The following is a 144,179-nucleotide window of genomic DNA, read 5'->3' as shown; positions in this document are numbered from 1 at the left end:
GTTTGCCACAAAGCATGAAACGTCATAAAAGTTTTGGAACACTAACGCAGAAGTGTTAACTTTTACGTGGAAAACTAAAGCCTGAAGATCACAGAACCAATGGTGTAAAAGCCAGCGGAATTACAATATGTCTGAAAAGTTTATTTTTCTAGACCTCAAACATAAGAAATTTAATCAAACTAACCTAATAACAGCTACCAATTTGTCTCTAACCATCAACAGGCAGCAAGTAATAGGCTGAGAAAACTTTCATGTTGGAAACAACTACTGAAGAGAACCGCAATTACATACAAGGAAAATGTAGCCAAAATAACGCTAAAGATTATTTCGTCTGATCGTTTCCGCACAAGTAAATTTAGAGGAAACATTTGAATAATTAAAAAATGTAACAAACATGAACGAAGAGAAGCAATTCTGTAATGCGCCCATTCCTAATCAAAAAAAGAGTTTCGAGAGCAAACGGACGCTCCAAAATCGGAAAGGCAGAAACACTCCCATAACACTTGACAAGAATCGCCATATCACCCAGCCTGTTGTCTAAGACGCCAACAGTAACATTTTCAACACATATAAACTGTGTTTGTCAGACGAATCTTGCAGCAATCTAACGCTGAAAAATGTCAACGTTTATGTGAAAAATTAAAGCTTGCAGATCAAGGAATTTAATAATTTAAAGCCAGCAGAATTATAATAAGTCTTAAAAAATAATTCTTCTGGATTCAAACATAAATTTGATCACACTAAACCGGTAACAGCTACCAACTTGTCTCTAACCATCAACAGGCAGCAAGTCATAGGTTAAGAAAACTTTCATGTTGGAAGCACATACTGAAGAGAACGGCAATTACATACAGTGAAAATGTAGCCAAAATAACGCTCAAGATTACTTCGTCACATCGTGTCCGCACAAAGAAATTTGGCGGAAAACTTTAAAAAATTAAAAAATATAATTATCATGAACGAAGAGAAGCGTTTCGGTAATTCTTCCCTTTCCTAATCAAAAATCGAGTTTCATGAGCAAACGGACGATTGATATACGCACCAAGATTGGAAAGGCAGAAAGACTCCCCCTCACATTTGACAGACAAGAATCGTCATATCACCCAGACTGTTGTCCAGGACGCCAGCAGCAACATTTTTCATCACTGTATTCGTCAGTGCGTTCTTGCAGCAGTTAATCATCGGCCCTCAACTGTATTCGTCAGTGCGTTATTGCAGCAGTACATCGGTTCACAACTGTATTCGTCACAACTGTATTCGTCACAGCAGTCACATCGGTTCACAACTGTATTCGTCAGTGCGTTCTTGCAGCAGTTAATCATCGGCCCTCAAAATATGTTAGGACTCAAACGGAGTTGTTTGCCTACTCAAAACGATAAAAACTGTCATTACTGAGCCGACGGATTGACAACATAAATTGGAAACATCTTCACAGCAACAGGTACACTATAAATAATTCAATCAGTTAATTAAGTCTCATAACGAGATATTTAACGTGTGGTTCCAGTAGTCAACTGATTAAAAACCACAATTTGCCACCCTTTTCTTTTTTTAGCAGGGAAGATTGTACAATTTCACTGCATACCCAATTCATATATAACTCCAATGCCACTGATACATACCGAACTACAACTCAGATTGAAAACTGTCACCACATTCATCGGATAATTTGATCCTCAACCAGGCTTAGCAGTGCAAGGATTGTTTGACACGAAATGTTTGCCACAAAGCATTAAACGTCATTAAATTCTTGGAACACTAACGCAGAATAGTGTTAGCGTTTACGTGGAAAACTAAAGCCTGAAGATCACAGAACCAATGGTGTAAAGCCAACGGAATTACAATATGTCTGAAAAGTTTATTTTTCTAGACCTCAAACATAAGAAATTTAATCAAACTAACCTAATAACAGCTACCAACTTGTCTCTAACCATCAACAGGCAGCAATTCATAGGCTAAGAAAACCTTCATGTTGGAAACAACTACTGAAGAGAACGGCAATTACATACAGTGAAAATGTAGCCAAAATAACGCTCAAGATTACTTCGTCACATCGTGTCTGCACAAGGAAAGTTGGCGGAAACCTTTGAAAAATTAAAAAATGTAAGAAATATGAACGATGAGAAGCCGTTCTGTAATTCTTCCCATTCCTAATCAAAATCGAGTTTCAAGATCAAACGGACGATTGATAAACGCACCAAGATGGGAAAGACAGAAAGATTCCCATCACACTTGACAAGAATCGTCATATCACTCAGCCCGTTGTCCAGGACGCCAACAGTAACATTTTTCAATAAATAAAAACTGCATTTGTCGGAGCGTTCTTGCAGAAATTAATCATCGGCCTTCAAAATTTGTTAGGACTCAAACGGAGTTGTTTGCCTATTCGGAACGATAAGAAACTGCGATTACTGAGCCGACAGAATGACAGTACAAATTGAAGACATTTTCACAGCAACAGGTATTCAACAAATAATTCAATTAGTTAATTAAGTCTCATAGTAAGATATTTAACGGGTGGTCCCAGTATTCAACTGATTAAAAACCATAATATGCCACCGTTTTTTTAGCAGGGAAGATTGTAAACTTGACGGCAAACCCAGTTAACATATAACTCCAATGCCATTGATACATATCGAACCACAACTCAGATTGAAAACTGTCACCACATTCATCAGACAATTTGTTACCAAACCAGTCTTAGCAGTGCAAGGATTTTATGACACAATATGCTCGCAACAAAGCGTGAAACGTCATAAAAGTCTTGGAACACTAACGCAGAAAAGTGTTAACCTTTACGTGGGAAACTAAAGCCTGAAGATCACAGAACCAATGGTGTAAAGCCAGCGGAATTACAACATGTCTAAAAAGTTTATATTTCTGGACTTCAAACATAAGAAATTTAATAAAACTAACCTAATAACAGCTACCAACTTGTCTCTAACCATCAACAGGCAGCAAGTCATAGGCTAAGAAAACTTTCATGTTGGAAAAAAACTACTGAAGAGAACGGCAAGTACATACAGTGAAAATGTAGCCAAAATAACGCTCAAGATCACTTCGTCACATCGTGTCCGCACAAGGAAAATTGGCGAAAACCTTTGAAAAATTAAAAAAAAATGTAACAAATATGAACGATGAGAAGGCGTTCGGTAATTCTTCCCATTCCTAATCAAAAATCGAGTTTAAAGATCAAACGGACGATTGATATACGCACCAAGATTAGAAAGGCAGAAAGACTCCCATCACACTTGACAAGAATCGTCATATCACCCAGCCCGTTGTCCAGGACGCCAACAGTAACATTTTTCAACAAGTAAAAACTGTTTTTGTGAGAGCGTTCTTGTTAGAACTCAAACGGAGTTGTTTGCCTATTCGAAACGATAAGAAGCTGCGATTACTGAGCCGACAGAATGACAGTACAAATTGAAGATATTTTCACAGCAACAGGTATTCAACAAATAATTCAATTAGTTAATTAAGTCTCATAGTAAGATATTTAACGGGTGGTCCCAGTATTCAACTGGTTAAAAACCATAAAATGCCACCCTTTTTTAGCAGGGAAGATTGTAAACTTGATGGCAAACCCAGTTAATATATAACTCCAATGCCATTGATACATATCGAACCACAACTCAGATTGAAAACTGTCACCACATTCATCAGACAATTTGTTACCAAACCAGTCTTCGCAGTGCAAGGATTATATGACACAATATGCTCGCAACAAAGCGTGAAACGTCATAAAAGTCTTGGAACACTAACGCAGAAAAGTGTTAACGTTTACGTTGAAAACTAAAGCCTGAAGATCACAGAACCAGTGGTGTAAAGCCAGCGGAACTACAATATGTCTGAAAAGTTTATTTTTCTGGACTTCAAACATAAGAAATTTAATCGAACTAACCTAATAACAGCTACCAACTTGTCTCTAACCATCAACAGGCAGCAATTCATAGGCTAAGAAAACCTTCATGTTGGAAACAACTACTGAAGAGAACGGCAATTACATACAGTGAAAATGTAGCCAAAATAACGCTCAAGATTACTTCGTCACATCGTGTCCGCACAAGGAAATTTGGCGAAAACCTTTGAAAAATTTTTTAAAAATTTAACAAATATGAACGATGAGAAGCCGTTCTGTAATTCTTCCCATTCCTAATCAAAAATCGAGTTTCAGGATCAAACGGACGATTGATAAACGCACCAAGACTGGAAAGACAGAAAGACTCCCATCACACTTGACAAGAATCGTCATATCACTCAGCCCGTTGTCCAGGACGCCAACAGTAACATTTTTCAACAAATAAAAACTGCATTTGTCGGAGCGTTCTTGCAGAAATTAATCATCGGCCTTCAAAATTTGTTAGGACTCAAACGGAGTTGTTTGCCTATTCGAAACGATAAGAAGCTGCGATTACTGAGCCGACAGAATGACAGTACAAATTGAAGATATTTTCACAGCAACAGGTATTCAACAAATAATGCAATTAGTTAATTAGGTCTCATAGTAAGATATTTAACGGGTGGTCCCAGTATTCAACTGATTAAAAACCATAATATGCCACCCTTTTTTAGCAGGGAAGATTGTAAACTTGACGGCAAACCCAGCTAATATATAACTCCAATGCCATTGATACATTTCGAACCACAACTCAGATTGAAAACTGTCACCACATTCATCAGACAATTTGTTACCAAACCAGTCTTCCCAGTGCAAGGATTATATGACACAATATGCTCGCAACAAAGCGTGAAACGTCATAAAAGTCTTGGAACACTAACGCAGAAAAGTGTTAACGTTTACGTTGAAAACTAAAGCCTGAAGATCACAGAACCAATGGTGTAAAGCCAGCGGAATTAGAATATGTCTGAAAAGTTTATTTTTCTGGACTTCAAACATAAGAAATTTAATCAAACTAACCTAATAACAGCTACCAACTTGTCTCTAACCATCAACAGGCAGCAATTCATAGGCTAAGAAAACCTTCATGTTGGAAACAACTACTGAAGAGAACGGCAATTACATACTGTGAAAATGTAGCCAAAATAACGCTCAAGATTACTTCGTCACATCGTGTCCGCACAAGTAAATTTGGCGAAAACCTTTGAAAAATTTAAACAAAAATGTAACAAATATGAACGATGAGAAGCCGTTCTGTAATTCTTCCCATTCCTAATCAAAAATCGAGTTTCAGGATCAAACGGACGATTGATAAACGCACCAAGATGGGAAAGGCAGAAAGACTCCCATCACACTTGACAAGAGTCGTCATATCACTCAGCCCGTTGTCCAGGACGCCGACAGTAACATTTTTCAACAAATAAAAACTGTATTTGTCAGAGCGTTCTTGCAGCAATTAATCATGGGCCTTCAAAATTTGTTAGTACTCAAAAGGAGTTGCTTGCCTATTCGAAACGATAAGAAACTGCGATTACTGAGCCGACAGAATGACAATACAAATTGAAGACATTTTCACAGCAACAGGTATTCAACAAATAATTCAAATAGTTAATTAAGTCTCATCGTAAGATATTTAACTGGTGGTTCCAGTATTCAACTGATTAAAAACCAAAATGTGCCACCCTTTTTTAGCAGGGAAGATTGTACAATTTGACGCCAAACCAGTTAATATATAACTCCAATGCCATTGATACATTACAACTCAGATTGAAAACTGTCACCACATTCATCAGACAATTTGTTACCAAACCAGTCTTAGCAGTGCAAGGATTATATGACACAATATGCTCGCAACAAAGCATAAATTGTCATGTAATCTTGGAACACTAACGCAGAAAAGTGTTAACGTTTACGTGGAAAACTAAAGCCTGAAGATCAGAGAACCAATGGTGTAAAGCCAGCGGAATTACAATATGTCTGAAAAGTTTATTTTTCTGGACTTCAAACATAAGAAATTTAATCAAACTAACCTAATAACAGCTACCAACTTGTCTCTAACCATCAAGAGGCAGCAAGTCATAGGCTAAGAAAACATTCATGTTGGAAACAACTACTGAAGAGAACGGCAATTACATACAGTAAAAATGTAGCTAAAATAACGCTCAAGATTACTTCGTCACATCGTGTCCGCACAAGGAAATTCGGCGGAAATCTTTGAAAAATTAAAAAATGTAACAAATATGAACGATGAGGAGCCGTTCTGTAATTCTTCCCATTCCTAATCAAAAATCGAGTTTCAAGATCGAACAGACGATTGATAAACGCACCAAGATGGGAAAGGCAGAAAGATTCCCATCACACTTGACAAGAATCGTCATATCACCCAGCCCGTTGTCCAGGACGCCAACAGTAACATTTTTCAACAAATAAAAACTGCATTTGTCGGAGCGTTCTTGCAGAAATTAATCATCGGCCTTCAAAATTTGTTAGGACTCAAACGGAGTTGTTTGCCTATTCGAAACGATAAGAAACTGCCATTACTGAGTCGACGGAATGACAACACAAATTGAAGACATTTTCACAGCAACAGGTACACTATAAATAATTCAATCAGTTAATTAAGTCTCATAGCGAGATATTTAACGTGTGGTTCCAGTAGTCAACTGATTAAAAACCAAAATTTGCCACCGTTTTCTTTTTTTAGCAGGGAAGATTGTACAATTTCACTGCATACCCAATTCATATATAACTCCAATGCCACTGATACATACCGAACTACAACTCAGATTGAAAACTGTCACCACATTCATCGGACAATTTGATCCTCAACCAGGCTTAGCAGTGCAAGGATTATATGACACAATATGCTCGCAACAAAGCATAAAACGTCATTAAATTCTTGGAACACTAACGCAGAAAAGTGTTAGCGTTTACGTGGAAAACTAAAGCCTGAAAATCACAGAACCAGTGGTGTAAAGTTAGCGGAATTAGAATATGACTGAAAAGTTTATTCTTCTGGACTTCAAACATAAAAAAATTGATCAAACTAACCTAATAACAGCTACCAACTTGTCTCTAACCATCAACAGGCAGCACGTCATAGGTTAGGAAAACATTCATGTTGGAAACGACTACTGAAGAGAACGGCAATTAATACAGTGAAAATGTAGCCAAAATAACGCTCAAGATTACTTCGTCACATCGTGTCCGCACAAAGAAATTTGAAGGAAACCTTTGAAAAATTAAAGAATGTAACTAATATGAACGATGAGAAGCCGTTCTGTAATTCTTCCCATTCCTAATCAAAAATCAGGTTTCAAGATCAAACGGACGATTGATATACGCACCAAGATTGGAAAGGCAGAAAGACTCCCATCACACTTGACAAGAATCGTCATATCACCCAGCCCGTTGTCCAGGACGCCAACAGTAACATTTTTCAACAAGTAAAAACTGTATTTGTCAGAGCGTTCTTGCAGCAATTAATCATCGGCCTTAAAAATTTGTTAGGACTCGAAACTTGCTTATTCGAAACGATAAGAAACTGCGACTACTGAGCCGACAGAATGACAATACAATTTGAATACTTTCACAGCAGCAGGTATTCAACAAATAATTAAAGCCTGCAGATCATGGAATCAATGATTTAAAGACAGCAGAATTATAATATGTCTTAAAAAAATAATTTTTCTGGATTGCAAACATAAATTATATCACACTAACCCAATAGCAGCTACCAACTTGTCTGTAACCATCAACAGGCAGCAAGTCATAGGTTAAGAAAACTTTCATGTTGGAAGCAACTACTGAACAGAACGGCAATTAAATACAGTGAAAATTTAGCCAAATTAACGCTCAAGATTACTTCGTCACACCGTGTCCGCACAAAGAAATTTGGCGGAAAACCTTTCAAAAATTTAAATATAATTAACATGAACGAAGAGAAGCGTTTCTGTAATTCTTCCAATTCCTAATCAAAAATCGAGTTTCATGAGCAAGCGGACGATTGATATACACACCAAGATTGGAAAGGCAGAAAGACTCCCACTTGACAAGAATCGTCATATCACACAGCCTGTTGTCCAGGACGCCCGCAGCAACATTTTTCATCACATAAAAACTGTATTCGTCAGAGCGTTCTTGCAGCAGTTAATCATCGGCCCTCAAAATATGTTGGGACTCAAACGGAGTTGTTTGCCTACTCGAAACGATAAGAAACTGCCATTACTGAGCCGACGGAATGACAACACAAATTGAAGACATTTTCACAGCAACAGGTACACTATAAATAATTCAATCAGTTAATTAAGTCTCATAGCGAGATATTTAACGTGTGGTTCCAGTAGTCAACTGATTAAAAACCAAAATTTGCCACCGTTTTCTTTTTTTAGCAGGGAAGATTGTACAATTTCACTGCATACCCAATTCATATATAACTCCAATGCCACTGATACATACCGAACTACAACTCAGATTGAAAACTGTCACCACATTCATCGGACAATTTGATCCTCAACCAGGCTTAGCAGTGCAAGGATTGTTTGACACGAAATGTTCGCTACAAAGCATGAAACGTCATAAAAGTCTTGGAACACTAACGCAGAAAAGTGTTAGCGTTTACGTGGAAAACTAAAGCCTGATAATCACAGAACCAATGGTGTAAAGTCAGCGGAATTAGAATATGACTGAAAAGTTTATTCTTCTGGACTTCAAACATAAAAAAATTGATCAAACTAACCTAATAACAGCTACCAACTTGTCTCTAACCATCAACAGGCAGCACGTCATAGGTTAGGAAAACATTCATGTTGGAAACGACTACTGAAGAGAACGGCAATTAATACAGTGAAAATGTAGCCAAAATAACGCTCAAGATTACTTCGTCACATCGTGTCCGCACAAAGAAATTTGAAGGAAACCTTTGAAAAATTAAAGAATGTAACTAATATGAACGATGAGAAGCCGTTCTGTAATTCTTCCCATTCCTAATCAAAAATCAGGTTTCAAGATCAAACGGACGATTGATATACGCACCAAGATTGGAAAGGCAGAAAGACTCCCATCACACTTGACAAGAATCGTCATATCACCCAGCCCGTTGTCCAGGACGCCAACAGTAACATTTTTCAACAAATAAAAACTATTTGTCAGAGCTTTCTTGCAGCAATTAATCATCGGCCCTCAAAATATGTTAGGACTCAAACGGAGTTGTTTGCCTACTCGAAACGATAAGAAACTGCCATTACTGAGCCGACGGAATGACAACACAAATTGAAGACATTTTCACAGCAACAGGTACACTATAAATAATTCAATCAGTTAATTAAGTCTCATAGCGAGATATTTAACGTGTGGTTCCAGTAGTCAACTGATTAAAAACCAAAATTTGCCACCGTTTTCTTTTTTTAGCAGGGAAGATTGTACAATTTCACTGCATACCCAATTCATATATAACTCCAATGCCACTGATACATACCGAACTACAACTCAGATTGAAAACTGTCACCACATTCATCGGACAATTTGATCCTCAACCAGGCTTAGCAGTGCAAGGATTGTTTGACACGAAATGTTTGCTACAAAGCATGAAACGTCATAAAAATCTTGGAACACTAACGCAGAATAGTGTTAGCGTTTACGTGGAAAACTAAAGCCTGATAATCACAGAACCAATGGTGTAAAGTCAGCGGAATTAGAATATGACTGAAAAGTTTATTCTTCTGGACTTCAAACATAAAAAAATTGATCAAACTAACCTAATAACAGCTACCAACTTGTCTCTAACCATCAACAGGCAGCACGTCATAGGTTAGGAAAACATTCATGTTGGAAACGACTACTGAAGAGAACGGCAATTAATACAGTGAAAATGTAGCCAAAATAACGCTCAAGATTACTTCGTCACATCGTGTCCGCACAAAGAAATATGAAGGAAACCTTTGAAAAATTAAAAAATGTAACTAATATGAACGATGAGAAGCCGTTCTGTAATTCTTCCCATTCCTAATCAAAAATCAGGTTTCAAGATCAAACGGACGATTGATATACGCACCAAGATTGGAAAGGCAGAAAGACTCCCATCACACTTGACAAGAATCGTCATATCACCCAGCCCGTTGTCCAGGACGCCAACAGTAACATTTTTCAACAAATAAAAACTATTTGTCAGAGCTTTCTTGCAGCAATTAATCATCGGCCCTCAAAATATGTTAGGACTCAAACGGAGTTGTTTGCCTACTCGAAACGATAAGAAACTGCCATTACTGAGCCGACCGAATGACAACACAAATTGAAGACATTTTTACAGCAACAGGTACACTGTAAATAATTCAATCAGTTAATTAAGTCTCATAGCAAGATATTTAATGGGTGGTTCCAGTATTCAACTGATTAAAAACCATAATGTGCCACCCTTTTTTAGCAGGGAAGATTGTACAACTTGACGGCAAACCCAGTTAATATATAACTCCAATGCCATTGATACATATCGAACTAGAACTCAGATTGAAAACTGTCACCACATTCATCAGACAATTTGTTACCAAACCAGTCTTAGCAGTGCAAGGATTATATGACACAATATGCTCGCAACAAAGCATAAAACGTCATTAAATTCTTGGAACACTAACGCAGAAAAGTGTTAGCGTTTACGTGGAAAACTAAAGCCTGAAAATCACAGAACCAATGGTGTAAAGTCAGCGGAATTAGAATATGACTGAAAAGTTTATTCTTCTGGACTTCAAACATATAAAATTTGATCAAACTAACCTAATAACAGCTACCAACTTGTCTCTAACCATCAATAGGCAGCACGTCATAGGTTAGGAAAACTTTCATGTTGGAAACAACTGCTGAAGAGAACGGCAATTACATACAGGCAAAATGTAGCCAAAATAACGCTAAAGATTACTTCGTAACATATTGTCGGCACAAGAAAATTTGACGGAGACTTTTGAAAATTCAAAATTTGTAACAATCATTACCGAAGAGAAGCAGTTCTGTAATTCTTCCCATTCCTAGTCAAAAATAGACTTTGAAGAGCAACAGGACGATTGTATAAGCACCAAGATTTGAAAGGCAGAAACACTCCCATCACACCTGACAAGAATCGCCATCTCATCCAGTCTGTTGTCCTAGACGCCAACAGCAACAATTGTCAACACATGGGAACTGTATTTGTAATAGCCTACTTGCAACAATTAATCATTGGCCCTCAAAATTGTTAGTACTCAATCGGACTTGTTTGATCTGTTGCAGATAGAGTGCTCAGAATGTAACATCGATGTCAGATTTGCCAAATGGTCGATTCGCTGATGCGGGAAAAGAATAACTTTTTCTCAGTGTAGAATAAGATTTTTTCGGGACTACATTGAAGAGTTTTGCAAGATCGAAAACTATATGTCTGCAGCTCTATTAGTTTAGTCTGTCATAGCTTACATACCGACTGTTGTCTGCGTGCAATCAGCCAATTCAACTCAATGAGACGGTACTAATAATCGGCAACGGCAAAAATTTACGGCGTCTAAAAAGTCCTCAGCTTAAAAAAATATAACCAATGACCAATTTTTTGCTCAACAAAAATCACAGTAACACATAGTTAATAAAATGAATCCTCTGCTTCCCATACGGAAGCAGAAATTTCCCATACAATTGTCAACCAAACTGAAGCTAACCCTAACTCCAGCTCTGCAATTCACGATATGTTAGGCTACATGTAACTAATATGAACGATGAGAAGCCGTTCTGTAATTCTTCCCATTCCTAATCAAAAATCAGGTTTCAAGATCAAACGGACGATTGATATACGCACCAAGATTGGAAAGGCAGAAAGACTCCCATCACACTTGACAAGAATCGTCATATCACCCAGCCCGTTGTCCAGGACGCCAACAGTAACATTTTTCAACAAATAAAAACTATTTGTCAGAGCTTTCTTGCAGCAATTAATCATCGGCCCTCAAAATATGTTAGGACTCAAACGGAGTTGTTTGCCTACTCGAAACGATAAGAAACTGCCATTACTGAGCCGACGGAATGACAACACAAATTGAAGACATTTTCACAGCAACAGGTACACTATAAATAATTCAATCAGTTAATTAAGTCTCATAGCGAGATATTTAACGTGTGGTTCCAGTAGTCAACTGATTAAAAACCAAAATTTGCCACCGTTTTCTTTTTTTAGCAGGGAAGATTGTACAATTTCACTGCATACCCAATTCATATATAACTCCAATGCCACTGATACATACCGAACTACAACTCAGATTGAAAACTGTCACCACATTCATCGGACAATTTGATCCTCAACCAGGCTTAGCAGTGCAAGGATTGTTTGACACGAAATGTTCGCTACAAAGCATGAAACGTCATAAAAATCTTGGAACACTAACGCAGAAAAGTGTTAGCGTTTACGTGGAAAACTAAAGCCTGATAATCACAGAACCAATGGTGTAAAGTCAGCGGAATTAGAATATGACTGAAAAGTTTATTCTTCTGGACTTCAAACATAAAAAAATTGATCAAACTAACCTAATAACAGCTACCAACTTGTCTCTAACCATCAACAGGCAGCACGTCATAGGTTAGGAAAACATTCATGTTGGAAACGACTACTGAAGAGAACGGCAATTAATACAGTGAAAATGTAGCCAAAATAACGCTCAAGATTACTTCGTCACATCGTGTCCGCACAAAGAAATTTGAAGGAAACCTTTGAAAAATTAAAAAATGTAACTAATATGAACGATGAGAAGCCGTTCTGTAATTCTTCCCATTCCTAATCAAAAATCAGGTTTCAAGATCAAACGGACGATTGATATACGCACCAAGATTGGAAAGGCAGAAAGACTCCCATCACACTTGACAAGAATCGTCATATCACCCAGCCCGTTGTCCAGGACGCCAACAGTAACATTTTCCAACAAATAAAAACTATTTGTCAGAGCTTTCTTGCAGCAATTAATCATCGGCCCTCAAAATATGTTAGGACTCAAACGGAGTTGTTTGCCTACTCGAAACGATAAGAAACTGCCATTACTGAGCCGACGGAATGACAACACAAACTGAAGACATTTTCACAGCAACAGGTACACTGTAAATAATTCAATCAGTTAATTAAGTCTCATAGCAAGATATTTAATGGGTGGTTCCAGTATTCAACTGATTAAAAACCAAAATTTGCCACCGTTTTCTTTTTTTAGCAGGGAAGATTGTACAATTTCACTGCATACCCAATTCATATATAACTCCAATGCCACTGATACATACCGAACTACAACTCAGATTGAAAACTGTCACCACATTCATCGGACAATTTGATCCTCAACCAGGCTTAGCAGTGCAAGGATTATATGACACAATATGCTCGCAACAAAGCATAAAACGTCATTAAATTCTTGGAACACTAACGCAGAAAAGTGTTAGCGTTTACGTGGAAAACTAAAGCCTGAAAATCACAGAACCAATGGTGTAAAGTCAGCGGAATTAGAATATGACTGAAAAGTTTATTCTTCTGGACTTCAAACATATAAAATTTGATCAAACTAACCTAATAACAGCTACCAACTTGTCTCTAACCATCAATAGGCAGCACGTCATAGGTTAGGAAAACTTTCATGTTGGAAACAACTGCTGAAGAGAACGGCAATTACATACAGGCAAAATGTAGCCAAAATAACGCTAAAGATTACTTCGTAACATATTGTCGGCACAAGAAAATTTGACGGAGACTTTTGAAAATTCAAAATTTGTAACAATCATTACCGAAGAGAAGCAGTTCTGTAATTCTTCCCATTCCTAGTCAAAAATAGACTTTGAAGAGCAACAGGACGATTGTATAAGCACCAAGATTTGAAAGGCAGAAACACTCCCATCACACCTGACAAGAATCGCCATCTCATCCAGTCTGTTGTCCTAGACGCCAACAGCAACAATTGTCAACACATGGGAACTGTATTTGTAATAGCCTACTTGCAACAATTAATCATTGGCCCTCAAAATTGTTAGTACTCAATCGGACTTGTTTGATCTGTTGCAGATAGAGTGCTCAGAATGTAACATCGATGTCAGATTTGCCAAATGGTCGATTCGCTGATGCGGGAAAAGAATAACTTTTTCTCAGTGTAGAATAAGATTTTTTCGGGACTACATTGAAGAGTTTTGCAAGATCGAAAACTATATGTCTGCAGCTCTATTAGTTTAGTCTGTCATAGCTTACATACCGACTGTTGTCTGCGTGCAATCAGCCAATTCAACTCAATGAGACGGTACTAATAATCGGCAACGGCAAAAATTTACGGCGTCTAAAAAGTCCTCAGCTTAAAAAAATATAACCAATGACCAATTTTTTGCTCAACAAAAATCACAGTAACACATAGTTAATAAAATGAATCCTCTGCTTCCCATACGGAAGCAGAAATTTCCCATACAATTGTCAACCAAACTGAAGCTAACCCTAACTCCAGCTCTGCAATTCACGATATGTTAGGCTACATGTAACTAATATGAACGATGAGAAGCCGTTCTGTAATTCTTCCCATTCCTAATCAAAAATCAGGTTTCAAGATCAAACGGACGATTGATATACGCACCAAGATTGGAAAGGCAGAAAGACTCCCATCACACTTGACAAGAATCGTCATATCACCCAGCCCGTTGTCCAGGACGCCAACAGTAACATTTTTCAACAAATAAAAACTATTTGTCAGAGCTTTCTTGCAGCAATTAATCATCGGCCCTCAAAATATGTTAGGACTCAAACGGAGTTGTTTGCCTACTCGAAACGATAAGAAACTGCCATTACTGAGCCGACGGAATGACAACACAAATTGAAGACATTTTCACAGCAACAGGTACACTATAAATAATTCAATCAGTTAATTAAGTCTCATAGCGAGATATTTAACGTGTGGTTCCAGTAGTCAACTGATTAAAAACCAAAATTTGCCACCGTTTTCTTTTTTTAGCAGGGAAGATTGTACAATTTCACTGCATACCCAATTCATATATAACTCCAATGCCACTGATACATACCGAACTACAACTCAGATTGAAAACTGTCACCACATTCATCGGACAATTTGATCCTCAACCAGGCTTAGCAGTGCAAGGATTGTTTGACACGAAATGTTCGCTACAAAGCATGAAACGTCATAAAAATCTTGGAACACTAACGCAGAAAAGTGTTAGCGTTTACGTGGAAAACTAAAGCCTGATAATCACAGAACCAATGGTGTAAAGTCAGCGGAATTAGAATATGACTGAAAAGTTTATTCTTCTGGACTTCAAACATAAAAAAATTGATCAAACTAACCTAATAACAGCTACCAACTTGTCTCTAACCATCAACAGGCAGCACGTCATAGGTTAGGAAAACATTCATGTTGGAAACGACTACTGAAGAGAACGGCAATTAATACAGTGAAAATGTAGCCAAAATAACGCTCAAGATTACTTCGTCACATCGTGTCCGCACAAAGAAATTTGAAGGAAACCTTTGAAAAATTAAAAAATGTAACTAATATGAACGATGAGAAGCCGTTCTGTAATTCTTCCCATTCCTAATCAAAAATCAGGTTTCAAGATCAAACGGACGATTGATATACGCACCAAGATTGGAAAGGCAGAAAGACTCCCATCACACTGGACAAGAATCGTCATATCACCCAGCCCGTTGTCCAGGACGCCAACAGTAACATTTTCCAACAAATAAAAACTATTTGTCAGAGCTTTCTTGCAGCAATTAATCATCGGCCCTCAAAATATGTTAGGACTCAAACGGAGTTGTTTGCCTACTCGAAACGATAAGAAACTGCCATTACTGAGCCGACGGAATGACAACACAAACTGAAGACATTTTCACAGCAACAGGTACACTGTAAATAATTCAATCAGTTAATTAAGTCTCATAGCAAGATATTTAATGGGTGGTTCCAGTATTCAACTGATTAAAAACCAAAATTTGCCACCGTTTTCTTTTTTTAGCAGGGAAGATTGTACAATTTCACTGCATACCCAATTCATATATAACTCCAATGCCACTGATACATACCGAACTACAACTCAGATTGAAAACTGTCACCACATTCATCGGACAATTTGATCCTCAACCAGGCTTAGCAGTGCAAGGATTATATGACACAATATGCTCGCAACAAAGCATAAAACGTCATTAAATTCTTGGAACACTAACGCAGAAAAGTGTTAGCGTTTACGTGGAAAACTAAAGCCTGAAAATCACAGAACCAGTGGTGTAAAGTTAGCGGAATTAGAATATGACTGAAAAGTTTATTCTTCTGGACTTCAAACATATAAAATTTGATCAAACTAACCTAATAACAGCTACCAACTTGTCTCTAACCATCAATAGGCAGCACGTCATAGGTTAGGAAAACTTTCATGTTGGAAACAACTGCTGAAGAGAACGGCAATTACATACAGGCAAAATGTAGCCAAAATAACGCTAAAGATTACTTCGTAACATATTGTCGGCACAAGAAAATTTGACGGAGACTTTTGAAAATTCAAAATTTGTAACAATCATTACCGAAGAGAAGCAGTTCTGTAATTCTTCCCATTCCTAGTCAAAAATAGACTTTGAAGAGCAACAGGACGATTGTATAAGCACCAAGATTTGAAAGGCAGAAACACTCCCATCACACCTGACAAGAATCGCCATCTCACCCAGTCTGTTGTCCTAGACGCCAACAGCAACAATTGTCAACACATGGGAACTGTATTTGTAATAGCCTACTTGCAACAATTAATCATTGGCCCTCAAAATTGTTAGTACTCAATCGGACTTGTTTGATCTGTTGCAGATAGAGTGCTCAGAATGTAACATCGATGTCAGATTTGCCAAATGGTCGATTCGCTGATGCGGGAAAAGAATAACCTTTTCTCAGTGTAGAATAAGATTTTTTCGGGACTACATTGAAGAGTTTTGCAAGATCGAAAACTATATGTCTGCAGCTCTATTAGTTTAGTCTGTCATAGCTTACATACCGACTGTTGTCTGCGTGCAATCAGCCAATTCAACTCAATGAGACGGTACTAATAATCGGCAACGGCAAAAATTTACGGCGTCTAAAAAGTCCTCAGCTTAAAAAAATATAACCAATGACCAATTTTTTGCTCAACAAAAATCACAGTAACACATAGTTAATAAAATGAATCCTCTGCTTCCCATACGGAAGCAGAAATTTCCCATACAATTGTCAACCAAACTGAAGCTAACCCTAACTCCAGCTCTGCAATTCACGATATGTTAGGCTACAACGATGAAAAGTTTTAACACCCATCCATTTTTCTCAAACCACATAATCTAGCTGTAGTTCCTCGAACAGCAAAATTGAAAACCTTCAAATAAAGGTTTCATTTATAACCAAAAACTTTTAGGCCATTTCTGAAAGAGACCTTAAAAACAAGGCAACTCAAAGCTAATCAGCAGATCAAATTTGTGACTGCAATGAAAACAGACTTAGTATGGATTCTGAGGCAGTTTACTCCTAATTGTAATTGGCTACTCGAAACGATAAAAAAAATTACCGAGCCAACAGAATACCAATATAAATTGAAGACATTGCAACAGGTACACTGACTCTCAGACAACAGAAGGTTCAAAAATAATTCAATCACCTAATTAAGATATAGCAAGATATTTAACGAGTTGTTCCATTATTCAGCTGATTAAAACCAGTAGTCTGACGTCCATTATTTTACACCTTTTCCTTTGTTGGCAGGGAAGATTGTACAATTTGACTTAAAATCCAATTAGCATATGACTACAACTCAGAATGGAAACTGTCACCACATTCATAAAACCATTTGTTCTCAAACCGGGTGTTTAGCAGTGCACGGATTGTATAACACAAAATGCTGCTTACAAAGCTTAAAACGTCATGCCGACACACAAAAAGATCCCAAATAAACATAAAACTCCGATAACTCGAAGATTTTCTGCACCTTTAATTTATAGCGAGGGTATTCAGAGTTCAGTCCTAAATTTAATGCGCGCCACTTTTGTTGAAACTTGAAGCTCCAGCTTCAATTTTTCTTTTCGCTTTTTGATCTGACCTCTGCATTCGCTTGATTTGATTCCCAACATTTGTTCACATATTTCTAGCCTATTGTACCAAATCATGTAAGCTAGTCCAAAAAAACTGGACGAAATCGTCGTTAAACTGGCACTATTGTTTAAGACTTCTTGATTTCATAATCCAAATAGTTTTTTATAATTGAGTTGTCTGTCTTGAGTAACCAGGTTGATTAATTCAATTCATTAATTTTTTCATTGCTATAACCTGGAGTTCAGTGTTCTTAAAATAAAATGAAGATAATTCCTGAAACAATCCGACTATTTGTATTGAGATTCTGCTACTTTTCTGTCTATTAGAACTCGGCCCCGCTGCCTTATCATTTTTTCTGGTAATTCATAATTAAATTTACAGTTCGTCGTCAGTTTTTTGTCTAATAGCAATTGGAAGTTTATGTTATTTCCGTGGGTAGAGACTGACCTTAAGAAGCTGCATGATAAATTCTTGAGAAGCATACCTCTTTTTCATCAATGAATGAGTATTAAACTGGAAGTATAATGATGCCAACAATGGAAATGAAAAGGTGTCGAAGAAGAATGATTGAGTTATAACGGTAATCTACAATATAAAACTGAATGATAAAATTAATTGATGATGCTAGTAGCTATATGTAATATTTTGATTGTCTCTGGTCGAATAGGTTGTTACTTAAGCAAAACCGAATAAATCAGCAACCAAACCGGTTAGAAAAATTAAGAAAAAGATTTGTTAGATTCCTTAATTTTGAATAGGTCATAACGTTAGCTTTATTATACATTTGGACCTCTAGTTTTGCGCATTAGGTTGCTGATAACTATACGATTATCTGATATTTTTAATCTAATATGTACCCAGTAAAATGTTCTTCGGTTACTTTCTTCAGTTTTGGGTTGGGTTGCGTTGTTTTAACGGATTAAATAAAACTAGAAAGCGGTGACTTGACTGTTGAACTGAATTTGTCTCAAATGATTTTCCACAATCTTTTTCTGTTCGTTGATCTTCCCCCTGGACTCCACGATTAACTCCACGGACGAACCCTTCTTTTTGTTCCTCTCAATTCTAGTCAGCAAAGCATGAACTTCACTTAAATGCTTGTTAGCTATATGATTTCCATCAATGGACACTATTCGATCCCCGATAGAAACAGAGGTTTTCAATGGGCTTTCCGGGTAGATATCCTTTACAATTACAGACGAAACAAAACCTCCCTCAATTCGTTTCGCACTTGCGCTGCTGGTTCTACCACCATCTAAAACAAGACCAAAATACCCATCAAACAGCACTGTAACTTTCCGAAATCCGCTTGTTTCTCGATTCTCAATAGCGACTTGAGTGGGTTCCACAAAGCTACTGCTTCTTATTGGGAGTACGGGTGCTTTTCGTTTTTGTTCACGATAGAAACTACTTTTGTTCAGGCTTTTCAGAGGAGCTGCAGCACTTTCGTTTAAATTATCGTCGTCATTTTGTGAGATATCGGAATTTATGGGTGGCATGCGAAGCTCGGAAGATTTTAGGACCTTTTTGGGACTCGGGGTTGGGCTTTTGAGTTCTTTTTCAAGCTGGTGATGGCCATTCATTTGAATGGCGGATGTTTTACTAGTGCCCACTTCATCCCTGCGGTCATTAACTGCAGGTGTAGCTTGAGAGTCTTTTTGAGTTGGAGACTTCGGTGCTTCCTTTTTGGGCTTGTAATTCCTGTCAACAACTTTATTTGCCCTCTGAATTTTAGAATTATTTGGTCCGATTTCATCTTTAATGGCAAAATTTCTAGCCGGCTGCGTTTCAATTTTAAACATTGATTCAAATCCAACGTTACTGCTGGAAGTTTGACCCTGGTCCGAGTTCGTAGTCACTCTTTTCGGTTCCGAAATTCCCGAATCGGTTGCAGTATCAGGTGAAGAAATGCGAATGACGCCTTCATCTGGAATCTCGAAATCCAGCGGCATTTCCAGTCCAGAAATCATTGAAACATCTGAAAGTTGGCGCTCAAACAAATCCCATTGTTTGAAACCCGAATTCTGAATTAGACTTAGAAATTTGGCATTTGAAATCTCCAAGTTTTCCAAAATACTTTTCGGGCATTCTGGCAGTGAAATGAATTCCGGTTTTTTAGGTTTTGTGTCTGATTTTTGTTTGAAGTAGATTGAAACAGGTGATCGACGATGGAAAGCCATCACGGCTTCAGTTCGACTCAATCCGAAGAACTTCACATCATTCACGAACAGAATCTGATCACCATCTCGAATGCCCACTTCGTGTGCGACGGAGAAGGGCAAAACATTTTGAGTAAAAATTGCCCGTGACTCTCGATGACTGAACAAACTACACCCGAAACCCTTCTTGAGGTATACCACTGTGTTGTAAATTGAACAGTTTTTAAAAGGTGAAGAGCCGCTTTGACCTTCAGTAAAAACCCAATTCAAGGACTTTCGGTCACCATTATCTGAATTTCTGAATTCATACGGTAACATGGAGTAGTTCATAATTTGCAATGAGAGAACTTGATGTAATTGGCAAAAGTTATAGAAGTCAATTAACCTCATTTTTGAACAATTAAATTCGTTCACGCTGACAATCATATCACCTGGATGCAGCAAATTTGATTGTTTAGTTGCCCAATTACGATTCGATTGATTTAGATCAACGTGTGATACAAAAATGGGCGCATTGAACTCTTCGCCGCCACGAACCTGAAACCCGAAAGAGTTGTCGGCTTTTCTGCGAAGGATAACTCGGCGTATTTGCAGAATGGAGCCCCCGTTAGGACGCATATCTTCGTACAGAATTTGATGACTGATTAAAACTAGCGGTTTAACATAATCGAAAAGTAATAACTCGTTTGGAGACGATATAAAACTTCGCAACGTTTCCACTAATGAGAACAAAATGTTGTTTTCGTTGTAATCTGACAAACATTTTTGGATTCCGAGAACTTTGGTTGGGTCGTTTTTGAAGAGAATTGATATTTTTTTGTTGAAATCTAAAGCCGCACTGCCAGTCTCAGCCATGGTCGAGGATATATAAATTGAAGCTGAAAATTTATTCGACAGTCGACCAGGCGATACCGCTGGTTGCTGATGAAAGAATTGCAAAACGGTACAGGTCTCTTAATTGGGATTGAAATTACAGGGAAAACAGGTTTATGTGCTTGAATGTTTACTCATCTTTTCCCAAAACAAACGTGGAAATAAAGGCATTTTGATATTGTATTTAACACATGTATAAATGTGGAATTTTTCTATGGAAATCGTCCAATTTGGAAAAAGCATTCAACTATCCTTCGAACGTGTTACGGATGAATTATTTTGAAGAAAGCGAGCATGTTATAAAAGTGCATTTATCGAAAACCACTCCATGGAAAATTTTTAAGCCACATTCATTTGAATCACAATGTATTGTGAGCCCACAACACAGAATTACATGACACACAAATAGTTCCCTATTGGAACGAGATCGGCCGATAAAAAAAACTTTAGGCAGTTCAAATTTCATAAGTACAGTGTAATTAAACACTCATATAAGTTGACAGAAAATATTTCAAAATCCTATACCGCTTAGAGTCAATTAACCATATAATTTATTATTCTGACACTAGAATACTAAAGGAGGCGATGTATGTGCAATTTCTCATAGAAATTATCCTTAGCGTAGAAAGTGAATTTTTTAGTTCGTCAGAAAGTTTCGGAATTCGATTACTTCGAATTGGAGCTACGCGGGAAACATAGGCTAACGCTGCAATTTTTAAAAGAAATTTTGCTATTAAATTTTTTAAGAAAATGAGCATTTTGCACAGCAGAACAATTTTGCAAAGATGAGAAATATTAAGTTTAATTTACTTCACATTGAGGACGGGTGAATCCAGCCAACAAATTTAGGAGTAAAGGCAGTTTCGCAATTTTACATGCAACCAACTTTTGCGTTAGAGGCACAAGAAACAAGTCCAGATTAGATTGAATTGACTACGGGGAATTTTTGTCTGAATGGCGCAATTTTCTACATTTCAGCATCGTGGAACTATTTATCCATGCAATCACAAATCAGTGGCTAGAATTGATGTCCACATTCAAACTTAGGCATCCTGTTCAATCGAACCATCGTTGAAATCCCATAACGTAGGTCCATTAAATAATAGAGACCTCTTGAAGGCGTATATTGTTTGCAGACAGGTTCTTGAGGACTCTTTTGAAGACCAAACAGTCAAGGTGATTTACAAGAAACTTTCTTTTGCTTGTGCAGACAACACGCCACATTCTGGCAATAATTTTAGCCTATCTTCAAAGGTGTGAGAATATAATCAAAACAAGTGCGACATTGTTTAAACGAAGACCTTCACTGTCAGTACGAACGGTTAGAAAACTATGAATTAACCTGAGAGAAATCAGACCGAAACTCATTGCCCTAAATACGACTGAATTAAATTAATATTAAGAGTCAAATAATAACTTTCTTGCAGCTGTACTAAAGCATAGCTGGATGAAACCAAAACTGGCGGATTAAAGTTTCATCCGCAGAAAATTACCTTTAAAAAAAAATTGGCCTAAAATGTACTGGATATTATGTATTTCGACATTAGTCAAGCTACCACAATCTACAATGCCCACTGAAAAAAAATACGGTTTAGTAAAGAAAGTATCAAAAACCGCAATTCGTTTGGCAGCATTCACCTCAGAAATGATGATGCACTATTTTTGAACCGCAAGCAAAACATCAAAGCAAGAAAATAACCGATTAACGTCGGGTCAATTGCTGTCAAACAACTGGCGTGCGGTAGACTTTGTCAGTTGCTGGCTACGGTTAAGGGAGGCTAGCTTTATCCTGCTACGGGGCGGGGGTAGCGCACACGGTGGGACACAGGGAAGGAGTTGAGCCACAAGTCGTGGGGGGATTGAGCGCGCTGTGTGCTACGGATAGGACATTGTTCAGGGGTGGGGGTCTAATGTGTCCAATTTATGTTTCAGTGAACCGTATACTTTCAGTCTAGTAAGCCAAAAGGCTCTAAGAGAATTTATTGTGCCCCGGGAGTTACCTGTTTATATCGTTTTTTTAGGACGAAAAGTCAAATGGGTCAGACGAAAATCCGGTCAAGCGAAAAATTGCATAAAAACCACAGCACCAATATAGGTGCTACAAACTTCGTTTGAGAGCAGTTTAAAAAATGGAGTATGCAAAATTTATTTTAAAAAACTTCAAAAATTTTTAGCTTTAACCTTCTCCAAAACGACAATTTTTAAATATCAATGATCATTTTTAATTACAGGGAAAATTTAGAGAAACAATAATAAAACAACTGCTTTTTTAAATAGTAAGGGCAAATATCGCTAAACTTCGAATTAGTGTAGAACTCGTAGTGTAATTTAGTCTAGAATAACTAAAACCAAAACCAGCATGGAACAGACACGTGAGTAAAACAATGCGCTTTTTTCGATTTTATTTTTAACCCTATATTTTACGCTAAGTTTCCAAAGAAGTTATGAGCAAAAAAATACTTTTTGGGTTTGTTAAATCAAAATAACTTCTCATAACCTTATCCACTCTCTGAACTCCCGGTATACCTGATCGCTCACTTAAAAAAATATGGCTTAAAGAATTCCACGAATGACTCCAAGAGCTGTCTCTGCTAAACAAACAAGCAAAAAACTTTTACATACAAAAACAAATCCAGAAAGATGAAAAAGCATTCAAAATGAGAAACTTAGCCTAAAAAACCAGCTAAAAAATCAAAGATTAATTTATATGCGTCTCTTTAATCATGATGAAGACCGCAAAAATGCTCGCGTAAGAAGATAAACGCTATAATAGGCGATTAAAAGGCATCTATTGAATGCTCAACATGCAATAAAACCAAAAAGGTCAGAAAACTTTATTAAACGTAAGAAAACCAAAAAAGCTGGAAAAACTCTAAGTCTGCATAAAACTCAGATTAATAACCAGAAAACTTGGAAACACCTTTACATCAAAACAACCTTTTAAATCATTATCATAACCTATTCAAACCTTTTCACAAAAAGTCGAAAGAAAAAAAATGGTAGAAGAAGCAGAACGTGGACCAAAACTGTTGCATGCTTACAATTATTTTTTGAGATATCAATTAACCCTCTCTCTAAAACAGCAGCAAGCATGAACAAAAAACCAACCTTCTCATCCCTCTCTCCAATTTTCTTCAATCCACTCCAAATTTTTCCACGCGTTTCATTTCCTGCTTAAAAAATTATTACTAAAAAAAATTTATTTAAAAAGAACACACCTCCAATATTCCCCTTTGTAAAAACGAAAACCATAACACCCCTTCCGAGTTGTTACAGTGACAACGCCCCACAACAAATCAAATTCTTCGAACTGTATGAGGAATAGCGTCACTATAGTAGACGCCTGAGAAGATGAGGGCGGCTATTAATATACATAAACCAATTAACGTCGGAAAAATTGCTCTCGAAAGTTTCTAGTCTCCATGCTCGCTTTATCGCATTCAGTTATTTCAATTGCCATTTTTCTAATCGAGAATCATCCGAAATCAATTTCACAACTTTTATGACTCTTTTATGATTTGTAGCTACTTTGCCGTATGACACAGATAACCGAAAGTAGGAAAATTTGTTGGTTCCACGTTTGGGTCATTGTTTTTTAATATTTGATATTAAAACTCAAGACTCTTTTACTCAGGAATTAGGGCATATAAGTTTGGCACTACTTAGATGCACACTATTGACCTTTAATTAGTAAATTTTCATAAAATTTAAAGTTCCATAAGTGATACCAGAACCAGAGATACCACAACCAGACAATTTCAGTATTTTTATATCAATCATAAACCGAGGGACGAGTCTGGAGCGAAATAGGCACTGTAATGAGTCTTCCTAGAATCCGGAAACAGGAAGAAAAGAAACTGAATGAGAAAAATGTGCACCTCCACGGTATGTAAAATTACAATGAAACCACAACTTCCGATTAAAAAATGACTCTGCTTCTTGAGACATCAAATTTCTATAGAAAATTCGCTTACAGATTAGTTTAAAACAAATGTCAGTAATATATTTTTCATACCCAATTTTTGATCTTCCAAAGATAAGTCAGATGGATCAGACGTAAATCTGGACTAAACTGGACCTAAAAACTCCGATAACTGCTAGAAACTTTGTCTGCGATCCTGTACGGACTAGCACTTCAAAAGGATTCAAATTAGTTTATTTAATAAAAGGTCAAATACGGCAAATATCTATCAACAACTATTTAATTCAGGAGCAAACTATTTACATATAGAACACAGAAGTAGGAATGCAATAATTTTGGTAGCAGTTTCTCGCTCAAAACAATTTATCAAAAACAGGCTAGGCAGCCATACAGTCCTCATGTCTATTAGATAGTACACTTTCTCCCGCAAAGAAATCTCGCAAGTTTCTCATTCGATCCTTGGGCGTGACCAGACGGTTGCTCAGGAAGTTCTGGAAGTATCCAGTCTGTTTGAAGGAGATGTTCACAATCTGATTCCTCAGAAAGGTCACGCCCCAGAGACAGGAGATGATGTTGGGAGGTAGGCAGAGTAGGATCAGGTAGTGTTGCATTATCACACCTGTGACGTCAATTGGAGTGCCACTGTTCAGAGCAGGCACTAGCAGATCGTGCAACATCTGCAGGGAGAAGAAAATGAAGGACATCTAAACAGACATTCACACTCTACAAAAAAAGATGACATTTAGTTATTTTTCAACAGCATGAATTAGTAGAGGAAAGCGTGATTTAAAGCTTGCTTTCTATATTAATTGACAAATATTGACAATACACTCATTTGAACTGAATGCAGTTGAACGTTATGAGAATCTCTGCAACAGTCCATCAAAGTGAGCCAGATATAACATCACTCCTGAATGTTCTGTGATCTATAGCCCCTTCCACTACTTTGACATGCTTGCATTAAGTTCTGCCCACTAAGTTCTACCGCACACTGGCTGTAGTAGCGAAACGACAGAAATGACTAAAGGCTAGTTTGAAAATCTCTTCTCTCAAGTGTTCAAGAGTCAATTTTGAAGCAGTAGATATCATCAATCTAACCCAGCGTACCAAAATGGAGTAATCAACTCGCTTGCAAATGTGGTGCGAATAGAGCAATCTGTTAAAATCAATATCAATGTAATGCCACATATCTCCAAGCAGGATGGCGCAGCGGAAGCGTGCTGGGCCCATAACCCAGAGGTCGGTAGATAGAAACTACCTCCTGCTAATTCCGTTTTTGCGAATGAGAAATTTGCATATTTAAGATATGTTTTCTAATTTGATGCAACTTGCTGAAAGGTTGTGTCAGACCGTCAAAAGAACAAAACTCAATGGCACTAGCTGCGGAATTTCTGCAAAACATACGATTGCTTGATTCTGCACACCGTCAATTAATTGAAATCGCAACAATTCTACACACCTCATATAGCTGTAGCAGCAGGATGGGAAGGCGGAAGCGTGCTGAGCCCATAACCCAGAGGTCGGCAGATCCAAACTACCTCCTGCTACTTTTTGGTATCAGTAGAAAAAGCAATTGTTTAACAACAAACAAGTAATTTGACAGCAGTAGTAACTACCAAAGACGATAAGGGGCCCCTCCCACTGTGGTAGAACTGTTCTGACCCCAAACCCGGCTCAATGGGCGCATATTATTAGCAACTCTCGGGCGCATTTTCTATTATAGGTCAATAACGGAAAATGTATCCCCCCACTAACAAACCAACGCGTGTTTTTGCATAATCATTGAGCTGCACAACCTAGATATATCCATCATAGTGCCGGAAACAAAACTGCCATTGATTCCCGTAACCCCAATTGGCATTGAAAGAATAGAAGGTGCCAAGAAAATTGATTTTTGTACAAAAAATATTTTTGAATGCGAACTATTTTGATGTCATTCCCTAGTTAAACATACTCCTGTTGCTAAATGAAGGATACCGGGGCAAGTATCAATACTAATGAGAAATCGAAAAGTTAACTAAGACCTATAAGAACAAAGTTCAAGAAACGGGCATCCCAACTATTACGATAAAGCTACACAAATTTTTATTCGACGAAAAAAAAACAAGTTATGGCCACTATAAGAGCCGGCTGAGCAGATGAGGGCGGCTTTTAATAACCTATTAAGGGACACGCTACCACCCATTAAAAATGTGCATAAAAAACATTCGGCAATTTGCCGGAAAATAGCCGCCGTTGACCCGCTTGACGCACATTGGTTGGGTTTGAAACAGAAAAAAATTAAGAGAGAGAAATTGACAGTATGTCAAAGTGTTCCTATCCGTGACTAAATTCTGCATATTAGGCTGTTAGACTAAAATTACACTTAAGTCGTCCTCTAAACTGAAGGCTATTAAGCATAATACTAATGCCAGATAGCAATCGCTTTAATGAACTTTGATAACCCAACGAGCACATGAGAGCCAGGATGAAATCCCTAGGTAATAGCAAAAAATAACGACTGATAACATACTCGATTGTCACAGCAACTGCAAGCGATACTCGAGTACTTTGTTAGTCTTCTTGCGGCATTGCTTATTAGCCTCTGCAAAGGTAGCTGAAAGATTGTCAGAAAACAGCTGCAATAACTTAGACATGCAATGTTGAAACCTCAATAAAGACGGTAGACAAATTGCCACATTTAATGCCTGAACATGTATTTAACCTAACGGTGATGCTTCTGCATTTACGTTTCCTTAAGAAAAAATAACAGCCAAGAAAGTTTCAAAAACTCAATAAATGATTAGTTTAAAGTTTAAAAATTGATTTTAATACCACGGAAATTAAATCACAGATAACAGTTGCGACTGGATTTTTTTTGCCCAGTAAAGGTGTACTCTTATGACTCAGCTACTGTTTTCATTTACGACTGAACTCCAGTAAGTGACAGCATTTTCATTTAGCGAGTTGAGTCCTTTAACTAGGAAAGCAAAGCTAAACAAACGCTATTTATCAAAACCATAGCCACAAATGACCAAAAAATAGCCGTCACTGACCCCTATCGAATCAATTGTGACGGCAACAGAAAGAGAGGAGGATAAAAAGATCAAAATTCGCAAACTTCTTTTTAAGTGTCAAAAACTGTTCTAATTGGCTGACTTTGTTGGATTAAAAAACTATACTGAATCTGATTCTAAATTGAAGGCAGTTAACGCGAATATTGATGCCAATTAGAGTTCACTGCAATTAACTTTCATAACCCAATGACCAATGACGATGACGAGTATTTATCGGTTTATCCCATTTTTTTGCTCTTCTGACCTTGACAGAAATCACTACGGCGTACAATTGAGTAAAATCTAAACAGGGTTCAGTTAAAAGAGTCATTTACAATAAAAGCGAAAAATATTAAAATTTAAAATTCTTATAAAAATAACAAAAAATTCTGATAATGAAAGAATATAGGACAGACCTTGACTAAAATTGCAAACTTTGCATTGACTAATTCAACTGACCTTCTTCGGCTTCTATTTACAGGAAGAAGTGAACATCAGAAAGAGAGAAGAGACGTCTTTTTCATTAAACGAGTGAGATCACATGGTCTAACCTGTTTGAGACAAACAGATAAGACCATAAAAAAGCAAAAAAACATTCAAGCCTAAAGAATCAAATTTTATTTTTTGAAGCGTTAAAATCAAGCTAATACTTCAAAACAAATAGTGCAAAAATCACTGAAGTCAATAACTACGGTCTGAAAAAACTATCGCGATGAACTTAATCTTCATTAGCAACCATGAGACCTGTCATCAATGAGAATAAGAGATAAGTAAACAAAGCGCTCAAAAAAATTGCAAACCCAAAAATTCGATAAAACTTCTCGATAAAAATTATTGTCAAAGTCATAGAAAGCATTAGCTGTGAACAGAAAGTTTTTAAATGAACATAACCCAAAACGAACGCTAAGAGATATAACCCGAATGCGATTAAGTGACAAAAGACAACAAAAAACAACGGCAAAGTAGCAAAACTTAAAATTTGCTGAACAATTTTGAGAAAAAACAGCGCCAAAGTAATGAAAGCTAGTGAATATTTACTAAAATATTGATTTTGTTCATTTCTGCCTCATCAGCAACAATCAGACCTGTGATCAACGATATCAAGTAATAAGGCAACAGCGATTATTTAAAAATTAATTGTGTCAAGAAGGTGATAGGAGCATTAGCTGCCCGTTGATGAACTCACGTAATTGCAAAAAGGCGCAATTAGCAGACAAATGTATCACATTAAAAACATTCAAGAGAAATGACATCGGAAGCAAAACGTCGCTCTCAAAAACCAATAACTTATTAAACACTAATTTCTCACTTCACTGTAAAGTAGTTTAAAAAAATCACGGCTCACACCTACTTGATTTTCTGCTCCCCACTCTAATTTGACTTCTCACTAAAAGGAAAAACCTAAAAAAAAGTGTGAAAAAAGTTAGCACACTTAATCGAAATACTTAGGGTCGTCAAAAACTACTATGGTCAAAAAATGGACTGGGAAAACCACTGGACAGAAATCCGGTTGAAAAATTGAACATAAAAGCAAAATCAAATTGCCGAATGTGAACAAAAAATCATAATGGAAAAAGCGAATTTTCTCACTCTACTTTGAAATTGGAGTAAAAAAATGCACGCCACAAAACAACTAGCTTTTTCGCTCCACTTCCTGTTTCGGTATTACCAAAACCGCTTCTCCAATTCGACTTCCAAGATCATTAAAATTGGAGGATTGGTTATCCTAACTGACATCATCAACATCCAAAATAGTCTTTATAAATTACGACTCAAAAACAATTTTTGGCAACAAAACATGCAACATGTTTAATTTTAATTCACCAAACGACTACAAATTGATCGAATAACCAACAAAAATTTGATCCGAGAAAACGGAGGTAAGGGGAAAGCAATGAAGGACAAAATCAAAAAAAAAATTCTCTGCAAAATTTTTTAAACAAAGTTTAGATACAAAAAATGCAGAAATTGTCAACATGCCATTTACCAAATATTGTAGCTTTTTATAAACTTAATACTGCTCCCGGTCAATAGAAGAACAAAAAAACAGAGTTAGAATTTTGTATTATTTATTTCATTCACAAATACCGTCCAGCTTCCAGTTGCTTCCAACAACACCTCTAGAATAGCTCTGAAAAAAAAATTGAACAGGAAGAAGTGGCGAAAAAGCACAAAATCCGAAGTAATTAGCAAAAGGAAGAAAAATCGACGAAAAACCGCCAAAATTTGCTTGAAACTACTCAATAAAAAACAACTCTTAAAAACTACTCTGTATAAAATCAGTAACTCAATAAAAGTCAGTACAAAAAAAGGTAGCAAAACAACTAATTTGAACCACAGAAATGCAATAAAAGCTTGAAGAATACAAAAAGCATTAAAAAACAACGTGAACTAAAACCTAGGAAAATTTATGTATAAATTTTTCTGATATTACGAGAGCACATAGAGCCAAAGAAGTTAATTGGAGCAATTAGAGCATTGAAATCCTCGAACAACAATAGGCAATTCAAAATAGGCCAAGAAACTTTTTTAACATCAGAAAAACAAACTGCAAAAAGTTAAGTTAAATAATTTAAAAATTAACTTATGGTCATGTTTCTCACCAAAAAAAAACGCTTAACTCCAACAAGACTGCAATCAAAGGGAAGCTAAAAAAGATCTCAAGTGAAAAGAGACTATTCAAATCCCACTTAAAACATTAAAAAAAACATCTGAAAAACTTGAGCAGTCAAAAATACCGCAATCATACACTGACAAAATCAAATTGAGAGCAATACTATCTTTGATATCACAACGGGGTCATTAAACCAGAAAATGTATCAGCTCTAACTGTAACTTAGTCAACATAATCAATTTATATTAGATAAAAATTTGAGACACAAGGGGAAGGTTTTTAAAAATTATTTTTGGCTGACCATGAGTTCGAAGCTTGAAGAAGCAAAGGTAACTCTGAGAGTTATGAAAGACTATTGTTACTAAAAACTATAAAAAGATAACAGGATGGGTCCTGAAATTTGATAGAAAAAGTGAAGTAAATCTCGGTCACCTGAAAAACGATAAACCTACATCCTATCATAGCAGAACGATAGAAGCAAAAAAGAAAATATATCGGAGAGCAATGGCTTCAATTCTTCCTTAAATGAAACCCAAAAGCAACTACGAAAAACTTGAAAAGAAATTTCAACAACAGCACAAGCTGTGCAATCAAAAGACAACTGTTTTGTCAGCGTTAGTCACAACGTTTTCAAGCAAAAAAAAGACCACATTAAAAATTGTTGAGTAAAAATTACAACTAAAACCACAAAAACGATTCGAAACCTCCTAATTTTCAAAATTAACATATCTGGTAGATTCCCGGAATAGCTGCAAAACAGACTTAAGTGCCGTAAAATAGAGATCAAAACAGATACGGAAAAAGAGTTGAAAAAAGTTATAGTGGCCAACTTGAAAAATTTAATTCAAAGGGGTTCATCATTTCAAACATTTTTGGGTGCAAAGAGTTTTGACAACGGAGGTGCGAACCCCAATCCAATACTTAAGAATCGGCAGCATTAACCACTCAGCTATCAGGCCCTTGCCACAGCTTGTCTTACAATCAATTTTGATTTAGCAACAGGCACAATTTCTGAATGCGAGCGATTTAGGTTACGCTAAAAGTAAAAAAAATCAGGCAACAGACATAATTTCTTGAATGCGATTAATTTAAGTTACGTTAAAAATAAGAAATCAAGCGTGAAAAAGTCGCTGATTATGTCAAGCGAAAGAATGTTCTAGAACAAATAAAAAACGAAGTGTCAAAAAAAACCAAGATCACCGCAATATACCTCCGCTCAGCTTACAGCAACAAACAAAAAGCGAAAAATCGCTAAAATTCAGCAAAGTAGCCGAGAAACCTCCAAATTACGAAAGACTCATACTAATTACCATAAACCGTCAAACCAATATCAAAACAAGCCCGAAACTAATACAAAACACGCCCGAAACTAATACAATCAAAACTTCTAACCAAGAAATTGCTAAAAAACTACTGTTAAAAAATTTCGCTCGCTTACAGAAATTTTTTCCCACTCTATTTTTTGAACAAAAAAACACTCAACACTCTTTTCGCTACACTTCAGTTTTGTTCAGCACCCAAACAACTACAATTTTTTTACGCGTTTCATTTCCTCCTTCCAAATTCACTCCAATAAAATGTTTAACATAGCCGGCAGATTGCCGGAATAGCTGCGAAAGAATAGACCTGCGTGCCATATAATAGAGATAGAAACAGATACAGATCTAAATTGAAAAAAAATCGACGCCGCTCAAAAAACTAGGCTAAAAACATTCAGCGATAAATTAATAAAGCTTGTTAAAATTCATTCCACAGAAGCCTCTTATTAGGGACCTTTACTGCACATAGGAGTTCCTTTGACCTTAAACAAATTCAAATTAAACTTAAGTTTTAAAGTGCAAAAGTCATTTTATTGAGTGAGGTAAGTCACGTTGATCAAAATGTAATCACGCAAATAACCTAAAATCTTTCGCAAAAGCGAGTGAGAAATGACGTCACGCGCGCAAATGCCGTTAGTGAGAGGAAGAAGTCATTCAGAAAATTTGACTTTTTCAGCTTTGCGGTGTGAACAAATGTAAAACGAAAAAAGAGCGTCAGACGACGAAACAAAAAAAAACCAAGAGCACCGCAATATAGCTACGCTCAGCTTACAGCTTCGCAGCTATAAAAAAGACTCCAGTACTCTTCTGAGTCGTAAGTGACAGCGTCCCAATGCAATTCAAATTCTTTGAATTGTCAATAAACCACGAACATCGCAATATAGCTCCGCTTAGCTTACAGCTTCGGCTATAAAAAGAGAAAAAATTGAATCGCCCTTAGTGCTTTGCTAGCTAATTTCATAATGGTTTTAATTTCCTTATTACCAGGAAAGGAGTCTGTGTATAATCCTCTCACATATAGTAAGAGACAGATATCTGATTGTGAAAATGAAGCGTCACTATTTGAAATGTCAATTTATGTTCCTACCTGGCATGTGATAGTGACGAGTGCGAAAAGTATGAATAGTCTGTGGTTGTGTCTTCCTACACAAGTGAGCATGTAGAGACAGTGGTGGTCCATGTCAGCCACGCAAGTCTCACACAGTCGACAGTGCTTAGTCCTCTTGGCAGAATCCGAGCCAGATGCCTCAGTATAACAAAGCAGACACAGTCTGTTCTGCCTACCTTTGTCATACGCTGAACACAGAATATAGAGAAATGTAATTCATTACATAGAAATGTAATTCGAAGAAATGTAGTCTATTCAGTCAATCTTTTATTTACTTTGAAGATTTGATGCATTTTGATCAAGCAAAGTATTCTAAGCGAAAACGGAATTCGAGCAAGTATCATCTAAATAATACAGAAACCGGAAACTAAAATTATAAACTATGACTATTCAGCTCCTAGGTATGCTGACTTGTAATGGGCATTTTAGCGTTCACTAAAAAACACTTAACAATTATTTTTTTTAATGTACAAAATGTATATTATAATTAACTTGGTTATCATAACTATGGCAATTAATTCAACAGATCAGCAGTTCAATAATTCTAAATTCAACTGTCCATTTCAAAATTTGCACGCGTGAAATATTCGTTTATATTCTCCCCACTTTGGTCAGGTAAGAATAAAAACTCGTGTTTGAAGGATTTAACAAATTGTGAATGCAGTTGTACTTTCAATTAGATGTCTTTGAGAAAATTCGTTTCCTTCGGTGATTTCGAAGTTTCTTTCACTAAAAAGAGGCTTGGAACGCGTACCGGTTGTTTTACAAAAAGAGTGACATTTCATCTCATTTCATGCTGTCAATAATTGGTCTCTCTTCTTGGGTGAAAAAAAGGACAGTAGATAACAACAAACTGCACCTAACTATCTCTAACCTATGGACCAAACACGCGACGTGAATGGCTCTCCGTAGTTGGATCCCTTCGTTCTTCTTAGCATGAGTTTGGTGTACAGCCACCACAACACTACCATCATGCCCACCACGTAACACCTGCAAATTTCATGATATCAATGATCTGAATATTTGAACGAGTGGACGACTGAAAAAGTTACATCGCTAATGGATCCTTATCAGGGATGTATTCAACACTCAAACAAAAGATGGATTGTTTTGTGTGGGTAGATACAAAATCTTTCCAAGATGCGTTTGTTTGGATTCTGCAATCAAATCTTTTTCGATAACCCAATTATGTGTGTCAGAATTGTGAATGCGAGCAGTCTCACAGGCACAGATCAAGAACTCAAGCAAAAAGTCACAAGTAAAAATGTAAGACAAAAAAATGTCGAAAATTTTGTGGTCCGCAAACTCGCACAAACATGTCGGGGTTTGAATAGGGGGTCAAATTCTAGGAACCGCCCCCTTACACAATGAATTCGTCTCCTCAACAGTTTCGGTGGATCGCATACTTAGGCTACTAAGGCTCTAAGATAACTTCTCGGCGATTTAATGCTCTTAGGGCTCTACCTGTTTATCCCCTTTTTGAGGACAAAAAGGGACGAAAGTTGTTCATGCGAAAAAAAATCATACAAAAAGTCGGTAGCACGAAAAATGAATAAAAAAGACGAGCAGGACAATATGCTACAAATTGCGTTTGAGAGCAATAAACAACTAGCAGATTTTCTAATTTTGTACGAAGTATCACATGAAACTCCCATGATGCATTCAAGTTACCTAAACTCCCATGATGCATTCTGTGTCGCGTCAACCAAGTTGGGCATCCCGTCACTGTTTGGAAACAGAAACTGACTGAAAGACACCCCAATCAAATTGAGTGACGCCACCGAAGTGAAAAACAGACCAGCCGCAAATGCGCCAGCTAAGAACGGACTTGGAGTTCTATCATAACGTAGTCTGTGTGACGAATGATAGGTAAGGTAACAGTCTATTGCAATTACTAAGCCTCCAATGAGTGCGCCTTTGTAACCAAAGCAATACTTGAGTAGGAAACTGAAAGATACGCTCAGGAAATTGCGAAAGGCCAGAAGATAATAGCTCCATTTTCGTTTCCAATTAGCTCTTTCAGCATGCTGTACCACTTTGATGGCAACTTGGACACGGGTGCGGGATTTGAAGCTATCGAGAGATTCCATTTTGGGAAAGGGCTTTATGGATCGAACGAGGCTGGGGTAGTATTCTAGGATCAAAGCACATTGGTTAGCCTCTCCCATCCTGAAACAGCACACAAATTTGCTCAAAAATTAAACACTCCCGAGATAGCCACCACGAAAACTCCTTAGTTCGACGAAACATCACTTCAATAGGAAACCAAGGTACAGAAAAATAAGCATTTCAAGAAACCTATATCATTAAAATCAACTCTGCCAGGCTTATTTGCAGTTATATAATTTTCGTTGTTCTTACTAATCCATTTCATCTTCAGATCATACGACATACAATCATTCCCCGTTCTGAAATGCAACCTGATGGCATAGTCGAGTAGGTTGTCTCCGTTGTTGTCCTTGACAGTGGGATCAATGAGTCGCTGTTTGAGCACAAAGTGCAGACTGCTGTTCATGGCAAACAAAACCATCACGTGACCCACACTCTGTCCTTCGTTGTTCCTCATGTTCAGATCGAGACCTGTACAAATAATAATTAATTCAGATAATGTTTTAATAATTTGTTTGAAGCTGAGGAACCTTTGTTTCGCAATTAGCCAACACTTTTTAAACAATAAAATCGCACTGGATTTCTTCAGCTGAACAGCTACACAACCAATAACCATTAAGATTTTTTATCCAGTTAATATTCAATCAAAATTTTAACTCTAAGAGAAAGTTAGCAGCAAAGATTACAGTGTTTTTGCAACCTGTTTGTTACTTTAGCTGGATGGAAGTGTTTCTGGGTCTATTGGGGCAAGATGAAGAATGGCAGTCCCCCGGTGAGATTGTTCCTATTGTGATAGTAATTGGTTGCTCGTGCGGTTGTTTTTTTCCGGTAAAGTCCCCCCCCCCACGTTTTTGTTATTCATTAAGAAGAGAACAACAATATTTATAGTTATTTCAGTTTCCGATATGGAAATTTATTCAGCAGTCGGCAGCCCAAAGATAATGCAAGATTTGAATGAGAAACGTGAAAGAGAAAAAGAAATAAAATGAAAGCTTTTTCAGTTCAAAACAATGAATGTACAACAGTAGATAGTTCTCGCTTTGTTGAAAACAGTGTGTTACCAGACACTCTAAGTGAAGGAAATCAATACTCTGCATTAACACAGTCAATGAGCAACTTGACAGCGGATGACTCTGACCCCCCGTTTTCAAGTTCCTGTTGATACAGTGCTGTTTTATCCTGATAGAAAAGACGGACTGTTTAAAATAACTGTTAAAAGTCACAAAAACAACAAAACTAAAATCAGTTATTCAAGTTGGGGACCACAATTTGATGAATGGGTGAGCTCATGATCCATTTGGGCATACGCTCAATTTAGCTCCTTACTGTCAAACACAAAAAAGATTCCACGTGATATAGCAGCCCGCATTGACGAGATAGTTTTGACTGGCGAAACAGAAGCAAGTTTAAGTAGCACAGAGGTCAGTCCTGGTGCATCAAACATGAATTCTACTGGACTGTCAGACTTGGAAACAATTTGCAAGAAACAGATTCTAACACGACGGTATAAACCGGTCAAATTTCGACTCAGTTGGTCTGACGTTCTCACCATTAGTAAATGCATATTACGAGCATCTAATAGAGGTGGAAAGAAAAACAAACAAAATCAGGAAAACTTATGGTCAAAACGGTTTGAGTGCTGGAAAGCGGGGGACTACGCCGGACTTTGGCATGAAGCTGCATCGATGAAACAATCAAGAAAGACATTTACTGAAACCATAGAAGCACGTGCAGCTCGTGCTAAGGCGCTGTGCCTCCAAGGACATTTCGGGAGAGCAGCAAAAATTCTGTCATCCGACGGAGCAGCGCCAGATAATATCCAAACATTCAGAGAGCTTAAAACTCTACACCCTCTGGAAGAACCTCGGCTGCAATTTCAAGAGTACAGCTCCCAAGCTCATCAGTTTGATGAGCCAACTGTAATTGGCCAAACAGAAGCCTTCCTCAATTTCTCAGCTGCTGGTCCATCTAAAATGTACCCTGAACACCCTTTGCACGCAGTTAATTGCGCTGCTTCTGATCAATCTAAACAAGCTATTAAAAGCATAACAAAGCTAGTGAAATTGGTCAGCAGAGGTCAGCTCCCTGTGTCAGTGGAACCAGTCTAAAGAAATTAAAAGGTGGTGTACGTCCGATAGCCGTGGGCGAGGTCCTGCGAGGTTTGGTTTCAAAATGCATGGCCAAACAAACACAAACAGAGTCGGCCGAACTGTTCTAATCTAAACAACGTGGTGTAGGAGTCAAGGGTGGAGCTGAAAGTATCATACACGCGACCAAAATTACATGAGAAATTGCAGCTTTCACCGGATGCAGGAATATTACAGATTGATTTTAAAAACGCCTTCAATTCCCTTCAACGAAGTCAAATTTGTAATGCAGCTGTTATATTAATGCCGAGTCTTGCATCATTTGCCACATAATGCTACTCACAGCACATTCATCTTTATTATAGTAACAAGCCAACTCTGAGTGCAAAAAAGATCTCTTGAGTCCTCTGTTGTTCCCCCTAACCTTGTGGCCTATAATAGAAGAGATTGAATCAAAAATACCAAAACTTAACCAGCTTTTTTGGTAACTTGACGATGGTATTATTGCTGGAACCCGAACTGTACGAGGCTTTAGATATATTGACTGTCTGGGGCAAAACTTGCGGCCTAGAACTCAGACAAGACAAATGTGACGTCTGGTCAAAAGGAGCTCTGAGCACGATCGATAGCAGAATTAAAAGAAACAGAAGAGAGGGACTTGAAATACTGGGTGCTCCTGTTGGATCCCCCTGATTCGTTGCTTCCTCGATACAGAAACGTGTTCAAAAGATCGAGAAATTACTGGAGAACCTTGAGTACATAAACGACCCACAGTGTTCTCTTGGCATTCAACGTTGTTGCGTGGGTGCACGAAAAATGGTGTATTCACTGCGCTGCAGTACACCATCAGAGGAAGCTGTAAATATTTTTGAGGAATTTGACTCGCTTCAAGGGACAACTTTTGAGAATATACTGTGAACAGTCTTGACCAATGAATCATGGCATCAAGCATGCTTGCCTATCAATAAGACTGGAATTGGAATCCGACAAGCGTCTGATCAGATAAAAGCAGCTTATATTGGTTCCATATCGCAGTCTGCTACATTAGTAGAGCTTATAACTGGCCAAAGTCCGACAGCAGATCACACGTTTACCAATATGATTGATTAAATAAATGGTTTGTCCATATCGCAGCTCACTTATTGATTGAAAACCGAACATCCAAAAAAGAAGAAGCTCGTTTATTGTCAATCTCTCTGCCTCAATCAGGAGCATGGTTATCGGCAGCTCCCATACCAGCTCTCGGTCTCCATCTTTTGCTAAAAGAGTTTCGTGCAGCTGTGAAGTAGACTGGGCGGTCCCATATATGAAAAAGAAGGGAAGTGTTCCTATTGTAAAAAAGGATCTTTGGATACACTCGGTGATCATGCTGTTGCATGTCATGGGCGACGCGATATGATTTCGCGACACGACCGCCTAAGGGACAAAACCTGAAACCAGAAACAAATTCTCGACCTGGAGATGTGTATTTACCTTGTTGGTCTGCTGGACAACCGTCAGCTCTAGATATAACCATTACCTCCCCACTGCAACGCAGTATTATTTCAAATGCGGCGAGGAAGTCTGTTTTTGCCCTGAGAGCTGCGGAAGACAGGAGGTTGGAGCAATATTCCCAACAATGTGCCAACATAGGTGTTCAATTTATTCCCATGGCTTTTGAATCATTTGGAGGACTCTCTGAATTGGTCAGAAAGATATTGAAGCGAACAGCTCTGCTCACTTACCACAGAAGTTTCTACTCAGCTGGTTTGTCAGTTGCTTTCAGCAGGCTTACGCAATCGGTTTCGGTCACACTACTGCGACGAAACGCTATAATTTTGATAGCAAGAAGCGCAGAACTGTGAGCCAGCTGCAATCAAAAGAAGCCTCCTTAATGTCTCTTGACCTTCGATTGTGTGGGTTTCAGTATCCCAATTGCAAACCAAATAGTGTGGGTTCCACTATCCTAGTTGAAAACCCGATTGTGTGGGTTATACTATTCCAAATGAAAACACGATTGATTAAATTTAATTAATTATGAGTTTTTATTCTTAACTGACCAAAGTGGGGAGAATAGAAACATATATTTCATATCTGGAAAACTGAAATGAACTGTTGAAAATTGATTTATTAAACTGGTGATCTGCTGTTTTATAAACCTAGTCATGGTAACCAAGTTAATTGATGAAGCCGAGTTGTTGAATTAATTCGAGAGGGCACTAACAACAGTATTATTGTAATATTGTCAAAGTTTCACATGAACTATACCCGCGTCTTCTGTTCTTATATAAGCAGTTCTTTTGTTAAAGAAAAGAACTACACACATTACCCTGTTCATAAAGCATTTGCAGCACCAGCGAAGACCCACTCTGTGCTGCAAAGTGGGCAGCTGAATTTCCAGCCTCATCCACCACGTGTAGGTATGCCCCATGTTCCAGTAGATATCGGACAGTTCCCACGATGCCTCTTCTAGCTGCCAGGTGCAGTGCTGTCTCCTGCTTGTTAGTCCTTATATCAATTGGTGCCCCTCGTGCAACCACAATTTCCAACAACTCTCTCGCACCCCTCACGGCACATAGGTGAAGAAGGCTGGCCGTGTTCACGTAGTCCTGAAAATGACTTGAATTAACTTACTAGACATACGTTATTTACGTAGATAACGTCTGCATCAAAATGAAATGTTTTCAGATCTGTTTAAGTCAGAATGTAGTCTCATGGCAGGCTACATGTTCCTTGCTGCGAGTTGAATTTATCAGTAATTCTCCCCTCCACATCAGGAAATAACAATATATTCAACCCGGGAAGTAAGTTCTCGTTGAACACTAAATGTGTTCAGCTCCCCATAAGCCATTATATTTCGAGTGCAGCATGAAACTGAGAGAAGTAGTAAACTAAAAATTTATTTCAATTTGCACAAAACAGTTCCCAAAACGACTTAAACTTTTTTAAAAGATAACAAACTAACGTCGGAAGAATTGCTCGCTAACGATTAGAGGGAGCGCGAATCTATTGCGCAGCCTACTTCTTCCTGGGACGGGGTGGTAGCCTTCAGGGGGGTCTAAATTTAGTAAGAGGAGGGTGGCTTCAAATGACGTCAATAGAGGTTATTATATAACACTATAAATATTTGAAGTGGGAAAATGACACCAATTTTGGCGCACTTTTCATAAGACTTTTATCAGTAAACCCCAAGCACTTGATTTCAGCTACTTAAAATTATGCATGAGAAAAATTTAGATCACGCAAAAAGTAGGGTAACAGTCACTCTAAAATTAATCAAAACGGTGGCAAAAATTTAGCATAAAAGACACACGTTTACAGTAATTGCTTCCAACTTCGTTCGAGAGCAATTAAATAAATTGTATAAACATTGCCGGCAGATTGCCGGAAAATAGCCACCGTTGACACGCTTGATGCACATCGGGATTGAAACAGAAAAAAGAAGAGATAAATTGACCGATTTTTTTCTGGTTTTTTTTGTGTCAAAGTGTTCTAATTTGGCGTGTGCTTCAGTTGGATTCTAAATCTATACTTAGTGTCAGCTTCCAAACTGAACGCTAATAAGCTTAATACTTATGTCAGCTAGCAAACACTCTAATGAACTTTCATAACCTAATTCTCAATGACTTAATGACCGGGCTTTGTCGGTTTATCCCGTCTCTTTTGATTTTGACCATTTGACATTGACAGTAACCACTACATTGCGTAATTGAATGCGTAAAGAATTTAAAATCAACTCAGTTGAAACAGTGAGCGAAGAAAGTCAGAAATCAAACGTGAAAATCGTGACTTTCGTTTTTCGGCAAAGCAAATTAGAACATAGCAGGACAAGTCCTGACGTACAATTTGCATTGACTAAACAAAAACTAGAGCTTGAGCGGACTATGAGTGAATTGGGAAAACCGTTTCCAAAAAAAAACAGTTCAAAAAAATTTAAAAACTGAAAATCAATGTCAAAATGCAGCTTTAAAACGAAAAAAAAAACACTAGCGAGAAAGAGAAAATTGGTTCAAACAAAAAACTAGGCCTAGAATGGACTATGAATGGATTGGGAAAACCATTTAGAAACAAAAACCGATCCAAAAAATCGAAAAACAGTAAAAATCAAAGTGCAATTGCCGCATGTGAACAAAAAACCACTAGCGAGAAAGCGAATTTTTGTTCAAACAGCGGTTTATCACTGTACTTTAAAATTAAAGTGAAAAAATTTTCTCTCTTTCACTTGCTTTTTCGATCCACTTCCTGTTTCGGCGTGACCAAAATCATGAAAATGTGTGAACAGATTTGAAAATGTGATAAATCATGAAAATGTGATAAACATTGCCGGCAGATTGCCGGAAAATAGCCGCCGTTGACACGCTTGATGCACATCGGGATTGAAACAGAAAAAAGAAGAGATAAATTGACCAATTTTTTTCTGTTTTTTTTGTGTCAAAGTGTTCTAATTTGGCGTGTGCTTCAGTTGGATTCTAAATCTATACTTAGTGTCAGCTTCCAAACTGAACGCTAATAAGCTTAATACTTATGTCAGCTAGCAAACACTCTAATGAACTTTCATAACCTAATTCTCAATGACTTAATGACCGGGCTTTGTCGGTTTATCCCGTCTCTTTTGATTTTGACCATTTGACATTGACAGTAACCACTACATTGCGTAATTGAATGCGTAAAGAATTTAAAATCAATTCAGTTGAAACAGTGAGCGAAGAAAGTCAGAAATCAAACGTGAAAATCGTGACTTTCGTTTTCCGGCAAAGCAAATTAGAACATAGCAGGACAAGTCCTGACGTACAATTTGCATTGACTAAACAAAAACTAGAGCTTGAGCGGACTATTAGTGAATTGGGAAAACCGTTTCCAAAAAAAAAACAGTTCAAAAAAATTTAAAAACTGAAAATCAATGTCAAAATGCAGCTTTAAAACGAAAAAAAAACACTAGCGAGAAAGAGAAAATTGGTTCAAACAAAAAACTAGGCCTAGAATGGACTATGAATGGATTGGGAAAACCATTTAGAAACAAAATCCAATCCAAAAAATCGAAAAACAGTAAAAATCAAAATGCAATTGCCGCATGTGAACAAAAAACCACTAGCGAGAAAGCGAATTTTTGTTCAAACAGCGGTTTATCACTGTACTTTAAAATTAAAGTGAAAAAATTTTCTCTCTTTCACTTGCTTTTTCGATCCACTTCCTATTTCGGCGTGACCAAAATCATGAAAATGTGTGAACAGATTTCAAAAAATCCGAAGAATCCACTTAAACGCCATCCAAATACTCAGACAAAACGTGCCTCCAAAAATTTATGATTATCTTAAAACAAAACCATAAAACAAAAAGTAAAAATCAGAAATCAAATCTGTTAAAATATGATTTAAAGAATCTGATCAAATTTTGTCAAAAATTGAGATCCCGATAGAACTAGCTCTGCAAAAATTACTTGATCAAAACAATTAGTACCTACTAACCCAGTTATGAGAATTTTTTTTAAAATACTTGAAGCCAAATCCTGAAAAAATAAGCTCTACAAACAACTTGGACTAAAAAACTAGAAAAAGTTTAACAAATTTTAATATAACAAAAGCACATAAATCCAAAGAAAATTTCTTTCAGCTAATGAGGTATCCAGATGCTTGCAAAACAATAGGCAAGTCAAAATAAGCAAAGAAATTTGTCTAAAAAACGAAAAACTGCAAAAAAATAAAAAAGTTTCAATTTTCGTCAATTTTTGTATTGTTTCTCAACAAAAATTGCTTCATATCCACAAAACTGTAACAACTTATCTAAAAGATAGGCAGTAAAAGAAAGCAAGCCAAATATAGGCAGTAAAATCGCAAAAATTAGCCAGAAAACCAGCAAAATACATACAAAAACCTCCGAATTAGCAGAAAATTCATATGAATTTCACTAAACCTTCAAACCACTACCAGCCTAAAAATAAAACATAATCAAAACAAAGCCTTTCAACCAAAAATTGAAAAAAACTGCTTTAAAATGCCGAATGTAAACAAAAAAATTTTGCTCGCTTGAATTTTTTTTTCACACCTCAATTTCTCACTTTCTAGAAAACAGCAATATGAAAAAACCACCCTCTTTTCGACCCACTCTTCATTTTGTTCAGCAACAAAATCACTCCAAAATTTTTCAAGTGTTTCATTTCCTGCTTTAAAATTCACTACAATAAAATTAAATAAAAAGACACTTCAATACTCCCCTCAGCGCCCCCAATACAATTGAAATTTTTTGAATTGTAAAAAAGCCACGAACACCGCAATACAGCGTAGCTCAGCTTACAGCTATAAGCAGAGAACACTCTTAATAATATTTATCATTAACAGAATTGCAACTAAGTACTCTTTCGTAACTGAAGGCTGCTCAGGCTTTCCCTCTGAAAACTCAGATATTTCTTCAAATTTTTGGTTTTCCAAATTTTAACTAAATAACATTAACCTTTTTCGTTTCGTTACAGCTTGATAAATATTGTTTGGCGCTAAAACAAACGTTTCTGCAAAAAGTTTTCAAATAGTGATATGGTATTTAGGTTTTCAAATGCTAAAGCGAGAGAATTCTGTGCCACTGACACAAGCTTTATATAAAAAGACACAAAATTGAGCCGTAATTTCGTTCAAGGTAAAAAAAAATTTTTTAAAATTTATTTGTCAAAAAATTTTCCTAAATTTTTAAAGAATTTTTCGCAGAAGCCGCGGACGATGAGTTGTTCGTAATTGAAAGTAGCTTCTATCAAAAATTACAAATAAACAAACTGCCAAACATGAGCAGGATTTGTACAAAAAATTTGCTTCTAGAAAAGCAAGTTTGAAAAGCATCAAAGCGCCCAAAACATGGCCAAAAACAGAAGACAAAAGCCAAATAAGCAATGTTTAACACCGGACTAATTTTTTACGGACTAATCTCGACGCTTAGGTACTTGATTACAAGGGAACTGTGGCTGCTGCTGAAATTATTCAGAAAATAAAACAAATCAATCAAAATGTCTCAAATCATGGCCAAAAAGTCAGCCATTGTCTGGCCTAAAATTTCTATTTCAAATATGTGAAAAAATTTTGTGTTTAGACAGTTCAATACTGGACCCAGAGAGCTTTAAAATGATATCAGATGTTTCATCCTGTGATGTCCTCTGAAGGAAATCCCTGAAGGAAACGAAGGCTAGCATCCAGTTCGCAACTCTTGTCGACGTATCCCGTCTGGATTGTAAAAAAGCCCGCCAATGGGCAGTCTAATGGGCTTAATTGAGGGGGGGATCTTTTTTCCCTCAACAGAGTTCTGAAGTTCGAAAAATCTTTTGTCTTTGATTGTTTGTTTGCATATAAAGCACAAAAGAGCAAGAGTTATTACAAGCGTTTTCTTATCGACGCTATGAGAAGAAAATAAGACAACTAGAATTTGTCGACGTAGGCTAAAATCTTTATATCCAATGTTCAAATAGTTTTTTAAATATTTTTTTGTTTTCCTGAGAAGCAGCGAGATAACAAACTGAAATCTTTTCATTGTTCGTTCATTATTAATGCAACTGTTTGAAAATAGATATATATGAATAAATTTCATATCGAAACAGAAAAACTAAGAAATCTTAAGTCATCGCGACCAATAATAACAGACTCTGGATTGTGTACTTTTCCGGCTACACTGAGAAATAACAAAAAAATCTATTGATAACTTAATTACAACTTGATGACATTTTGTGCCACTACTGAAGTTCTTTCTTTCATATCTGTGTCAACCTTAAAACAATAACTAACATCAGTTGTCATAAGCTTCATGTCATTAGTCAGCAATTATTGAGGTCCCATTGCATATAATATAGATTTTAATTCGGGAGCGATTTTTTAAGGAACATTTTAATGATTTTGAGGTCCATTGGAAGTCAAATATACGGAACTTAAACTGAACTTGCCATATTTTTCCCGCCTTTCAAGTCCCCAGAATTTTTGTTGTAAATAATTTTAATAGAATATTACTTATGCTCCATTAGGGTACTAAGTTCAATCTCTGAATAAGAATTTCGATTACTTCGACACAACAGCTTTGGAAAACCATTTTTTTATTTTAAACTATATTTTTTTCTGAATTGTGTTATTTCATTTGCTTTATCGATAACAAAACACATCGGTCGTAAGGAAAAGAACCAGATATTCAAAGCGTTTTCTTTTTTTATATAAATCTAGTATATCAGGGACTTCTCCGGGAAATTTCTCAATTTCTAAAACAGATTGATTTATTTTTACCTGCTTTTGCCATTTTGTATATAACTAACTAAAATGTTTTTCGGCATGCTACTCAATTACAATCTTTTACCTAAAACGCATTAAAAGAGCCAAAATTAAGACAAATTTGTTCTCATTGATAATGCAAGCCATAAAACCGAATTAATTATGAGAATTAAAAGGAAAACAGTTGTTCATTTCCAGTATTTCATTTTTTTAAAAAAACTCACAAGGGTACGAATAAACGGAAAAGAAAATGGTTTCCCTGAATACACGTGACGTGAATCCTCTACTTCCTTGCAATTTTTTTGGTTTCGTTTTCGATTATCTATATCCAACACGACAATAATATAGTTTAATTAAAACAAATTGTAGCTCCTAGAGCGACAGTTAGCAATGTTTTTGACCAACACGTTCTTAATGGGAATGAACAGATTTTTTTAAAAAAACAGTTAGCTTTGAATCGAAAGCCATAAAATTGACTTTAGAATAATTGACTGTAGAGTAATAATACAAAACGCATAATCGTTTTTTTACTTTAGAAAGATTTAATTTAACAAGTGATCTAATTCACAAACATTTGGAACAATTGGGTGGTTTTTTGGGCGCGCGGAAAAGTCAGGATTAGGTTTGATCTCATCATGGACTCTTAAAATCAGAAATCTTTATATTTTTAAATAGGCGCTGCCTTTATTTTTCAAAATGTTTTGCCTTAATTGATATTTAGTGTTAATTACTGAAAAAACTCTGAATTCACGGCTCAATGACTGACAGCTCCCAATTACGGGAAAATGATACCGGAAGTAGATATAGTTTTTTTAGAGAAAACCGAATGGTTTTATGGCTTTGACAAAGAGTTTTAGTAAACTTAAACTGAATTCGTTGTGTTTTGCCTTCATTTATTATTTTTTTGCAGCCCGATTTTTAATTCCAACTGATCAAAAAAAATGGCTTCAGTAGGTGTGAATGCAAAAGGTTGCTATCTAATGCCTCTTATGGCATTGAATATGTTTTGAGAAAATTTGTGAAATTTTGAATTTAAAATTTTTTTTATCTCATTTCTGTCAACTTTTAGTCTTATCTCAGTAAATACAGCTTTCCTTTAAAAAAGACCCATCTTATGTTTGTGGCGGTTTTTCTTAAATAACGGGTTCTTGTTTTCGTACAATTACGAGTTTTCATACAAAATTACGTGATTTTTGTGCACAATTGCCCATTTCTGCTGTTGCTTTTTTTCTGTGGTTAATTCTCACGTTACTGAAAATACCAATCGGAAAAGGCTTAAAATACGAAAATCAACATATTTATTGCATTTATAACTTATGATCTTAAGGGCTGCAACACTGTTCTCTTGGAGAAATTTGTAGTTTTTTATAATTGTCCTCTATTTCTCGTTTTTTTTTGTATGCCATATATTGGTAATGAAAGGTCTCAACGGCCAACTATGGGTTTATAAATGGACTCAATAGCTGATGTCGGTATAATGCTAATGGTTTTATTGACTTTAAAATTAATTTCCTTAAAAAAATTGGAAGTCTAATAAAAATAAAAGTCTTTAGGGCTTAATCAATATTTTTCAGATTACTTTTTTGTATTTTAGATACTTTTCAATGACTGTGGTTTTCATTTTATTGTCAATTTGAGATTGTTATTTTTAACAGAAGCATTACAATGTTCAATGGAGACACAAGTCAAGATTTAAGTTTCTCGCGGTTAATTTGATGGCTTCGACACTGTGGTTTCGTGAAGTTAATTGAAATTATTATCAGTGCTGCTTGTATTTATTTTTATTTTGTAGTCTTATGATTCAGTCTCAATAATAACAAGCCCAATTAGTTTTTTAAGACGTTGCAAGATAAACTGTGTATTCTTTTAGTTGGAAGCTTATGTTTTGTTATGAATTTTGAAAATATTTGTTTGTAAAAAAAGACAATGGACTTTTGAGCTTTGCCTATCTTATATCTGTTAATTTGTCATTTAGTTCCTCTATAGAAATCAAGTCACATCCATTATCTATTGAACTACAATTTGCTCTTCATAACTATCTTATATTCTTCAAATGGTCTTTGTTCTTGGTACTACGACTTTTCATGAAATATTCGTGATTCTTGCATATTTTGCCCATTTTTTTCTAGATTTTTGTTTCTTTCACAGTACCACAAAAATGGGAGGAGTTCTGTTGCCATTTGAAAAAAATGCAATTACAAACTTTCAATGTTCTTAAGGAACAGCTCAATTTTTAATTGGCTGGGACACCGTTTTCATGCAAATTTTGATTTTTTTATTTTTGCCTTTATTTTTTGTTCTTTTTGTAGTCGTATGATATATCCTGGATAATGAAAGGTCTCAGTCACTTTCTAATTACGTATAAATGAACCTCTCAGTGATTTCAGTTGATACGTAATGTTTGTAATTAGTTTGACATCAATTTTTTTCAAAAAAAAAAGCTTTGCCCTTTTCTTGTCATCAAGTGGCATTGAGGAAAAGTGCCATATTTTTTTCGAATGAAGTACAGTTTTTTTTCTTTAGTATAGAATTTATCTGATGCCATTTTGATTTGGTATAATTGGTTTTAAAAGAATGGACAACGAATTTCGATCGTAATTAATATTTGTGATTAATGGATTCTTTTTGCAGTCTTTTCTGGTAGTCACATGACAGGTCCCATCGACCCTCCCAGGTATATTTTTTGTTCATTTAGTGGTTTGTTGAGCGATATAGTATTTTTTAAAAAAATCTCTCCCTCATTTTGTAGACAATTAAGTGAAAAATGCAGATGAGCGGGGTCGGAACTTTATGTGCGAACGCACATTACTGAAACTCCTTGTTGTAAACAGTAAAAGTCAGCCGAGCATATAAATGCACCTGGAATTCCATTTTAAGTAGAGATATTCTCTGAGTTCTGTCAATTATTGCATAAAAGCTTGGGTACTAACTGGTGAATAGAGGGTGTTAACAATAGATGGGTTCTGGTCCAGCAGTCTTTCCAACGCCTTCTCATCAATAGATTGCACTATATTATTCAGAACAAAATACAGCTGGGCATTATCGATTACTCCATTGCCTTTCTGTATATACGTATTAGTATTCGCATCGTACAACACATTTGGGTCCATTCTGGCTTTTATTTTGTCGAATCCTGGTTGAACTGGGTAGGGTTTCGGAACTAACTTTTTCCCTGATTCGTCGGTTGTGGGACACGTTATCATAACATCCCCATTTCCAAACTGTTCCCAATTATAACTAGCACCATATTGGCTCTTATACGTAGTTTCATGCGTTACGTACGGCCTGACAACATCACAATCTTCGTAGCTAATTAGCTTCGGGTTTGGATTATGTTTTGAAATTGATGCCGCTATCGAATTCTGGTTGATGTCTTTTAGATTTGATTGTTGTTTGTTGCAAGATGAATCACGGCAACTAGAATCGTTACACTGTCGTTCTTTCTGAGCAAACATTATATACCGTTTTCTTTTCTGTTACTTCAATTACCGTTTTCTTCAATTATTCGCCGCTCAAAGTCATTTTTCTGTCGTTATCTTGTAAACATTATATTGAATCCAATTACTGCCAAATACGCACAAGTTATATTGAATGTTTCAGCGCGCGTGTAAGGAAACCATTTGTTTTTTAATTGGCTTGCTCGAAGTATTTTAAGTAAATATTTAAGTAACGGAAGCCAATTCAGGAGCAAATGTCATAAAAAACACCACGTTTTCAGAAATCACCTCATCTATATGTTCACATGTGTAAATTCACATTCAAGTATTTAATGAGAACATTCAGGTCTGAAAAATATTGCAGCACGGAGCTTAGAACACATTAATAAGTTGAGTTGCTTTGGCAAAAAAGGACAGCGTGAAAAATAATTTAAAAAATTGCAAATTTAAAATTTCCGACGTGTTGGCTAGTTGCCTTCAGAGCGAATAGTTCAATCCTGTAAATACGTTTGGCTGCAACATTTGCATTATGTCCTGTTCCTTTCGGTATTTGAAATGATATACCATTTTCTGTGGCATTACTAACTTTCATTGTAATAACAGACAAGCCAACATAACTGCTGATATCACCTAAATTCGTTTACCAGCTACATACATGGTATTATAATTTACCAAGATGACTAAAGGGAATAACTCAAAGTAATCCAGTTTAAGATATCAGCGGAATAAACTCTGACGGTTGAAATAGAATGCAACAAGATCTCAACTGAATGGACATGAAAAACCTAGTAGTCTAACTTATTAAATAGATCGGTATGCTTCGGCGAGCCGGATAAATATTTTACAAAGCAGCCCTATATTCTAGGGATTATAGTGTTATGCTTTATGTTATTAACGACGACAGAATCACCAAGTGAGAACTGCTCAGGTATAGCTGAAGACATCCAGAAATCAGCCCTGTGCTCGGATAGAGCAAAGTTTTCTCCGGAAATCCTCGCAAAACAGGTGCTCAGATAGAGCTGAAAAATTACACCTCTAGAGATTTTCCGTTAGATCAGTGCTCAGTTAAAGCTGAAGACCTCGAACTGCCTCTGAAATGATCTACTGCTACTGAAAATGTGCTCAAATAAAGTAAAGGAATCGGAGAACATCGATTGCATCTCCTGCGGCGTTCAAGCTCACAGATCGTATGTCGGCACAACAGCCGCAATCCATGGAACCCTGACTTGGTCTTGTTTTTCATGTGGACTACGCTCATTAAAGTTATACTATTTTCCATCAAGGACCTGAAAGCTAAATTGGAAAAACTATAATCAGCCCCGCTCAAATGGAAACACTTCAAGCTGACGATGATCAAACAAATCCCGACGCATAAGCTCCGATTAATTCAAAATCCTATGCCAACATTGCTTCAAGTTTCATTTACAAGTAGAAAGTCACAACGCGCAAGCAATAGCAGCAAAAGAGTAAGTGCTGATGATAATAACGAAAATGCGGTTACTTAAGAATCCGAGCCTGCTTTCATAGGACCTTAACCAAGGCCCAAGAGAAAACATTTACTTGTGCAGGCTTACGCCTAACTGCACTCAAGCTCAGATTGTATCATGGTGCAAAAAAGATGCACCTAAAGTTCAACATACACTGAACTTCTAACACCTGAACTTTAGCTGACAAGCACCTAATTGTTCTGGAAGTGTTTATATTATACTACTCTTCCTTGCACATTAGAAACAAATATTGCGTGCTTGGGTGATATAAACCTCCCAGGCAGCAACGTTTTTCGACGAAGCAGGTCTATTACAACACGTGCATGTACCTATCATATGGCTGGCAACGCTTTTGACCTGGTAGTTTCAAACAACAGTGTTAGCGTCGTTTACGAAATATAATATCTGAGTGCTTGATTGCCAAACATCTGACCATAAACTCAATATGCACCTAGACTACCGAAATGACGCTGCCAATTCCTGATTGAAACACTTTCTTCAACCGTTGAAGAATATGTTCCTATTGAGCATCGCAACCATAAAATCCTCAGCTACCCTTTCTTTGAGCAAAAATGAAAAATGAAAAGGTGTCAGGGGAAGCTGAAAAGAGCTATAGATCTCATCCAACTGTTGAGAAATAATTAATCTTCAAGGGCCGCTTATCCAAATTCAGAATTTTTTGTCACGAAAAGTTTATTTTTAACAAGGGGTTAATAGGAACCGTGATTTGAAATCAAAAATCGCCAAAACCCAATGAACTACTTGGCCTAAACATTGCCAGCAGATTGCCGGAAAATAGCCGCCATTGGCGCGCTAGATGCACATCGGGATTGAAACAGAAAATGGAAGAAGAGACTGAAATTAACAAAATTTCTCCTAAGTCTCAAAAATTGTTCTAAATCAGTGTGCAGTTTCAGTTGGATTCTAAACCTATATTTACTTCAGCTTCTAAACTGAAGGGTATTAAGCTTAATACTAATATCAGCTAGCAATCGCTCTAATGAACTTTGATAACCTAATTCAAAAAGCCTTAATGACCGGGCTTTATAGGTTTATCCCGTTTCTTTTGATTTTGCTCTTTTGACATTGACCGTATTCACAATATTGCGTAATTCAATGCGTGAAAGAATTTAGAATCTATTTAGTTGAAAGAGTGAGTGAGGTAATTCAGAAGTCAAACGTGAAAATCGTGACTTACGTAAAACGATCAAAAGGGAAGGCGAACTAAAAAAAACATAGCAGGACAAGTCCTGACTTACAATTCAAAGAATTTTCATTGACTAAACACACGACTAGACCTAGTAGGGACTATGAGTGAACTGCGAAAACCATTTCCAAAAAAATCAGAGCAAAAAATTTAAAAGAACAAAATCAAAGTTAAAATGCAGCATGTGAACAAAAAACCACTAGTGAAATTTGGTTTCAACAAAAATAGGCCCAGAATGAACTATGACTGGATTGGGAAAACCATTTTAAAAAATCCAATCCAAAAGTCGAAAAAAACAGTAAAAATCAAAGTGAAATTGCCGCATGTGAACAAAAAAACCACTAGTGAAAAAACGAATTTTTGTTCAAACACCGTTTTCTCACTCTACTTTAAAATTAGAGTTAAAAAATTTCACGCCTCAAAACCACTCGCATTTTCGCTCCATTTGCTGTTTCTGCGTGACCAAAATCACTAATCCAATTTGACTTCGAAAATCATGAAAAGGTATCAACAGATCTTTAAAAAAAACTTGGCCGGAAGAATTCCGGAAACGACTCGAAGCGAAAATCCATTTAAACGCCATCCAACTACTCATCAAACAAAACGTGCCTTCACTAATTCATGCGGATCATGCTTTATGTTATTAACGACGACAGAATCACCAAGTGAGAACTGCTCAGGTATAGCTGAAGACATCCAGAAATCAGCCCTGTGCTCGGATAGAGCAAAGTTTTCTCCGGAAATCCTCGCAAAACAGGTGCTCAGATAGAGCTGAAAAATTACACCTCTAGAGATTTTCCGTTAGATCAGTGCTCAGTTAAAGCTGAAGACCTCGAACTGCCTCTGAAATGATCTACTGCTACTGAAAATGTGCTCAAATAAAGTAAAGGAATCGGAGAACATCGATTGCATCTCCTGCGGCGTTCAAGCTCACAGATCGTATGTCGGCACAACAGCCGCAATCCATGGAACCCTGACTTGGTCTTGTTTTTCATGTGGACTACGCTCATTAAAGTTATACTATTTTCCATCAAGGACCTGAAAGCTAAATTGGAAAAACTATAATCAGCCCCGCTCAAATGGAAACACTTCAAGCTGACGATGATCAAACAAATCCCGACGCATAAGCTCCGATTAATTCAAAATCCTATGCCAACATTGCTTCAAGTTTCATTTACAAGTAGAAAGTCACAACGCGCAAGCAATAGCAGCAAAAGAGTAAGTGCTGATGATAACGAAAATGCGGTTACTTAAGAATCCGAGCCTGCTTTCATAGGACCTTAACCAAGGCCCAAGAGAAAACATTTACTTGTGCAGGCTTACGCCTAACTGCACTCAAGCTCAGATTGTATCATGGTGCAAAAAAGATGCACCTAAAGTTCAACATACACTGAACTTCTAACACCTGAACTTTAGCTGACAAGCACCTAATTGTTCTGGAAGTGTTTATATTATACTACTCTTCCTTACACATTAGAAACAAATATTGCGTGCTTGGGTGATATAAACCTCCCAGGCAGCAACGTTTTTCGACGAAGCAGGTCTATTACAACACGTGCATGTACCTATCATATGGCTGGCAACGCTTTTGACCTGGTAGTTTCAAACAAGTGTTAGCGTCGTTTACGAAATATAATATCTGAGTGCTTGATTGCCAAACATCTGACCATAAACTCAATATGCACCTAGACTACCGAAATGACGCTGCCAATTCCTGATTGAAACACTTTCTTCAACCGGTGAAGAATATGTTCCTATTGAGCATCGCAACCATAAAATCCTCAGCTACCCTTTCTTTGAGCAAAAATGAAAAATGAAAAGGTGTCAGGGGAAGCTGAAAAGAGCTATAGATCTCATCCAACTGTTGAGAAATAATTAATCTTCAAGGGCCGCTTATCCAAATTCAGAATTTTTTGTCACGAAAAGTTTATTTTTAACAAGGGGTTAATAGGAACCGTGATTTGAAATCAAAAATCGCCAAAACCCAATGAACTACTTGGCCTAAACATTGCCAGCAGATTGCCGGAAAATAGCCGCCATTGGCGCGCTAGATGCACATCGGGATTGAAACAGAAAATGAAAGAAGAGACTGAAATTAACAAAATTTCTCCTAAGTCTCAAAAATTGTTCTAAATCAGTGTGCAGTTTCAGTTGGATTCTAAACCTATATTTACTTCAGCTTCTAAACTGAAGGGTATTAAGCTTAATACTAATATCAGCTAGCAATCGCTCTAATGAATTTTGATAACCTAATTCAAAAAGCCTTAATGACCGGGCTTTATAGGTTTATCCCGTTTCTTTTGATTTTGCTCTTTTGACATTGACCGTATTCACAATATTGCGTAATTCAATGCGTGAAAGAATTTAGAATCTATTTAGTTGAAAGAGTGAGTGAGGTAAGTCAGAAGTCAAACGTGAAAATCGTGACTTACGTAAAACGATCAAAAGGGAAGGCGAACTAAAAAAAACATAGCAGGACAAGTCCTGACTTACAATTCAAAGAATTTTCATTGACTAAACACACGACTAGACCTAGTAGGGACTATGAGTGAACTGCGAAAACCATTTCCAAAAAAATCAGAGCAAAAAATTTAAAAGAACAAAATCAAAGTTAAAATGCAGCATGTGAACAAAAAACCACTAGTGAAATTTGGTTTCAACAAAAATAGGCCCAGAATGAACTATGACTGGATTGGGAAAACCATTTTAAAAAATCCAATCCAAAAGTCGAAAAAAACAGTAAAAATCAAAGTGAAATTGCCGCATGTGAACAAAAAAACCACTAGTGAAAAAACGAATTTTTGTTCAAACACCGTTTTCTCACTCTACTTTAAAATTAGAGTTAAAAAATTTCACGCCTCAAAACCACTCGCATTTTCGCTCCATTTGCTGTTTCTGCGTGACCAAAATCACTAATCCAATTTGACTTCGAAAATCATGAAAAGGTATCAACAGATCTTTAAAAAAAGACAGCGCCCCAATGCAATTCAAATTCTTTGAATTATAAAAAGGAGAGCGCCTAAATAATAGCCCGTTGAGAGGCTGACGGCGGCTATGAAAAAGAGACGAAGCCTTGCCAGTGACTTGGGGGTAACAATCAAAAGTTAGCAAACTATTTTCATACACAGTGAACACAAGAAAAGGCAAAATCTCAGCAGCCAGTCGAAATACTGAAGACAGCATAGAAAATAGCAAACTGTAGTCCTAAAACTCATTTTAGAGATATTTAGCAAGTCACTTTCACGCCTGCTGTCCGAATTCAATAACAGGATATGCGTCGTACACCCATACCCTTGACGAGAAACTTTTCGATCAATGGTCTCCTTTTCTACCTCCATCTGCTCGACTTATCCTTCGATAAGTGTAAATTCCTGGAAGTGTTCAAGGAAACCATAGCTAGATCTAAGCCTTAAAAACCTGATCTTGGCCAAGATGGCCCCAAAAGCTATCACTCACTGTCGCTTGACATGAATGAACCTGTTTTCATCCTTGCTTTTAGCGACTTTTAGACAAAATTGACTATGAAAAATTGTCAAGTCTACTGAAAAACCGATTGGTGTTTGCACTCGATTGATTTGTGTAACAGATCGATATCAAGACGTCGTAATCACTCATTCCAAATTTGATGGCCGAAAGGTCAAAGACTGAGTTCCACAAGAGTCAATCCTCGGCCCACTGATTTTCACTATCTAGATTACGCCGGTTGGAGATATTCAAGAAATTAAACCTTAACTATCAAACATATCCTGACAACACAGTCATATACACCCAACTATCAAAATCCACAAAAAACTTTTGTCCTCGAAGAGTTTGAAGTTACATAAGAAAGCTGTGCACGCAACTAGCAGTCTTTGTTTGAAAAGAAATCCAAGACGTTCTTTAGATGAAGAGCAAGAAGAATCAGCGCCAGGACAAATTATGTGCTAGCAGAGAAATTAGTCTCGAAGTAACATTTGATCAAACATGCTTGCTTCGAGCAACCTTCAACGCTTTATCAAAACTAGCAGGTCTGTAAAAGCTATCTGAAAGCATCTTATCTTAAACCTTTAACAACTGATATTCTCATTGAAAACTTATTCGTGATAACTGCTGTACATGCAATCGTTTCAATGAATTCTTTTGCTAAAATAATTTGGACACACCAACAAAAAATGAAAAGAGCCAAATATGTCAAGGAAATCTTTTATGCCAATTAAGAGTAAAAGACGTTCTCACAGAGCATTACAAAATCAAAACAGATATATTGAGCTATAAAGAATGAGGTATAAATAGAATTAAGAATACGAAAAAACAAAAAAGACAGAACAAAAGAAGGTTGAAAGCAGCGAAGGAAAACAGAAAAACGAGTCTGGGAGCAAGTCAACGTGAGGGAAAAGCAAAAAAGGGGAATTAACGAGAAAAAAAAGAAAAAACCGAAATTGATGAGACCGGAAAAAACAAAGAATAAAATGCAAGAGAAAAAATAAGAACATCAGGAACCCACCTTAAGAAAAACGATAGGAAACAAATAATTGAATCAAAAACAGACAAATAAAAAGCAAAGTTAGTAAACAACCGGGAAAAGAAAAAGAGATAGAGATAGAAAGGAGGAAAAATGAAAGTGAGCGATAGAAAGAACGCAACAAAAACGAAAGCGATAGAATGAAGGAAAATAGGACTGCAAAAAGAAAGAATCCGAAATCATGAGAGAGAAAGTAGAACAACAGCAAGATAGTGAGCAAGCGCAAAAAACAAAAGCAAAAATTTGAGTGCAAAAATATCACAGTTTATAGAAAACACTTGAAGAGCAGAAATAGAAGATCGCACAACATAAAAAAGAAAGATAAAGAAACTGAAGAGAAGAAGAGATAAAACAGTTCAACAGGGAAGAGAAAACAGAAAAATAGAAAAAACAGTAACAGAAAAAAAGAGAAAGGATGAATGTGCTAATGAAACACGATGGGTGTGCCCAAAACGAGGAATGTGCTGATAGAAAGGAATCGTTGGCAAGCCTTTGCGAATGCCTTTACGAAGTCAACAAACACAGAACTGAGTTAAAGGGCTGGCTAATGCCACTAAAAAATTTTCATCGAAAAAACTAAAGGAAAATTATATACCTATAAAGTTTTGTATGCACAAATTTATTAGTAACAGCCCTTAAAATGAAAAAGTCCTCTACTGAACGCTTAAAAATTTGTATTTATTTCAAGATCTTTTGGGTCTTTTACACTTCACAAATTTTTTTGCTGAATTCTGTATTAAAAATTTTTCGTACTGTGAAAATTTGACAGAACAAAAACTTTTCATCATCCTCATTTTAATCCTTGACATTTTCGGTGAGTGACTTTTCCTTCACAAGTTTTCAAGACAATCTTTTCCATCAACAACAATTTTTTCACAAAGAGTTACGAAAAACAATGATTTATTTCGGTCATAAACCCTCTTTGTCATGGCACAATTTCGATCATTTATCTTTTCAGCATCAGATGCTTTTCGGTCACAGACCGTTTTCTGGAGAAGTTTTTGGTCACAGACCTGTTTCTGAACAAATAATCGGCCAATGATTTTTTTCGACACTATTATTTTTGTTTATTGGAACACGGATTATTGTCTTTTTCTTTAAAAAAATTTCGGCAACAGGTTTTTTCGCAAAGCATTTTTCGGTAGATGACACGACTTCTTAGCAACATTTCGGTTCAATGACCTTTTCGCAACACTTTTCGGTCAATGACCTTTTTTTAACCCTTTTTCGGTCAATAACCTTTTAGAAAAATTAATCGGTCAATGACATGGTGTTAAAACATGCTTCTCAGTGATGCCTCTAAAACATGCCTCCTTATGTGTTCACATGATTAATATATAGAAGATAGATTAACCAGCTGAATTTTTTTCAGACAAACTAATGAAATGCCTACTATATCGAGAAATCAAGTTATACTCAATATGTTGAAATCCAGAGAAAACCTTGTTGAGCAGAAAAAACCGTACCGAAAAATTACATCTCGTCCACAACTACTTCGGATAATTTTCTTGGATTTTCTGAGTCTGTGTGCAGAATGTTGTAACCATTTCATGGCCATTTTACCTTATTTACAAACTCAAGTTGGTGTACTTCAATTATTCCTGGAGATAAAAGGCAGCATACAATTGCAAGAGGGAATCGGTGTTTTCGTGGTGTTGCGCGCAAATTAGACGTCCCTTTTTTCGTGCAGGGGAAAATTAAAATCAAACACTTATCGAAGGATGGCGTTCATGCAAACCCTGGTGACATCCGTGAACTAGCCTCAGGTTTTCGCAAAGCTGAGGGTGGCAAGGGGTATAATAAGAAATTACTCAGCCGACAAAAATATTGTCCACAGAAAGTGCTCTGATTTTAAAAAGATTTTAACGATATTATAATGTATCTGGATACGGCTGAAGACATTCCTACGAAAAGGACCGGTTGGGCTAAAGCTTCATAACATGACAAACGGTAATTGCAAAAGCTTTTTGAGTAACTTGTTCAATGAGCTTTCTTACGAGCCTGCCTGTCAAGCTCTTCCTCTAATTAATTATTATTCTCGCTCGTTTACGTTCAATGAGTATAAGTAATTATTCTGAAATATATGAAACTGATTTTCAGAATAATTTCCTTTTCGTCTTTTCTCCTTCAACACGATGTCTTAAAAAGATGAATCACCGAAACTGAAATTATATGCAAAGTATAAACGAAGTTAGCATAATCAGCAAAAATTGCACTAAAACGAAAATAAACATAGAAGACAAATTATATATGTACAATGCTCTACATCAGTGATTAAGAAACGAAACTTGCGAATCAACCTTTTAGTTTCAAACTGTACATAATGGCTTCAAATATTAACGAAAACTATACTTCAGGGAAAGAAATGTGTTATATAAATTTCAAGACGGTCAAATGATATGATAAAGGTTTAAAGTGAAAATACATACACATCAGTTTGTCAATGGGCGAAAAGATAATCACAGCTGTTTCTGTTCCCACTAACTGTCAAATAATGAGTTTAGAATTTTCATATCTTAATCACCGATTTAAAATAATGGATGCAGACTAAAATGCTGCTGGATGGTGAATTGTATCAACTTTCTGATTTAAAAAATTAATCCAATAAAGTAGGAAAGCAGAAACAGTTAAAAACAATGAATTATTTAATATATGTACGCGGATTTTCAATCCCCTTAACGGCTAGTTGCGACACTAAAAATGGAATACTTCAGTGATTAATAGCACGCATAATAGTTCACGGCGGGCTGAAAATACGAGTACATATATATCTATAACCAACAAAGAGGTCTACTGCTTTTGGTCACGCGGTATTAATGGGTTCACTCGGAATACATTTCGTTTCAGTCCATTAATACATCGACATGACAACATCGAAATGACAGTATTCCAATATACATTTATAGTCTATACACCACCTTATCACGTGACTTACTGGACACAACTACATTCCACGTGAACAAGAGGTTACAAATCACCACGAGGGGAGTTATCCAAGGTTAAGTCTTAATCTACAGGCACCAAGTGAGGGATATCATTTTGGAAGCACATTCGTAGCGTAAGTGTTGGGGGCCACCTTTGCATACATTGCAGTCATCTAAAACAAAAAAACTCCGTTCATACCGAGCTGGAACTTCCCAGTTTCATTAAGAAAATGAACACAACTTTTCCTAAGATCTGAGAAAAATACGTATTAAATATTTACATATGAAGGGAGTGTAAAGTACTCATAATTACTTTACCAGACCACAGAAAAGTTCAGTAAACAAGATTAGTCCATAAGAAATCTTTCTTTTACAGTCATTTTAGATGAATCTGTAGGATTTCCCAGTACACCACGTGGAATATTATTTGGGTCCTTCTTGCATTTATCAATAAAAATGTTTCCTTTAGCGGAACATAACCAACATTAACCCCTTGACGTTATTTGGGATTAAAACAAAAACATACAGGGCAGATTGCCGGAAAATAGCCGCCGTTGATTCCCATAACTCTATTGGGATTGAAAGAAAAGAAAATATCAACAAAAATTGATCTTTTGTACAAAAACATTTTTTAAGTGCGATTTATTTTGATGTCACTTCGTAGTTGAACATACTCCTGTCTCTCAGTGAGAGGCTACAGGGTCTAGTATGAATACCAATAAGCATTATAGATAGTAACTAAAACTTATGAGAACAAAGTTCAAGTGCCGGGCATCTAAAAATGGGCTTTATGGGTTTATCCCGTTTCTATTTCTCCGACTTTGATTTTTTATACTGATTCTCTTCATTTTGAATTGCTTTGCTGAGCAGCTGCTGTTTAAAAGGACTTTGAGAAGAATGACAGAAGATTGAAACTAGCCTAGAGAAGTCAAAATGATTCACGCAAAATGTCGAAAAAGCGGCAAAAAGGTAAAGCGAAAAAAGTTTGACGAAGTAAAAAAAAATAGGAGCGCTATAATAGCCGGTTGAGAAGATGAGGGCGGCTATTAAAAATAACAAATTGACAGCCTTTTCTTTCAACATAACAGACTAACGTCAATCTCTAAGAGCTGCCCTTCACACGATGAGTATGAGCCTCCAAGTTTCTGTGAATCGCATACTTGAGACTAGTGAGCTGAAACGCTCTAAGAGCACTTAATGACCGCTGGGCGCTACCTGTTTATCCCGTTTTTGAGGACAAAAAGTCAAATGGGTCAGACGAAAAATCGGTCAAGCGAAAAATTGCATCAAAGGCCGACATGACTAATATAATTGCTAAACTTCCTTTGAGAGCAATTAATAAGAAATGATTTTAAATAGACAAAGCTAAAAAAAATCAAGGACAAGACGCAATATAAAAGTGAAAAGGGGTAAAAAAAAGTGTTCCAATTTGCTGAGCAGTTTTACTTAGAGTTCACAATTATGGACAATTCATATTGTAAATTGATGGGCATTCCGCTTAATAAGAATACCAATGCAATTATCATTCATTTTAATAAATTTCGATTACCCAATGTAAATTTACATAAAGACCAGGCTTTGTCGTTTTATCCCGTTTCTTTTGATTTCGCTTTATTAATTTGACCGTATTCGCTATATCGCTAATTTGTTGAATGAATTCTATTCAATTCAACTGAATCCACTTCACACAAATTGCGACTTGTGTAAAAAGAAAGCTCTAACAATAAGTAAACATAACTTATTTGCCAGAAAACAGATTGCCAGAAAATAACCGCCATTGACTCCCATAAGCCCGATTGAAAGAACAGAAAGAAATGGAAAACAACTGGTTATTATTAATTCCAATAAGCATTAGAGATGGCAACTAAGTCTTTTGAGAAGATATTTTTGAGAAGTAGCGGCCGTCTAAAATGGGCTTTAAAAACCCTTTAAGAAACAGGGTTCCGAAAAAACGCGCTCTAAAAACAACTTGAATTTAAAAACTAGAAAAAACTAATAATTTAAAATTACGAGGGCACACAAAACCCATGATAATTTCCTTCAAGCAAATAAGAGGAAAAATTCTCGGAGAACAATTTGGAGGTCGTAACAGACTAAGAAAAACATTTTTAAAAATTCAATTTTTTTCTCATCTTTCTTTCAAAAAATGTTTTATAACAACAAAAATCCCTAGTATACAAACACTCCTCGAGTAATAGGCTTCGTTTGAAATCCGCTTACAGCAGTAAAACAAAAAATGCAAAAATTCAATTATAAATCAGCAAAGGAGCTGAAAAACCTCCAAATTAAAATAAAACATACTAACTATCACAAACTTTCAAATCTCTATAAAAACAAACCAAAAATTACTTAAAAAAATAACTAACATAAAACCTTTTAACCAAAAAACTAAAAACTATTTAAACAGCCGCATGTGAACAAAATACGCTCGCTTAGAATACTTTTTTCGCAACTCAATTTCTCGCTCTCCGAAACAGTGTTATTATAAAAAACCGCTCTTTTCTCTCCGATCTTTGAAAAGACGCACACGTTTACAACACTTGCTTCTCAGTCGAGAGCAATTAAAAACGGAGAGCGTCTATATAATAGCCTCTTCAGTAGTTTACGGGTGCTGTTAAAAATTTTTTGAATTCTTGTTAAACAAGAAATCGTAGGGCTTATATTTATTTATTTCCCTGAGCCATTTTTTGAATATATTTTTTTATTTGCTGCTTATACCTGAGTTCATTTTCCAAATGGATACACTATTTTCCGAGTTTCAATGCTATTTCATCTGATTAATTGCGATACCAAAAATAATGCACTTTATACACAAATTATACACGAAAATTATACACGAAAAATGAGAAGACGAAAAGTCCTATTTGGTCAAATAAACACACATAACCAACTAACGTCGGGTGAATCGCTTTGATACGACCCCCGAGCGGTTGACTCCGTCAGCAGCTAGCAACGGTATAGTGCGGCTAGCTTTAACTTAATTGAAGGGGCCTGAAAGATGTGCAGGCGTGGGGATTGGGGGTGAAGTGAGGGGGGCTGATGTGGATGGGGGGGGGGGGGGGTCACCCTCTAAGAACCACCCTTCACACGATAAGTATAAGTCTCCAAAACAGTTTCTGTGAATCGCATTCTTGGAGACTAGTGAGCTGAAAGGCTCTAAGAAAACTTAATACCCGCTGGGCGCTACCTGTTTATCCCGTTTTTGAGGTTGAAAATTCAAACGGGGCAGACGAAAAATCGGTCAAAAAACAAGACTACTGAAGACATGATATTGGGAAGATGTTATTACAAAACAACTACGGCGCTGCAGAACACACTTTAAGACTTTCATCAATTTTTTCTCAGTTTTGAAAATCATAGCTACCGAAAAAAATGAGAACACGAAGAGAAACTAAACGCGTAATTTGTTCCATATTCACGTCCTCCAACTTCGGCAAAAAATGGGTGCTTAACAATAGTTTCCATTATATGACCACGTATCTCCACAGACCAAAAAAATATGTCAGTACAACTTGTATGTGGAATCGATTTAAACGAAAAGCTTTAAAGTCGCTTTAAAATTGAGTTTTTCAGGTGCAAGCAAATGCTCGTGCGACCCTACAATATTAATTAAAGATGAAATCAATTTCGGCGCTTTTTTCAAACACACCCGGCAGATTGCCAGAAACTAGCCACCATTGATTCCCATAAACAAGGATTGGGATTGAAAGAAGAGAAAAGAACCAATGAAAAATTTGATTTGTAGAAACATTTTGATTTTGATGTCATTTTGGAGCTGAACATACGCCTGTTTCGTAGCGAGACAACACAGGGGCTAGTATTAATACCAAAAAGCATTAGAGATGTTAACGAAGAACAAAGTTCGAGTAACAGGTATCTAAAATTGGGCTTCATTGGTTTATCCCGTTTCTATTTCTGATTTTGTTTTTTTATAATGACTCTGTCCATCTAAGTTAAACAGATCTAAGGCGAAGCAAAAAAAATTTCATAAGACGAAGTAAAAAAACCAACAGGGCAAGTCCTGACATACAATTCAAAGAAATGTCATTGACTAAACAAAAAACTAGACCTAGAACGGACTGAGTGAAGTGGGAAAATTATTTCCAAAAAATCAGATAAAAAATTAAAAATCATTGTCAAAATGCCGCATCTGAACAAAAAACCACTCGTGAGCAATGGAAATTTGGTTCAAACAAAAAACTAGGCCAGAATGAACTATGAATGGATTGGAAAAACTATTTAGAAACAAATTCAATCCAAAAAATCGAAAAATCAAAGTGAAATTGCCGCATGTGAACAAAACCACTAGCGAGAAAGCGAATTTTTGTTCAAACACCGCTTTCTCACTATAAATTTACATTACACAGAAAAAATTTCACGCGGCGAAACCACTCGCTTTTTCGCTCCACTTCCTGTGTCGACGTGACCAAAATCACTACTACAAAAATCTTGAAAAATCATGAACATGTGTGATCAGATCTTAAAAAGACAGTGCCCCAATATAATTCAAATTCTTTGAATTGTAAAAAAAAAAATTAGGAGCACTATAATAGCCGGCTGAACAGCTGAGGCTGCTATTAATTAACGGTTAGTAAACTGCCACCAATTAATTAGCTACCTTAAATTCTGAACAAAATACTTATCACTCAATAATCCAAAGTCAAGCATGAAAAACAGTGTCACTTGATAGAGTCCTAGACAAAAAATCGTATAACAAATATAAGCAAACATAGCTGGCAGATTGCCAGAAAATAGCCGCAATAGCTTCGTAGATCTGCAGTCTCAAAAAAACAGTAAAAAAAAGAGACCAAAAAATTCGTCTTTTCATTAAAGGCTTAAACGTTAAATTTTGATTAAAAATCAAAAAAAATCAAAAAAGTTTTTGCTGCCTCTGTTAGCTGCTCTCAAATAACCTTCTTTTAGAGTGACACACACCCATTTGAACTTATTTTTTTGGATTAAAGTAAATAAAAGTCAATTTCAAAGTGCGGAAGTCATTTTTGAGAGTGAGGTAAGTCAAGAGTGACCAAAAATTTAATCACGCGAATGAACAAAAAACTCGCTCCACTAAGAGCAAAAAATGACGTCACGCACGCAATTCAGTTGAAAATTCACGAACGAATGAACAAAAAGCAGATTTGAAGTGGTTGTGACGTCATATGGTCGTAACAAAAATCGCGACGACGAAATAAAAAAACACTAGTAGGCCCGCAAAAGCATCACAAGAAAATCATTTAAAAAAAGATAGCTACAAAATCAGATTTTTTGCACCACCTGGTGGGGCTGGAAGCTATGCCCCTCGTTCGAAAGCAATAGGTATTACGATTCGTTACCGATGTGTTTGGTTTGTGTATATTACCCTATGTGTCAACAATTTTTTTGTCCAACCACGTTTTCTGCTTTACCATTTTGCATATTTAGGGGCGCTAAGACTTGTACAGATAACGATATTCTACATGGTGGCATAGTGTAACTCATGTTCTACATAAGGCTGCATGTTTAAGGAGCATCTATAACATGCAATGATACGGAGCTTAAACGTGCGAAAGAGAAAAAGAGAGAAAGAAACGAAAAAGAAAAGACAGGAAAGAGAGAAAACGAACGCAGAAAAAAAGGAAACAGGAAAGCGATAAACAAAAGAGAGAAAAGGAGAGAAAAAATTTGAAAAAAAAGCAGAACAGAAGAGAAAAGACCGAGAAACGAAACAAAAAAAAGACAATTGAAAGTCGAAAAGAAAAAAACGAAACTGACACGAAAGAAACGAAGGACAAAAATGAAAAAAAAGAAAAGCAAGAGAAAAGCGAAAAACGAGAGAAAAGGAGAGAAAACAGAAAAAAGAAATGCAGAAAAAGAAGAGGAAAAAAGAGCGAAAAGAAAGAGAAAAACAAAAGAGAGAAAAGACACAGAGAAAAGCAATAAAGAAAAGAAGAGAAAAGCAAAGAAAAGAGAGGAAAAAGACAAAAAGGAGAGAAGATAGGAAAAAACAGAAGAAACGATACAGAGAAAAGCAAGAAACGAAAGAAAGAGAAAAATAGAAGAAACAGAAAAAAACGAAGAAACAAAAGAGAAGAAAGGCAGAAAAAAGAACAAAAAGAGAAAAGAAACAAAAAAGAAAAAAGAGAAAAGAAAGAGATAAAGAGAAAAGGGACAGAAAAGAACGAGAAAGGAACGAGAGATAGAAAGAGAAAAAAAGGAAAGAGAAGACAGAAACCAAAAAAATACAAAGAAGATAAGGAGAGAAAACAAAGCGCGAAAAACAAATCAGAAAAGAAGAAAAGAAAAAGAAGAGAAAAGCAGGATACAAATGGCGAGAAAAAAGACAGAAAAGAAAAGGAAAAAAAACATTTCAGAGAAAAGAGAAAGAACGAAAGATAGAAAGAGAACAGCGAGAAAACAAAAAGCAGAAAAGAAAGGCAAAAAAAGAGGAAAACAGAAATGAGCGAGAAAAAAAAGCAGAGATAAAAGAAAGATAGAAGAGAAAAAAAGAGAACAGAAAAGAGACAAAAGACAGAAAAGAAAGAAAAGCAAGAGAGAAAAGTAAGAGAGAAAAGAAAGAAAAGCAAGAGAAAAGAAAAACAAAAGAAAGGAAAGGCAGAAAAGAAGCACAGGAAAAAGAGAAAGAGCAAAAGAAAGAGAGCAACGAAAGACAGAAAAGAAAGAGAAGCGAGAGAGGAGAGAAACATGAGAAAGAACGAGAAACTGAAGCGAGAAACGAGAGAGAAGAATGAAAGAGGGCAAAAAGAATTAGAAAGGAAGAAAAAAGAAAACAAAGCGAGAAAAAGACGGAAGAGAACAGGACAAAACAAAGACAGAAGAAAGACAGACAGGAAACACAGAAAAGAGAAAAGCAAGACAGAAAAGCAAGAGATAAACGAGAGAGAGAAAACAAAGTTGAGAAAAGACAGACATAAAACTGAAAAAGAGACAATAGAAAGAGAAAAGAAAGAAAAAAAAGAGAAAAGAAAGACAGAAAAGAAACGATACAGAGAAAAGAGACAGAAACGAAAGATAAAGAAGAAAGAGAAAAGAAAATGGCAGAAGATAGTCAGAACAGGAAGAGAAAAGCAGGAGAAAGAACAAGAGAGAAGGACTAGAAAAAAAGGCAAAAAAGAATAGAAAAGAACAAGGAAAAAACAAAAGAGAAGAAAGGCAGAAAAAGAAATAATAGAGAGGAAGAGAAAAGACAGAGATAAAGAGATAGGCAGTAAGGAAAGAGAAAAGAAAGCGAAAAGAAAGAAAGAAGCTCAAGAGAAGAGACAGATAAGAAAGAGAGAAAGGAGAGGAGAGAAAAAATACAGAAAAAGACAGAAAAAAGAGAAAAGACAGTAAATAAAAAAAAGATAAGGACAGAAAAGAAAGCGAGAAAAGCAAATCAGAAAAGACGGAAAAAAGAAGAGAAAAGGATACAAATGGAGAGAAAAAAATGCAGAAAAGAAAGAGAAAAAGAAACAATAAAGAGCAAAGAAAAAGAAACGAAAGATACAGAAGAATGAGAAAAGCAAGAAAAGAAAAAGCAGAAAGGCAGAAAAAAAAGAAAAACAGAAATGAGAGAGAAAAAAACAAGAGATAAAAGCAAGGCAGAAGAAGAGAAAAAAAGAACAGAAAGAGACAAAAGTCGGAAAAGAAAGACAAAAGCAAGAGAGAGAAAAAAGGAGAGGCAGAAAAGAAAGACAGAAAAAACAGAAAAAGAAAGACAGAAACGAAAGACAGAAAAGAAAGAGAGAAGCGAGAGAGAACGGATGAAAATGAGAAAGAACAGGAAACTGAAGAGAGGAACGAGAGAAGAACAAAAGAGGGCAGAAAGAATGAGAAAGGCAGAAAAAAGAACAGAAAAGAAAGCGAGCAAAGAAAGACGGAAGAGAAAAAGACAAAACAAAGACCAAAGAAAGACAGACAGGAAAAACTGAAAATAGAGGGAAGCAAGACAGAAAATCAAGAGAAAACCGAAAGAGAAAATATAGAAGAGAGAAGACAGCGAGGAGAAAACTGGAGAAAAGAAAATAGAAAGAAAAGAAAAAGAAAGGAGAAAAGAAAGACAACAGAAAAAAGCAACAAAGAAAAAAGGGGAAAAAAGAAAAGAGAAACTAAAGAGTAGCGAAAAAGGAACGAAAGAGAAAAAAGAATCAGAAAGACATAAGAAAGAAAGATAAAAAACAAAAAAATAGAAGACAGAAAAGAAAAACTAAAGGGAAAAGGGGAGAAAAAAGAGCGAAAGAGAGAAAAGAGATACAGAAAAAAAAGAAAAGAGAAAAGATATACAGAAAAAGACAAAGGAAAGAGAAAAGCGAAAAAGAAAAGAGAGGAAAAAAGCAGCAAAAGGATAGAAAACAGAGAAGAAACAGAAAGAAAGAAAAGAAAGGCAGAAAAAACAGAAAAAGAAAGACAGAAACGAAAGACAGAAAAGAAAGAGAAGCGAGAGAGAACGGATGAAAATGAGAAATAACAGGAAACTGAAGAGAGGAACGAGAGAGAAGAACAAAAGAGGGCAGAAAGAATGAGAAAGGCAGAAAAAAGAACAGAAAAGAAAGCGAGCAAAGAAAGACGGAAGAGAAAAAGACAAAACAAAGACCAAAGAAAGACAGACAGGAAAAACTGAAAATAGAGGGAAGCAAGACAGAAAATCAAGAGATAAACGAAAGAGAAAATATAGAAGAGAGAAGACAGCGAGGAGAAAACTGGAGAAAAGAAAATAGAAAGAAAAGAAAAAGAAAGGAGAAAAGAATGACAACAGAAAAAAGCAACAAAGAAAAAAAGGGGAAAGAAAAGAGAAACTAAAGAGTAGCGAAAAAGGAACGAAAGAGAAAAAAGAATCAGAAAAAGAAAGGCATAAGAAAGAAAGATAAAAAACAGAAAAATAGAAGACAGAAAAGAAGAAAAACTAAAAGGAAAAGCGGAGAAAAAAGAGCGAAAGAGAAAAAAGAGATACAGAAAAAAAGGAAAGAGAAAAGATATACAGAAAAAGACAAAGGAAAGAGAAAAGCGAAAAAGAAAAGAGAGGAAAAAAGCAGCAAAAGGATAGAAAACAGAGAAGAAACAGAAAGAAAGAAAAGAAAGGCAGAGAAGAAACAGACAACAGAAAAAAAAAGACAGATAAAAGAGAGATAAGACAGAGAAACGAAAGAAACGAAAAGAAGGAAAGAAAAAAGAGGAACGAGAGGAGAGAAAGAAAAACGAAAGACAGAAAAGGCAGACAGGAAATACAGAAAAGAGAAAAAAGCAATAGAGAAAAGCAAGAGATAAACGAAAAAGAGAAAAGAAAGAAGAGAACAGACAGACAGAAAACAGAAAAAGCGAATAGAAAGAGAAAAGAAAGCAACAGAAGGGAGAAAAGAAAGAAACGAATGACAGAAAAGAAATCGAGAAAAGAAAGACGGAAGAGAAAAAAAACAAAAGAAAAGGGAAAAGAAAGACAAAAAAGACAGACAGGAAAAACAGAAAAGAAAGAAAAGCAAGAGAGAAGTGCAAAAGATAATCGAATGAGAGAAAAGACAGAAAGACGACACCAGAAAAAAAACAAATAGAAAGAGAAAAGAAACAGAAGGGAGAAAAAGTCAGAAAAGAAAAAGAAAAGGAAGAGAGAAAGGAACGACAGAAAAGGAGAATAGCAAAAAAGAAAAACATAACGGAAAAAAATGTACGAGAAACTAAAGAGAAGCGGAAGAGGAACAAAAAGAAAGAATGAGAAAAAGGAAGACAGATAAAAAAGAACAGAAAAGAAAGACAGAGAAATAGAGAAAAGAAAGAGAGAAAAGAAAACGAAAGAGAAAGGCAGAAAAGAAGAACAGAAAAAGGAGGAAAACAGAAGCGAAGACGAACAAAGAGAAAGAAAGAGAAAAAGAAAGACAGATAAAAAGAACAGAAAAGAAAGAAGAGAGATAGAAAAGAAAAAGACAAAAGAAAGAAAAAAAAAGACTGAAAAAGAGAGAAAAGACAGAGAAACGAAAGAAGGAAAAGACAAAGACAAATGAAAAGACAGACAAAAAGAAATAAAAGAAAGAGAGAAAAGAAAGAGAAAAGAAAAAACGAATGAGAAAAGAAAGGCAGAAAAGAAGAACAGAAAAAAAGGAAAAAAAGAAAGACAAACGAAATACAGACCGGAAAAACAGAAAAGAGAGAAAAGCAAGAGATAAACGAAAGAGAAAAGAAAGAAGAGAACAGACAGAAGAAAACCGAAAGAAAGCGAATAGAAGAATATAAAGAAACAGAAGGGAGAAAAGAGACAGAAACAAAAAATAGAAAAAGCGAAAAAGGAAGCGAGAGGAGAGAAAAAATACAGAAAAAGACAGAAAAGAGAGAAAAGACAGTAAATAAAAAAAGAAGATAAGGAGAGAAAAGAAAGCGAGAAAAGCAAATCAGAAAAGACGGAAAAAAGAAACAGAAGAGAAAAGGATACAAATGGAGAGAAAAAAATGCAGAAAAGAAAGAGAAAAAGAAACAATAAAGAGAAAAGAAAAAGAAACGAAAGATACAGAAGAATGAGAAAAGCAAGAAAAGAAAAAGCAGACGGCAGAAAAAATAGAAAAACAGAAATGAGAGAGAAAAAAAACGAGAGCTAAAAGCAAGGCAGAAGAAGAGAAAAAAAGAACAGAAAAGAGACGAAAGTCGGAAAAGAAAGACAAAAGCAAGAGAGAAATAAAACAAAAAAAGGAGAGGCAGAAAAGAAAGACAGAAAAAAGAGAAAAAGAAAGACAGAAACGAAAGACAGAAAAGAAAGAGAGAAGCGAGAGAGAACGGATGACAATGAGAAAGAACAAGAAACTGAAGAGAGGAACGAGAGAGAAGAACAAAAGAGGGCAGAAAGAATGAGAAAGGCAGAAAAAAGAACAGAAAAGAAAGCGAGCAAAGAAAGACGGAAGAGAAAAAGACAAAACAAAGACCAAAGAAAGACAGACAGGAAATACTGAAAAGAGAGAGAAGCAAGACAGAAAAGCAAGAGATAAACGAAAGAGAAAAAAAAGAAGAGAGAAGACAGAGAGGAGAAAACTGTGGAGAAAAGAAAGTAGAAAGAAAAGAAAGAAAAAGAAAGGAGAAAAGAAAGACCACAGAAAAAAGCAACAAAGAAAAAAAGGGAAAAAAAGAAAAGAGAAAATAAAGAGTAGCGAAAAAGGAACGAAAGAGAAAAAAGAATCAAAAAAAGAAAGACATTAGAAAGAAAGATAAAACAAAAAATAGAAGACAGAAAAGAAAGAAAAACTGAAGAGAAAAGAGGAGAAAAAAGAGCGAAAGAGAGAAAAGAGATACAGAAAAAAAGGAAAGAGAAAAGATATACAGAAAAAGACAAAGGAAAGAGAAAAGCGAAAGAGAAAAGAGGAAAAAAGCAGATAAAAGAGAGATAAGACAGAGAAACGAAAGAAAGAAAAGACAAAGACAGATGAAAAGACAGAAGTGAAAAAAGAGAACAGAAAAAAGCAGAACAGAAAACAGAGATGAAAGACAGCAAAGAAAGAGAGAAAAGCGAGAGAGAAAGAGAAAAGCAAGAGAGAAAAGAAAGAAACGAAAGAAAAGAAACGGAAAAGAAGGAAAGAAAAAAGAGGAACGAGAAAAGAGAAAGAAAAACGAAAGACAGAAAGGCAGACAGGAAATACAGAAAAGAGAAAAAAAGCAATAGAGAAAAGCAAGAGATAAGCGAAAAAGAGAAAAGAAAGAGAACAGACAGACAGAAAACAGAAAAAGCGAATAGAAAGAGAAAAGAAAGCAACAGAAGGGAGAAAAGAAAGAAACGAAAGACAGAAAAGAAATCGAGAAAAGAAAGACGGAAGAGAAAAAAACAAAAGAAAGGGAAAAGAAAGACAAAAAAGACAGACGGGAAAAACAGAAAAGAAAGAAAAGCAAGAGAGAAGTGCAAAAGATAATCGAATGAGAGAAAAGAAAGAAGAGAATATACAGAAAGACGAAACCAGAAAAAAAAACAAATAGAAAGAGAAAAGAAACAGAAGGGAGAAAGTCAGAAAAGAAAAAGAAAAGGAAGAGAGAAAGGAACGACAGAAAAGGAGAAAAGCAAAAAAGAAAAACAGAACGGAAAAAAAATGTACGAGAAACTAAAGAGAAGCGGACGAGGAACAAAAAGAAAGAATGAGAAAAAGGAAGACAGATAAAAAAGAACAGAAAAGAAAGACAGAGAAATAGAGAAAAGAAAGAGAGAAAAGAAAACGAAAGAGAAAGGCAGAAAAGAAGAACAGAAAAAGGAGGAAAACAGAAGCGAAGACGAACAAAGAGAAAGAAAGAGAAAAAGAAAGACAGATAAAAAAGAACAGAAAAGAAAGAGAAGAGAGAGATAGAAAAGAAAAAGAGAAAAGACAGAAAAGGAATACAAAAAAGCAAAAGCAAAGCCAAAGAGAGGGGGGAGAAAAAAAGCGAAAAAACAAGAGAAAAAAGAAAGACAGAAAAAAGCAACAGAGAAAAGCACGACAGAACAGAGAAAAGCATAACAGAAAAGCACGACAGAAAAGAAAGAAGCAACAGAGAAAAGAACGCCAAAAAGAGGAACAAAGAGAAAACAAGAATGAAAAAAAAACAGAAAAGAAACGGACAAAAGAAAAAAAGACTGAAAAAGAGAGAAAAGACAGAGAAACGAAAGAAAGAAAAGACAAAGACAAATGAAAAGACAGACAAAAAGAAATAAAAGAAAGAGAGAAAAGAAAGAGTAGAAAAAAGGAATGAGAAAAGAAAGGCAGAAAAGGAGAACAGAAAAAAGGAAAAAAAGACAAACGAAAGACAGACCGGAAATACAGAAAATAGAGAGAAAAGCAAGAGATAAACGAAAGAGAAAAGAAAGAAGAGAACAGACAGCAGGAGTTAATAGAAAGAGAGAAAAGAAAGAAGAAAATAGACAGAAAACAACAAAAAAATCGAATAGAAAGAGAAAAGAAAGAAACAAAAGGGGAAAAAGACAGAAAAGAAAAACAGAAAAAAAAAGAGAAAAGCAAGAAAGAAAAGAAAGACCAAAAACAGCAACAGAAAAAAGAACGACTGAAAAGAAAGAGAAATGCAAAAGAAGAAAAGCAAAGGAAAAAGATACGATAAACTAAAGACAAGCGAAAGAGGAACAAAGAGAAAAAAGAGAAAAAGAAAGACAGATAAAGATAACAGACTAGAAAGAGAGAAACATGAAGGAAAAAATAGAAAAGAAAAAGACAAAAGAGAGAAAACACAAAAAAGGAATATAGAAAAGAAAGATAGAAAAGCGAAAGAGGGGAGGGGGAGAAAAAAGAGCGAAAGAGAAAAGAAAAACAGAAAGAAAAAGAAAAACGAAAGAGAGAAGATATACAGAAAAAGACAGAAGAAAGAGAAGAGAAATCGCAACAACCTTTGTTGAGAAAAACGCTACACAAAATTTTGACCGTGTTGCATTTTTATCTAGGTGATTTAAATTTCTTTATCATTTTTTATCATTTGAATGGACAATTTTTCATCTTGGATTAAATTTCTGACTTTTAGTTAAAGAATCTTTATTCTGTCAATGTCTGTGATAAATAGCACATGTCATTCAAGGACTGTTTTCGTGTGAAAAATTTTTCGGCGATGGAATAATTTTTTATAAGCGGGTTTTCAGTCAGACCTATTTTTGCATCCGCAGTTTTTCGGTCAGTGACCTTTTTGGCAAAGGCAGGTTTTCGGACATTGGCAGCTTTTCGATCAATGCCCTATTTTTGCATCCACGGCTAATCATTCATTGACCTTTACGGCATAGGTAGCTTTTCAGTCATTGACCTATCCTTGCATCCGCAGTTTTTCGGTCGTTGACCTTTTTGGCACACGCAGCTTTTCGGACATTGGCAGCTTTTCGGTCAATGACCTATCTTTGCATCCACGGCTAATCAGTCATTGACCTTTACGGCATAGGTAGCCTTTCCGTCAAAGACTATTCTGGTAATGGCAAGTTTTCGGTCATTGACCTTTTTCAAAGAGCATGCAAAACGATGTGGCGCATGTCTGAGCAGCCTTACGAAGATTAAGAGCTTAAAGATGCAGCATGGAATTTAGCCTAGTGGTTAGCGAACGTTTTTATACCCTGATCGAACTCAACAGACCCCGATTCGAATCCACCTCGCAGCGCTCAAAATGCATTCAAAACGCTAGGCTGCATGTTTAAGGGACGCTAAAACGTGAAGATTAGGAGGTTAAACATGGTGACATAGCATTCGAGTTAAAATTATTATATCGATAGCAGGACAAGTCCTGACGTACAATTCCAAGAATTTTCATTGACTAAACAGAAAAACTAGACCTAGAATGGACTATGAGTGAATTGAGAAATCCATTTTAAAAAAAATCAGAAAAACAAGAAAACAGAAAATCAATATAAAAATGCCGCATGTGAACAAAAAAACCACCGGCGAGAAATGAAAATTTAAGTCAAACAAAAACTAGGCCTAGAATGAGCTGTGAATGGATTGGGAAAACCATTTAGAAAAAAATCCGATCCAAAAAAATCGAAGAAACAGTAAAGATCAGAGTGAAATTGCCGCATGTGAACAAAAAAACCACTGCCGAGAAAACGAATTTTTGTTCAAACACCGTTTTCTCACTCTACTTTAAAATTAGAGAGAAAAAAATCACGCCGCAAAACCACTCGCTTTTTCGCTCCATTTCCTGTTTCGGTGTGACCAAAATCACTACTCCAATTTGACTTCAAAAATCATGAAAATGTGTAACAGATCTTTCTAAAAAACATAGCCGGCAGATTGCAGGAATAGCTGCGAAAGAATAGAGATATAATAGAGATAGAAGCAGATACAGATCTAAATTGAAAAAAAAATCGACGCCGCTCAAAAAACTAGGCTAAAAAACATTCAGCGATAAATTAATAAAACTTGTTAAAATTCATTCCACAGGAGCCTCTTATTAGGGACTTTTACTGCACATATGAGTTCCTTTGACCTTAAACAAATTCAATTTAAACTTAAATTTTAAAGTGCAAAAGTCAATTTATTGAGTGAGGTAAGTCACGTATGATCGAAATCTAATCACACAAATAACCTAAAAACTTTCGCTAAAGCGAGTGAGAAATGAAGTCACGCGCGCAAATGCCGTTAGTGAGAGGAAGAAGTCATTTAGAAAATTTGACCTTTTCAGCTTTGCTCTGTGAACAAATGTTAAACGAAAAAAGAGCGTCAGACGACGAAACAAAAAAACATAGCAGGACAAGTCCTGACGTACAATTCAAAGAATTTTCATTGACTGAACAGAAAACTAGACCAAGAACGGACTATGAAAGGATTGGTAAAAAAATAAAGAAAAAAATCCGATCCAAAAAATTGAAAAAACTGTAAAAATCAAGGTGAAATTGCCGCATGTGAACAAAAAACCACTAGCGAGAAAGCGATTTTTTGTTCAAACACCATTTTCTCACTCTACTTTAAAATTAGAGCAAAAAAATTTCACGCCGCAAAACCACTCGCTTTTTCGCTCCACTTCCTGTTTCGGCGTGACCAAAATCACTACTCCAATTTGACTTCAAAAATCATGAAAATGTGTGAACAGATCTTAAACATACCCGGCAGATTGCCGGAAAATAGCCGCCGTTGATTCCAATAAGCATGATTGGGATTGAAATAACGGAAGATATTGAAAAAAAAGATTTTTGTACAAAAACATTTTTTTAAGTCCGATTTATTTTGATGGCATTTCGTAGTTGAACATACTTCTGTTTCTTAGAGAGAGGCTACAGGGGCTACTATCAATACCAATAAGCATTAGAGATGGTAACTAAGACTTATAGGAACGACGTTCAAATAGCGGGCATCTAAAATTGGGCTTTATGGGTTTATCCCGTTTCTACTTCTGACTTCAATTTTTTATACTGACTCTGTTCATTTTAAATTGCTTTGCTGAGCAACTGATGTTCAAAATCACTTTTAGCAGAATGAGAGAAGAGAGAAACTAGCCTAGAGAAGTCAAAAAGATTTCACGCAAAATGTTGAAAAGGCGGCAAAATGAGGTAAAGCGAAACATTTTTTTATTCGACGAAGTAAAAAAAAAAATAGGAGCGCTATAATAGCCGGCTGAGAAGATGAGGGCGGCTATTAAAAAAAGACAGCGCCCCAATACAATTCAAATTCTTTGAATTGTAAAAAACTAAGAGCACCGCAATATAGCTACGCTCAGCTTACAGCTTCGCAGCTATAAAAAAGACAGCGCTCCAACACAATTCAAACTCTTTGAATTGTAAAAAAACCAAGAGCACCGCAATATAGCTACGCTCAGCTTCGCAGCTATAAAAAAGACAGCGCTCCAATACAATTTAAATTCTTTGAATTGTAAAAAAAACAAGAGCAGGCCAATAATAGCCCCAGCTATCGCTGTGCGGCTATTAATCAAATAATTGCAACACATTTCGTTTGAGAGAAATTTAAAGAGTGCTTCTTTGGCCACATTTCAGGTTGAAGAAACTAATACGAAACGCTACAGCTGTTACTAACCTTTTCCTGAATGAAAGATCCAATTGAAATGACTACTAGCACTCCCAGTAGAATGTGAGACCACAGCTTCAGCTTCCAGCGGAAAGATTGCCTAAACATACTCACATCAATGAAATTCATCATTTGATAAATAGTGTTAGATCAGCGGTTGCGGTAAAAATATATGCTCACTAATGGAGGTTTTCAATAATGAATCAAATAGCTTCAACTTTGTGTACACGTAATTATAGCACCTAATGATAATTGTAGTCAGTTCTCAAGGCAGACACGCCCCGTGCTTCCCAGTTAAAACTCCTTGCAATAAAATTCTGTGTCTAATCAGGCAATAAACTTCTGCCTGATTAGACACAATGATCACCAAATAAGGAATTATTTGTAATTTATGTGCAAAAAACTTTACACACAAAAAAGACTAGTGATACGCACCGTTATGAAAACACAACAAGTGCACCGTTATCTTACATTAATATGAACTCGACAATTTCAATGGCCTTACGAAAAATTTCGAGAAATTTTGAAATCTGTCGAGATTGTTGCTTTTCTTAACACACATCTCCAACTCCCAATAACAAAGAAAAATTTAGGAAACTCAGCCAAACTCTGGAAACTTGCTGACGACTCAGAGGCTTTGAATGAAGCTTCAACTACAGTTGAGATTTTTTATCACTAGATTTCGACCGAAACAATAAAACCATATTATTTTAGTTCCAAAACACAGTGAATTTTGGATGAGTGTTGGACCTCATGTGAGCTGCTTGCCCACTAGCGAATAGACATCTCAAGGAGTTCTAGAGTAGCTGTAATGTCTTTGAACAGGCCAATGACTTGCTCTTGTGTGTCACCGCCGCCAAGAAGGTCGTCAACATAAAATGAGTAATGAATTTTTGCAACGAATTGATGGAGCATATTTTGCTGTATCACGTGGTGTCCTGATGGCTTGGTATGAACTAGAAGAAACGCTGTATATGACTCGTGTCATACGGTACTTCTTTATTGGTTGCTTCTGACTACATCACCAAAACGTCTGATGAACGTTAAGGTCCTTTTCGTTTAGTTCGATCTGACGGCACATCATTGTGCTATCACCTGATAAAGCAATGCGATGAAGACGAAAATAAATCAGTATCTCAAAAATGCCAGGCTGTTGTTTTGGATCAACCAGGAGACAATGGTTGAAACTTTTCTGTTCGTTGTTTTTGCAGATGCGTTGAAAACTCTCTGCATTTCGTAGTCGTAGAGCTTGATTTCCATACTGCGTGATGTGCTATCACAAAGTGTTTCTCGGGTGGCAGATCATGGTCGCTTTCAGGCACTAGTTCTAAATGTCCTGTCTCAATCATCTCTTGAAAGAATTGTGTGTATTGAGTTTGGGCATCTGGGTTTCTTGAAAGCTTGTTTTCATTGCCCAAAAATTGTCTGAGGGCTTTTCGAGATGTTTCTCCAATGTCGGGTAACCATTCCTGACTATCTGGATCAAAAATGGCTTCACATTGGTCAATTGGTAGTCGAACTTGAGGCCTTCCATTTTCACCATAGGTTGCTGTCGTGTCATAGTGACTATTGCATGCCAATTCTTTGAAGTGGACATGGCTGGAGGAAGTGCTGGAACATCTTTGATTTCCCATAATTTGGCAAAGGTCTCGATTTCGTTGTCAAGGAGGCATATTGCATTCGAATTTGCATTACGTTTATCTGCTGATTTTGGGATAGCTAATCCTGAAACTGTCCAGACAAGCGTAGTTTCTGTGAGGCATAAAGAACCTTGTTTCAGTATCCGTCCTTTTATTATCTGTGTTTATGCAGAAATACCGATTAGTATGTCTATTTGGCCTGGTTGCCAAAACTGATCATCAGCCAAATTATAAATCACCAAGTCGGCGTAGTCAATCACTGAAAAGGGCTGATTTGGATTTCCGCTGGCTGTAATTGTCTTCAGCACTACGCAGTTGAGAGTAAGATTTTCCCCCGTTTTGGGAATAATTTCAAGTTTGAAGGAGCCGTGGACTGGCATTGAGTCTTTCTGATTGACCCCTATGATTCTCGCATTTGAAGGTTTTAGTTCCAATCCCAGTGTTTTGCAGGTTTTTGCTGTAACTGCATTGATATGGGCTCCTGTGTCTAACAATGCTCTTAGATGGTGTACTTATTATTTGTTTCACCAATTACTTGAACACGAGCAGTTGGTAAGATAGTCATTTGGTAGATTTCTGAGTCAAATTACAAGCATGTGTGCGGTTTGTAGCATTCAAAGCCTCATGTAGAAATGTATGATGCTTACCCTGACATGTTTTGCATCTAGATTTTGAGGAACATTGATCGCTTTTGTGATTGAATCAAGCAATTCTGACAGACTTACTGGTGGCTATGACATACAGCTTATCTTTCGCTGAAAGGTCCTTGAACTTTGAGCAAGCCCACCGAGCATGGTGTTCCTTGCATTAAGTCACCAAAACACGGATGCTTGCAGCCTTGCTTCGATCTCTCATCCCGTCCGGTGACGTGCAGTTGTTTGGGGGATGGGATCTTTTAGCATTTCCATCGATCTTACTCTGTTGTCTAGAAAGGCAATCAATTTGCCAAATTTAAGACATTCGGTGCCTTCACTTTTGAGTTCACATGCTTTCTGAGATTCGACATCCAATTTTTTTTGAAAAGAAGGTAGAGCCACATGTCGTTATGAAATTGTCGGCCAAGTGAGTGAATCGACTGAGTTACTTCAATCAAAGTACGTGTAGCAGACGGAGTTGGTGCTTGCTTTCTCCTCTTACAGGCTTGAAGTCAACTGCCCTAGCTTGCAATGTGCGTAGAATTATGCAATCGTTTTTTTATCAATGCTAGGTTAGATTTATTGCCGTTTCCTAGTTGGTCACTTGATGATAGGTTTTTATTAGTTGCTCAGGGGGACCCAATAGACCACTTTTTAAATAGAAAAGTCGCTGGCTGTGTGACAATTTCGTGTTAAGGTGCACGGCTGTATCGAATTGATCGATAAAGGCAATCCATTCAGTGAATTTGTCGTCGAATTTGGGTAGCTGTATCTGTTGTAGCTTTGCAACTTGCTGCTGGTACTGTGTTGCATCTCCGAAAGACGTATTCATAGGCACGTTTGCGGCCACCTTTTCCAGCTCAACCTTGTCTATGGCTTTTCCCACTTGAAATAGCTTCTTTCGGACTAAGTGCTTGGATTGAATCAGATCGAATTCTGAATCGTACTGATCATCCTGAACTGTTTCCAAATAGGATTCGTCTAGTTGCTATTGAATTTTTAAGCACTCAGTAGCTTCAGAGAGGGCCAGTCGGAGCTCGCTTTCGTTAAATGGCTCGCTAAGTCTATCCCATTCATCAAAGATCTTGTTGAGCTGTCTTGAATTGTCACGCCTCTTTCTGGAACTTGTCTCTGTAGACGCTGCTTGGCTCATTTTGTCGGCGGACAAGAATAATGTACAATTGCGATAGCTGTTTACTATGTAAATAAAAAATTCAATTAAATATTGAATTGAATGGCTTTTGAAGCAAGAGGAATTAGCTGCTCAACAACACGACTGAATTTTTATGCGGGAAATTATGCTTGTGGTTACACAACTGAACAAAGATCAGCCTAAGTGAATAAATCAAAAGTCATTACATGCGTTGTTGAGTAATTACATATTTATACACCAGGCGACTAGTGAGCTGAAAGGCTCTAAGAAAGCTTTATGCCCGCTGGGCTCTACCTGTTTATCCCGTTTTCGAAGGCGAAAAGTCAAATGGGTCAGACAAAAAATCGCACAAAACAGAAAGACCAACAGGACTAATATATTGCTACAATCTTCGTTTGAGACCAGTTAATGATAGAAAAGACGCGCCACCGGTCTTCCTTTTGGAGTGGCAAAAAGAGTGCACGAATATCATACAAATTTATTGAATTGGAAAAAAGAGCGACTAAATCTCCATAGACTTTGAGAGGCTGCAAGGTTATATTTGGTAAATCAAAAAAGATAAAGTTTGGAATATTCCTTGCTCAAATTTTGTGACTCTCGGCTCAAATGTCTCTAGCCTCGCATCGAAGAGCTTTGAATCTCCGTTATATAATGAATTATAATATGTCTATATATTTTTTCAACGATAGATTCAGTTTTTGAAGAGCTGATATCACTAATGTTGGTACACAAAAGTCATGAAACATGAGATAGATATCGAAAATCAGATTGGAATAAAAACAATTGTGCACATCGATTTTCAAAACTAACCATATGATTAACCACAATAAGGGTAAGATTTATATATTACCATGATTGGAGCTCATCGACATGCAGAAATCTATTCCTGTACTCTCGTGGAAGCTCAAATTGAGACTGAAGAGGATAGAGACCTTCATAGAAATCTTGGATAACTGCTCGCACCTAAAAGTTGAAACAATGCAGAACCATGAAAAAGAGAAAACTTAACTACAACAGATATTGTCACAACAAAAAGATCGGATCTTTTTTTGTTCCACAACCCCTACCCACATCTATTTTTAAAATGATACCCATTGACAAGTAATGTGTTCTAATATGGATTGTTACATAAAATAGCACATGCGGTAGGTTGCAAATACGCACGTGGTAAACTAATCTTGAGTGATTCGAGAAAAGTGAGAAGGCAAGAACCGAGAAAGATCCGTAATAGCTTTGGCATATGTATAGAGAGGAAGGGTAAATGAAGCATGCTTACTAATAGAGGATCCATCTTCTTAAACACAAATAAACCACAACTAAAATCAAAAATTACTTTGAAACGCAAGTAAATTACATCAGCAGCTGACAATACAACTAACCGACTGAAAACTTAAAAAGAAAATTTGATTGAATTTAATCGAGAAAAAAATTCCATTTTTAATCAACTCTCGTTACAATAACAACAGTTGCATAATTTTTCAATGAAATAAAATGTAAGCGCCAGATGAATACTACGAAAATCGGAAACAGTGGCGGAATTTCCGCGTCACTTTTCGCGCCGCTGTAATTATTTCTGAGTTATTTGACAACGCGGCTTTCGAAACGGATTTTGAGAGCAATAACAAATTCGTGGTAATCCTATATATTAAACGCGTGAGCTCTAAAATGGGAGAAAATTTTTGCATATTTAAGGGGCCTCTGGAAGCCCATGTTTAAGAGCCGCATTGAGCAGCATGGTTAAGCGAACATATCGAGAGAGGTCAGCGACCTAAAGGGCTCAATGCAGATGGGCGAGAACCGAACCTGGGACAGAAGGCTGTCAGTCAGGCGCAGTTAACACGAGGCTAAGAGGGCTTGAAAGAATGATCGCCCCGTGGGAGGATTTACTGTCCTTGGTACTACGTGTTTTTTAATTGCTCCCGTACTGCGTTCGAAGTTCTTATTGTAAACGTGTGTTTTTCTGCAAAGTTTCAGCTGTACAGATTCTGCGCTATTTTAGAACACTCTTAGCTTCCAACTAAGTTTTTCATGCTTTACCTTTTGATTTTTGCGTGATCTCTAATGCTCTCAATTTATAATATGTTTATTGATAAAAAAGCGATTGTGAGAAAGGGTGGCTTGTAGTATTTATAGCGCAGTTGGTAAGCTCGAGGACTGCTACTCTGACGGTCGAGGGTTCGAACGCGTGTCGGGTACCTTCCCTTTTGTAGACATGAAAATTTCTTCTAATCAACACCATGGCGCCTGGCGTTCGAGAGCAATTTCAGCGACGCGAGTTGGTTTATGTTCCCTTGTGTGTTTGGGGGACGAAAAATGGCAATTGTTCTCTTTGTGGCAATTCGTCTTTGGATTCGCTTAGTCCTTTCTTTGTTTTTTTTTATTTCAAATCTTTGAATGACGGTTTTTCGTAAAAACCACAGGGATTTTCCCGTTAGTATTGTTGCCCCCAAACAAATTTTAGAGCAATCATTTTTCTTACTCTTTCTTTCTTCCTTTCTTTCTCTCTGTCTCTCTTTCTTTGTTTTTCTCTCTCTCTCTCTCTCTCTCTCTCTGTTTCTCTCTCCCTCGCTCTGTGTGTGTGTGTGTTTCGTCCTCTCTCTTTCTTCTTTCCTCCGTTCCTCTCTCTCTCTCTCTCTATCTAGTCTTTCTTTCTTCCGTTTCTCTCTTTCTCTCTCTTTCCCTTTGTTTAGTTCTCTATTTTTCTATTCTCAAATTTAAGGATCAAAAAAACCAGTTGAGGAAAGTCACCCCAAGAAACGGGAGGCCAAAAGAGAATACACCAAGAGCTTCAAACAGACTGAATTGGAAAAATCAAACAGCTTTCTCTGTCGTACTAAGTTTTGAGCAGTTTTAGTCGTATTATCTAATCTTCCTCTATTATATTAAACATCAGTCTCAATTGAGCACAATCGTTAACATTGCTCCTATCGTAGCATGTTTTAGGGGACCTTAATCATGCAACCTAGCGAAAAAATGCGTTTTGAGACGCGCTTTGCCATCATATATTAAGCTCCCATTATGCACATTTTTCGCGCTCATTAAGAAGGCGGTATAGCAAAAACAATCGAGTCACAAACGCCATTGTCCAGAAATTTGCTGTAGAAAGAGCAAAGGACAAGTGTAATACGCATAGTTAGCATAATTGGTGAGACCATTGACTGTTAAGCAAGGGGTATGGGTTCGAACAGAAACCTTAACTTCGTTTAAACCTCTTATTCGTTTTGCGGGCCTGCTAGTCTATATATTAATTCAACGTCGACAGAGAGCCACTGAACACCATGTTTAAGCGCCTATCTTTGCATGTTTTAACAGCCATTAAACGTGGTGGTTAGCAAAAGTTTTCCCCTCTGCGAGAATTGAACCTAGACTTGCAGGTTATAAACCGATAGTAGATACCACTGAGCTGACGGGGAGCTCAAATAAAGGTTGATGTAGTTGATATATGCGTAATACGTACGCATCAAGCTGTTTGATTATGACGTAACACAAGTATTCATAATACGTTAGATTTCTGTTCGTTCCACGCTATTTGTTCAAGCTATTTTAATGTTGGTTGCCGTATTGGCCGAAAGGGTGTTTAGCCGACTTATTTCTGAAGCTGTGATCAGCAAGCAATATTTCTTGAGCGGACAAATATACAGCAGCTTGTATCAATTCGCGTAATAAAGATCTATCAGTGTAAACTGAACTCCCGATGAATTAATTATGATGAAACTGTTGGCTAAGTCCCTGTAGGCCAATTTGCTTTAGCTGCAGCCGTTTGTCTGATTCATTATGTTCATTTACCGCTTATCTTTCATCCCTTCTGTTTGTAGCTGTTTGTTTAACACTTTGGTGCGTTCTATACGTTTTTCACACCTACACTGTTTCAGCGAGTAGCGGCGGTAATCGAGGGAGGCAGGGAGAGAGGGAGGGGGAGGGAGAGAGGGAGGGTTAAGGAAAAAGGGTCATGGGTTTGTTTGGTGTGTACTGAGTTGCCTGTATCCTATTGGACCCCACTAAATATTTAATCCTCATCTGTTAATGTTTTGCTTTAGCTGAAATGACCCCTTCAATTGTCCCTCACCTAGATTACTTTTCCCCTTTATAGATGCTCTGCCTAAATCGTATTTATTGTGCAGAGTTTTTAAAAAGAGTTAAAGGATTGAACCAGCGAATTGAACATTAGGCATATATTGGAGGGTGGCCTATTTATGTCTGTATGCTTGCCTTTTCCTGAATTTGACCTTGTCCTTTTTTGTTTTGTTCGTTTTTAATTGGTGCTCTTGGGGGCATAGCAGGTCACTTCATAACTCTTGCTCAACTGGAACTGCTCGATTTGCTTTTGAGTCTGTCTCCGACCTTACTCCTAAAATTTAGTTGCTACTGTAATTTTGTTTACTTTTGTGTAATTTTGTTGAAAGTGCTGTTCGATGTATACTGTTTCTACTGCTGTGGCTTCGGCCAATCTTCAAAACAACTTCAAAAGAGTCTTAATTTAAATAGTCGTTCATTTTGAAGATCCCGAGCAAAAGGCTGAATGATCACGCGCTTTCCTTTCCGTGCCGCGCGCCGCTTTGTTGCTACAGTACGAGGTATGATGGGGATTGAAGGATGATGGAGATGATGTGAACTGAAGGAAGGTGGGGATGACAAGGACTGAAGGAGGTGGGTGGGGGGGGGGGGGGGGTCGGGGAACGCATAAGCAGATTAGCACAATTTGGTTGACGGAAAGCCTTTTTTCATTTCGAACTGATTCTTTGTTCATTGCAACGGCGCATTGCAGTTGGCGTGTCCATTATTATGTTGCTCAACCTGATTTCAGATGAGAATGTTGAGCACAGCCTCAGCAGCCGCAACTATGCAGAACAGCTTTAAGAAGTTATTCGAAAACGCAGAGGAAGTCGATGTTGCTGTGAATCATTTCGTTTGTGCAGCAGGAAGTGATTTGAACAAAGTAGAAGTTGAGGAGCTTAGACAGAGGGTTGGTGAATCCTTGAACGATATCAACAAGTTGATTTTGAAATTTAACGCATTCGCCTTGTTCTTTATCGGACTTAATGTAGAGCCGCTCAATCCGAATCTATATAACCTGATAACGGGTTCACGGTTGAAGCGAAAGAAGGGCAGCGTTAACCAAAAGGATGTCGCGCAACCGGCGGAAAGGCGCTCCTGAGGGAAAATTTCAGGAAAAGCCAATGAAAGTAACCAAAGCGCAGGAAGTGTTCAGGACCCGGTGAAAAAGGAGAGTTGCATTAGCGAGGATAAAGCTATGGAAAGTTTGTGAATTGAAAGCTCATTCTGGAAGGTCCTTTTGGAAGATCTTAAAGTTTCATTACTTTTCCTGATTAGGTTAAAAAGAAAAAAAGTCAGGAGATGCCGCCTAAAAAACAGCCCAAAAGTAAATTGGACGTAAAGTACAGCGCCGAAGAAATGAAGGAGATTGAGACAAATATGTCGTCATCGGATTGAGGACTTCTCGTTAACTGGAGCTCTGACTGCGTGCATTCAACCAGGCGGCCAAAATAGTCCGACGACAAAATCTGGTGTTGAGACTTCGGTGAAAAGTGCGTCAGTTGAAGGTGGTGATAAAATCAATGCCAACAACGAGAACGAGATTCCACTTTCAACTTTGGAAGATGGCGAGATCTTGGATTGATTTTTCCGGCTAATTGAAGATACTCTCAAAACTATAATCCCAGAAGGAGTTCTGCTAACTCAAACATTTTTGTTAAGCTTGCGAGATTATAACTAAGGACGTTTCGCTCGAGACTGTAAAAAATTTTTTGTTCATATGCTGATGAATCAAGTTTCAGATAGTGAAAAACTTATTGATCTTTTATCGTAATTGATGTAGAAACCGCCGTAATGGGAACACTTTTCGAAAGCACGCTTTGATTCTCAGGAGACTTATCTTTCAAGCAAGTTTATTCGATCTTCAACGACCTAATATCTGAAAAGAACCTCACTGGAATGTACCTAATTTTGATTGACCTTTCAAAAAAATTGGTGGTCCTTCCCAATATTCAACATATCTCTCTCATTGAAGTTGAAAAGTGTTTTCTGGCTACTCTCACGTATACTTTGACTTGGTTACTAAATAAAAATTTCGCAGAAAGTTGTGTTAGAGCAAGTACCCTACCTCCGAAAATAAATGCAAGGTTCCTCTGCTTTGGAAATCTTTTGCAATTCGAGAGAAATACAAAGCTTTGTTAGGGCAAATGCCGTCCCTGAAAGTGCTTGACTCCTCAGGTCTTTACATTTTTTTAAAAGAGATCAGCCTGAACTCAAGTGCTCTCAGGCAGAGTCATCTGAGGACTTATTTAAAACAGCTATTTGAATTCCAATTTGTTTATTAGGGATCTTGACAGAAGTGAAAGCCGCTCAAGAGAGTTCAAACCTCGAAATTAAAAAAAAAAATCTAGCGCACTCTTTATTGCCTTCGTCTGAAAAAAGCGTGACAGTAATAATAATAATAATAATAATAATAATAATAATAATAATAATAATAATAATAATAATAATAATAATAATAATAATAATAATAATAATAATAATAATAATAATAATAATAATAATAATAATAATAATAATAATAATAATAATAATAATAATAATAATAATAATAATAATAATAATAATAATAATAATAATAATAATAATAATAATAATAATAATAATAATAATAATAATAATAATAATAATAATAATAATAATACTAATAATAATAGTAATAATAATAATTATTGGGGCGCTTCATACAAATCCGAAAAAAATATGGAGGTCGGTTCATACACAAGAAAATATGGAGGGCTGATCATACATCAATTTTCAAGTGCGCAATTTTTTATGTAGGAAACCACGAGATATCGAAACAGTGGTTTAAATTAAGCCTGCATGCTGAAATTTGTTGTTCTCAAAAGAGAAAAAAATTTCCTCATATTGATTTTTTGTTCGAGTAACCAGAAAAAAATATTGAGGTCGCATTATACACTAAAATTAATTCACATGAGATTGCTTTACGAAAATTACCGCCAATTTAACAATCTGGTACATTTTGGAGCAACTTCAAAAAAAAGTATTAATATTTAGGGCGCATCATACAATTTAATTATTAAGAAAAAGATATCAAGGTCGATACATACAAATTTTTAGGGAGGCAGTTTTGAGCTCAAAAAGCTCACCTAGACTGTTAAAAAATTAAAATAACATGATACGTTTCTCGAAAAAAGACGTTAGCTTTAAAAAAATTAATAATTTTTTATAATCAGGGTCTAACATACAGCTCAATTATTAAAAAATAAATATTGAGGGCGTTCCATACAGTCAAAAAAATGATTGAGTCATTCTTTGCTGGGACGCTTTTTCTTACGCCTTTTCAGCTTTACACTTGTGATTATCACACTCCCTTGACGTGTTCATTGCACTTGTGGATGCTAGGCTAATGACTTTTTCCACCAGAGGAGGTAAACCTTCGATTGAATTTGGATACAAAATCAGCTTCTTTTTGTCATCGCAAACGGTAGTTTTATTTCGTGTGCAGCCGTTCATTGTCGAATCTCAGGACACACTGACTGCCTTCATAATTTTTTGACTTGGAGTACGTAGACCTATTTTAGCTAGTTTTCTAATGTGGCTCTCTAGGTAGGCATGTTTCTGGTACAGCTGTTGGCAAACTTCTTATGATCTTAGTCAATTAACGCAATCTTTCGTTTCTCTAGGATATACGCACAGTTGTGATCTCTTGAGTATCCGCATGTCTCCTTGTTTAATGTTCGCTTCCCTTGACTCTTGTGTCTGATAAATAATCACTTTCATTACCTGTATCATCAACTACCACTAAATATATAACTGTATTTCCACATTGCCTGGGAATGATTCTCTTCACAATCAACCGAACGTTCGATAAAACACAACTAATTCCTCGCAAACGGAAGCTTCTATTGCAAACAACTCCTAATTTTTCTCATATACAAACTCGATAAACAATTTGCTATGGCCTAAGTGGAGATATTGCTCCATCATTTTTAGTAATTTTGTCGCAATTCCTCAAACTATAATCATTGACCTCATTTTCTCTACTTTGCTCTACAGTACATGCTGGTTAATCAACGCTGAGCGAGTTGCATACTTGATCTATTACTTTCAACTCCTCTTGAGACATCGAACAAAATATTTTAGCTAGATCTGACAAACTCATCGACTCCTACCTGAAATATGCACTTCGTACTTTGAATCAAAGACAATATATCAGCAAACAAAATATTACTGATCAATATACCCAACCTTCAGGGTTCAAAAAACGAATTACCCCTATTTTTCCACACATACAAACTTGAACAATTTGACATGGTCTGAGTGGAGATACAGTTCTATCATAATCAGTTACTGTGTCGCAATTCCTCAAATTATAATCTTTGTTGACCTCATTTTCTGCACTTTGCTCTATGGTACATGTTGGTTAAACAACGCAGAGCGGGTTGCATAGTTGATTTTTTACTTTCAACTCCTCTTGAGACATCGAACAAAATATTTTGTCTAGATCTGTGACAAACTCATCGACTCTTACCTGAAATCTGCACTTCATACTTTGCATCAAAGACAATATATCAGCAACCAGTATGTTAGTGATCAATAAAACCAACCTTCAGTGTTGAAAAAGTACTCATTTCAAGGATCAAAAACCAAAATTATGTCAATTTTCGGTGACGAAAAAGCAAAATTTCGTCTTTCTTGATAATTAGGTACAAAATTTTCAAAAATTGGAAAAAGGAATCATCTCTCACTACATGAGACGGGCAGAAAAACAACTACAGCCTACTGAAAAACAATATGCGGAGAAAATTTTTAGTCAAAAAAATTGTTTTTTCAAAAAATTTTTCTTTCCTAAGATTTTTGTATGAACCACCCCACCATATTTTTTTTAATAATTAAATAATTGATAATAATTGTCAACCAATCCGGCTAACTTTTTTTTTCTGTCAATGAAATTGGACCTATTTTCCAAATTTGTGTTCAAATATTCATTTAAAAAAATAGTTGGCTCACGGTTTGCCCAGGTCGTATCATACCATGATACTCCGGATACCCTCAGGGCGCATCATACACTTTATCATTGTATGAAGCGACCTCAATAATAATAATAATAATAATAATAATAATAATAATAATAATAATAATAATAATAATAATAATAATAATAATAATAATAATAATAATAATAATAATAATAATAATAATAATAATAATAATAATAATAATCTTGAACACAACCAAACATGGTTACAACCAGCTTGGTAGTCCCCAGATTAGGGGATAAATCAAGTTTCCATCCTGAAGCGTAACTTTTATATTTGAATCTTTTCAATGCCTCGAATAGTTAGCAAAACTGTTAAGTTGAGACAAAGAATTATTGAATCGGGCTACTCTATTAAAGTAATTATCTTCAGAACGTTTCCGAAATATTTTTCTCGCTTCAATAAAAAAACTTTTCAGTTGATCATGTCTTTGGACAACCAAAAGTTATTGACCAATGGTCTGACGCAATCTTAGAAGTTAAGCCCACTAAAATCTTGTTAAGCAGAATTAGGTCGTTAAGAACTAGAAAATAACTGATTGGCAAAAGGCGATTTCGAATTAGGCTCTCAACGTATTCTTTGTCACCCAGAACAGAACGGCAAGTTATCCATTTTAAACATGATCTCTGCAGTCTTTCCGAGCGTTGAAGATACTGTGGTCCTGGGTTCCAGACATTTGACGCATAAAAGACCGCAGAGAATATATTTGTTTTCACCAACGTGCATTTGACAGTTTCTTTTGTGGTGCGGGGTATAACTCTTCTTAAATGATTCAATTTTGAAAACCTTTCTTTACCGACATTTCGAGGTGACAATTCCAAGTCATGCTGGCCGTAAAAATTAATCCGAGATCTTTAATTTGTTTTTCGTTTTTGATGGCAATTCCTTTTGCAAATAACTCTGTAGACGAATTATCTGTATTTTTATATGAGAACTCGAGAACCATTTGATAGCTCCATTTATATCAAACTGAAGTTCTTCACGTTCTGAAATCCGTCCTATTATTTTCGTATCATCGGCATAAAGGAATGTTTTATTATTAAGTTGATCAGGTAGGTCATTTATGTACATGGAGAACAAAAACACAGCAAATATTGATCCCTGGAGACCCCCGCTTGAGATTTTTGAGAAAGTCGAGTAACTGTGTGCAATTTTTACTCTCTGCTGCCGATCAACCAGATATGAAGCAAAAAATTTCAAAAACTTTTCATCAAACCCAAAACGAGCAAGCTTTTGAAGCACAATATAAAAATTAATCTTATCAAAAGCTTCAGCAATGTCCAAGTAAACTGTTATCGGGGATGAATTTTTGTCTAAAGTTATCACATTATAGTAACAATTGAGTTACTATTGAATGTTTTTGCCGAAAACCATGTTGAGCAGTGCAAAGCTTGCTTTCGAATGTCTTCTTAATTTGTTTGTAAACTATTCTTTCAAAAACTATAGAAATTGCACAGAGCATTGCGATTGGTCTGTAGTTTTTAATTTCCGTTTTGCTACCATTTTTGTGATGAGGACGCACGTGTATGTTTCTCCAGACTTTGGGAAATTGGCAAGCGTTAATAATGCAGCTAAATATATGCAATCTATTTATAACGTACGGCGCTGAGGCATTAGGGAGTGATGGTGTTATTTGATCATAAGAGTTGGCACCAGATTTAATTTGTGATATTTCGTCTAGCACATCTTTTGCGTTGAATGTGATATCGTCTAGAAAAATCTCTGGTTGAGCTGTTTCAGGCACAACAATGTGAGAATTATCTTCGATAAATACTGAAGAAAAATGCTCTTTGAAACTTTCCGCAATTTGCTGAGAACCCATTATATCTTGGCCTCTATTTTTCATTTTCTCGGGGAAAGTTTGTTCTTGGTTTAGTCTTCGCAAAAAATTGTATGCATCGTTGTTTGTTGAAACACAGAAACCCTCGATAAAATTTTGTTTGTCCTTAAGCAAGGATAAATTTAACTCCACCTCTAAATTTCTAATTTCCTCTGATCTTTTGTTTGTTTTCCTTAGCGTCTTCAGCTTGGTTTCTATGTGTACACTATGGGAAGACATATAAGATGGTGCGTCAAGCCGGCGTTTTGTTATACGAGGTATTGACTTTTCACAAGCAATGTAGAAACTCTGATAAAAGCAATGTAGCAAGTCATCGGGACATCTGTTTGACATAGTGGGGATTTCAAAATGAGAGATGAATAAGTGCCAATCTGCCTTGTTGATGTTGAGTTTTTTGGAAGAGAGGCTTTTGTTCCTTTCTTGTGAGTCTGACAGAAATTTCTGCCTTGAACAATTTGTGAACTGAGAAGGAATTAGCCTCAACCACTAGATTACATTTCTCCAGATTGTTGCATAAACAGATGTCGGGACAACAGCTGGAGTTGAGGATTGATCAAAGATTCAGAGCATCTATTTCTTTTATGAAAGCTTTTTCATATTCATTACTACTAGAAAGTCTGTTTCAATTTCTGCTGCTTGATTGAAACAAAGATTTGTTTTGTGAGCAATAAGAGTACCACCGTGAGTTCCAACTTTACTATCTTTTCTGGACTGCACGCAATATTGCCGATTTAGGAAAATTTCTGAGTTTCTTACTTCATCCGTAAGCCATGTTTCAGTTCAGCAAAGTATGTCAATATTATGTTCCCTTAGTAAAATGTCGAGATTCATTCTGTGATCAATTGTTAAAATTGACCGGCAGTTCAATAAACCTATCTTCAGTACTTGTTTTTCCTCTAGTCATGAACGTGAAGTTGTTTGATGACCCATCTTCTGACATGTTTCTTCTACTGAGAGAGTTATGTCTACGAGCTGGTTTTCGACGAACAACGCTCCTGATCTAATTTCGAATTCTGATCTGTTATTGTTCAGTTTTTGAGCAAGTTTGAAACGATATTCAAGTAGCTTCTTTTCTTTCTCCCAATCATCTTTGGAAAAGAAAGCTTTCACAAAAATGTTTTGAGCCTTCAATTTTTGATTCGACATCAGGAGCAGTCGATAGTTCCAAGGATTAGTCAACTTAACTACAATTGGACGTGTTCTTTGTGCTACTTCATCAAACTTCCCCAGCCGGAAAACATCTTCAACCATAATTTTGTCAATTCCACAAGACTGTGCAATCTCTTCAACTTTATTCTTGTCGTAGCTGATCAGCTCTACAAAAGAAGTTGTTCCCGTACCATCTTTGGGTTTCTCAGCAACTCCAAAAATCAATTTGTTTAGGTTTTCAATTTTTTGAATTTGATTTTTGTCACTTGGTGTTTTTGGAGAGCTGTTAACCGTTTCGGAAATTTTTGAATTCATATTTGTGTGAACAGTTCTTATGCAATCGCGAATTTCAGTTTTGAATGATTCTATTTCAGATTTCTTTGAATGATTCTATTTCAGATTTCAATTGCTTTTCATATCCTCAATTTTTTGAGATGGTTCGTCTTTAATGTTTGACTGATCTTGGGGAATCACGACTTGATTTCGACAAGGTACACATGCCCAAAAACATCCATTAATGTTCCCCAGTGTCCTAAAATTTTCCTCTGACAGGTCTGTGAAGTTAACATGGAACTATTTGAGACACTTGAAGCATTGTATGCTAAATGCAGTACAATTGTTACTACATATACCGCATGGAAAATCTTCAGAAGACGCTTGTTTTATTTTAGAGCCTTTTTTGTAAGGCAGGTTTTTTAAACTGCCCAGTGGCACCTCACGGAACCTGGGGACAGCTTAAAACTACTTCTTTAGGGATGCCTCAATGCTACAAAACCTTTTGGGGGAACTGTTCTTCTTTTCAAAATCAATAAAACAACCAAATAAATGGAACGATCTAACCGGATATATTGAGTTCTTTTTCTAACTTCAGAGTGTTTTCCACCCCAAAATGACATTCAGGACGCAAACGCAAAAAAATAAAGCTTTCTCGTTCTGAAATTTATGATAATTCTTTGATATATCAGATCTTTTCTCAACGCTTTTCTTTAGTAAGGCAAAGCTAGCGCACGTGCAATTTGGTCAGTGGTCAATTTGGTACAGATTTGTTACTTATTGTTCAACTTTTCACTAAAATTTGACGGCTTCATTTCTCTTTGAGACAGTACAACTAAGAACTCTGATTGATCAAGTGGTAATATTCATTATTGTATACAGTATTGATACAAATCTGATGTGCTGAAATGGAACGATGAAACTTTTGGTGAAAGTGGCATTTAAATCGAGAACACACCTGTGCAAACAAAGCAATTTAATTACTGACTTTTTCTAGAGGCAGAAATTAGCACTGATTTGTAACATGAAGTTACATACCATAGGTGCATCTTGTTGCTGGTGATCGAAGTTATCATTGAGACAGATGAACTTCTTTCTGCTATGTCTCACTTCGTCCAACATAGTAATGAGAGCACTTAGATTATTGGGCAGCATTTTGAACATGACGTGATTATCAACTTCAGTCATCACTTCGTGCTTGTACTTCGTATCGGCATTGAAGTGACTAGTAATCTTATCCAACATTGTTCTACAATTGAAGAGTAACAATGCTGTGACCTGTGGCATGTTCTGAGAGTAGTACGTTTCAGGGTTCCGAGGTGGCTCCTCCACAACACCTGTATCAAAATTCCCTCCATGAGATTAAACTGATTTGTAGCACAATAAAAAAGTTTGCATCAAAATTCTATGATTCAAATTCCAGAGTAAAAGCAGTCACTTGATGGAGTAGCAGAAATCAAACTACTAATCGTATCCATAAAATTAAATAAATTTATTTAACAGTAAACACCCGATATCTAACCTGAACAGATAACCTCCTTAACTTTCTAAAAATATAATTATTCTAAAATGAGAGCAATAAGAACCTGTTTGCGCACGCGCATTGGCACAAGATCTTAGGGTGCTTTCAAATTCGTTCATCGTTTCCAGAGAAATCGGGGTCGGATAAATGTAAGTAGCCAAAACTCGCAGTTCACGATCAGAAAGAACTCCCGAGTTGTCAGAGTCGAAAAATTCAAACACATCCAAATAGTCGCTGCTCTTTTTGACACTGATCAGATACTGGAAGTAGGAGAACGCGTACTGCATGTCATTTCCCATTCGAACTTTGTTCTTCGAAGTGCGTTCGAACTGTTCTGAGAATCTGGTCTGCAATTCCAGCATGATGTCTTTGTTTATGAAATGAGGCATGTGAGCGATTACCATTCGTTGAGTAGAACCACCAAACTCTTGATCATACAACCTAAGCAAACGACATACAGACCGTTTCAAATTCACAAGGCGGCGGGCTTTTGCCCAGTATAAAAGGGCGGAACTAGCCACTAGAATACGACTGCTCTTAAATATAAAAAATAACCGACTAGCGTCGGAAGAATTGCTCTCAAATGACTTGTGGGCGCTTTAATCCATTTCAGCCTGCTTCAGTCACAAAAGTCTAATTGTGATAAAGTTATAAAAAGCATCCGTGCCATTTAATAAGGTCTTTTCAGGTCATTTGCACTGATCAATCATTATCGTGCGCATAATCTACTCTGGGTACCTCAAGTTTTTGAGATCTCAGAAAGACCCACCATATGTTAAATGTTTATTCACATAGTATACAATATTGGTGCCAGTTGTATAAAGAAAGAGCTAAGTACAACACCACACTGGATCAAGAGAGAGAACAATTTTTTGGGTCAATACTATGGTTGTTCTTCCTTGAGCCTGAACCACAACTCAATCAATAAACAGTTAAATTTGGACAAATTATTAATGCAAAAGCCTCCGAAGAAACGAACCGATATATTTATCTGGCACGATATTCTAAATAATTCTATCAATTCGAACAAATACAACCAAAATAACCCGTTATCTATTGATGAACTGAAAGAAAAACTGCACCGCCATAAAGGTCAGATTCAAGCAATCGTGTGTAACCAGCGAAAATAAACGCCGGATCTCTTTGGTGTGTTATGTGAGCTAAAAAAGCCCTCACAATTGTGTTACACGATATCTTATCTCGTATAAAAACAAAAAGTCGCCATATATCAATCAGATACAGCAAATACATCCAGTTACGGAAATTAAATTGAATCTTATCAAGATTGTACTGAGTCATCAAGGCAGCCTCCAAGAAACGATCAGCAAATCGTAAACGCTCAGGGAAAAAGCTTTCATACCAGACAAAAACACGAGAAGTATCAAATTTGTATGAAACTGAAAGCGCAGAAAGAAAAAGTTGTGAGCTCAATCGGACATCCAATATGAGTTCACTCACGACATTTCCACCCTTTTCTCCTGGTATGACTTGTATTGATTAAATAAATTGAACTTCTCTCACTTCTTCAACTAAGGGTACCCTGGCAGCATCCGAGATTCGTTGCATATTGGTGCCGCCGCGGGTGCTTTAAGTTGAAGGCTAGAAATTTCGTCAACCAAGTCGTAAAACCCAAATATTAGGCAAATTGTCAGTTGGTTGGAATGCATACGGGTTATACGACTTTCTAGCCTTAAATTTAAAGCACAAGCGGCTGCGCCACGATAAAACAAATCTCAAATGCTGCAGGGTACCCTTAGTTGAAGAAGTGAGTTGAAGTGAGAGAAGTCCAATTTATTAAATCAATACAAGTAAGTGAACACATATTGGATGTCAGATTGAGGCCACATCTTATACTGTCTGTGCTTTCAATTTCTTACGAAGTTAATTACGACCCCAAAGTTTGCAAAGATTATTCTATTTGCTGATGAACATTGAAGCTGTTAATTTGAGTTTTGAAAACGTAAGCCTTGATTAAAAAAGAACAAAAAACTGGCTGGAGTCAAATTAACTTCTGATAAATAGTCCCGAATTTAACCAAAACCACTCAATTGAATATAAAATCTTGTGGCCAAAACATGGGCTTTTATCTAAACGAAGAACGGATCAAAATGAACCTAGCTGCAAATACCTAGGAGTTGTTTGGACTCTTAACTAGCTTTTCAAACACACCTCGGCTATATAAAAACGTCGACGTAGAGAATGGCATTATTTCGAAGTCATTTTGTTCCGAGAAGTAAATTAATTGATAACTATAAAACAATTTTTTTTCCAATTATACGGTGTTTTCGTATATGGATGTTGCAGTCATTCTTCCTTGAAACCCATTTGTTTTTCAGAGAAAAAAATATAAAATTAAAACCCTTCCACAAAAAGGGACACATGTAGCGATCGGTTTACCAAATAAAGGATTCTTTCTGTAAATGAACCTCATATATATGAGCTAATAAATGTCTTGAAATCAAAAAACGATCAACATTACCAAAATTTGGCAATGATTTATTCAATGCTAAAAACAGTAGAATACCAATACGATGTCAAATTAAAAACTTTTTGACTGAGCCATTTTGTAAAACCAAAATTCAGAGAAGGTCAAATAGATTCTGTGGTGCAAAATTATACAATGAATTGAGAACATGGAGTTATTACGTTTCAAGTTATACCGAGCAACTATAACTAATATTTGCCATAACTTGAAAGGATCCTATCCAGTCAACAATTTTGAATTGATAAATTTCATATTCGCTAACTAACAATCTAATATGAAAGGTAATTGCAAGTTTTTCTTTTTGTGAACAATGATTGTTGTTATGTGCTGTTACATTACATTAAATAGGATAAGCTACAAATGGAAACTTGACGCTTCCTTCGCTTATCCCCGCCGCTGATTGGTTGATCATCAAATAGCTAAATTCTTTCGTTCTTTCTTTAAAGTCAAGAGCTCAAAAGTCACTCGAGAAGTCAAAGCAGTCAAGCAAATATTTTGCATAACATAGCCGGCAGATTGCCGGAATAGCTGCGAAATAGACTTGCGTGCCGTAAAATACAGATGGAAAAAGATACAGAAGTGAGTTGATAATAGTTATCGCCGCCGCCTATAAAACTTACAAGTTTATTTCAAAGGTTGTTTTTGGGTGCAAAAAAATTTTCCCTGTCGCGTCTCGAACCGGCGCTCTCCGGATTAACAGCCAGTCGCCTTAACCACTCGGCTGTCGGACCATACAATCTGTTTTCTTACAATCAACTTTGTTTTAGGAACAGATTCTGTTTCTGAATAACCGCAATTTAGGTCACGCAGAAAGCGTGAAATCAAGCGCGAAAAAGCCATTTAAGCAGTGACGAGACAGAATGTTCTAGAACAAATGTAAAACGAAAATGAAGCGTCAGACGACGAAACAAAAAAAAACCAAGAGCACCGCAATATAGCTACGCTCAGCTTACAGCTTCGCAGCTATAAAAAAAAAGACCAACACGTTTACAATAATTGCTTCAAACTTCGTTCGAGAGCAATTAATTACATTTGGTGACATCCCACAGGTGTGGGGCTCCATTAATGATGACAGTTACCTGTTGACATATCGGAGTGACTCCTTGAAAGTATCCTTTGTTAGATCTGTCTTCTTCTGAGATGGCTTTGTACGATTTGTGATTAATGCTGCTAAGGCCGAGTTGTTCTGAAAACAAATTGTTTCGAGATTGAATAATCTATGCTACTAGATGTGATATCATTCCTACTATCCTGGGCAAAATTATGACTGTAGTTCAGCTTTATTCGAGACAATTATTTTCCCCATTTTTGAAAATAAGCTTGCATGTGGACTCTCCTAATTCAATGCATGTTTATTCAATGCAATAGCAAGGCAATGTCCATGTGAAAATTCTCTTACACTTTTTAAGCCCAAGAATGAAAGAAATTATTATTTCTTTCTCACCGTTGCGCTGACATTGTGCTGACCCGGTTGTTGTCTATGTCCTTCAATTGATTGCAACTTGCGATTGTTAAATGTCTCCACCTTATCGTTCTTACCACCACCTTCTCCATTGAGCTCTTCCATTGCATTTTGCTTCCTTTCAAAAACGGCATCCACAATTTGTTCAACATCGTCCTCGTCAATTTTAGCCACATTCGGTTTCTCATTCTCTCTGTCAGTTTCACCTTTGGTATCTGTTTTGCCACCATCTATTAGCTTTTTCTGGTCTACAAGTGTTTGTTCCACCTCGCCAGTAATTACGAAATGCTGCAATTGCTTCATATACGGCTCAGTTAGTTCAAACACTACTTGTTCAAAGACAGAATAGGCCATAGTCCTGTTGGCATAGAAACCAAGAACTTTGCTCAAACCTGAAATAAGCCAAATTATCACCACAACATTTGAAAGCATCGTCGAATTCTCATTCAAATGTCTGCAAAGAAACATTGAGCATTACGTCTTGCATTGATAAAAGGTCGCATTGTCAATGCAAATACGTAATCAAAACTTCAGAAACTTGCGTGTTTCAAGCATAAATCTAACAATTTGGCTACCAACTACAATCTTGACAAATTTTGCAGTTTCACTCCTATCAAGTGCTGCCTTTATAGACCACTTGCCTTTCGTAGAAAATCGGTAGCAACAGATAAAGAACACAGTCAGAGTCGTCGCGGCAATCTGTTAAAACTATTTTCAAATTTCGAATATAATTTTATACGATTCTACTAATCAACTTCGACGTTTTACCGAAGCCTCCGTAGATATCAATATTGTCGTCAAAGTCTTTTAGAGAGTGAAGTAAGTCATTTCTGATTTAAAAAACAATTCACCTAAAACAACTGCTAGCGAGTCTAGCAAATGGCGTCACTACATGCAATAAGTTAAAGCTCACTAAAATGAATATAGCTGTCCAATTACTCGACAAAAAGTTGTTACTGACTTTTCGACCTGTCGTCTCAAAATCACAAAGAATGGATTGAGACAAAAAGGAGAAAAAAATTGTTGTGATGTCTTGAATTCATTCAGTAATGCCCTCAAATATCCTTCAATTATATATTAAGATATGACGTGAACTCTTCCAGTTCAATTATGCAAGAGTAACTCACAGAAAGCCGAAGTTTTTGGGAATGAGGCAAGTCAGTAGTGGCCAAAAAAATTTTCGGGCGAATAAACGAATAAAAAACATAGCAGAACAAGCCCTGAAACAGTTCAAGGAATCTTCATTGACTAAACAAAAAACTAGACCTACAATCGACTATGAATGGATTAGAAAAACCATTTTGGAAGAAATCCGATCAAAAAACGTAAAACTCTAAGTCAAATTGCCGCATGTGAACAAAAAAAAACGCAAGCGAGAAAGCGAATTTTTGTTTAAACACCGTTTTCTCACCCTGCTTTAAAATTACAGTGAAAAAATTACGCCATAAAACCGCTCGCTTTTTCGCTCCAATACCTGTTTTGGCGTGACCAAAATAAATCATCACTTGTCCACAATTTGACTTCAGAAATCATGAAAATGTGTCAACAGATCTTTCAAACGGAAAAAATAACCGGAAGAATTCTGGGGTTGACTCGAAGCAGAAAACTGGCCAGCCTAACTGACATAATGGATATTCTACATAAAAACACCAATCACTTCGAAACAATAAAGTGAAAGTGAAAATGTATCTGACCAGAGAAGCTGATAAAGCATTTGCCAAAAAAATTTAAATGAGTTGTGAATCCAAAAAGGCTATTGACAGAAGACCATGCGACACGTTAAATTTACATTTTTTAACGACTAGAAATTGAAGGAAAAACCAACAAAAGTATTTCAACTAGAAAACGGAGGTAAGGGAAATGAAATGAAGGATAAAATCAAGAAATATTCTGTAAAAATTCAACAAAATTTAGCCACGAATTGTGGATAAATCGCCAACATGCTACGTCCGAACTATTATTTAACAAAAACTTTAATCATTACTTCTGGTCAAGCATACACCAATTCAAAACTTTGCCGATTTATACAATAAAACGAAGAACGAAAAAAGAATAAGTTATAAATTTGTCTTCTTTTTTTATTGTACAGTGCCCTGTCTAGCTTCCAATGACTTCCAGCAACACCACTAGAAAAACTCCGAATAAAAAACTGAACAGTACAAAATTGAACAGACTAAAAATCGATAAAACCTGCATAAAAATAAATCAATTATAATTATCAAAAGAACTCAAAACTAAAATCAAACAATCAAAGGCAGCAAAAAATAACATTAACAACGGAAAACCCAAAATGCTATAAAAAGTTGAAGAATAGAAAAGCACTTAAAAACAATGAAATAAAAAATCTAGAAAAAATTGTGAATTTTTTGATATTACGAGAGCACATAGAGCCAAAAAAAATTCAATGGAGCCAATAGAGTATTGAAATGCTAGCTTGAAATGATAGGCAAAATATAACAGGCTAAGAAAATTATCAAAGATTAGAAAGGAAAACAAAAAACCGCAAAAAAAATAAAAAGATATTAGATATAAGATATAATTTAAAAAAGCTCAGTTTATTCTCAATTTTCTCAACCAAAAAAGACGCCTAATAACAATAAAACTGTAATTATGTGGTATCTAAAAACTCCTTAAATAATTAGCGTCTAATCAAATCCCACACAAAGCAGTAAAACAAAACAAAAAGCGAAAAATCGCTAAAATTCTACTAAAATTCATCAAAATAGCTGAAAAACCTGCGAATTGATATATAAATAATATTATTTACCAGACACCTTCAAACCACTATCAAAACCACCCTTAAAGTAATAAAATATCATAATCATCCTTTTAAACAAAAAATAAGAATAAACTGTTTCACAAGCCTCGCGTGAACAAAAAAAATTTGCTCGCTACAGAATTTTTTTCTCACCTCAATTTCTCGCTCTTTCAAAACCACACTCTTTCCGCTACACTTTTAATTTTGTTCAACAGCAAAACCACTCCAAAATTTTCTGCGCGTGTCATTTTTTGCTTCATATTTCACTCCAATAAAAATCGATTAAAAAAGCACTTCGAATCCTAAAAAGACAGCGCCCCAATACATTTCAAATTCTTTCAAATGTAATAACTAATAAAAAAAACGGAACCAGCTTTGGCGCACTATTCATTTTAAGCTTAGTAGCAAAATGACGCACAATGAGTTCATCTGCTTGAAAGAACAATTCAGATCCAAAAAAAATTAAGTCAAAACGGTCAATAAAAACTGAATACATCAATTATTTGTTTGAAACGTTCAAATAAGTGTGAATAAAAATTCAGACGACAAAAGTTCAGATAGATACGAACGAACGAATTATTCTCGAACGACTTTCAATTGTTTGGCTTGAGTTTAGACTGGCAGGCTTCGCCAAAAAGCACTGAAATTTCCTTCCAGACAGAATTTCAAAAAATTGAAGATGGCCTGACTATTGGCTTGAATAGGTAAAAAAGCGGACAAAATTAAAGCAAAAATCTCTGGTCAGGCCATTAATTTGAGATAACTCACCAGCAATTCATAACTTAAGCGATGAAGTCGATAGTTGGGTCTGCCCGAAAATATCGAACACGACGACGAGCCACCAAAAACACGAAAAAAAAACTTAAGAAAAAATGGAATCAAGGTTTTTATTCGTTAGCCAAGATAGTCATACTATTTAGTTACAGAAACGATTAAAAAGCAATGTTTGCAAAGCAATGTTTTCAAATCTGACAAGATTGCTAAAAAATGTGAAAAGCAATTTTGCTTTTAAAAATTTTTAGATTTCATTTTTTTACCCAGAAGTACTCCTTCAGATTTTTGATCAGTTATCTTTCGGGGCTTGTTTAACTTGAATACTGAACGTAATTATAAGCAAGATGGCCTAGGCGATTACTTCATTACATTTGTTTCGTCATAAAATACCTTTGAAAACTAATTTTTCAAATTACATGTTCTGTCACACTTGAATTTTATTGCCATTTAGTTCTATCGCAATGGCTTCATATAATCAGCAAGCACACCAATTCATGCTTATTTTGCTTGCTTATTTAGACCTAAATACTAACTGTGCGAGATCTGCTTCTAGAAAAAAAATTCTTCCCGCGGAACTCCAAATAACTAAAGTTAGCCAGATCAAATTTCCTAATACGTTTCGACAGGAAAAACAAATCCAAACAGAAAAGATCAAAATAACCAAAGACGTCGTAGTTAGCATATATGAGCTCACAAATAATTTTTCATTGACTTTCAAATGTATTCAGAAACTGCATTCGTGGGCGGAATAAGCTTCCAATAGTGATAAGAAAAAAGCTTTAAAAACAATTTTAGGGGTTAAATATGAAAGGAAAAGCTTGAACGGCACGGCACGGACGAGTTCCAATAGGCAAACGAGTTGCCTGATTTGAATATTTTTTCATTAGCGCTCTTTTCAGAAATCAAAAAATTTTCCCAAATGATGCATTGTTTGAATCATAATTTAGCAGCAGCTAACATTTACCAGGTGGTTAATTTAATTGCGATTGCAAAAATTGTATAAACTGACTAACGTCGGATAATTTGCTGTCTGACATCCTATCCACTAAGCTCAAAATGCTTTGATTCCAATCGCTTTTACTTTAGCAGCAAATTTTACTTTGGAATTAGAGCAAGTCGCAAAAATCACGCAAAAATTACTTTGATCACGCAAAAATTAAGAAGTCGAGAGCAAAAAAGTACCTTGAAAGCAAAAAATGTTATGGAAAAAAAGTAAAAAAAAACCTCAAGCAAAAATTTTGCATAAAAAAGACATGTCCGATTGCAAACTAAAAGAACCGACAAAAATCCTCGACCAGGTGCTTCAAAGTCCAAAGCCCCATCAAAGATATCAATATGATAGCAAATATCAATAAAAATAGCTGGCAGATTGGCAGAAAATAACCCCGATAGCTTTGTAGCAGTTTCAAAATGATAAAAAAAACAACGAAAAAGACATTTTCTTTTTTATTAATTGACGAGATGATATTTTGATCTGTACAACTTCCTGCAATTTCTTTCAAATAACCTTCAATTAGAGTTACACTCACCCACTTGACCTTAACTTTTGAAGTAACGAAAAGTCAACTTCAAAGTGAGCAAGTGGTTTCACAGAGTGAGGTAAGTCACGAGTGACCAAAAACTTAACCACGCAAACACTGAAATACCTCGTTCCACTAAGAGTGAAAATGACACAGCGCACGTAATTCAGTTGAAATTGCATTAAAGAACAAACAAAAGGCAAATTTGAAGAAATTGTGACGTCGTGTTCATAACAAAAGTTTTGTTGACGAAATAAAAAACATAGCAGGACAAGTCCTGAAAAAATTTGAAAAATTTTCATGGCCTACACAAACTAGACCAAGAATGGACTATGAATGGATTGGAAAAACGAATAAGATAAAATTCAATGAAAAAAATGAAAATACAGTAAAGATCGAAGTCAAATTTCCGCATTTGAACAAAAAACCACAAACAAGTAAGCAATTTGTGATCAAACACCGTTTTCTCACATTGCTTTAAAATTAGAGTGGAAAAATCTTTATGTCACAGAACTAATCGCTTTTTGCTCCACTCTTTCTTTCGGTGTCATCAAAATCATGATTTCAATTTGCTTTCAAAAATAATGAAAATGTGTGAATCAATCTTAAAAAAGACAGCGCCCCAATACTTTTTGAATTGTAAACAAAAAACCCAAGATAAGGCCGATAACAGCCCCAGCTATCGCTTTGCGGCTATTAACACCAAAAAAGTTTTAAACAATAGCAAAACCTCTTCCTGCAAAAAGACATGAAGAAAGCAACTGCAACCTATCAACTATTTTTGACAAAATGGAACCAAAGAGGGGAAAAAACTTTTGCACAAAACGGATAAAAAAGTCGCAAAATGAACATTTAGAACTTTTCTCTATTTCTCTACTTGGTGTTAAGCTACCCAAAACCTTTCACTGGAGAGCAGAATAATTAGCCGCTCTGATAACTTCAGCCCATCAGGGCCGAGAGTTTAAAAAAATTCAAAAAATTAAAATCGAAAAACTTCACTAACATATCAAAACTTATTTCTTGATTCAACACGCTGAAAAATCTAATTTATAATCAAACAAAAAAGCTATTCAATTAACAGATAAACAATATTAGCAAACAAAGGGTAGAAGCGGGTCGAAAAAATTGAAAATTCAAATTTCCTAAAATTTACAGAAATAATGCCCTGAAACAAACAATTGAGTTTCGAAAAACAACTTACTAGTCTGCTCAATTTAGAGAAGTTAGATAGGCATATTTAGCTTGAAAAACAATAAAAATGGAAAAAATTTGAAAAACTGACTAAAATTTTTTTACTGCGGTTTTCAATTACCAATATATATCCCTCAAAAGTCAAACTCTCTTCAAACAATCAAGGTCTACATGAAACATGAGGAGCTTTAGTAAAACTCATTTATTTAAAAAACGTAAACCAAATGTTAGTTATGGTGGCAATGGCGTAAGCGCGGGACCGAGAGGATAAATTTTGTACACACTAAGCTAATGTTAAAGTCCAAAGTTTGAAAACACAAGTCAACAATCAAAAAGGGGTAAATGTTCGAAACGAGAGAAGTCAAGATTCAAGTCATGAACAAACTTGCTCAAGTTAAAACAAAAACAACCGACTAACTTCACAGAAGAATTGCTCTCGAACGACTAGTAGGAGTTCTAATCAATTGCAGCCTATTTCAGTCGTGAGAAGAGGCGAGCCTGAATGGGACTATTAAATTCACATTAGGGGGCTTCAAATAACCTCATTAGAGGTTATACAACTATTTAGAGCAAAAAAGGCACCCGTTTCGGCGCACTTATCATTTGACTTTTAGTATTAAATTGCCGCCAATTGAGTTCAGCTGTTTGAAATTGTGAATGAGAGCGATTTTCAGATCACGAAAAACGCAGAAATTCAAGGGCGCGAAAGTCACTCGAAAGTAAAAAAAAAACAGTCAAGCGAAAATTTTGCATAAAAAACGACACACACCTTCACAATAATTGCCGCTCTTCAAGAGCAATTTAACACCTGTACAATACCAATACTCCTCTTCGAGTCGTAAAAAAGACCACAAGACTTATATAATTGCTAAACTTCGTTTGAGAGCAATTAATCAATTTTGGCTGAAAAAAGGGCCTATAAATACTTTCCACATTACATTCGCAGTTGGAACAATACGATCACCGATATCACCACGGAAATCTTAAGAGTAAAACTAATTATCATGGCTGGCAGATTGCCAGAAAATAGCCGCGATAGCTTTGTAGATCTGCAGTCTCAAAAAGATAGTATAAGAAACAGACCAAAAAAAATTAGTCTTCATTAAGGGCTGAGATTTTAATTTTAAGAATCTGTATAACTTATTGCTGCTTCTATTAGCTGCTCATAAAAACCCTTCAATTAGAGTGATATACACTCACTTGACCTTACCTCTTTGAATTAAAGTAAAGAAAAGTCAGTTTCAGAGCGAGGAAGTCATTTTTGAGAGTGAGGTAAGTCACGTCTGACAAAAAACTTAATCACGCGAATGAACAAAAAAACTCGCTCCACTAAGAGCGAAAAATGACGTCATGCACGAACTTCAGTTGAAATTGCATGAACGAATGAACAAAAAGTGGCTGACGTCATATGGTCGTAACAAAAATCGTGACGACGAAATAAATAAAAAACCAAGAGAAGGCCAATAATAGCTTCAGCTATCGCTTCGCGGCTTTTAAAAACGAACATAATTAAGAAAGATAAGAACAAATTAGAAAGGAAGAACAAATTATAGCAACAGAATGGGAACACAATGCACATAAAAAAACTGCTGAGGGGAACACCTCTGAGGTACCTCAAAACTTTCCTAGAAAGCTAAATGGAATTCACAGGTGTTTTCCTTGCCTGATTACAACAAATATTGTAATTATGCGCTCAGACATTTATCACTTGAAAAAGGTGTATATTCTAAAGAAAAATGGACCAGTTATCAAACAGCTTGCGTCATCAACGAAAATTTCACATGTGACTATTTCAGCTTACTGTTGAAACCTGGCCGGCATAGCAGCAAAATAGACGTGCGTGCCAAAATAGACTTGCGTGCCAACAACTTTGAGCGACGAAATTTCTACGGCTTGTCCAATTTCACCTGAAAAAATAAACATGAATTTTTGATGTTTTGAAATGATTTTGTTGTGAGGTAAGTTATGAATAATTAAAATTATACACAACAGACGGGAATTATACACAATTTAATTCGGAGTGCGGTGTATCCTAGAGAACTTTTTGGGTGCAAACACTTGCGACACTCGAGAGGTTCGAAGTCCCAATCTCCGGGATAACACCCCCCTCAACCACTAACAATATTTTTTTATCAGCAACAAACTTTATTTCGGTATGAGAGCAATTGAAATCACTCAAAATGAAGAACAAAGGCGTGAAAAAAATAACTGAATACAGAGAATGTTCTCATAAAAAGTGCAAAGTCGTGCAATCAAAGATTTTGTATACCAACATGTTTACAATAATTCCTTCAAACTTCGTTAGGGAGCAATTAAAAGCGAAAGAATAGAACAAAAGTAAAACAAAAAACGAACCTCAGCAGACCGGCAGCTAGGACATAACCGGCAGATTGCCACAAAATAACCGCCATTGAGTCCCATTACCGCCTTAGAATTGAAAGAACCGTATAAAAATCGATTCGACAAAATAAAAGTTCGAGCTGTTTTGATTGGATTTCGTGGTTAGACATACTCTTGTTTCTTAACGAGAGAATAGAAGATTTGGTATCCACGCCAATAGACATTAGGCATGGTAACTAAGACCAGATAGAACAAAGTTTAACACGGATCATCTAAAAGTGGGCTTTATTGGTTGATCCTATTTCTACTTTTGATTTCGCTTATTCTTCCTTTTAGATTGCTCTGCTGAGCAACTGCTGTTTAAAAGCAACTTTCAATCTGAGAGAGGAGCAAAACTAGACTGGAGAAGTAAAAATTTCAGTCTGGAGCTGGACAAAAATTTTAAAAAAAGCGGCAAAATGAGGTAAAGCGAAACAGACTTTTGTCAAGCGGAAGTAGAAAGAAAAAATAGGAGAGCTATAATAGCCGGCTGAGAAGGTCAGGTCGGTATTAAAAAGTACACAAGTTCAATCACTACCAATTCATCGACACGACACAACAATTTGCTAATATAAACTTTCGAAATAGTTTCCTTCTTTAAAGAATTCCTTCATTTCTTGTCTGAATCTGCTAACAGCGAAAACTGTTTTACAATGATTTTACGGAGGCCTCTAGTCGCCTCTGTCGTTAAATGCCCCAATACTAAAAAACACCCTACTACTTACGTATTGTTACATTTCTAGGGAGCACGTTAGCATTTCCTGCAGCCTCGACCAAGTGCTTTGAAATATTTGGAATCAGTAGACCATTTGGAACCAGAGGCAGACTCTGGATGATAACTGGGTGCTTCTGCTTCAATTTTGAAGTGTCAAAATCAACCACCTTGGTCTGAAACATTATCAGTTTTAGCCGTCTGCTCAATTTTAAATTAGAATGCCTTATTCGAAAAATTACAGAACATCCCAACCATTAACTACCATGTGAATTTTAGCAGTAGGTGTAGATGATTTCCATCGTCAAATTCAGTACAAAGAAATTGAATAGCAAAAGAATAGAAAATCATGACGAAACCAGCACATTTAAGTCTGAGCTAATATGCATAGGTATAATTATATGTGTTATCTGCATTACACCTTGCTGTATCAAAATCAGCGACCAAAAAACGGCATAGCAGTCCACTAACCAAGTAGTGAACAGATGATTTGCTTCTTTGTGAGTAAGGCGACTTCAATGTGAAATTCAAACTGATCGCACCCGCAGTCCCAGCTGGGATAATCTTGTCATCAGCAGGTGAGAACTTCAAAAGCACTGACCACTGGTACATACTATTTTCAGCCAGATCCGAATTGAGGTTCAAAATAACTTGAATGAGATGCTTGGTCGTCAGAAGCTTCACAGTTCTGATTAGAGCACTCTTCTGGTACGTCACATCAGATATGTTGAGTTTGTGTGATAAACAGTAGCTTGTAGCGTTAACAATAAAACTCCTTTCAGCTGAAACTAAGATTTCACAACAAAAAAATTCAATGAGTAAAAAAATTATTTACTTTTTGGTCAGCAAAAAGCTACGGAATTGCTTTAATCAAATTTTTTCAAAATTTTTTATTTTCAGACATCAATTCTAATTGTACCGTATTGAACAAAAGTTCAATCAAGCTTTAGTTGTACATTCAACCATGGACAGATGAGTTCACGTGGTTTTCCGATTGTCGAACGTCTTAACGGAAAAATCTAACATGTAGCTAGAAGATTGCACAATTTCACTAATGAAAGCATGTCGCTTCACCTAAAGAATGGTTGTAATGGTGTTCTCCACCAGATCTCAGACTGATCCTAGGCAGCTTTTTCAACGAGGCAACCCCGCAATCTCCGGCATCGAAGCCACACACCCTCTTGTTACATGACATGTCACAGTATTTGTCACCCAGCCATGAGTCAGTACACCCGACAGCACAGCTCCCATCTGATTGCGAATTCAATCCTCCGAAGTTGTTCTCATTCTGAACACACGCTTCTAGTGTTTTCTCAATTTAAGTTATTATTAATTTATATTGCTTTTCCCTGTAAATATTTAAATTATGCAGATCAGAGGAATAATGTTCTCTTTTCAGTGCTACGATTTAAAGAGCATTTGAATTGCTCACACTTCGAAATTCAGAGCGTTAAATAAAGAGTACTAAGGAAAAAATAGCATACATGTAGATGTCACATTATTATTCTTATGATTTGTCGAGCCCAAAATAATCCTTGTTATATCAAGTCTAATAGTTTACTGGCGCTCATTCATAACATAGCCGGCAAATTGCCGGAAAATAGCCACCGTTGACCCGCTTGACCCAGATTGGAGAAAAAATAGAAAAAAATAACGAGATAGAAATTGACAAATTTTTCGAAGTGTCAATCTTTTTTGGTGTGCAAATTCTGCATATTCGTTCAGATTCTAAATTTACATTTAACACAGCTTCTAAACTGAACGCTATTAAGCATAATACTAATGCCAGCTATCAATCGCTTGAATGAACTTCGACAACCTAATACACTTTGACTTAATCACCGGGCTTTATCGGCATATCCCGTTCTTCTGATTTTACACTTTTGACATACACCTTATTCACTACATTACGTAATTCAATATGTGAAAGAATATTAAATCCGTTCACTTGAAACAGTGATGAAGTAGGTCAGAAGTCAAGCGTGAAAATCGTGATTTATGTAAAACGAAAAACGTGATCAGAAGGTAAAGCGAATTAGAAAAACATAGCAGGACAAGTAGAAGAATTTCCATTGATAAAAAACTAGAACTAGAACAGACTATGAGTGAATTGGGAAAAACCATTTCTGAAAAAAAAACGGATCAAAAAATTACAACAAAAACAGAAAATCAATGTCAAAATGCCTCATGTGATTAAAAAACCACAAGCGAGACATGGAAATTTGGTTCAAACAAAAAACTAGGCCAAGAATGAACTATGAATGGATAAGAAAAACCATTTAGAAAAAAATCCGATCCAAAAGAGCGAATTTTCGTTCAAACACCGCTTTCTCACCCTGCTTTGAAATTAGAGCGAAAAAAAATTCACGCCGTAAAACCACCTGCTTTTTCGCTTCACTTCCTCTTTCGGCGTGACCAAAATCACTACTCCAATTTGACTTCAAACATCAAGAAAACGTATGTGTGAACAGAACTTAAAAAATGACAGCGCCCCAATACAATTCAAATTCTTTGAATTGCAAAATGGAGATGAGAGGATGACGGCGGCTATTAATAATATAAACCGACTAACGTCGGATAAATAGCTCATGAACAAAACACGGGGGTAGGTATTTTAATTTAGAGGGGGAGGGGGGCTTAGAAAAGGTTTTTGGGTGCAAAAAACGTCTCCACTCGGGTTCCAACGTAAAATGTCAACCACTCAGCCACAAATCATAACAACACGAACCAATTTTATTTCAGAACAAGGTGACCTAGATCACGAAATTGAAGAACTGAAGTGTGAAAAAGTCACTCAAAACAAAAGAATACTCTAGAACAGAAGCGCAAAAGCCTCAAGCGAAAATTTACATACAAAACAGCCATTAAAGTACCGGAAACGAGTCGAAGATCAACGAAGAAAAACTATTAACTAAGACTACTTATTCGAGAAATATCAAAAAGAAATAAAGCAATATGCATTGAGAAACAAAAAATTTTAGTTAAAAATTTGGGAGATCAAAAATTCTCAAAATCACCTGTTCACCTTGAATACTACACTCCATTCCTTGTTATTATGCATAACAATCTAAGCTACTGTAAAAATCCAATGTTCTAAAACAGATATCAATGTTGAAAGTTAACTTCAGCTAAAAAAGAACCTATAGAATACCAATACTCGTCTTCCGGTCATAAAAACACACACACGTTTAAAATAATTTCTTCAATAGTTTGAGAGGAAATAATCGCCACATCTGTAATTGAAACTAGCAGGCCCGGCAAACTATTACAGAGATGACTGTTTAAGGATTCAATAATTGAAGTTAAGGAAACAAAAATGGGCGAAAGGCGGAGATAAAGCAAAAGGAAAACAATAGATCCACCCACGCCCGAGCACACACACACACCCACACCACACACAGAGACAAAAAGAGAACGAGACAGAGAGAATTCTGAAACTAAGGAAAAAGAGGTGAGAAAAAATAAGGCAGGATAAGAGAACGAATATATTGGAAAACGATAGAAAGAATACTGAAATGCGAAAAAAGAGGAGACAGATCTTAATTGCTCACAACAAAAAGAAAGCGAGAGAGAGAGAGAGAGAGAGAGAGAGAGGAGAGGAAGAAAATTAAGAGAGGTGGGAGAGATTAAAATGGAAAACAACAGTAACAGGGAGGAAAGGGAGAAAAAAGAGCGGAAAAAGAGGAAACAAAGATTACCAGCACATGTGGAAGAGAGAGAAAGATGTAGAGAAAAATAACCGAGCAGAAAGATACTAAAAACGGTAAAAAGAAAGAGATACAGAGAGAGAAACAGTGAAAACCTGAGCGAGAAAAAAAAGGGGAGACCGAAAAAACTTATTGAGAGGATAGATATAATGGAAAACGATAAAGAGAGAGAGAGAGAGAGAGAGAGAGAGAGAGAGAGAGAGAGAGAGAGAGAAAGAAAGTATATTGAAATGTGAAAGGAAAAAGAAAGAAGTTAATTGCACGCGGAAGAAAAATTGCGGGTGAGGAAGGGAAGGGAGATGAAGAAACCGTGAGGAAAAAGAGAATGATGGACACGAGAGAGAGAGAGAGAGAGAGGTCGCTAGAGAATGAGGGAAAATTGAAAGGCGAACGAAAGACAGGAGAGAGATAACAGAAAACAGAGGAGAACGAGATTTTATTGGAACACTAAATATAGAAATGAAAAGAAATGAAAATCAGAAAGACAAACCCACACCTACACGCATACATACAAGAAAGAAAGAGGGTTGCAGGGAGGTAATATTGAAAACGCTACAAAGGGAGAGAGAGGAGAAAGAAGAACAGAAGAAACACGGAAGAAAAGAATGAGAAAGTATATTGGAGCGCGCGCTCGGCGCGGCGCACACACACAGAGCGAGCGATGGAGAGAGAAGGAGAGAGAGAGAGAGAGAGAGAGAGAGAGAGAGAGAGAGGGAGAGAGAGATTGTGGTAAAACAAGAAAGCAAGAGATAATTTTGAAACAAAAAAGGGGAGTTTGAGAGAGGTTATTGAAACAAAACCGAAAGGAGCGAATATTGAAACACAAAAGAGAAAAAGAGGGAGAGAAGGTGAGCAAGAGATGATGACAGTTTGAAAGAGAGAACAGGGGAGGGAGGGGGAGATAATATAGATAGATAAAATAAAGAAACAAGAAAGAAAGCAGAATGAAAAGGCAAGATTAGAGAAAGCAGAGAGAGAGAGAGAGAGAGAGAGAGAGAGAGACGGAGAGAGAACACGAGAAGTGATAAAGAGATGGAAAGAGAGAAACTGAGTGGAGAGAGGTTCAAAACCGAAAAGAACGAGAGATTGGGAAAAAATCAAAAAAACTAAAGTATGGGTACGGCTACAAACACTAAATTTTAGAGCAATTAAAAAGAAGACCGCAGAAAACCACTAATCGACTATGAAAAACATAGCCAGCAGATTGCCGAAATAGACTTAAGTGCCGCATAATACAGATACAAACAAGTTGAAAAAGTTATTGACGCCGCTCAATAAAACTATGGAAAAACATTAAGCGATAAATTAATAAGGCTTGTATATTGTCTCCGCAAAAACCTTTTTATAAGGTACCTTTTTTAAACATACAAGTTTCTTTGACCTTCAAATAAATGAAATCAAACTAAGTTTTGAAGTGCAAAAGTCATTTTATTGCGTGAGGAAAGTCATAGATGATTAAAATTCAATCACTCAAATGGCCGAAGAACTTTTACTAGAAAGAGTGAGATATGAACAGTCAGAGGAAGAACTCATTCAGAAACTTTGACTGTTTCAGCGTTGCTGTGTGGCCAAGTTTAAAACCAAAAAAGAACGCCAGATGACCAAACAACAAAAATATCGGATTGCCGGAAAATAGCCGCCGTTGATTCCCATAACCAAGATTGGGATTGAAAGAAGAGAAAATCTAGTGAAAAAAGATTTTTGTACAAACAATTTTAGCGTGCGAACTATTTTGATTCCATTTTGCAGCTGAACAGGCTCCTGTTTCGTAGTGAGACCACACAGGGGCTAGTATCAATAACAATAACCATTAGAGACAGTAACGAAGGGCTTTATGGGTTTATCCCGTTTCAATTTCGTTTTTTTTATACTGAATTTGTACATTTTGACTTGCTTTGCTGAGCAACTTCTGTCTAGAAAAACTTTTAGCAGAATGAGAGAAGCGTGAAACTAGCCTAGAGAAGTCAAAAAGATTTCACGCAAAATGTCGAAAAAGGCGGCAAAATCAGGTAAAGCGAAAAAAAACCCGCTGCGAGAAAAGAAAATTTAATTCGAACAAAAAACTAGGTCTAGAATGAGCTGTGAATGGATTGGGAAAACCATTTAGAAAAAAATCCTATCCAAAAAATCGAAAAACAGTAAAAATCAGAGTTAAATTGCCGCATGTGAACAAAAAACCACTAGCGAGAAAGCGAATTTTTGTTCAAACACAGTTTTCTCACTCTACTTTATAATTAGAGCGAAAAAACTTCGCGCCGCAAACCCACTCGCTTTTCCGCTCCATTTCCTGTTTTGGCGTGACCAAACTCACTACTCCAATTTGACTTCAAAAATCATGAAAATGTGTGAACAGATCTTATTAGAACATAGCCGGAAGAAATTCCGGAACGACTCGAAGTGAAAATCCATTTGAACGTCATCTACTCATCAAACAAAACGTGCGTTCACTAATTTATGATTATCTTGACACAAAACCATGAAACAAAAAAATAAAGACAATAAAATCAAATCTGTTAAAATATGATAAAAAATCTGATCAAATTTTGTTATAAATTGAGATCCCGAAAAACCTATCCCCGCCAAAATAACTTCATCAAAACAACTAGTACTTACTAAAACCACTTCTGTGAATTTTGAAAAAATACTTTAGGCTAAATTATGAAAAGAAAGCTCTTAAAAACAACTTTCACTGAAAAACTGGAAAAAGTTATCAATTTTTTTAAAATTTCAAATGCATATAAATTCAAAGAAAAATTCTCCATCAGCCAATAGGGTATCCAGAGTCTCGCAAAACAATAGAGAAGTCATAATAGGCTAACAAACTTAGCTAAAAACAAAAAACTGCAAAAAATTAAGAAAAATAGTTCTAATTTTCGCCATTTTTTTGTCATATTTCTCAACAAAAAATGATTCTTACCAACAAAACTGTAACCAAATGTTATCATAAATTTTCTCAAATAGAAGGGGCTTCTTCAATACCCATTTGAGCCAGTAATACAAAATAATCGTCAAAAAACTCAAAAATCAGCCCGAAAATTAGCAAAATACATTAAAAACCTCCGAATTATCAAAAAATTCACATGAATTTCCAAAAACCTTCAACGCACTACCGAAACCAGCCTAAAATTAAAAAAATCAAACCTCTTAAGCAAATCAAATGAAAAACAACTGCTTTAAAATGCCGCACGTGAACAAAAAAATTTCGCTCGCTTAGAGAAAATTTTTTCACACATCAATTTTTCGCTCTCTCAAAAACAGCGGTATGAACAAAAACAACTCTCTTTTCGCTCCGCGCTTCACTTTTGTTCAGCTCCAAAATCACTCTAAATTTTTTCACGCGTTTCATTTCCCGCTTCAGAAATCACTAAAATAAAATTGATTAACTAGGCATAGGCTAGGGAACCTTATGGCGCAAAAACGTATGAGGTATTTCAACAAGGACATTTAACACTACGCTACACGGGATTTGTACCGTCAGCTCTCGCAATTTTTATTTTAGCAACAGAGTTAATTTATGAATGCACGCAACTCAAATCACTCAAAAGAATCAAAAAGACAAGACTGAAAAACTCACTCGAGAAGTGAAATCGAAAGAAATTAGTTCATTGCTTTGAGCGAGATATCTGCAAGACCATACAACCCTCCGGAAACTGCTCCTGGCTATCAACCTTCTAACCCGAGTTCGATTCCCACCAATTTACTTTTTGCCCTTTTTAGGTCAATGATGTGTGCCCCTTTTAGGTCTATCGATGTGTTTGCTTAACAATGCTGTTCAAGGCGGCTCCTAAATATGCTCTTCGAGGGGCCATTGAACGTGCAAACATTTGATACTTCAACGTGCATGGTCCCTTACGTCTTACGTTAAATATATTTGATGGGATTTATAACGGTGTATTTCATGGCTGTACACACCTAAGTAGTATATAGATGAGCGGAGCTGCCCGGGGGGGGGGGGGGGGGGGGTGGTGACCCCCATGTTTTAAGATAGGCTATAGCGATTTCAAATCATTTTGGTCACCGTTCAATTATCACAGTAATGTATAAAGATAGGTAATAGATTTTACATGTATTAAGATTTGATTTTTGATAGTATTGTATAAAAATGGGTAATAGGTTTTACATGTATTAACATTAGAGTTATGGGAACAACGTATAAAGATAGGTAATAGATTTTACATGAATTAAGATCTGATTTTTGACAGTAATTTATAAAGATAGGTTTTAGATTTTACACGCATTAAGATTGCAAATAAGACAACATCGCATTAAGATTGGTAATAGGTCTTATGTATAAGATTTCTCATTAAATTTTTCATCACAAAATAACAAAAAAAAGATTAACAGATAGCAAATTGGAAAATGAAGCTGTGTTATATTTTTAATTGCTCTTGAACGCAGTTCATAGCTATTATTGTAAACTTGTGTGTCTTTTTTATGCAAGTCTTTCACTTGACACTTTTGCGCTTTTCTTCTAGAACATTCTTTGACTGCCAAAGTGAATTTTTCACGCTTTCGTTCTTCATTTTTGAGTGATCGCTAGTGCTCCAAAGTTGCTAATATAAAAGCGGTTGGAGCATGGCAAAATTAAGTGACTCGTAGCCAAGTTGTTAGTGAGTTTGGTCATGGAGCGAGAGGTCAGTGGTTCGAGTCTCGGTGGGGTCAAAGTTTTTTGCACCCATAAAGAAAAAATTGGTCTAGACTAAAGAACATCAATTAAAGTGCCTCGCATGTCGTTCATGAGCAATTCTTCCAACATTTGTCGGTTTACGTTTTTCTTTCAAGATGAGTCACCTTTTTATGCTAATGTTTTAAGTTACTTGGTAGCAAACAGTGGTCAATAAGACTAAGTGTAAGGCCGAAAATTCTACAGTGCTAATACACTTTCAAATATTCTGATTAGCACCTGTGTTGAGAATAAGCTTATTCTAAATAAAGAGGTTTCTATAAAATGACTATCGATCAAAGTCATGATTGTAATTAATAGTTCCTAAATCACATATTTATTATGAATGATGTCACAGCAAACTATAGCTATTTTCAGAGACTGTACAGGTAAAAAGGATTATCTCAAAGAACTGATAAAAACGAAACAAAACAATCAACTCAATTCTGGGTTAACTGGAAGAAAAATGGATCAAAATAGACCTCTGTTGAACTAATAACATTTTATTGGTCTCCTTATATGGATGTCTACATTGATACACACAAAAAGTTCTTATTGATAGCTACGATGAAAGTTATTCAGTCAGAAGTGCTAGAACAAAAGGGACTTTAGGAATTTCCAGGTGTTTCTTTATTTCAGAAGAGTAAGTCGTGCTTGATTTTTTCATCCAGGGTTGTCTCAGATCTGGTCAACACCTTGCGAAATAAGTCAGAAAACTTTTACATGCTCAGCTTGAACTTTAAAAACCCGGTTCGGGTTTCCCATCAAGAATGATTACTTTAAACAGTGGACTCATCAATTTGAAAAAACTTTATTATAATCACATCACATGTTCACAAGCGGACAATTGATTTAAATGTATAAAATGAATGAATCAGAAAAGAATCAGAAAATTTAGATTATCAAAGGTGTCGTATGAATTCCATCTGCATCCACAATTCGTTTTGGATAGAAAAACGAGAGTCCTTTTTTTGTTTGCTCATAGGTTAGAATTTGGTGATTTATAGTTCTGAATCCTCTGTTAGTTGAGGCTATATTCACTGCATCGTCCAGGACTCGTCTGTATTTCTGTAAAGGTCCATCACTGTTTTCTTCCAGAACACTCTTGTTAAGTCCTTTGCTGCTGAACTTAGTTTTGTTCGTTACTGAATTATAGCAACAGTACGTTTTGCTACATAAACACAGCATTTCAGTACATCGGAATTCCTCTTTGAATAATCCAGGCTCACGCTTGTCATGTTTTATATGCTTATCGCAACAAGTTCTTGGGAAAAAATTACTTGTACTATTAGCATGAAAAAATCTGTGCAGTCATTACTTCATCTCATTCCAAGTACTCCTCATTTCTGGTTTAATGCATTCATAGAGATTTTCATGAGCCAGTGCCAGATACAGAGAATCAGTGTCCATTTCAAGCTCCTCAAATTTCTGAACATCACAGAACTTGTCAAAGAAATTGTAGTAGAGCTCCAGCATTCTCAGTTTTGCATACTGTAAGATAAAGAATCCAACAATTATTGGTTCACGATGCTCAACAGTGCTTTTTGCAAGCTCAACCTCATATATATCTGTCGAAACGTTGTTCAATCTTCTAAAAAGACAATTATTAATAGCTTTATGCGTCTTTTCATCGTTAAGATAAAGAGTTTCTGTGTGTCGACTTCGATCCATAATCTGATAACCATACGAGCTGTTCCCAAGTAATTTCATAGTTTCAGCAACAACGCTAGAGTCTGGATTTTCATCACCTTCTCGTCTTGCATCAACAACAGATTGTACAAAACCGTTGAAACATTTTTGCGGGATATACTCAAGGAATCTGTGGATTTTGGTACAGCGGAGACCCAGCTTCAAATAGAACTTTAATAATGGTGTTATGACTATTCCATTGTTTAATTTGTAACTCGAAATCAACATTCGTTGTGGTTTTAACAATAAGGAGTTTCTTTCAGCATAATCCAGCATGAATTTACCTATATTCTCTCTTCCAACATCACAGTTTTTGAAAATTGGAGGAAAGTTTGCAAATCGTTCACGAAGCTCTTCAGGAACTTCTAAATCACACTGTACATATCCGAATAATTTATCTTCCTGTATCCGCATCAAAAGCGTCTCACTGCTCAAAGGTATTTTGTAGGGGAAATTTTTTCTAACGTGGTTCTTCAACATGGAGTTCTTCTGAACATGATCCCACCATTCACATTCTCTCATCTCTATAACTTTGTATCCTTTCTTTTCTAGGTAAAGCTTTCGTAACTTATCAGACTCACGCTTCCGGATACCATTCTCAAATTCGTCCTTATCCAGACTTGGTTGAGTTTCTCTACAGGGACAGAAATGGTAGTAGCATCCAAGGGCTTCAAAAATTGTTTGGCAGTGACTACAAAAGCCATCCACAGTAAAAGAATCAATTTTTTTCTGTTTTCCAGTTGTATAGAAGCTCTCAATAGTACATTCGGGTCTGTTTGCTTGATAGAAAGACATTACCATGTTCTCAAACTTCCTGATTTTGTTTTGACGAGCTTTGAACTTTTGAAGATCGCTATCAAACTCCCATCTAGTGTAGAGTCCAGTTGGCATCGCTTGGCACATGGAGAAGGGGTACAATTGGCTAGCATCTATTCCAAGTATTGCCTTACAGACATTATTTGACCTCCGGTTGAATGTTTTGTCTACAACAGCTTTCCTCGTAAACACCATTGATGGACCACCAGTCATTTCACTTCGTATTTTCTCATGCAAGTCTTTGTGAGCTTCGATGAAAGGGTAGAACTTTCTATCAATTGAATTATGAAGACAGATATTTGCCAAATTGGGTAGTGTACACCCAAGCTTTAACATATCAATTTTCTGATCGTGATAAAATTTCATCATTTTCTTCATTGCTTGCAAAGTTGGTACAACATTTTTGTTGTTATACCAACGAAGGAAATCTCGAAAAGTTTTCATTTTCTCCACCTTCCACAACTCTTCTAGGAGAGCATAGTTTTCTATTCCAGTTCTAGGTTTTTCTTTCAGTCCCATTTCGCGGAGAACTACCGACTCTTCTTTTCCAGATTTAATCAACTTTTCGAACTGAGCGAAATCTTTTTCCAGTAGATTTAGGTTTTTCAGTTTGCTGAAGAAGGAATCGTAATGTGGAAGATGGCTACAGTCAAGTTTCGATGGCGAATCAAACCATTCATATGGGAAATATCCTTTTGTCTCTTCGGATTGATATGCTTTCAGAAAGGAGTCCAGGGTTGTTGCTCCACCGAGAAAATTTACTATATCGAGAAATTGAATATCCCCAAATTTGAAAGAAATAAATTGATTTGCCTTCTTGATTACCGTAGGTGTAACAGCTTTGTCGTTGAGGAGATGAGGAATGAGATAGCTTTTGATTAAATTCAGATCATACTTTCCACTGTTGAATCCAAAAACTGGTAGAGTGTCAACATAGTTATTGAAATGACACTGGAGATCAAGGAGCTGCTTTTGTTGGTATCGTAAGAAATTTTTAGAAGCATTTCTATCTTCTGTTTCACTACTGATAACTGATTGAGTTTCGGAAATAATTTGCAGTCTGCAGGAAACATCATTCAACCTGGTTTTGATCTCTGATTCCACCTCCAAGAACTTGGATCTCACATCCACCTTGTTTTTTGCTGCTAGTATTTCCAGTTGAGCAACAAAGGATATGATGAGACGATTAGGATCGTTTTCGCATATGAAAACTGGTTGGTCCAACAAATTTGAAGAGATTGATACCGATACAGGTACATGAGTACCAATTCATGATGTTGTCGCTGTGTTATTGATATCCACTGAATGAACACATATTGCTTCGAAGTCGAAGACGGCTAAATTTTTGAAGAGAGTATCATCTTCTGGATAAGCTATTGAGAAGTTGTCCAGCTTCTCAAACAATGTTTCTCGCAAAGAATAAACACCTCGCGGAGACATTTTTCACTCGTTCTTTACAAGTTTTCAAGTGACGATTGAAGTTTCCGGAATGGTTGAAAAAGACATCACAACTGGGACAACGAAACTTCTTGAAGAACTTGTTGATATCATTAACATAACAAATATGGTTGTTATACCGAAGCAATTTGATGTTTTTATCATATCTTTCAACGCTTCGTCGAACAAGTTTACCAATAATTTCACCATCTTCAATGTCAAAATCATAGACGAAAATATTTTGTTTTATCAGTTCTTCAATTATAGGAATTTGATCAAAGGAAACACCTGCAAAATGTTCGGGGTCGCAACCACTTGCAGTAACAAAATTGTGAAATATTTTAGTTGCATTTGGTTCAACATCTATTGATCCGAATAAATGAATTGCAATTGCACGGAATAAACACAAATTATCGTTATACGGTTCATCGTGTCCGTTTGAAACGAGACAATTAACCTCAGGGTTCCTTAACAATGGTTCTGGAAGTGGAGTATCAGTGCAACCCATAGGTATATTTGTAAGAAGCGCTGCAAAAACGGTAACATTTGTGATTACTGTGAACCGCCATTTTGAGTTTTGACGTTCTTTTGTACATGTTTCAATCAAGTCAAGTTTCTCGATTTTGTTCTGAAGGTTTAATAAGTCGTTTCTATTGCTTAGAAGAAAAGCTTGATCCAGGAGTAAGTTATTTTCATGCGGATAATAATATCGGTAATCGTTTGTCTCTACATTTCGCAAAATAAACCCCAAAGCTAGGTTAACTTTTGCAGCACATTTCAATTTTGTGAAAACTTCATCGATTTTTTTATTGATCTTTTTGTTGTCCAAATCTGATAAACTGAAGTTGAAAACTTCTTGTCTACCATGCTCAGCATGCATATCGTCAAGTAAATGTTGACAGGCTGCCAGTTCTTCGTTCAATGACTCGCTATCGTTATCAACTTTCTCCATAATCTGACGAACACGGTTTGTGCTTGAGGACCCAATTTTTGTGCTGGCTTGATGTGCCGTTTTGCGAAGCAGTTGAAGTGAGTAGAAACTTGGGAACTGTTTCTGACAGACAACACACTTGTTCAGTGTATTACGAACTTTTGCTCCGTGAGCCTTCGCAATATGGTATGACAATTCTGCAGCATTTTTTGTCGCAAAATTACAATTCCTTTTCTTACAGTAAAGCGTCCCCATCATACATGTCTTCCTGTGGCGAGCAATATGAGCCTTTACAACAGATTTTCCACAATTTCCACAGTTGACGGGTAGGTTTCGGTCTTTTGCAGGCATTTTGTAATAATTGGGTACGTTTAACTATGGAATGAACAAATAGATGTTTTAATTTTATCGAAAAGTATTGACAACTGAGTCTTAGAATATGAATAAATAAATGTCTCTCAAGTTCTGCAGAAAATCAAAGTGTACTCATGAATACATGCGAGCAATAAAGTTGAAATATTTTTTTATGTTACTAAAAATAGATTTTAATTCGAGTCGTCAACCAATCACAGCAAAATTTGCAAAACTTCGGGAAATTGCGACAGCCTTTATTCATGTACAGAACTTCAACAACCCTGATTTGTTTTCTTAAAGTCTAGACAAGATTTATTCGGTTTGTTTACTTAATGTCTCGGTTTGTTTACTTAATGTCTAGACAGAATTTGTTTACAAGCAATAAAAATAACAATGTAAAAAAATTTCGTCTTCGAACGACCTTGAAATTTTGTTTACACCATGTTATCAACTCAAACCCAATAATTCATGGAGGTATATCACTGTTTACTCACTCAGTTTAGTCTCTTACTATGGTTGAAGCTGTGTACGAAAACAGTCCTGAATACTTCAAAAATTTCAAAAACGATTCAAATACACTATTTGCGACACAGAACCAAAACCTCAAGATTCTGGAATAGAAAATTTTGCATACGGTTATCATTCGTCTTCGACTGTTATCGATGGTTGTTCGTTTGGTTCCAGTCATTGGCATATCATTTTTGAAGATACAGGTTCCGAAGATAAAATTGTTTTTTCTTCGTATGCTCCTGCGACGATACCTTGCCTTGTGACTTGTTTTAAAATCCTTATTTTGCCTACGGAGAAAAATTTTGTTACTCATGGTGCTATTGTTTCTCGCTTACATGTTGCTGTGGAGTACTTGTCAAAATTTAATCATGTTTCAACCAAGAAAACTAAAAAACAACTTCCTCTGCCTAATCCTGTGAAAAGACTCTCAACCATTACTACTACCATACCTGCTTCTACTATCCCTGATGTGACTGTAAAACGTTTTTGTCAACTAATGCTTGGTGAACATTCTTCTTCTCTCTATCAGATTATGGATATAATTTTAAGTGGGCAGGGAAGTTTTGTACATGAGACTTCAGACTATTTAATAAACTTTCAGTTCTGTAAAAATTCTACTGTCTAAAATAGTGCTGTGATAGAACAATTAATTCAATTTCACTCCATATGTTTTAAAAATGCCAACAATTGCAATTCATTTACATCAGGTACAAATGGAAACTTACTGCTATAGAAATAATGAGCAATATAGATGCAAAATAAACCACACAGTTGCGAGTCTGCTGATTGCAGGGGAGACTGAATATCTCTTCTGTGCTCCATAATATCCATCGTCATATGTAAATCAGTACATTGCTGTAAGCGGGAGAAAATGTCTATAGGCAGTCAGAGGAAGTGCTAACGGATCTGCAAAGTATAGTACGGGGTGTGCGTAGCGTTTCGCAAGCATCACCCAATGTGAACCAATAGAATCAGCTCGCGATGCATTCACAATTATAAAACTGTTAACTGGTAAATTTAAGGGATAATTGTCAGCCGCATAAACACCTCGAAATTTAAATTTGAGATGTTTGCACTTTTGAACATGAAAATAAATTTGGTCTTCATCCATTAGTAAGCATTCATAGGTAGAACATTTTTGGATACGTTTCTTGCAGAGTCAATGTACACAGTAGACGATTTTTCTCCCAGGAAAAAATTTCAATGTTGTTTGGCGAACCAGTATCAAATTTCAGTTCAACCGATAATGAAGAGTTTGTTAGTTCGGGATGAATAAAATCGTGCGTCGCCTCTTGCGTGCTAGTTAAGTCAAAGACCATTATAAAGTGATGCGCAAAATCACTTAGTGGTATTCCATGACCGTTTTCAACATAAGCTAATGCACTCATTGAATTGTAATACAGGCGCTTGTTATCATTTGTTAACATTGGGGTGCCAGCTGTTGCGAACCCGTTTCGATAGACCGTAATTTCACTCAAATCAAGCTTCTGATAGTGGTAGGGATTGATATTGTTAGTTCCAATGAATGCATTGCTCCTGCACAATGCAACAATCAGCCGCCTTATTGGTTCTTTTGTGAAAATATCTTCATGTTTCCAACTGCGTTGACCTGCTGTTGCGAGGAATGTTTTTGTTATTACTTCATTGTAGCGATACGTTGCCGGAGTTTTTAGGAGTGTTTTTTCAATGGCTCCAACAACGTTGTCTGACACTGTCATCTTTCTAAAAAATAAGTTTGCTTCATCGATTTTAACTTTGTAATTTTTTGCCGCTGTCTCACTAATGGTAACAAAATCATCTTGCGACCTTCGGAAAGAAAGTCTTAAGGTAACACCACTTACTAAATGTTTTTCACAGGAAAAGAAATCAACAGCGAGCTTTCCATATAAAGTAATTTGTTCCGATTCTCTCACAGCTACCTGCCTTGCATCCCTTGAAGCTGCAGCTATACCAGCGGGGTTCGGCTCATACTCGTAACCTTGACACTTTAACCAAGTTTCCTTTGCATCGGTTCCATGTGAAAATTCTGTTTCAATAAAACTTTTATGAGCATAGTGTCCATTAGCTGAGGAAATTTTTTATTCCATTTGCAGAAACAGTACAGTCGGCAAACAGTGAATGAAGAACATTGTTGACAAAATATGCAGCATCGGTTGCGGTTGCATCGCCGGCGGTATATCGCAAATCAGTTTCATCAGCATTTTGTATTCGACATTTTACTTCCAAATAAATTTTCGGCAAATCTATGAAATTGTTGCGATCGCCTACAACTTCGAATTCGAGCGATGATCCAGAGGGAGAATAAAGTGGTCCAGTTTTTTGCTCAAATGATTGCTCAAAGGTGACTAGCAAAGGTGGTTTTTCAAATAAATCCAAGGAACTGTGAGTGGCTTCGGAAGGTATTACAATATTAGTTCGCATTTTTGACTCGAGAGAAAAAATCCAGTCGACTTCTTCTTGGCTGTGGTTTTCGAGAAATGATTTTTTTAGTGGAACGTTTTTTGTAGGTTCGAGGTTTTGCATATTCTTGTCTTCGACGTTTAATAACTTGCCGGCCTCGTGTTATGCATGAATGGAGAGAACCACCAAATTGTTTTTGGGCTGTTTTTGCAACCGTGCTTTTCAACGCCTGCTTTGCCGACTTTCGTTTCGTTGCTACTTCAACCAACTCAGGTGCACCCTGCACTAAAAGCTCTCGGCCAATTCTTTTGGCAGCGGGCCATATAATTTTTCTTGCCAATGGTAAAGCAACTCTTCCAATACCTGCTGCGAGGGCTCCAAAGCCACTTCCTCTTTGACGATAATGACCGGAGAAATGTGGCATTGACTGTGATGCTTGGTTGCTGTAGTAAGCTTCCATTTCACTTGATTTTTTGAAACTTTAGGCCTACTATCACTTTTCCTGTACCATTAAATGGAATAAGTTTTCCGGCTTCGTTCCTCAACTCCACTTTAATGTTCTGAATATTGTTAGAAAGTATGGGCTTGTAACCCTTGTATGGGATTGTAAATGTCTTGTGATGAATGGGTGTAACAGTGTTTATGCTGCCGTTTCTTAAACGCCTTTCGGTCTCAATGATTTTAATTACAGGAGCTCTCACGTCTCCAATAATTTGATATTCTATAACGTCTATGTAGACAAATATTAATTGTGAGCCACAGGTTATATCAACTGGAAAATCACTTTGGTGTCTATTGAGAGTTTTGTGTGATTTGTATCCAATATGAATGTATCCATCATGCGAGTTGTCTTTTATACCCTTGAAGCCGAGAATACTTGGAACTTCTTCGTTTTCAAATGAAAAACCCTCATTCGCTCCGAATTAAAAAACCAGTTTATGAGTAATTTTGTCAAATGTAAAATCAAATTGTTTAAACTGAGCAATTCGCCTGAGTTCATCCATTAGTTGATCCAAGCTACTGTAAATGCCTTTGCGAATTTTTCTGAGGTGTCCACTGCGATTATTTGAGGCGTCGAGTTCCACTCCCGAGTTTTTATAAACGACTAACCCGTTTGAATTAACGTTGTTGATGTTTGATGGGAAGGATATTGAAGATAAAGCTACTTGCCATTCTCCATCCAAAATAAGTGGTTGAGATAACTGGTTACGGAATTTTGCCATTGTGTTTTCCCCAGAAACTTCCATTGATGCGTTGGATATTAGATCGATTGTGAATTCTTTGGCGGGATTCATTTTATTCGTCGGCAGTAACTAACACGTTTACTTGGACTAATTCCGGTTCATAAAATTTACCTTCAATTATAACGTTGTTTGCATCTATAAGATTGTACGTTGGTGGACACACGGTAGCAATTTTGAATATCGTAAAAACCTCGTCTGTATAATTTTGTTTATAACCTTTTCTGAATTTTTCGTCGTGCTTTGCAATTCTAACAAGGTCTCCTTTTTCGTATTTTGGTTTGTACTTTGCTGTGTTGATTGCTAATGATATTAAAATTGGTTCATGTTTTTTGAAAACTTTATTAGGTGCTAAATGGGTTACCCGGTTAACACGGCTGTTTATAGTATTTACAAACTGGGGTAAATCTTCAATATATGTCCAAGTCCACTTTTCTTCCAAATATTTGTAAATGATGTTTTTAAGCGATCGAATGTTCCTCTCTGCAAATGCCGACTTGGTTTCGCTTTCTGTTGTATATAAATGAATTCCTTTCTTTTCACAAAATTTTTTGAAATCTCCTTTGAACTCTGATCCCTTGTCTGTCCATACTTTTTCTGGTTGTTTCTTCTTGATCATTTTTTTGAACGCTTCAACGGCATCTTTTGCATATAAAGCTTTCATTGGTTGAACTCGTAAGTAACGTGATAAAACATCCACAGCCACTAACAAATATTTTACACCGTTGTTGTGTTGGGCAACTTTATCCATATACGCAACATCGACAGACCAGATTTCATTTATTCTATATGCAACAGCTTTCAGTCGGGGAAAACTTTTCCTGAATTGTCTGTATTTTGTGTACGGGGCTTTCGACTGAAGATAGCAAACAATTTTGCCTCTGGTGAAACCGCTAGCCTCCTTCAAGTTAGCAATGCTACCAAATGCAGCACTGCCTTTAGTGTACAATTTGTCTAACTGTTTAACTTGATAGGAAGTAATTCTCCCAGGGGCTGGTTGGTTTGATTTCTTTTTCTGCCTCTTCAAAGTTTCTCTGGTCTCTGTCAGAAGCTTTTGTTTTCTTTCGCTGGGATTTTGAAGCAAATTCTTTGTCCGACTCATATTCCAAAAACTGCAGTCTCTTCAGATGATAAATTTAGAAACTTTTTGGCGTATGTGTTACAAGTCAAATGCGACCCAATATCGAGATGCGTTAATACGCTGAATTGTTCGAAAGATAGTTTGCAAGTGGTTTGCTGTAAATTGTAAAGAAATGTAGCAGCAAGAACTTCTGTATTTGTACCATTAATAAGCAATCTCTTTGATGAGTCCAAGGACAAAGAATCTGATTCCTCTATTATGTCCAGTATTGTATTCGCTCTTTCAAACTTTATCCCCTTCAAGATTCTAATATCATTCAGCACTCCTTTTTTGATAGTCGATGTGTTGTCTGTCGTAAATGATTTCGCCATAGACTCGTTTATTGTACTTCTATCATCCACTGAAGCGTCAGTTTGTTGTTCTGTATCCTGTTGCGAGGCAGAAGGAGCTGATGGTGACTTGTTTCTCTGGAGAAGCGATATCTGCTTGGCTGGATTGTGAATATTTTTGTTGCTGAGTAATTGAGAGACATGAGGTTGTTCTCTTGTATACATCTGTTTAGGTATTAACACAAACTCTTCAGTATGCATTTTGTTCTATATATTCAATGCAGGGTAATGCTATGAGTTGAATGAGATTGTTGCCCGAGGGAGATTGAATTATTTTTAACCGTTCAGTTTTCCCTACTTTCCTGTTTGAAAGTTGACGCAGAGTTTTTTCAAATTTTTTTAGTTCTTTTTTATTGACTGGAACAACTCCAGAGAGTACGTTCATCACACAGTCACTCAGAAACCAAATGAAGTCGCCGTCTTTAAGTAACTCGAATTCAATGTTGGAGTTCTTGTTTGTGCTAATTGCCCATTGCTTGAGCATAAGCAAATGTTTCTTTTTCATTCGTAATTGGTGTAACAACGGCTTCCTCCGAAGGAATGTAACAAATTGAAGGATTAGGTCCAATAATATGTGAGGCAAATCGTAAACCCTGACTGGTTTTGGGATCGAGATCAATAATAAAATGTCCAAAGGGCTCCGCAGTTGCTAGTTTGTATGCTTCTTTTATCAGTTGGAGACAATTCAACTGTTTTCCAAGATATTCAATTTGTTGAATGTCACGAAGCGACTTGAATAATATTATGTGTGTTGTATTCAGATCAATGGTTCTGGACCATTTGCTTTGATGGAACAAATTATGCTTAATGTATATAACATGTAATTTGCGATGACGTCCTGAGGTAGCTATTTTTACAAATTCTTTATCGTTGAAGATTTCTTCACATGAATCATCATAGATAAGCAGACAATGCGATAGATTTTTTGTTATATCAAAGCCTGAGTATTTTAGAAACTCAATCCCTGGTATAACTTGTTGCATATCTTTGAAAAGTGGTTGGAACTCTTTGTAAAAATAATAAATTTTCTCAAAACGTGGACAAAAGGTCGAACCTTTTAGCATTCGAAACAAGAGTTCTGTTTTACCACAACCACTTGGTCCTACAATTGACATGAATACCCTGTCATGTGTAAGAATAATTTTGTTCATAGTTTGGGATTAGGTAAAATGTAACCAACTAAACTCGATAAGAGAGCAATCCAGATTGATTTCTCTTCACAGCTTTCTGATAATAGAAAGAGCATAGAAAAGCAAGAATGATCATTAACACAATGATACTAACTTGAACAAAAAATATTACTTCGGACCTTGGCACTGTTGAATTTGAACAACAACGCCATGGGGGCCTCTCCTTGTTGTTTACATCAAAGACTAAATTACTGATACCGGCGTCAGCCTAGTCTTTTTGATTCATTGGAGAAAAATAATTAATTGAAAAGTGAATTGAAACAAGAATGATACATAATGTTAAATTTTTGAATTAGTCTCTGGGCAACTGTTTCATGTACCAGAACTCAAACAAATTGAAACCTTTAATATGACTTTTTATCTCTAGTTTATAACAAACGGTTGATGAGTCATTTTCCTCGAACGATGGTTGACTGAAGACTTTTTCAACTTCGGGGTGCTCCAAGACATATAATCGCAACTCATTCGGCATCTCATTAAGTGATAGCTCACGTTCTGGTGGTGTTTTTTTCAATCTAAATTGAGGAACTTTTTTGTCCGCCCATTGCTTCCAACGTGGGATTCGTTGCTCTTTGGGGGACTGCATAGGCTTCTGGTTTGTTTTGTTCATAGCCATAATTGAACTGATTCCGATGTTCTCGAGCCCTCTGTTTATTTTTTACGTACAGTTGGAAGTGATAGAAATTATCTATCACGGGCAGAAAGCCCTAAAGCTGTCCAGCTCGTCGGGAGAAAGAGTAATGGTTGCAAAATAACGTTTTGCTGCTGCGCTATAAAGCGAGTTTTAACGCGGTTGTTGTGCTGTGTTTGGTTTATTGTTGAGATAGTTCGCTCGGTTCTGTTGATCACTTGAAAAATTATTCTGTATTGGTGGAGAGGGATCCTGAACTCTGTTGAATATTACAATCGGCTGATCGTCAAGTGGAGTCAAGCAAGTGAATATCTTCAAGTTGTCTGACAGATAAGTTGTTGAAGTTGCCGTGTCTTCTCTGTACATCACTTTGTGTCCACTGTTAGAATATTCTTGCTTTACGTTCCGCGCAGTGATTTGATAATTGATCGTTTGTTAAACGAAAGTTTGAATGAAGATAACAGGAGGGAACTTGTTCTTCTGATATTATCTCTGAGATTCGGGGACAATTTAGATCCTCCAGATTATAAACAGTTTTTTGTAAAAGCTTACTGAGGAGCTCACACTTTTCAATGCCTTTGGCAAAAAAGTTTTTCCGTGTGAATCAGAAACTGAAACTCAGACAGATTGTTTTCAAATCACAGTAAGGTATATCACCTTCTTCCCAATCAAGACCGTGTAGGTTATTGGTCAGCCAAATAACAGTTTGTCTATCGTGTGCGGGTAAATCAGCGAATTTAAGCGGCGGTTTGAAAATATTGTATCGTTGTAACTCGAACACAAACTGAGTTCTTTTATAATGAATCCAAGTGACTTGAGTTTGAAACCTTTGAGATCGAGGACAATTATATTTGTGGTGTTGCTGCCAAAATTTTCTAGCATTCCAATTCACGAAACAATTGTGAATGAAAAATTTTCACTGATAGAATGAATAATATTCCTGTCAGGTGTCCAAAAAGACAATTGTTTACTGGTGAGTAACGGAAAGCGTAAACATATCCAGGGCCTTTGTTTCGGCAATCTTTTATAAATCCAGCGGCGTCATGCAATGCAGCATGAAGTCGTGGCACTTTGCTCCTTTTCAATAAAGGATCTAGTCTTGAATTATCAATTCCAATGAAACCACCATAGGGTCTAAATTTAAGTGCTATTTTTCCGTCAACTTCTGGATCTAACAAAGAACAAGCAGCTACGAAATATAATTGTCGATAAGATATGTGTGTATAATTTATGTCACCTCTCAGTGATAAAACTTTCTCATGAATGAGCTTGATGTCTTTTGTTCCTATTGTGTTCATTATTTACTGTTTACTGAACGTGAGCGTTTAGAGATTTGTTTATAAATCTTTCAATTCTGATTGGTTGTCAACTTGAATAATAAATCAAGCACTGTGATTGGTCAGTTTATTTTGGAAAGTTTTGTGACCCTGAACTTGTTTGGGCATGATCCGATGACTCTCCAATTAATATATCAGTATTGATTTCATACATCTACTAACAGGTTAGTTGTTTTACTGTTGTTTTCACCAATTTGTATGCATTTACGGACATAAGTGATTATGACCATAATTGCGTACATACTTAGATGAAAACTTGTTTTTCTTGTACAACTGGGTTTTTTATCATTGAGTATGTAATGTATGTATGTGTGTATGTATGTATGTGTATGTATGTATGTATGATTGTATTTATTTAAGTATGTATGAATGTTTGTATGAAATTATGTAAGTTTGTATATATGTATTTATATATGTACATACGAATGAATGACTGAATTAATGAATGTTTATGTTACATAAGTACCTATGCTTGTATAGGTGTTTTGTGAGTGTGTGTAGGTGTGTGAGTATGTATGTGTGCAAAGCAAGATAGCGCAGTGGTAGCGCGCTGGGCCCATAACCAGAGGTTGGTAGATCGAAACTATCTCTTGCTAAAAAGACAATTTTATGATGGGGATATGTATTGGAGAGAAAACAATTGAGAAAACAATTTTGGACCCAAGTTTTACAAGTGTCCACACCCCTTGGGGGAAAAATTTCAAATTGAAAAAAAAAATCGACTTTGAACACTTTTTATCATTCACAAAACATGTTTCACAACATTTAACGTCTATTAGAGACAAAAAATTGAGAAAAAACTTTTGGACCTCATTTTTCAAAAATTTTACAAGTGTCGACACACCTTAGGGCAAAAATTTCAAAATTGAAAAAAAACGACTTTGAACACTTTTTATCATTCACAAAACATGTTTCACAACATTTGACGTCTATTAGAGACAAAAAATCGAGAAAAAATATTTGAACCCCATTTTTCAAAAAATTTTACAAGTGTCGACACCCCTTAGGGCAAAAATTTCAAAATTGAAAAAATCGACTTTGAACACTTTTTATCATTCACATAACATGTTTCACAATATTTGACGTCTATTAGAGACAAAAAATCGAGAAAAAATTTATGGACCCCATTTTTCAAAAAATTTTACAAGTTATTGTCCCCCTATGGGACAAAAATTTCAATTTTCGAAAAAGGTGTTTCCGACTACTTTTTTTACTCACAGAACATGTTTCAAACTAGTTAACATCTGTTAGAGACAAAAACAACAAACTGAACATATTACAACCAACCGAAAAGTGAAACACATTTTTTTTCAGAAAAAAAATAGGAGCTGACCAGAACCACAACGGTGGGGGACTCTATGTATTAAGATAGGGAATGCAGAAATTGTCGCCCTAAGGGGGACACTTAGGGGGACGTTTACTGCGAATTTGCGATAAATGTCCCCCTAAGTGTCCCCCCTAGGGGGACAATTTCTGCATTCCCTATCTTAATACATAGTGTCCCCCCCCCCCCCCCCCCCCCCCGTTGAGGTTCTAGTCAGCTTTTTATACTACTCACCTATGAGGCGCTCAGCAACAAATAAGGAAGCAGTTCCACTCATTTTCTAAAGATACGACGAATAGTTTGAAGAGCACTACTCACTTCAGGTGCCTCTCGATCCCTCACAGCTGGACTCTGTCCAAGTTCATTCTGACTCTTACAGTCTCCTCCATCGAAGTCACACTCCGCATTGTTACATGCTGCATCGCAGTATCCATCATGGATCCACGCATTCGGACACTCGTCCTTGCAAGGAGGCACCGGCCAACCAGGGTAGATCTAAATCAAGCTTCATCAAATTTTGCTCAAATATACAAAATATTGAATTTTGCTTAAGTATTGAATTTCCCTCAAATTGAATCCCTACAACCTCATTTTCACTCTTCATTACAGATTTCACTGCAGTCTTTTATTTAAGACTAGATGAAAGAACTATGAGAAACTTCCGAAAAACCTATATCTTAAAACTGAAAATTAAGCATCGCAACCTAACAAGGGAAATTGATTATACATTTTAGGATTCTTTGTACTTGTATTTAATTTCAAAAAGCACCAAGGCACTTAGAACGTAAATATAACATGAGTAAAATTGTGGGCCGACTACCGCGCCAAAAAGGAATCGCTTCATATTGAATAGCCTCTAACCCAATAATTTGGTTTTCATAGCTCAGTGGTTTAGGTATCCTTCTAGGGGGGAAATAGCACCATTTTGACATAGGTTTAAGAATACGCTCGGATAGCTTAACATTTGTACAGTAGACTACCATTTCTTTTTTCTTACAGCCAACCAGTAATATAAATTGCTCTCAAATGACAAAAACTAGCGTGTTTACGTCCTGAAATTATCTCGAGATTCAACCCATAATTCCATAGTCATTTTGGGTGGGAAAATCCTTCATGGTGAAACCGATTAAAAAAAACGAATCAATGAATTTCCTTCTTTTAAGATATTAGAATATATCATCATAGCGTACCTACTACAAAAAAACGTGATTATAATAAAAAAAGTACTTATTTGAAAAAGGAAAGTTGAAAAAATTGACTGTATTATAATAATCAATCACAAAAGCAAAAAAATCTCCCAAAGAACTTTATGAAGTATATTTTATTTTGTTCCAGTCCCCAATGAAATGGGGATTAGGAACTTTATACCAGCCCTACAAGCCAATTTTAGCCAACCAATATCTTTAGCGAACAGATACGAAAATGGTATAATAGAAAAGGAGCCCGAAAGCCCGTGAAGGCCTGAATCATTGTTGAAAAGATTCTACCAAATTTTTCGTTTCCCAAAGACGAAATTAGGGCTAAAAAGATAATATTTTTCACATTTTTGACCTCTTCATTCTCAATACTCATAAAAAGCACATTTCATGAGCACTTTATGTACATTTTATTTTATATATATTTAAATGGCTGCGTAATTGGAGCTAATATTAGCCTCTTCGTTTTTAAATATCAAAGACTTTGAATTGTATTGGGCGTTGTCGTTTTAAGAACAGTTATCAATTTTCGATTTTCTTTATGTTGATGAGAAGTTAAAATAGAGTGGATGAAAAGAAATCGCCCTCACACTGATCAAAAAAGCGGGTAGTTGAAAGCGTAAAATTTTTTAGACTAATTTTGAGTGGAGCGAGCTAACAAGGTTAAAGACAAATATTTGGTTAGTGAGAAATTTTTATTCGCGTTTGGCAATTTAACCTCCGATTTCAATGGTTATCTTGGCGTTTTCACAATTAATTTTTGCAGACTTCCTATTTATGAAATCCTCAAAAGGCAGCTAATGATTTATATAACATCGATACTATTCTTTTAGCAAAAACTTTCCCGAATATTGGCCCAATTTGCTGTTATGTTTCTTGTCCTATCTCTAAGTCCCATTAAAGGCTGGTGACAAGGGCTCTCAAATTAGGCATGATTGAAGCCATTCAAACTAACTTTCACACCACTTGTTCATAAAAATAATTGATTTTAATAGTTTCGCACATTTTTGTGGTAGTTTGTTCTCCTATCATTTAGTCACATTAACTGCACGTCTCACTGGCCTTCTGATTAATCATACTTGAATCAGTTCAATGGTTTCAATTCGTACCTTGATTTTACATCTATGACACCACTTACTTTCGAAAAATATCCTAGAAAACTTAGTTTTGACCATTCTGTAGTTTTTTGTCTTCCAATCACATCGCCCGTCAAAAGAATGGACTCTTTAACTCTCTCCTGAGCCATAAAACTCCAAATAATGATTTCCAGTTATATCTAACGTTTTAAACGACTCTGATCGAACTCTTTGAGCTTGGCCTGTTTTGCTCGTACTTTTTGTTGTCCTGTCTGTTTGTCTCATTATTTGATGGTCTCGCTGGCTCCCTGATGATGTAAAACGGAATCAATTTAATGTTTTTAACCCACAATAATTTCAATCACTCTGACGCCACCTGCTTCAGAAAAATCAGATTTTTTAATTTTCCCCTTTCTGTGGTCGTTTTGTGGATCTTTCATTTCTTAGTTATTGTTTTATTTACATTGAGAGGATGCTTTTTTCATAAATTTTCACCAGGCTTGTTAATCTACTTATTATTATCATTATTACTTAAGATTCGATTAGAATCTTAATACAGCATTTTTATAAAAATGAGTCTTTTTAAAAAAATTATTGAACGGTGAGTTCAGGTGACTTGAATGATTTGAGTTTAAAATGAAGCTTATTCCATTTGACAGCAACTGCATAAAAAGGATCTTCTATAAAACTTAAATTTGGGCACTAGGAGATTATAAATAAATTCTCGCTTAGCTACGGTATTTGCTTGAATAAATTACAGGAGGTAAGCAACGATTCTGACAGATTGCTGCACATGAAACTGAGCAAACAATAAGACCTTGAATAAATGCGCTGCTTAATTGATGGCCAGTAATGATTGAGAAAGGCCGATCCTGATGTGAAAGGAAAAGCACACGATGGAAAAGCAAAAGAGCTACATAGCTCAAATCGCTGACACTTGACAATAAGCTTGACAATAAAGCATTCGGCAACCATAATATAACTTGGCAGCAAAAGCCTATTCAAACTTCTTTGCCGAAAAACTCTCAAGAAAGCCGCACTTGAAAACATTGCATAGAACTCGCTTTAAAAAATTAGTCACACCTCAAGTTGTAGCTCTCTCGAAAACACTTTCGCTCCAATCTGAAATTTTGTTCACGAATCAAACTACTCCAATCTTTTTCAGGTTTCTCATTTCCTGCTTCAAATTCACTCCAATTAAATTGATTTAAAAACGACACCTCTCCAATACCACTCTGCGAGTCATAAAAATAGCCGGCAGATTGCCCGAAAATAGCCGCGATAGACGCTTGTGGCCTTTCAAGAATTGAAACAACTAAAGAAATAAGATAGAGATTGACTACAGTCCTTTTAAGACCACGAGACATTCTGGGTTAGATTCGGACTGTCATTTTTACGAGACACATACGCTCTTTAAGCAAAAAGCCCTAATACAGCTTTTTCAAAATTAATATTCGAAATCAAAAACCCATACTCAAGAATTAGGGCAAATACGTAGGCACTACTTAGATGCACACATTGATCTTTAACTAGTAAATGTTCAGAAAATTAAAGTTCATCAGTGAGTTCAGAAGTCATTTTTTTAGTGAGGTAAGTCACGCAATTGACCTAAAAGCAAAACGACGTCACGTACACAAATTTTAACTGCAAAGCAGTAGAAATCAATGAAATTGAAAATGTCAATTCCAAGGAGTCAGGTCGCAAGAATCATCGATGGAGACGACGAATTAAAAAACATAACAGGACAAGTCCTGACGTACAATTCAAAGCATTTTCATTGACTCAACAAAAGACTAGACCTAGAACGGACTATGAGTGAATTGGGAAACCCCTTTCCAAAAAATCAGAAAAATAAAAAAAGAGAAAAAGTTAAAATGCCCCATTTGAACAAAAACCACTAGCGAGAACGGGAAATTTCGTTCAGACAAAAGACTAGGCCTTGAATGAACTATGAATGGATTGGTAAAACCATTAAACATAGCTGGCAGATTGCCAGAAAATAGCCGCAATAGCTTTGTAGATCTGCAGTCTAAAAAAACAGTAAAAAAGACAGACCAAAAAAAAATCTTTTCATTGAAGACTGATATGTTATATTTTGATTTAAAATCTGTATAGTTTTCTACTGCCTCTATTAGCTGCTCTCAAATAACCTTCATTTAGAGTGACAGCCTCCCATTTGACCTTATCTCTTTGAATTAAATTAAATAAGACTAAACAGAAAAACTAGACCTAGAATGGACTATTAGTGAATTGAGAAAACCATTTCAAAAAAAAATCAGATCAAAAATAAGAAAAAAAACAAAAAAAATCAATGTCAAAATGCCGCATGTGAACAAAAAACCACTAGCGAGTAATGAAAATTTAATTCAAACAAAAAACTAGGCCTAAAATGAGCTGTGAATGGATTGGGAAAACCATTTAGAAAAAAAATCCGATCCAAAAAATCGAAAAAACAGTAAAAATCAGAGTGAAATTGCCGCATGTGAACAAAAAACCACTACCAAGAACCGAATTTTTGTTCAAACACCACTTTCGCACTCTACTTTAAAATTAGAACGAAAAAAATTCACGCCGCAAAACCACTCGCTTTTTCGCTCCATTTCCTGTTTCGGCGTGACCAAAATCACTACTCCAATTTGACTTCAAAAATCATGAAAATGTGTGAACAGATCTTAAAAAAAAGACAGCGCCCCAATACAATTCAAATTCTTTGAATTGTAAAAAACCAAGAGAAGGCCAATAATAGCCCCAGCTATCGCTGTGCGGCTATTAAAAAAATCCTATCCAAAAAATTCAGTAAAAGTCAAAGTGAAATTGCCGCATGTGAACAAAAAATCACTAGCGAGAAAGCGAATTTTTGTTCAAACGCCGTTTTCTCGCTCTACTTTAAAATTGGAGCGAAAAATTTCACGCCGCAAAACCACTCGCTTTTTCGCTCCACTTCTCGTTTCGACGTGACCAAAACCACTACTCCAATTTGACTTCAAAAATCATGAAAATCATTCAAATTCTTTGAATAGTAAAAAAAAAGATGTCCCAAATAATAGCCGCTATCGCTTCGCGGCTATTAATAAAAATTGATCACCATAAATCGCGCCCCAATACAATCTAAAATTTAAATAACTACGATTCGCTTATCGCTTCCCAGCAGTAAAACACTATTTTTAAAAGCACAGTTGAAATCCCAAATCTGACTCAGTTGCAAGTTTGCCACACAAGAAGGGAGCAAAAGTGCTTGATCGCTTTTGGTCACAACTGAAACAAAAAAAAATATTGAAGTTCAATACTAACTTTCTACAAATTCTAGCATTGTTTTACCAAATTCCAAATTATTCTCGAATACTGATTTTGTTGAGTATCTTCTTCAACATTCTAACTCACTTTATATCCAGATTGGTGTGTGAAGAAATCCTGAGGGTATATGGGCTTTCCAAGCATGACGTCATCATTGAAGTACAAAAAGTGCTGGGACAATCCTGGAATTTTGTGCAATTGGGCCTCAATGGCGGGAGAGGAAAAAGTCGGAAGATACTCTTCGCCCGACGGGAATATCTCTTCATGCTTGACTATGGTCAGTCGAGGGGACTCCAGATTCATCCAAGCTGGAATTTGTCCATTTGTGACGATGAATATATGGCGAATCCAGGGAGCAAACTTTTCAACTGATCTGAGGGAGTACCTGAGCTCCTCATTGTCAGCAAATCTGCTGGGAGATAACCACTCGGGATCTGGTTCAACCTAAAACAGACCAGTTGTTCATCTCTGATCCCATGTAATCTAAAAACGATTTAAGCAACAGCAATTCCTGCTGAAGTGACTAAGGATAAGCGAGGTTTATCTATTGCTCCAAAAACAGCAGACGTCGCATTCTCGTCTAAGAAACAGTTCTCAACTGAACCATTTCCCTATGTATTTAAAAGACAAGGTTGGATACATACACCCATTGTCTAAAACGAAAATGAACATAGCCGGCAGATTGGTAACTGTCAAAATTTTTAGTTCTATACTTTTCCGACTAACTTGATACGTTCTTGCCTGATTTAAGTGGGAAGAGCACTAGGTCTTATTATGATTATCAAAAAATGTGCTAATTTAATTTCATAACTAAGTTTTTATTGAATTTAAATTCTTTCACTTTGAGAATTTAGATCCATAACAGCAAAAATGGCAAACTTAAAATTCATGACTCAAACTCACTCCTTCAAGATCCCAGAGCAGGAAGCAAGGGTTCACTTGCACCTGTCCCAAAACAGCTGGGTTCTGATAGAAGTAGTTCAGAGAGTCCACCGCAAAGTCATTTTCCAAGAACTGCATCAGCGCAATCTTTTCCTCCTTGTAGATTTCCACCTTGACTAAACCTTTGGTGGCGTCTCCGGGAAGGGCGCCCGACAGTTGGCGTTCTTCGTCCATTTGAGGTTGGAGGTTACTGAACAAGATTGATTCTGCCCACGGCAGAGCTTCGTCAACCATCGTGGTCGATGTCTAAATCAAAACATACAAGTAAATATGTCTGGAACCCAGGACCACAGTATCTTCAACGCTTGGAAAGATTGCAGAGATTATGTTTAAAATGGATAAATTGCCGTTCTGTTCTGGGTGACAAAGAATACGTTGAGAGCCTAATTCGAAATCGCCTATTGCCAATCAGTTATTTTCTAGTTCTCAACGACCTAATTCTGCTTAACAAGATTTTAGTGGGCTTAAGTTCTATGAATGCGTCAGACCACTGGTCAAAAACTTTTGGTTGTCCAAAGACCAGATCAAGTGAAAAGTTTTTTTATTGAAGCGAGAAAAACATTTCGGAAATAGAGTAGCCCGATTCAATAATTCTTTGTCTCAACTTAACAGTTTTGCTAACTATTCACCACAAAAAAAACCGTGTCAGTTTCGAAGAGAAGTGAAGAACTTTTTGAAAGGGGAGGCATTGAAAAGATTCAAATTTAAAAGTTACCCTTCAGGATGGAAAGTTTTCGAAATTTTAATTATTGAAACTTGATTTCTCCCCTAATCTGAGGACTACCAAGCTGGTTGTAACCATGTTTGGTTGAATTCAATATTATTATTATTATTATTATTATTATTATTATTATTATTATTATTATTATTATTATTATTATTATTATTATTATTAATATTAAATAAAACTGGAGCGAGTGCAACTGTTCGCATTTATAATTTAGTCAAAATCCTAATTAAATTGCAGAAGTTTTAACAGGATTAGCTACATACATTGTTGCATGAACAATTTTCAGAGAATACACGTGGAATATACTGACATCACAACGGTTTCGTGAAATGGGGCTACGAAGGATCTAATTTCGCAAGATTGAAAAGGATTATCAATTACTTTTTTAAAGAAACATGTAAATTGAGAAGCATGAAAAAGATGTAAAACCGTCCGGTTTTACATGCCAGTAGTTGATTCAGAAGTCAATCGCGCCGACTCAAAAATGCTGCTGTCGCCTATATACGACGAGAACTTTTAAGGTTTGTTGTTTATCTTTTTTGTTAATTGGCGTTTTTTTGTCAATTTTTGTTGTATGTGCATACTTAAGAATAGCTTAAAAACAATTGCTTGATTACACTCAATAACAATGCATGGCTTCTTTCGGTGCTGACAACATAAAATACAAGGAACTATACTGTCTAAATTATCAATGGAGCATTATAAATATCTCACAATGTCAGAAAATGAAAACATAATGCTTCAATTTTTGTTGAAAGATTTGAAAGTTTTAAAATGCCCATTTCCGGAATAATTTTGAAAAAAAATTGTATAGGTGTCTACGGAGGCTCCAGTGAGGGGTTTAGGGTGGGGTCAAACTACCAGAATTAGCTTTTCAAACCATGCGTCTTCTCAACACTTTCGGTGATTTGGAGATTCGCAAAACTTTAGGAGAGCTCCTCAACGACTTAGTTCCTTCCAGGCATTACCTGTCTGTCCCTTATTTGATGACTAAAGGTCAAATCGTTAGACGAACAATTGATGAAAAGAAAAATTGCATACAAAGGATAACAAACTATATACTACAAATTTAGTTTGTCAGCAATTTATAATTAATGTTTCGAAAATCATTTTAATTTCTTGATCAAAATGTTATCTCAACCTATTTATAGGCTTGTTTGCCTCACCAGATAAGCTTGTCTGGCAATAATGTCTGTTGTTTCTGGTTTGTCCATTATCAATTTTCGAGTTGGATCGTGTAGTATTTCCGCAATGATGAAGTTCGTTTTGTTGAACTCAGGATATTCGTCCCCATCTATAGTTATGAATCTTAAAGCTGCCGATGCATCCGGAAATTGCTGCAGAACTTTCTCCTTGTTCATCTTGATTTTCGATTTCTTGGATTCAAAAACAATGAATTTTGAGGGTATGCAGTCCCTCAGAAGGCATTTGAAAGTGGTTACATTTGTATCCGGATTAACATGCTTTGAGAATATTTGACCTACAAAATTAAATAACGTGACATATTAGCTACAAGATGACTGATTAAGTGTATTTAGCTAATCAATAACCTTCTCCTGAAACATGGGTCTCGGACAGCAAACCCTTCTTTATCAAAGTCTGTTTAGCATCTCTCAACTGGATCATTAAATCGGGATCAGATCCATTTACCCAAGTGTACACCACGTCAATTGGCAGAATTGGCGATAATCTATAAGTAAGGAAATAAGCAATGTGAGACAAAAATGATTTCCAAAAAATGTGTACTCAAATAAGCAAATAAGATATCATCAATGACTTGATTACTTACTCATCAAATTGGCTTCGTTTGCCAATGTTGTCACTGTATACGGAGAAAAACGAGTCATAATTGAACTGAGAGTAAGTGTACAGATTCTAAACACAAAGGACCAATGAGATATTCTATTACTAATTTTGACCAACAAAAGGATCAAAAATGCTACCTCAAGGATATGAATGAAGATGACAGTGATAATAATAATCAGGACATTCCAAAGGAACGCAACTAGTTTCAACCGCATAGTCGACCTAAAAATGTAATAAGTAAGAGGTTAATAATAAAAACCATAAAGAATTAATGGCGTGAGTCCAAAGGTTTGGTAAGAACCCGGTCAATTTAGTTAGCGTTCAAGTTGTAAGATGGTATGTTCTCAATATAGACCGTTTAGCTTCTTTACAGCTGCTGCAAGAGCAATGAATTCGCCGCGTGCTTGCATCATTTTCCCGTAAATTTCTCGACAAAGTAAGTTTTGTACACTTGGAGTTTGCTTTAGTGATGTTTGCCAAAGATGTTGTCGCTTTTGAAATGCTCCTAAACAGGTGCGTAAACAACTGCTTTCGAACGTGTTAGATCGACAGCAAGCTCATGTCCAGAAATCTGACTCCAAATCCTTATTTTCATGGGCTTGGTAGCGAAACTACTTGTGCTCAGGGTTCATGTTCCTCGGTTTCCTGAAATGGACACATACTCCTTCCATTTAGCATCTACTTTGCCGTTTACTATTTTCGCGAAAAGTAATATAAGGTGCAGTTCTTGGTAAAGAGCGGTAAAATGTCGATCGTCATAAGTTTACCTTTGTAATTCATATTACTCGACTCAAAACTCCAGGACATAGCTTTACGTTGGACGCCCTATTGTTTTTTAGATCTCTTTAGCTGGGCAATCAGAGGGATCAATCATAGCTGATTAGTAGTAGTAGTAGTAGGGATTTGGCCCTTCGATGTCGTCGGGCGCGGGGACCGTGTCTCTTTTCTTTGTCCATGGTTGCTGTTAAATTTTCCACGTATCGCTGACTAGTTCATTGTAACTCGTTTCAAAATGATGCCACAGAAAATTCAGCAGTCGACTTTTCAAACCCGCTGCATTTCCAAATTATTAACTCTATAGAAGTCTATTCGCAAGAGCACAAGTTCTATAGAAGAAGCTTTGCTGGCAAATTTCAAGACGTGGTTTGGAATGGTCGAATTTCAGATCGTTGTCACTACCTAATGAGCGTGTGGTGTTCCTCATGCAGACAAATTGGTCAATGTAAAGTTGAAATGACCCGTAAGAGATTTTGAAAGAAAAAGTAAATCCTGTAATTGTAGATATAAAGAAAGCGGTAAGTCCCACTTGAGATCCCTTGTTACATAAACTCCTAAATCCTTCTGTATGTGTACTTTTTCTATCAAGGTTCCGGAGAAACTGAAGTGATGCATGGAATTAGATATTGAGATATGAGAGCGTTTTTAAACGTTTAAGTGAAGTTTGTGTTGTTCACTCCATTTCATCACTCTAGTAAGATCCATTTGACAGATAAGACTGGACTTGTTAACTGATTTGAATTTAGCGTCGTCGGCACAGAGGAGAGGAACAACAGCTCTGCAAGTTTCTGGTAAATCGTTGACATAGATTACAAAGAAGAGAGATGCCAGAAGAGATCCTTGCGGAACTCCACTTGTAACCTTAACGCTCTCAGAAAAATGACTGTTAATTCTAACTCTTTGCGTCCTTCCGATTTAATAAGATTGCAATAATTTGATAATTTTCCCGCGGACACCAAGATTGAAAGGTTTTGTTAAGAGAATATCGTGATCGACATTATCAAGCGCTTTCCCATAGTCAGTATAATTTATGTCAATACTTTCTTTTGAATCAATTGATTTATAGATATATTCTAGGTAAACTAACAGTTGAGTGACGCAAGAGCGACTTTTTCGAAATCCATATTGAGCTTGATGGAATATTGGTTCTAAGTGCCGGTGAAGACATGGGAACAAACAACGTTCAAAAATTTTAGATGCAAATGTAAGAAGAGAAACCTGCCTATAATTCTCTACATCAGACGTACAACCTTTTTTGTAGGTGGGAAAGACTATTGAGTTTTTCCAGCTACCTGGAAAAACACTATTTTGTTTTATTTTGTAAAAAACTTGGTTTAGGGATTTACTGACTGCCCTCGAACATCTTTTGTGTACAATTGCAGGAATTTTGTCCGGACCATTTGCTTTGTGAACATCTTAATTTTCGCATTTATTTTCAATCGTTTGTTGGGAAATGTCAAAATCTGTAAATAAACGTAGCAAAGGAGGCAAATTGTTTGGCACAAAGCTGGAAGAAATTTTGAAAATTGAAGCAAAATATTGTGAGAAAAGAGAGCATTGACGAACAGGATCATTGGCTATTTCGTTCTTAAAGGAGACAGAGCTTGGGGTCGCGGTCGATTTGAAGTTTCTGTAGTATTTGAAAAGTTTCTCAGTGGATCGGGATGCTGCTAAATTTGATTCAAACTCTGCTTTATCTTCTTCAATCATTGTTTCAGCAATGCCCTCTAGCATTGCTATTTTCTTTATATTGTTTGCATTGTTCCTTCTAGCTGTTTCAAGGCGCTTAATGGCGTTCGACGTAGGCGGTTTAATCCACGGTGATAATTGAGATCGATGCATTGTCCTTTTTGGAACGTTTTGAAATATTATGGGTCTAATCCAATCGTACCACTCTTCAAGCAGAACATTAATATTAACCCAAAAAAATCCATGAAAATTTAATTCAGTTATCTGTTTTTTTATTTCATCAAATCTAGCGTTACAGAAGCTGTAAACTATCGTTGATTTTGTTTCCCTTAGATAAGGCGAGCTTAGGTTTCTGACACTAAATTTAAGGGTAATTGCATCATGATTCAATAACAAACTAATGTCCCGGTTAATTTTTTTGCAGGATATAACTTCTGTTTTTGGGTTTACTAAGACGAGATCGAGGATACTTGAGGCTGCAGTAGGGAAATCAATGATTTGCTGAAAGCAGTAAAAGCTAATTGGGTCAACAAATTTCTGTGTATTTGAGTTCTTAGCTGAGTAATTGTGCCAATCAATTTCCGGCAAATTGAAATCACCATACACAATTATTGAATAGAAGGACTTTGACAGAGTAAAGAATTCCTCAAACAGTAGATAACGATCTTGAGGTGATATAGCGTAAAGAATGGGACATGATGAGTTCGGTGAGGCATAAAAACACACAAGAAATATATCCCGAGAATTAAAACTGAGAGAACATGCTAGGACGCCTCCATCAACGCTTGTATAATGAGGAATTTATCTGGAGACAAAAGTATTCTTGATAGCAATCAAAACACTTCCGTGTTTCGATGTGTTATTATCAGCTTTTCTTTCTGATCGAAATATTGCATAATTGGGAAGAAAGAGACTTGAATTTTCATTAGTATTTGAAAAGTTTCTCAGTGGATCGGGATGCTGCTAAATTTGATTCAAACTCTGCTTTACCTTCTTCAATCATCGTTTCAGCAATGCCCTCTAGCATTGCTATTTTCTTTATATTGTTTGCATTGTTCCTTCTAGCTGTTTCAAGGCGCTTAATGGCGTTCGACGTAGGCGGTTTAATCCACGGTGATAATTGAGATCGATGCATTGTCCTCTTTGGAACGTTTTAAATATTATGGGTCTAATCCAATCGTACCACTGTTCAAGCAGAACATTAATTTAACTCCAACAATCCTTGGTTTAATCCACGGTGATATTTGAGATCAAAGCATTGTCCTTTTTGGGACGTTTTCAAAGGTTATGGGTCTAATCCAATCGTACCACTGTTCAAACAGAACATTATTATTACTCCAACAAAATCCATGAAAAGGTAATTCAGTTATCTGTTTATTCTTTTCATCAAATCTAGCGTTACAGAAGCTGTAAACTATCTTTAATTTTGTTTCCCTTAGATATGGGGAGCTTTGGTTTTCGACTCTAACTTTAAGGGTAATTGCATCATGATTCAATAACTAACTAATGTCCCGATTAATTTTCTTGCAGGAAATAAATTCTGTTTTTGGGTTTACTAAGACTAGATCGAGGATACCTGAGACTGCAGTAGGGAAATCAATGATTTAATGATTTGCTGAAAGCTGTAAAAGCTAATTAGGTCAACAAAACCTGTGTATTTGAGTTCTTAGCTGAGTAATCGTACCAATCAGTTTCCGGCAAATTGAAATCACCATACACAATTGTTGAATAGAAGGACTTTGACAAGACTTTGAAGATTTCCTCAAACAGTAGATAACGGTCTTGAGGTGATATAGCGTAAGGACTGGGACATGATGAGTTCAGTGAGGCATAAAAACACACAAGTAAAATATCCCGAGAATTAAAACTTAGAGAACATGCTAGGACGCCTCCATTAACTCTTGTATAAAGAGGAAGTTGTCTGGAGACAAAAGTTTTTCTGATAGCAATCAAAACACCTCCGTGTTTCGATGTGTTATTATCAGCTTTTTTTCTGATCGAAGTATTGCATAATTGGGAAGAAAGAGTTCGGTATCGTGAAATGAGCAATGAAGCCAAGTCTCTGTAAGCATGAATATGTCTACACTTCTCGAATTTACGTAGTTAGCAAGTTTAGTTCGTTTATCTCGATTGATTATACTAGGTATGTTGAATACAAATGACTCGAGATATTCCTCGGACTCCTGTTTAACATTTAGTCACCACTGACAAACCTCAATTTCAGTCCCATCATAAAAGAGTTTCTGCTTGAAGATTCCAAATTTGTTGCGCAGGTATCCTTCTTCGTTAATCCGTTTATGCCGTCTGATAAGACATTCCTTCTCTTTGATTTGCTCTTCCTTGGTCAGAGACATGCTAACAAAGATCTTTGTTCCGTTATCTTGATTAAAGTACTTAATTTTATGAGCGTTTGCAATCAATTTTCTTACTGTCCAGGAATTGTTGAAAGTCACTAACAGCGATCTTGGTTTAGAGCTCGATTCGGTAAATTTACCTAATCGTCTGATATTCGAAACTGCGTTTTCATTTTCTCCATGAAATCAATGATTCGCTGAGTCTCTTTAATGTCATGCTGCATAATGTCCGAATATTCTGAATTTGGTTGCGAGAAAAATTCTGGTATACCCGATATTTTGATTTCCAAACTGGTATCTATCTTTGGGGAGCTTTCATTGTTGACATTAAGCAAGTTTGGTTGGGGAGGAATTACAGGGGTAGTTGACTTAGCTTTCAGGTCTGACAATGTTGATTTGATTTCCTGTAGACTATTGTTTATGTTTTCCTTGAATTATATTTCTGTGGTTTTCTTCAATCTCACAAGCTTCTTCACGGCTTTAGTGCACTCATTGAAAAACCAGAAGACGCCTTCGGTGGACATGTATGTCAACGCTTCAGTTGGAATCCTTTTGCATGTGTGGTGTACCCGGCAACCACATTTGTCGCACTCAATAGAATTTGTAGTTTCATCAACTGTTGACGAGCAATGTGGACATGTTAGGTGTGAACAACTACTGGTTGACTTTGTCCTTGTCATGTTTCGCATACAATA

General features: G+C 36.2%; 4 protein-coding genes across 5 annotated transcripts; 1 reads left to right on the top strand and 3 right to left on the bottom strand.

Annotated features, from left to right (window-relative positions):
• Window positions 1–18,766: 18,766 nt before the first annotated feature.
• LOC142342332 (uncharacterized) lies at window positions 18,767–21,936 on the bottom strand. Its single transcript, XM_075393632.1, has 2 exons — window positions 21,889–21,936; window positions 18,767–21,050 (listed from the first exon to the last, which is right to left on the bottom strand). Exon 2 carries the CDS (start codon window positions 20,982–20,984, stop codon window positions 18,900–18,902), a length of 2,085 nt encoding a protein of 694 aa, XP_075249747.1. The 5' UTR covers window positions 20,985–21,050; window positions 21,889–21,936; the 3' UTR covers window positions 18,767–18,899.
• Window positions 21,937–25,141: 3,205 nt separating this feature from the next.
• Window positions 25,142–49,219, bottom strand: LOC142342927 (uncharacterized). The gene is made up of 7 exons (XM_075394605.1): window positions 48,334–49,219; window positions 39,505–39,784; window positions 35,421–35,580; window positions 34,672–35,169; window positions 33,875–33,990; window positions 32,980–33,188; window positions 25,142–25,628 (listed from the first exon to the last, which is right to left on the bottom strand). Exons 1-7 carry the CDS (start codon window positions 48,856–48,858, stop codon window positions 25,302–25,304), a joined length of 2,115 nt encoding a protein of 704 aa, XP_075250720.1. The 5' UTR covers window positions 48,859–49,219; the 3' UTR covers window positions 25,142–25,301.
• Window positions 49,220–58,776: 9,557 nt separating this feature from the next.
• On the bottom strand, window positions 58,777–140,016 carry LOC142342926 (N-acetylglucosamine-1-phosphotransferase subunits alpha/beta-like). Of its 2 annotated transcripts, XM_075394603.1 has the most exons (18): window positions 138,802–140,016; window positions 138,648–138,733; window positions 138,409–138,548; window positions 138,025–138,338; window positions 136,090–136,374; window positions 135,274–135,630; window positions 129,939–130,115; window positions 106,995–107,208; window positions 106,392–106,702; window positions 105,934–106,096; window positions 96,569–96,978; window positions 96,204–96,310; window positions 92,704–93,080; window positions 92,156–92,454; window positions 80,076–80,093; window positions 79,650–79,762; window positions 75,381–75,471; window positions 58,777–59,132 (listed from the first exon to the last, which is right to left on the bottom strand). In XM_075394603.1, exons 1-18 carry the CDS (start codon window positions 138,877–138,879, stop codon window positions 59,070–59,072), a joined length of 3,603 nt encoding a protein of 1,200 aa, XP_075250718.1. In that variant the 5' UTR covers window positions 138,880–140,016; the 3' UTR covers window positions 58,777–59,069. The 2 variants fall into 2 exon arrangements, with proteins under 2 accessions (XP_075250718.1, XP_075250719.1); XM_075394604.1 differs by lacking the exon at window positions 80,076–80,093 and having other exon boundaries at window positions 138,802–140,011.
• LOC142342345 (uncharacterized) lies at window positions 64,295–75,345 on the top strand. The gene is made up of 4 exons (XM_075393644.1): window positions 64,295–64,303; window positions 64,600–64,665; window positions 67,947–68,013; window positions 75,341–75,345. The coding sequence occupies exons 1-4, from the start codon at window positions 64,295–64,297 to the stop codon at window positions 75,343–75,345; spliced, it is 147 nt and encodes a 48-aa protein (XP_075249759.1).
• Window positions 140,017–144,179: the final 4,163 nt, after the last annotated feature.

Source organism: Convolutriloba macropyga, chromosome 7, assembly GCF_964194025.1.
Source record: "Convolutriloba macropyga chromosome 7, txConMacr16.3, whole genome shotgun sequence".
NCBI classification, from domain to species: domain Eukaryota; kingdom Metazoa; phylum Xenacoelomorpha; order Acoela; family Convolutidae; genus Convolutriloba; species Convolutriloba macropyga.
The sequence above is the reverse complement of the archived record's forward strand: the minus strand, read 5'-3'. Positions and strand labels throughout refer to the sequence as shown.

Bases quoted from the DNA above. Each gene is read 5' to 3' on its own strand.
- LOC142342927 (XM_075394605.1), bottom strand. From the start codon at position 48,858: ATGTTTGCTCAGAAAGAACGACAGTGTAACGATTCTAGTTGCCGTGAT. The intron at 33,991-34,671 runs GTAACTTGAATG...TGAAATTTGCAG, and splicing joins AATGCATCATGGGAGTTTAG to GTGTTACGTGGTGGGCATGA. The intron at 25,629-32,979 runs GTAGGAACATAA...ATGTCTGTTTAG, and splicing joins TCGTCACTATCACATGCCAG to ATGTCCTTCATTTTCTTCTC.
- LOC142342332 (XM_075393632.1), bottom strand. From the start codon at position 20,984: ATGGCTGAGACTGGCAGTGCGGCTTTAGATTTCAACAAAAAAATATCA.
- LOC142342926 (XM_075394603.1), bottom strand. From the start codon at position 138,879: ATGCGGTTGAAACTAGTTGCGTTCCTTTGGAATGTCCTGATTATTATT. The intron at 136,375-138,024 runs GTGAGGCAAACA...GTTTTGATTTAG, and splicing joins TTGCCAGACAAGCTTATCTG to ACATCGACCACGATGGTTGA. The intron at 96,979-105,933 runs GTAAGTAGTAGG...GGCTTATTTCAG, and splicing joins CCCTAGAAATGTAACAATAC to GTTTGAGCAAAGTTCTTGGT.
- LOC142342345 (XM_075393644.1), top strand. The intron at 64,666-67,946 runs AAAAAAAAGACA...AAAAGCGAAAAA, and splicing joins AAAAGACCGAGAAACGAAAC to GAAAAGAGAGGAAAAAAGCA.